The 138,820-nt window shown below is 49.1% G+C and overlaps 1 long non-coding RNA gene across 1 annotated transcript; it reads left to right on the forward strand.

The window, feature by feature from the left end:
• The first annotated feature begins 14,283 nt into the window (after window positions 1-14,283).
• Window positions 14,284-115,737, forward strand: LOC148439513 (uncharacterized). The gene is made up of 4 exons (XR_015876206.1): window positions 14,284-14,445; window positions 49,808-49,950; window positions 87,316-87,403; window positions 115,656-115,737. It is a non-coding gene; the product is annotated as an uncharacterized LOC148439513 (long non-coding RNA).
• Window positions 115,738-138,820: the final 23,083 nt, after the last annotated feature.

Raw genomic sequence — 138,820 nt, forward strand, 5'->3', positions numbered from 1 at the left:
TGTAGTTTGTAACATCTGCAAGCGGTGCAATTCTTTTGCTGGGAGTCCAAGGTAGAGGGCGTTGCAGTAGTCTAGGCGTGATGATATAAATGCATGTATGACTTTAGGCAGATCTTCTGAGGGAATTAAGTGCTTGATTCTGGCAATGTTCCTCAGATGAAAGAATGAGGATTTGATTGTGGCTGATACCTGATGTTTAAGTGTCAAGCCACTATCCAGGACAATACCAAGATTCCGCACATGTTCAGTGTTTTGTAATTCTAATCCCCCAAGTGTAAATCCTGTTGGTTGGCTATGCTGTAGCCCTAACTTGTGACCTATCATAAGGACCTGTTTTATCAGGGTTCAGTCGCAGCCAACTGGCACTCATCCACTCCTAAAGCTCAGCTAAGCAGCCATTTAGGGTTGTTATGGGTACTTCATACCTGGAGCAAAGGACAGGTGCAGTTGTGTATAATCTGCATAGCAGTGGTATACCAGGCCAAGACGTCTGGTTATTTCACCCAATGGTAGCATGTATACTGCAAAAAGCATGGGAGATAGTATAGAACCCTGTGGGACACCGCATGGAAGAAACTCTCTGTGACCTGCCGGTCAGAAATGATTTGAACCATCTAAGGACTGTGCCATCCAGTCCACAGAAATTTTTCAGGCGCTCAATTATAATCCTGTGTTCCACAGTATCAAATGCTGCTGAGAGATCCAGAAGGATTAAGATTGAACAATCACCTCTGTCTCTTGCCAACAGAAAGTCATTAAGCACACATACCAGGGCTGTTTCAGTGCTATGTCTTCTCCTGAATCCTGACTGGAATGGATCATAAATATCATGGGTAGACAGGCGGGTTTCCAGTTGCATTGCCACCACTTTCTCAATGACCTTTCCTAGAAAAGGAAGGTTTGATACTGGTCTATAGTTGGTCATGCAGTCGGGGTCTAAATTAGGTTTTTTAAGAAGTGCTCTAACAATTGTTTCCTTTAGTGGTTCTGGAAAAATGCCTGTTTGCAAAGAGCATTGAACTATTTTTGCAATTACAGGGCCAATCATGTCCATACACCCTATGAGAAACTTGGTTGAGGCAGGGTCCAGATCACAGGCGGGGGGTCGCAACATTCTGATAATTTTGGCAATGTCTTTTACATCCATTATGTCAAAGCTGTTCCAGGGAGACAGGTGGCTTACCTTGGCAGGCTTGGTAGTTTGGCAATCCTTTGATGGCACTGTGGGGATTCCAGACCGGATGGAGGATACATTATCTGCAAATAATTTTGCAAACTCATTGCATCTTGACTGGGAGAGGGTTTCATCATGCTGCAGGCATGCTGGTTTGCAAAGCATCTCCACTGTACGGAAAAGCTGAGCTGGCCTATTGTTTGCTGCCTTGATCTCATTTGAAAGGAACTCTGTTTTCTTATGGGTTATTGTTGATTGATATTCTCTAATATGTTTGTTTAGTGTTAACTTATCCTTTACCAGGTTAGTCTTCCTCCATCGTCTTTCAAGTCTACGCCCCCTTTTCTTGAGTTCACTAACACTATTGTCAAACCAAGGGGCTTGACGGTGTGGTATGCGGGGTCGTATACGCACAGGGGCGATAATATCCATTGCAGCTGTCACACCTCTGTCATAGTAATGGACTAGAGAACAAGGATCTTCACAGGCCCCCATAACTCTTCTATCGGATGAGGTGTGTCATGTGTGCAAACCGCTTATCCTACTAAAATAAAATAAAGACACTGAGACATGGATTTTGCAGATAACTTAATGACGATTTATTGGAGCAATAATAATTTATTATTTATTTAGAATGTATGGTGGCAAAGAAAGGTCGGCCAGAAATCAGCAAAAGCTGCTATGCCCATACACAAACAACAAAAAGCATAGCAGGCGTAGATCGCCCAGAGTGCATAAACATAACCATTTAAACTATATCATCAACAAAAGGTAACACTCACCCTCTACCTTGGTACAGCCAACTACCAGTCAACGAAGGGAGCGCCCTTAACTCATAATTGCACCCGGACTGGTGACCTGACGTTCTTTACTGCCACACAAAAACAAATCCACAACCACATACCAAAATTTAAAGGGAATGGAGGGTGGGGAATCACACAAACAACAAAAAGCATAGCAGGCGTAGAACGCCCAGAGTGCATAAACATAACCATGTAAACCGTATCATCAACAAAAGGTAACGCTCACCCTCTACCTTGACTACTCACCTGTTTAGGTGATGATACTGCCCCCCGTTAAGTTGGTACAGCCAACTACCAGTCAACGAATGGAGCGCCCTTAACTCATAATTGCAGCCGGACTGGTGACCTGCCGTTCTTCCCACCGCAGCAAGGTTCTGCTTATAGAACCACTGCACCGCCACCATACCAAGGACTGCCCCAATAAAGCCAACTCCCTAAAAAGATTCCCAATAAACAATGACAAACCCTCCTCTGTTAAATGGACCCTGTCAGCCCTATATAAATAACTAAAATGAAATTGAATGCTCTTATGGTGAATGACATGGCCATAATTGGCCATCACAAATTTGGCTACTGCAAAATTAAGTTTCTTCCGAGCTTCGTCTACAGCGGGAAAACTCCTAAACCCACGCCAGACTTGGCGAGGGACAATGCAAGACCAAATTAATTTACACAAGGGCCAGGCCGATAGCACAATCACCAAATCATTAATAATATCAACTCGCAATTCTACAGTGGACCTCTGCCCTAAGTCGTTGCCTCCTTAATGTGCCACCAAAATACGTGGCATACCAAAATGCCTTGCATACTCCAACAGTCTAGGACAAAATGAATGCCATCTCATACCCCTGAAACCTAACCAACGGACCCTAGCTGAATGTTCAACAATTGGAGCTTGATCTGAACCCATAAACCTAGCAGCCCGGAAAATATATGAGTGGCCTATAACCCAAATGTCCTGTACATCAAAGAGCAACCCTAAAAGTGGAGGAAAGCAGTAAAGAAAAAACATTAGAATTGTCATATAAAACAATAAAATTTATGGTGCATCAGTGAGGATCTGATAGAACATAAGTGAGTATCTGCCAGAAAATAAAAATTTTCTATTGGTCGCCAACTTTACTATTTAAAGACAAACAAAAAACACAAAGGGGAAGAATGGGTGGGGGGGGAATTGGGAAAAAAATAGGTGAACTCGGCAAGAGGTAAAATAAAAACCTGCTGAGGGATGGACTATGACCTAATTAGATGATTGAGAATAGCAGAATTAGTCCATCAGTTCAGGTAAAAATTGTACAATCCCTCAAGACTCCCATTGCCAACAATGGTGAGTAGCTAATCCCTAGTAGGATGGACAAGGGTAACAGACAAGACAAGACAGGACAGTACATGAGACAAGACAAAAAACAAAGCAAGCCATAAACCATAAACATAACAATGTCATACTGTGACATGGCTTTAAACAAGCACCCTTAACGACTAGGCCGAATGTAACTTTTATAACTATCCGATTTCCAACGTCCCATGGCCTTAATTTCCGACACCAAGAAACCCGCAGCTGCCGCCGAAGTTGCGGCGCCGATCCTAAACGAGTGTGTGCCAAAATCCTGAGGCGATAGGCCTAAACCTGATACACACCGCTTCAAAAACCAACCAAACTGGTATTTGGTAAGCGGAGTCCTGTCCATATGCATGAGCCAGGAACATCCAACCGCAATAACGCATAGCTAGTGCCACCGGGCAGATCCGTTCGTCCTTAGACGGACCCAACGAGATCCACCTACCCTTACCAGCCTGGTCGGTCTTCGACTGCCATATCCAACAGAGAACAGACCTCTCACTCACCAGGATATCAAAGCGGAGCATGGTGGCATCAACCCATTTTCAAGATGCCACCAGATCCGATACCTGCAAGGCGCCGTGAAATGCCACCGAAAACACCACTTGAATCAGGACCGCCTCGTACGCAGTAAGAGACACTCCGTGAACTGCCCCTAATACTGCCGGAAGCAGATGAGCATCCACAGGTCTCCTAAGGTCAGTTACTGGCTGGGACACCCGTGCCCAACCCTTTAAAGCCTTCACAATTAGAAAACTTTTTGTAAAGTCAGGTTGGCCCTTCAATTTACAATAAAATGCAATGCCCACCAAAGAGCGCGCAACAGAAGCCCTGGATTTGCCAGCCAAACGGAGACTCCAAATAAAAGAAAGCATTGAACGATGCTGACTCTTACCTGTCTGCTGCTACGGGAATAATCTTCCCATTCATTTCATGCCTGACGATATGCTCACAACGTGGAGGGGGCTAGAGACTGTTCTGCTAAGCCCTCCAGCCTGCTCGATCACCTGCCAAACAGAAGAGGGGCAAAGCACAGCGTCAGCACCAGGAGCCAAAGAACGGAATCTAGCCCACTGGAAACGTGATAATGCATCGGCTATCTCGTTCTCCACCCCCGGCATCTGCCTTGCCTTAAACATGATGCTACAACATCAGCTGCGCTAGCAAGTGCAAAACCAGCAGGGAAGCCACGCATTGTGGTTGATAGCGTGCATCACGCCCAGGTTGTCACACCTGATAACAATGCTGCGATTGCGTAACCGTTCCCCCAGATTTCCAAAGAAACCATTATGGGAAAGAGTTCGAGAAGGAGCAAGTCCTTAGTCAAACCCTTTCCCACCCATTCCTCCGGCCAATACACCAGGAGCCATCTGTCAGGACTGTGGCTATTTCAGTACGTAAAGATAAACTACATTTGCCAAAGTTCCATTGTGCTCGTTGGAGGAGCTATCCTGGTTGCTGGCGTTCCCCACATACAGGGGATAGAGAGTTAAAATGATCATCTGTCTCAAAGGTGTTGTCAGGTTGTGGGATTTCTGATTGCTTATTATTTTAAACCTGAATCCATTTGGGTCACATGTTCTGAACTTCCTATGGATCACAGACCCATAGTATAAAGCCTGTTACTAACTGTGTCTCAGTGTCTGTGCAACGTTACTTTCAGGTCTTTCTTTGACTCCTGCCAGATCCCTGCTCTGCTTGTGGTTTGCTGTGGACTTTGCTATATCTCTGCCCGTGTTCCGGTAAAACTTCTGATACTGGTTACCAGCTGCACTACAGAGCTCAGCATTGCCAAAGTATCGTTATCCTGCTCCATCGCTGTGCTTGCATCCCCTGCTGGATTATTTACTCTGCCTGTTGTCTTCTACTTCTGTGGACATTGAACTCACCTCTACTACAGTCGTCAACTGCACCGTTACAGTTTTGTCGCCGGACCCTTCGTGCATCGCGGGGCTCAACCCCGCTCCGGATCCCCGTCACGCCGCAGGGTTTAACCCTGCTCTGGACCCTTACTACATAGCGGGGCTCAACCCCAATCTGGATCCCCGTCTCGCTGCAGGGCTCAACCCTGCTCCGGACCTTCCCCGCATCGCAGGGCTCAACCCTGTCACGGAGTTTCACTGCATCACATGGCTCAACCCTGCTTCACATCACAGGGCTCCACCCTGCCTCGGATTCTCATCACGTCCCAGGGCTCAACCCTGTTCCGGATCTTCACTACTTTGCAGGGCTCAACCCTGTTCCGGATTTTCATCACACTACAGGGCTCAACCCTAGTAACGTCCTTTATACCATCCTGAGGTCTTAGCCTCATATTGGACTCGGGGTTCCCCGCCACATTAGTATCAGAGACTTTATTTACATATGGGGGTTTCCTCCTATATTGACTACTGCATATCTGAACTTCTGTATTGTTGTGATTTTATGTGAAACGTTGCTATATATTTTGCCTGTGAATAAATTCTATTTACTTTTATTCCGTGTTACTGAGATTTCATGAACAGGTCATTCCTAAAGCCACCTCAGTTTATAGTGCGCAATAGGCCTGGCTCCTTCCAGGAGTCTCAAGTGTCGGCAGCCGTGAAACCATCAAGGTAGCATCTGAACCCCATGGCGCCTGCTGTGTTGGCAAACAGCTGCAGTTGTAAATTGTCAGCGGCTGGAGATATCCACAACCGAACGTCATTAAAATCCTGAAGAAACGAGACCCAGATAGAGAGGTCCCGCGCTTAATCTCTGAGGATAAACATAGCAAATGTCTCGGCTTAGTGACTCCAGCCGTGGCCCTTTCCAACTTATGCGAAAAAGCTCTGTCCATAGGTATGACCTTACAGGCGAAGTTTAACAGGCCTAGGAGGGATTGCGCCTGCCGCATGGTAATTCGACTGGAAGCCGTGCACTCCACTATGGCATTGCGCAACTTGTCCACCTTACTGAGAGGAAGGCGACAAGAACTCGCCGAGGTGTTGATCTCGATACCATGGAATGACAAGCAAGAGGAAGGGCTCTTAGTTTTGTCAGCAGCAACGGGAACTGCAAAATGAAAAAATAGCGCTTGCAAAGAAGACAAAAGATAACTGCATCTGTCTAAACCGGAATGGCCAACACACAGAAAGTCATCAAGATAGTGGGCTATCCCAAGACCACCACAAGAAAATTCCACGCACCAGTGTAGAAAGGTGCTAAATCGCTCGAAAAATGCACATTGTTATGTAATATTCTTTGTCCAATCAAAAACCCATGAATCTGAATGACTCAGGGTGCAAAGGGAGTAGACGAAAGGCTGACTCAACATCTATCTTAGCCATCATCACGCCCGGACCATAACACCTAATCACGTCCAAAGCATCATCAAAAGACTGGTACACCACCGAGGAAACCTCAACTGGTATGGCATCATTTACTGACGAGCCTGGTGGATAAGACAGATGCTGAATGAGCCTGTATTTTCCTGGAATTTTCTTGGGAACTACGCCCACCGGGGAAACAAGAACCCTAATGGGGGGTTCAGCAAAAGGGCCTGCCATATGTCCGACGCCAATCTCAGCAGCCACCTTATCCCTAACAATGTGAGGCAATTCAAAAGCAGACTTCAAATTTCTAGGCGAACCCGTGTCGACAGCCCTGCAAATAGGTAAACGAAAACCAAAATTGAAACCCTTTAACAAAAATTCTGCATCCTGTAAATCCGGGTACAAACGCAACCATTTTGCCATCGCTTAAACACGGACAGGGGATGGGGCTTTAATTAGCACCTGCTCCTCTTGCTGGCTGTGCACTGCTGCTGGGCACCCAGCTTGAAATATTTGAAATTTTCGTCCCAGTGTACAGGTGGAATTATTAAAAGCAAAACATTTGGCAGACGCCTGCTGTTGGCCTTGACGATCCCTTCATAGGCGCTAAACCCTTCATAGGCAGGACGCGAAGGCTGCGTGACCTCCAGCCACACCTCCACATCCTTCCACCTTAGATCCATCACCTGCCTGCCATCTTGCTTGCGACAAAATTCTTCATCGTAAGCGCGCCAAGCCATGCCCCTGGAAGATAACTGCATGCTATGAATTAAATGCAGATACCTGATGACGTTCAGGTGCTCCTGCAGACGCGTCTCCAAACAAGCCGAGAAAACGCAAAAACCGGCCAACCAATCATTGTAAGATTTGAAAGCTTCCAAACCTATACCGCCTTTTGCCCTAGCTGCTTTAAATGCCTTCTTCGCTTTTTCCGTAAGAGCAAAAAATATCCACATAATCTCTCTTGCGAATCTTAGTGCGGCAAATTGCCCTTAAACCTCGCAACACAGCGGTGTTGTCGCATTGTACCCCTGCGGAACCCACCAAACCTTTTTCCACTGGCTTACGCTTAGAGGTGCGATGCCTCCACCTCGAGTGTGGCCTTGCATCCAATTTAGCATATTTTGCTGCTTTCTTACGCGCTCTGCCCGCGCTGTCCTCATTAGATACATTGGTAGCGAAAGAAGATGTCAAAGAACTAGATTCTGAGAGAGACCCACCTGAACCCTCCGATGTCACGGGAGCAGAGGAAAATCTGGACGGCCCCTCACCGACCCTTTCATCAACAAGTTCCCCTTCCTCTGCATCGCCATCTGAAACAGAAGAAAAAACACCTGCTGCCGCCTCGGCGGCAGGCAACCTAAAATCTGCACTGCCCTGACCAGCGCCCTGACTCAGAGGAAGGGAGGGTGCGGCAGCCACTAAACTCTGGTGGACCAGACTAGGGGCAATAGGTCTCAATGCTTGCACCAACGGATCTACATCCGACCCCCCCTTGAACCCTTACGGAATTATAGTTAGCGGGCACAACAATCTGGTTAGGCAATGAGCCTGCTGGCGGAGCTGCTTAGAATGAGCCAAAAACTGCAGCCAGAGTTGATAAGGCAGACACTATAGCTGAAGGGACTGGCTGCACAGCAATGGGGGGGGGGAACAGCAATACTCACTACTGCAGGGGCTGACTGGGCTTGCACCAGCCTATCAGAACTAGCGGCCACTGAATCCCTGTCCCCAGACATGGGATCAGGAGCTTGGGACAGACTGCTTGTAAAATGGCTGACCCCCCCGACTAAGCTCCGCCGCCTGCTCACCAACATGGCGGGTGCCCTGCTGTGAGCGAGGAAGGGGGAGGCCCCCAGGGAAACCGGACCCTACAGGTACTTCAGATGATGCCCTATATCGGCGCCGGGAGCTCCTCCTTTTACCGGAGGCTGTGTCCCTTATGTTGGACGGGAGAGCGCGCGCGCAGCTGACGAGCCGCGCTCCCGTCCGTGACCTACTGCTTCAGCCACGTGAGCCACAGCAGGGCCCGCACTCCTCTCCCCCACAGCTGTGGCGCTGGACGAACCACCTGCCGCACACTCGGCAGGGGCCACCCCGTTTGATATATTGTTTTTATATCAGTGATTTTGAACCTTTCTCAACTCGAGGTACAATGCGCAAGATTTTATAATTGCCAAGGAACACCATCTGGCGAAGTGGCGGGCGCAACCAATGAAAAAACATACACATTGGCTCCCAAATAAAAAAAACACACACACATTGGCCTCCACAGGAATAAAACACACACACATTGGCCTCCACAGGAATAAAACACACACACATTGGTCTCCACAGGAATAAAACACACACACATTGACCTCCACAGAAATAAAACACATATATATTGGCCTCCACATGAATAAAACACACATACATTGGCCTCCGCAGGAATAAAACACACATACATTGGCCCCCACAAACATAAAACACACATACATTGGCCTCCACAGGAATAAAACACACATACATTGGCCTCCACAGGAATAAAACACACATACATTGGCCTCCACAGGAATAAAACACACATACATTGGCCTCCACAGGAATAAACACACATACATTGGCCTCCGCAGGAATGAAACACACATATATTGGCCTCCGCAGGAATGAAACACACATAAATTGGCCTCTACAGGAAAAAAACACACATACATTTGGCACCCACAGGAATAACACACAAATACATTGGCCTACGCAGGAATAAAACACACATACATTGGCCCCCACAGGAATAAGACACACATACATTGGCCCCTACAGGAATAAGACACATATACATTGGCCTCCGCAGGAATGAAACACACATACATTAGCCCTTACAGGAATAAAACACACTTTCATTGGCCCCCACAGGAATAAAATGCACATACTGTATATTGGCCTCCGCAGGAATAAAACACACATACATTGCCCCCCACAGGAATAAGACACACATACATTGGCCCCCACAGGAATAAGACACACATACATTGGCCCCCGCAGGAATAAGACACATATATCTTGGCCCCCACAGGAATAAGACACACATACATTGGCCCCCGCAGGAATAAGACACACATACATTGGCCTCCGCAGGAATAAAACACACATACATTGGCCTTCACAGGAATACAGCACACATACATTGGCCCCCACAGGAATAAAACCATACTTGCCGACATTCAGCTCCCACCTTCCGGGAGGGAGCTGAATGCCTGCATTGTGTGGGGTGTGTGGCCGGGCTATGATGCGAGTCGCAGGCACCAGTGTGATGTCAGCAATTTATATGCTAGATTTAATGTGCCAATAATTTAAAAGGCAAAACCAGCTTTAAATCCTGCAGCAGTGACATCTTCCAACAGTGACTGGTGCAAATTATATGAGGGTCTCTGTATATTCCAAAAATATTGTGCTGTATATAGGATCTGGGGGTTCTCTCCCTAGGGGAGGTGGACAGACTAGGGATAGTGATCAGTATAGCTGTAGGTTAGGGCCGGTGCTACTATTAGGCAAACTTAGGCATTTGCCAAGGAGCCGTCCGCACTACACTACTCGGCGCAAACACACAGCCGGCGGCGGTGTGTTTGTTTTAGCAGCCGATGAGGTCAGACAGACTCTCATCTGCTGCTGCGCCCACTGCCGGAGCCTCCATCTCACGGCTCCCGCAGTGGCTGAAGCAGTGGCAGAGCGGGCCAGACGGAGGAGCAGATGCCGGAGCGGGCATTAAGGTAAGTGGAGGTTTTTTTCGTGTGTGTGTGTGTCTGGCGGGGGGGATGGACTACTACTATGGGCACTGCTGGAGGTACTACTAGGGGCACTGATGGGGGTACTACTAGGGGGATTACTAGGGGCACTGCACACTGGTGAGACCACTAATGGCGGACACTTCACAGAGGGGGATTAGTACTAGGGGGACTGCTTCTGGGAGCACTGCTGGGGCAGACTGCTACTGGGTGGACTACTACTGGGGGCACTACATAGGGGGGGATTACTGCTGGGGGGGACTACTACTGGAGGCACTGCACTGGTGGGACCACTACTGGGGGCACTGCATAGGGAGGGATTACTGCTGGGGGGGACTACTACTAGCGGCATTGCTGGGGAGGGCTGCTACTGGGGGGATTACTACTGGGGAGCACTGCTGGGGGGGAGACTACTACTGGGACCACTACTGGCGGCACTGCATAGGGAGGGTTACTACTTGGGTCACTATATAAGGGGCACTGCATAGGTGGGGACACTACTACTGGGGGCACTGCATAGGGGTCCACTACTGCCGGCACTGTATAAGGGCTTGTGTAGCTATCGAGGATGTGTGTGGGGGGGCGTAAGGCTGAAGAAATGCCAAGGGTGCCAAGAAACCTTGCACCGGCCCTGAGGTTATGTATTACAGGCACAGTGATATGTACAGTATATAGGATCTGGTTATGGCTGTATTGGATGCTCTCTGGAGATGGCTCTATGCGGGGATAGCTGTATAGTCTGCCCAGTCAGGGCCTTCCCATGAGATGATCCCCACCAGAGGAGAGGGCTGTAGGAGGCTCTCTCCCCTGAGGTTATGGCTGTATTGGATGCTCTCTGGAGATGGCTCTGTGCAGGGATAGCTGTATGGTCTGTGCAGTCAGGGTCTCCCCGGGAGATGATCCCCACCAGAAGAGAGGGCTGTAGGAGGGTCTCTCCCGAGGTTATGGCTGTATTGGAAGCTCTCTGGAGATGGCTCTGTGCAGGGATAGTTGTATTATCTGCCCAGTCAGGGTCTCCCCGGGAGATGATCCCCACCAGAGGAGAGGGCTGTAGGAGGGTCCCTCCCCTGAGGTTATGGCTGTATTGGATGCTCTCTGGAGGAGATGGCTCTGTGCAGGGATAGCTGTATGGTCTCTGCAATCAGGGTCTCCCCGGGAGATGATCCCCACCAGAAGAGGGCTGTAGGAGGGTCTCTCCCGAGGTTATGGCTGTATTGGAAGCTCTCTGGAGATGGCTCTGTGCAGGGATAGCTGTATTATCTGCCCAGTCAGGGTCTCCCCGGGAGATGGTCCCCACAGGAGAGGGCTTTATGTGGCTCTCACCACATGGTGAGGGCTGCATGGGGGTGTCTGTGTGTATATCTCTGTGTGAAGGGGGTCTTTGTGTATATGGATGTCTCTCTGTGTATGACTTTTGGGGTCTCTCTGTGTATAACTATGGTGTCTCTGTGAATGACTATGGGGATCTCTGTGAATGACTGTGGGGGTCTCTCTCAGTGTTTGACAATGGGAGTCTCTGTATATAGGCGTGTCTCTGTGTGTATGTATATACTGTAGTGATGACTATCGGGGTCTCTCTGTGTATGACTAATTTGGAGGGTCTCTCAATGTATGGGGGTCTGTGTGTACGTGTCTCTCTCTGAGTATCTATGGGGGTCTCTCTCTCTCTGTATGACTGTGGGTGTCTCATGTGAATAATTATGGGGGTCTCTACGTGTATATGGGGCTCCCTATGTATATAGGTGTTCTCTGTGTAATATACCCTCTACACTGACTTAAAAAATCACAGGTTTCTGCAGGGGAACACGCATCAACCCAGGATTTTTGTCAGTGGAAATGGCGCAATCCGGGTCGTGCCGCATGCCACCTGATTGGCCGGCTTCAGTGGAGCTTGGAGATTACATCATCTCCAAGTGTCCACTGCAACGCCGGAAAACCCGGGTCACTGCAGATTTAGGTCCGGTGTGAACGGCGCCGCAGTATGAAAAGGGTTATGCCCCGGGTCTGATCCTGGATGGAAGCGTGGACCTGATTCAGACCAACTTGCTAGGCTGCGTTCGCACGTAGCCTGCCGATGTTTGCAATGTGCGCATGCATATAAGTCGCAGTGCGCATGCGCGAACTAGTCCATGCGATCGGGAAGTGTTCGCTCGCTGCGCATAGCCACCTTGCTAGAATGAGTGACAGGATGTGCAGTCTATGGATGGTGACGGGATGGTCGATGAAAATGGGGGCGTGTCTGAGCGTCAACGCAGTTTCAGAGGCGTGCATAATTAAGACACAGTGTCAGCATACACGTCACATGCCTGAATTACACACTGCATCACTCGCAGTGCTTGCGGTAGGGCATGGTCGGCTGGTGTGTGCCTAAATACACACCGCGATCGCATGCCAAGACATAGTGGGCGTGCTAATGCCTTGCGATCACAGAACTTGCATACTTTGGCTGCGTGACTGCAAACGCATCTAGCAAGCGGGTCTGAATCAGGCCCCGTGTTCCAAATCCCGGGTCAGACCCAGGACTTTGCTGTAAAAGGGGTATCGCTGGGAATCTCTCAGTCTATGGGGTCTCTTTTACTGCTTTTCCACCCAAGTCCAGGGTCTGTCCTGAGATTTGTAACAGTTGCAAAACGGGTCAGACCTCTTTTCCACCCCAGCACCGATCTGGGTTATTCCCGGATCTGCGCCGTTCACACTACACACGGGTACAGTGGAATGCTTCTCCCGGCGCTTGGAGATGACATCATCACCCGGAAGTCCCCATGCTGTAAACGGGACCCGGGACGGATGACCCGGGTTACCTGTTTACACTGGAGGGTTGCACGGGTCGTTCCCATGTTAAACCCTGCACGCTGCCTGGGTTGGATTGCCGGGTCACTCGACCCAGGAATCCAACCCAGACCCCTTTTACAACTAGCAGCGACCTGGGTTAACCCTGCAATAGTCCGGGTTTTAGCTGTGGTGTAAAAGGGGTATTTGTGTATATAATGGGGGGGGGGGGTGTTCTCTCTATGTTTGACCTAAGTGTATGGGGGTCTCCCTCTGCGTATGAATATTGGGGTCTGTGTGGGGGTTTCTCTATGAATGACTATGGGGGTCTCTGTCAGTGCATGGGGGTTCTGTGTATGGTTATGGGGGTCTCTATGTGAATGACTATGGGGGTCTGTGTAATATGGGGTCTCTTTCTGTGCATGTAAATGACTGAGGGTCTCTCTGTGTATGGGGGTCTGTGTAATATGGGGTCCCTTTCTGTATATGTCAATGACTATGGGGGGTCTCTGTGTAATATGGGGTCTCTTTCTGTGTATGGTTATGGGGGTCTCTCTATGTGAAGGACTATGGGGTCTCTCAGTGTATGGGGGTCTCTGTGTAATATGGGGTCTCTATATGAATGACTATGGGGATCTGTGTAATATGGGGTCTCTTTCTGTGTATGTAAATGACTATGGGTGTCTGTCTCAGTGTATGGGGGGGGGGTCTCTGTAATATGGGGTCTCTTTCTGGGGTCTCTCTATGTGCATGACTATGGGGATCTGTGTAATATGGGGTCTCTTTCTATGTATGTAAATGACTATGGGGGTCTCTCAGTGTATGGGGGGTCTCTGTAATATGGGGTCTCTTTCTGGGGTCTCTATGTGACTGACTTTGGGGAACCGTGTAATATGATGTCTCTGTGTATGTAAATGACTATGGGGGTCTCTGTAATATGGGGTCTCTTTCTGGGGTCTCTATGTGACTGACTTTGGGGAACCGTGTAATATGATGTCTCTGTGTATGTAAATGACTATGGGGGTCTCTTTCAGAGTATGGGGGGCCTCTGTGTAATATGATGTCTCTATGTATGTAAATGACTATGGGGGGTCTCTCTCTCAGTATCTCTGTGTATGGCAATGGCCTCAGTCAGCGGGTCTCCCCCCGGCCGGAGGTGATGTCACGGTGACAGCCGCCGCTCAGCACCCTCCCTCCGCCGTCTCTCCTCCCCCTCCATCTCTCACAGACACGGCGAGAGCACAGCGCTGACACAGCCCGGAGCACAGCAGCGGCTTAGCCAGGAGGACGGAGACCCGGACCGGTGAGTGTGACTCGGAGGAGCCCCTAGGCCACGGTGCGGGGGGGAGGGGGGGCTGCACGGGGCAGATGCGGGAGAACATGGGGGAGGGGTGGGTATTTGGTGGGAAGGAGGGGGTCTCTATGCAGGGACATAGGGGGTGGGGGCGCTGCAGGCGGGTGACGTGATATAGGGGCATCTGCGCTGCAAACATCGGCCCAGAGGGGGGGGGGGGTTCTATTTAGAGACTATTTATTACACATGGGGGGGTGCTGTATGGATCAGTAACTGAGGGGAGGGGGGAGGCCATGTGAGCATGCTCATATAGGGGGGGGGGGGGTGGTGGGATTGATGCCAGTTGTGTCTGAGTGGGGGAGAGAATTAGGTGCATTAGGAACACTGGGCCTGATTCGTTACGGATCGCTATTGCTGAAGCGTACGCAGACGGGCGATTGTTGTGTAATGCGCATGCATTGCAGTGCACGTGTGCGAAGGCTCCGCTGCGATCACGGAGGCCACGCAGAGTGAGTGACAGGCAGTGAGCGTATGGGGGGGTGGTCGGAGAACCCAGGCGTGCCTGATCGTTTGAACGCCGTTGCATGGGCGTGCATAAATTAGCTGTTGCGATTGCATGCGCAGCTTGAGTACTCACTGCGTGCAACGAGGTCAGAAATCTCTAAGTAAGGTCAGGGCTGCTGTAATTCTGCGTGAGGGGCCGATGGTACTCGATGTTACCGATGTTTATGGAGGTTTGCAAGCTCTATGCTGGCAGTGCGATGGCATTGCGATAGCAATCATTAGCATATTTTCGCAGCAGACCGTGCGATTACGGAGCTGCGATCGCAATAGCAATCCTTAATGAATCAGGCCCACTGTGTGGATGATGATGTGAACAAGGACGTACATGTGTGGGGAGGACACTGCTTGGACAGGAATGGACATAGGTGGGGAGGACACTGCTTGGACAGGAATGGACATAGCTGGGGGGACACTGCTTGGACAGGAATGGACATAGGTGGGGAGGACACTGCTTGGACAGGAATGGACACAGGTGGGGAGGACACTGCTTGGACAGGAATGGACACAGGTGGGGAGGACACTGCTTGGACAGGAATGGACACAGGTGGGGAGGACACTGCTTGGACAGGAATGGACACAGGTGGGGAGGACACTGCTTGGACAGGAATGGACATAGGTGGGGAGGACACTGCTTGGACAGGAATGGACATAGGTGGGGAGGACACTGCTTGGACAGGAATGGACATAGGTGAAGGGACACTTCGAGAACTTGCGTACATAGGTGAGTGGACACTGCGTGGACAGACAAATGCGTAAGTGGAGGTACGTATGAGGACAGAAGTACCTAGGTTTGGGGACACTATGATGACAGAAGTACGTTGGCATGTGGAAACTACGAGGACAGAAGCACGTTGGTGTGGGGACACTACGAGGACAGAAGTACGTAGGTGTGGGGACACTATAAGGACAGTATTACGTAGGTGTGGGGACACTATAAGGACAGTAGTACGTAGGTGTGGGGACACTATGAGAACAGATGTACGTAGGTGTGGGGACACTATGAGGACAGTAGTAGGCAGGTGTGGGGACACTATGAAGACAGAAGTACGTAGGTGTGGGGACACTACGAGGATAGAAGTACGTAGGTGTGGGGACACTGTGTGGACAGATATAGGTGGGCGGGACACTGTGTGGACAGAGATAGGTGGGTGGGACATTGCGTGGACAGACATAGGTGGGGGAACACTGTGTGGACAGACCCATCCACAGTGTGGACAAGCATGGCCATAGGTGGTGGAAACAGCAAGGAGACGAGTGTAGGGAAGCTGCATTGACATCGTTTGGGGACACTGGGTGGACAGTCATGGGTGCCGGACACTGTATTAACAGGCACGTACATAGGTGGGGACATTGTGTGGAGAGGGCACAGGTATGGGGTCACTGCGTGAAATGGCCTGGACAGACCCAGATGAGGAGAGAACACCATGACCAGGCCCAGATGAGGAGAGGACACTGTGGACAGACCAAGCACAGATCGAGGGTCAGTGTTCGGACAGGAACGTGGGGGCTGTCAGCACTGTTTGGGCAGGTTTCTGTGTATAAGGGGGAGAGAGCACTGCATAGTTAGGTCCATGTGTGGCTGGACATCAGCTTGATGTGTAATAGGGGATACCGACTAGGGACCTGATTCAGTATGGACCGCAGCCGTGTAATCGCACGCAGTGCAGCTGCGAAAATCTGCTAATGCCTGCCAGAGCTCAGCCAGCGTAGTGACGCCCACTGCTGCTTTCTCACATCCATAACACCTCGCAGTCCTGCGTACAAATCGGTAACATCAGAGCACATCAGCCAGTCACGCACAATTACAGCAGGTCTGACCAGTCGCAGAAACTGCAAGTCTCGTAGCACGCAGTGAGTACACAAGCTGCGTAGGCCGTTGCAGTGGCTAATCTATGCACACCCATGAAACAGCGTCCAACCACCCCCAAACGCTCATGAGCGGTCACTCACTCTGCGATGGATTCCTCTGTGCCTGCGTAATCGCAGTGCGGTCGCAGTGGACGCGCAGTGCGGTGCTTACTCATGCGCAGTACTGAACAATCGGACGCTGTGTGTACATAGTTGCAATTGCGTAAGCTGATGAATCAGGCCCTAGGTCATGTGATACTATTTGGGCAAAGAGTCTGGTTCTGTTTTTGGCCTGCTATATCTGTGGCATTCACCTCTATGTATGTACAGTTCTTGACCATGATTTGAGGACAATATTACTAATGTTGAGCTTGAAGCGACTCCTGTGCTCATCATTCTATGCTATGACATGCCCCCATTTATGATCCCTTCCCAGTAGATTGTTCTTAGTACATAACGCTTTTCATGCATTGTGACTTTGCCAGCCATGAATTACAAAGGAGGTTATGGCTGTGTATGTGAAAGAGATATATGCTGCATTTGGTAACATTACCAGGGGCCTAAAAACGGTGCGTTTACTTCAGTATATGATATCGGGCCCAGTGGTCGGAGACAGTATTCATCAGGACATTCCGTTGCAGGATTTTCCGGTTAACCTGTATTACTAACGCTGCAATGAATGATGTCGCTGAAGGTGACACTGATGCAAGCGTCTGATACCGGTGTAGTTTGGTTACAAGGCCAGATATTTGTAAGGCGATGTCTGTGCTTCATTCTCTATATTGCTTGTTTAAGATATTATTGCACCAACCGGAGCATATATCTTTGTGCTTGTGAATGAGTAAATGCTGGACCAGAGACTACATACATACATACATACATACATACATACATACATACATACAGTACGTATATGACTTCTATAAATCAGTGTATGGTGTAATGTTGTAAATGTGTTTTTTCTTTTATTGCTGCACCTAGATATTACACATATATATATATATATATATATATATATATATATATATATATATATATAAAAAAAATTCTATATATATATATTGCTGACTTGCAATCAGGAAGTGCTTGCGTTGGAGGAGTAAGATATCGATGGTTTGCACATGCATTATTAATAAGGAATGCATAGCCTCCTCCTGAGCAGATGGAGAACTGTCCCAGACTCTGCGTTGGCCACACGCTGGGAGATCTCTTCCATGGGGGTATGTCGCACAGCACTGAGAATACAAGGTGCATATAGCTCGGGGGCTTATCGGCGGCCGCGTTAACCCTTTCTGCCTGGCATTGTGGTGTGATGGTAGCGTCTGAGGATTACTGGGGGATTGTGTGTCTTGCTTTCAGCCCCAGTCTTTTGTTCTGGGTTTATCGCTGCTGTGTTTTGCTTCTCTCAGTCCTGGGGGTGCAGTTTAACCACAGATTGTGTATTTTTTATATTTTTGTCTGTGATTCCCATACAGTTACATTGCATTTTGCTATACGTTCCTTTGTGTTTGAAGGGCATCCAACGCCTCGTAGCAGCTTTGCCCTTGGTGGAGGTTTCTTGTGAATTTTTTTTTTTTCCTGCTGACCTCCAAGCAGACGTTTCTGCAGTTCAGCTGCTGTTATCCAGGTACCTGTAATGTTCTGGATGATTAAGCCCGTCCTAATGCACGGTGTGTGTGTATTAACATGAAAACACATTCGGTATGCTTTAGCTGCGGCAAGTTGCTGATAAGGGCAAGCCGCGCGTTTGCCTGCGAAATACGGCACATGATTGAGGGTTTTTTCAGTGTTTCCTTATTCCATCCGGCAAATGAATTTTGTAGTGGTGTTAAAGGTAAGGTGACACAAACCGCCTTTTACATCCTTTTTTTTTTTTTTTTTTTGTCTTTAAACCATTTATCAGTTGGATTGCTAAGAATCCCTTCGTCCAAACCTTTGTAGACCGAAGCGGTATTATATAGTGGGCGGAATTCAATTTATTCCAATCCCCATCGCGCCCGACGGAGCTATTCCATTCTTGCTCCTGTCGGGCACGATCAGCTGCCACCTCTACATTTCAGCTCGCAGCCCCTGGGGGATGAGAGCTGAAATGTGCGAAAAGTGACATGTTTGGGCGCCCAAATATCACTTTTCCCGATCGCGCCCAACACTTTGGTCGGGTTTAGCTGCTACGCGGCTAAATCCGACCACTTTGGGCGCGATCAATACGAAAATCTGGAACAATTGCATAGCGACCCGCCATCTCCTGTCACTTTAGACGGGAGATGCGGGCCGCGAAAACAATTGAATTCCGCCCAATAAATCATAATGGTAAAAAAGAATTAGGTGCAACAACCATGTTGTCCCCAGGATCTATTTCACGGACACGCATCCACTCCACTTAAATAGCTGTCCCAGAGTGATCCCTCGGCAAGGGCCTAACCAGAATTGCAGTCATGTGACTGATACAGAGCTTACCAGTAACCTCTTATTGCTAGCCTAGCAATGGGGTGCTATTGGCTGAGCTCTGTGTCAGTCACATAACTGCAGTGCTGGTTACTCTCTGCCGAGTGAGCATTCGCAAAGATCCCTCCCATCAGAGATCCTTCCCCCATCTGTAAGAGGCAAGGCTCGGTTCGGGCGGCGGGAGCATTGCAGTGAGGGTAGACGGAGAGTGGAGGCATACCCTGTGTAGTGTTCACTCTAGCTCCGGCGGCAGGCAGGGCACCGCAGCTAGAGAGGGCAACCTTATGCGCACACCTGAAAAGGGGGCGTGTCTATAAGACGCGTCCCCTTTTTGTCATACTTGGGGGCGTGCCCGGCACTTACGGACACGCCGGGCTGCCTCCAAGCGCTGCAGAAAGGGAGAATAGATGCCAGGCGCATGCACCCGGCGTCTATTCTCCGGCGGTGACCGGGTCACCGCGCATTTCTCCACCCGCGGGACACTGCGTCCCGCGGGTGAAGACGGCACCCGCAGGCTGTGAGGGCAGGGCGCTTTTTGCCCTCCTCCTGAAAGGCAGGGTGCTTTTTGCCCTCCAGAAGTAGGGCAGGGCGCCGCGGCCTGCTAAAACAGCCTAACGGGAACGCTACCTGTGTCTTAGCATGCGTTACTGGCCACCATTATGTCTATATCCAGCCAGCAAGTGGGTAATAACCTTCAGAGCCCTTAAATATGATTTCTCCTTCATTCATTAGGGGACAGTGGAGTTTCAGTACAGTGGGGTATAGATGTGGGTTAACTGGGAGCTGGCACTTTAATACATTTGAATAGTAGCTAGCTCCTCCCCCTCTAAACCCCCCTACAGGTCAGTCTAAATTTGGTGCCAAGGGAGCTGGTTGCACTACTACAGAGCTCTCTGTTTAAATTAAAGATCCTCAATCAGCATATGAGGACACAGACAGGCAGCTCCCTGCCTGTCTGCATCGTTGGAGCTGCCGAAAGACCCCACCGCAGCTGCTTGCGGTGTGCACTGGGGTCTTCAGCTACAGTAACCACTGTCTCTGAGGGGTACCTAGACGCGCTGTGTGCGGCGCATGTCGTGGTCCCCCATTAGCATACCTGCTGCTGGCAGCACTCGGCAACGACAAGGTTAGTGACTCCTGGCACCCTGAGTAGCAGAGTGGCCAGGAATACTGTAAGGTGGGCATCATTAAAGCAGCCCGCTCAGCGCTGTAAATCCTACTATCCCTTTCCTGCAGAGAGCAGGAAATTATGCGAGACTCCTCCTTCAGTGGATCCCTCAGTGTCACGTCTATCTAAAAAGACGGTGCTCCCTGTACCAGGAGCAGTTTCTTTAAAGGAATCTTCTGACAGGAAGTTAGAAACTACCTTACAGTCTATGTACACTGTAGCTGGGGTGTCCCTTCGACCCGCACTAGTCAGTTGTTGGGTCAACATGGCTGTGGAAGCTTAAAACTGGTGTTCCGGTGGAGGATCTGGTTCCTTTAGCAGATTGCAGAATCTGCTTCCTTTCTCGGGAAGGCTTCAAAAGATATTTGTAATCTTTCCTCTAGATCCTCGGCTTCGGCTATCTCAGCCCACAGAGACCTGTGGCTGCGACAATGGCAGGCGGATGCAGAATCTGAAAGAGCCGTGGGAGCTCTTCCATTCACAAGGGAAGCTCTGTTTGGATCGGAACTGGACAAGTGGATCTCTCAAGCCACAAGTGGCAAGTCCACTTATTTCCCATCTGCTGCTCCTCCTCCTCGGAAACCCTTTGCTTGACCGTCCTTTCGTATCCCAGGGAGATTCGGGGGTCGTGCCAGAGGAGCTCCCGCTACCTCCCGTGGTTCCAGAGGCAGGGGTAGAGCCACTGCATCCTCCTCCCAGCACAGTTAAGCCTCCGGCATGACACGCTCCCTTCTCTCCTGGGGGGGAGCTCAGGGTGGGAGCTCGCTTTCGCAATTTCAAGCGTTAGCGGACAAACGGGTTGTTATACAGGAAGCAATAGAGAAGCTACTGTCTTCTCGAGTAATAGTACATGTCACTATCCATCAGCAGGGTCAAGGCTTCTATTCCAACTTGTTTGTAGTTCCCAAACCGGACGGTTCGGTGAGACACACAATCCTTATTTGCGGAACTTCAAGTTCAAGATGGAGTCCCTGCAGTCTGTCATTGCAGATCTTGAGAGGGACGTGTTTCTCGTGTCCTTGGACATAAAGGATGGCCTCCTCACCTTTCGGTATTTCATCAGCACCAAAAGTGTTCACGAAGGTCATGGCTGTAATGATGACCCTTCTTAGGATTCATGGTGTCACTATCGTCCCGTACTTGGACGATCTACTTCTCAAGGCTCCGTCAGTCACTCAATTACTACAGGACATTCTGATAACACAGAGTTTTCTGTTACAAAACGGATGGATTCTGAATTTCAAAAAATCTCATCCAGCCTACTCAGCGTCTGCCCTTCCTAGGGATGATTTTGGACACTGTGGAGCAGGGGGTGTTTCTTCTGCAGGTCACCTCCATCCAACACATGGTGCGATTGATACCGCGCCATCGCTCCTCTCTCAGTGGTCAGGGTCCCACCTCTTTTTTCTCCAGCGAGGTCAACTGTCACCCAAGGCTCGAGCATCTCTCCTTTGGTGGCTGAATTCCTCACACCTACTGGCAGGCAAGAGGTTTGCAATGTGGGAATGGATTCTCCTCACCACAGACGCCAGTCTGAGAGGATGGGGGCAGTGACTCGGGGGAGACACTTTCAGGGCCGCTGGACTCGACCGGAGGCGGTACTGCCCATAAACATTCTGGAGTTAAGGGCCGTTTCTATGCTCTTCAGATGGCATAGCCCCTGTTGAAGGGCCATGCAATCAGAGTGCACTCCGCCAATGCCACGGCTGTGGCGTACATAAACAGACAAGGCGGCACCAAGTGTCTGTCCGCCATGAGGGAGGTAACCCGCATTCTTCTCTGGGTAGAGGAATTTGCGGTAGCAATATCAGCGATTTTCATCCCAGGGGCAGAAAATTGGGAGGCCGACTACCTCAATCGACAAGACATTCATCCGGGAGAATGGACGCCTAATCCACAGGTGTTTCAACAACTGATTCAGTGTTGGGGTCTCCCTCAGGTAGATCTCATGGCGTCAAGGTTGAACCTTCAACTGCCACTTTACTGCTCACGGACAAGAGATCCACAGGCGGTGGCAGTGGATGCTCTTATAACTCCTTGGCGGTTTCAGTTTGTTTAACTGTTCCCTCCACTCCCGTTTTCTTCCTCGTCTGCTTCAAAGAATCAAACGAGAAAGGGTAAAGGTACTGTTAGTGTCTCCAGACTGGCTCAGACGGGCGTGGTATTCCAACCTACATCTGCTGCTGATAGACAACCCGTGGCCTCTTCCTCTGCAGGAAGACCTTCTGCAACTGGGTCCATTTATCTATCAGAACTTAAAGCGGATTTGTTTGACGGCGTGGCTGTTGAAAGGGCTATCCTAAGAAGAGAAGGTATCCCTACTATGCTGAGGGCTAGAAAGGAAGTTACGCCTAAGCACTATCATCGTATATGGAAGGCGTGAAAACAGGAGTTCGTCACCATCAGAATTCAAGATAGCAATGACATTTCTACAGGGGGTTATCGGGTTACAACCTCTGTACCTCCAACGGCCCCATGGGATTTGGTCCTCTTTTTTTTTTTCTCCAGTCTGGACTTAAAATTTTTAACTTGGAAAGTGGTTCTCCTTTTGGCGCTCGCCTCTGCTAGGCGTGTGTCGGAGCTAGGGGCGCTTTCTTGTCGTCCGCCTTACCTCATTTTTCATGAGGATAGGGCTGAGCTCCGTATGCAGTTATCTTTTTTTTTTTACCTAAGGTAGTGTCTGCGTTCCACATCAACCAACCGAGTGTGGTTCCAGTGTTTAAAGATGATTCTTCGGCATCCAGATCCCTAGACGTGGTTCGGGCTCTTCGGATTTACGTTGAGAAGACTGCATCCCTCTGGAAGTCGGATATGCTGCTTGTTCGATATGATATGGCACATCCTGGCTGGCCGGCCGGCTTCAAAATAAACTATTTCAAGATGGATTCGTCTGACTATCAGACAGGCCTATTTGGCTGCATCGAAACAACCTCCTACTTCAATCAGAGCTCATTCTACTCGCTCGGTGGGTCCTTCGTGGGCGGCAGCCTGCGTTGTTTCCCTAACTCCGCTTTGTCGGGCGGCCATTTGGTCAGGCCGGCATACTTTTGTAAAATTTTACCGTTTTGACACTGTTGCGGCATCTGCTTCACAGTGTGGCCGTGCTGTTTTGCAGGGTTCTCAGCGCTCTCCTGCCCGGGTTGTGAGCTCTGGGATGTCCCCACTGTACTGAGACTCCAGTGTCCCCTAGTGGATGAAGGAAAAAAATGGATTTTGGTACTTACCGATAAATCCCTTTCTCCGATTCCACAGGGGACACTGGACGACCACCAGGCGCTGTTCCACCTGCATTCGTTATTGTTCTTCTAGGTTTGGACAGTTGTTTTCTTCAAGGTCTACTTGATTTGTTTGCAAATATGCTTGTTTGTTCATGTGTGTTCTAGCTTCTCTTCTCCTCTATAATTCTATTTTCCAGCTCTCCTCAGGCACAGTTTATTTAGACTGACCTGTAGGGGGGTATAGAGGGGGAGGAGCTAGCTACTATTCAAAGTTATTAAAGTGCCAGCTCCCGGTTAACCCACATCTATACCCCACTGTACCGAGACTCCAGTGTCCCCTGTGGAATCGGAGAAAGGGATTTATCGGTAAGTACTAAAATCCTGTTTTAAGTGTTCATCTAGTAAGTGGGCAATATCTGCAAGAGGCTTGAAATATGATATCAACATTTTTCATTATTGCGAGATATTGCACTGCTCCTACCCAGCTTCTTCTTAATGCCACCCAGCTGGCCACATTTTCTGGGGAGAACACTGAACTGTGCTCATCCGTACTGCTCCGCATCATTTATTGCTTTGGCGTTAGAGTGATATTCAGATATCCGGGACTGTTTTGGACATGTTCCTAAAGCCATGATGGAAATCGGGCTTCCAAATGTTCCTCTTTTTTGGCCGTTGAGGGAATTCCAAGGACAATTTGTTTTACATTATCCAGGTCCACAACTGTGACTGATGACCTACCTCCGCTGGGCAATCACAGACTAGAATAGACGGTGGTTATTTGTCCCTGAGTAACCTGACCACCACTGCTAGGGATTCCCTCTCACCATCAGTAACTCCCAGGCTCCTACAGCAGCACCTGAAGCCGCCTACTTCTGGGTATGTGTGTGGAGACGCTGCTGTAACACCTCCTGGGTAGTGTTGGCTAATTTCCACTGGTCCATCACTATGGACTAGTCTGCACTGGGTAGCTGGCAAAGGGTTTCGGCTTGGAGACACTGGGCTCAATCCAGAACAGCCGGAGAACGGAGTAGCGTTTGGTGCTACTCTGGTAATAGTAGCATACAAGCAGATGCAGGCGTCTTAAGGCAAGATGTTTATTGCTCATGTATCTTTAAATCGACAGTTCCCTTGATAAAAGGTGCTTGGGACAATCACAGCACACAGCTCTCATAGAAGTACAATCCTTCCCGATGTTCAGAGGATACACAAATTCAGGGCTCGCAGTTCCTATTTTTAAAACGTTCCAATGCACAATACCACAGGGCCCACCCTGGGTACCTTAACCAATCAATTTAAGTGCATGTACTGTGCATTTACACATTTAACGTTGTCCCTAATGGAATGGTCACTCCTTTGTGCCTGGGACTAACCTGTACAGGTGACCACAAGTCTTGAGTGGGGGATGGTTACCTCCAAAACTTACTTCTAGGATCCTGCAGGGGGACCTTTTCACCTTCTATGGCTGAATTTGGGCTTCATGGACTGGGAGACCAGAACCCCAGGCAGCAATCTCCTGGCCACCGAGTGGGAGCTCTTTTGGAGCTCCAGTGAATCAAGTAGCTGGCTCTGCTAGCCAGCTCTTCCTGCACTCCCTGATCTCACTTTGAATTACGAGGCTGCAGGGTAAGACATTTCAGTTCCTTGGGAGGGGGGACTGCGGGATCCAAGATGCCACGGAGGGCTCCAAATCTCCCCTACACCACCGTGGAAGAAGGTAAGTGCACTTTACTACTATTTATATACATTAAACATTTATATACATTCTATGCAGACCTTTAAAATATTTCTACGGCTTCATATACCAATGCTGCAGAGCTAGGCTCCCTGCCCTCAGCTTTCAGTACTCAGCCCTGCGCTGGGGGTTGATTGCATACCACCGCAGTTACAGGAGCTAGTCTGGGGCTACAGTGCAACATAACCACGCAATACATTTGTAAAGTCAAGGTGCCAGGACTTTAACCATTACCTTGCTGCGGCCGCTGTAGGTGATCCAGGGCTGTGGCACCTTGTATACAGTAACAAGGCACCAAGCGCCGGTAGTCCATTTAAAAGTGTCGCGGCATCACAGGGGCTAACCCCTTCCGTGCTGCGGTCACCATCTCGGCACTGCGGGAGGGGCCTGCAATGGAACAGGGACCAGGCCACAACTACTATCGCAATACGTCAAATTAAATCTGACATTATAGCCGCCCAGCACCGGTTGTCCGTCATCGTGGACTCGCTGCTTTGCAGTTCTCCTATTCTGCTTTTCCAAGTACTATTAAATTGTTTTGTGTGGTAAAATTTCACGTACAGAAGTTACGTTGTGCAATCGGTAATGTAAATGTGGCCTCACTTGGCCGCTCTTTCGGGCAATTTGGCTCAAAATCACAGTGACTGAAATATAGAAGCATGACGGCAGACATTGCAGTTGGCTGTTCACCGTAGAAGCATGACGGCAAACATTGCAGTTGGCTGTTCACCGTAGAAGCATGACGGCAGACATTGCAGTTGGCTGTTCACCGCTGTTGTCGTGAGTGTCCGGTCATCGGACGACTGCCATAATGGACGGGATTCTCACTGATGTCCTTAGTTCCATTATTATTAACTTTTGTTTATTGGGCCCAAAAAGATGTCAGCAGCGCCATGCAATGAAAGCTGAATGACATAAATATAAAGGATAACCATCATACAGATAAACCGATGATGATGGGGCTAGAGATAAGGATAGAGAGACTCGCTTATGCTGGGTACACACTGGCAGATATAGTGGCTGATCAGTTGATTGGCCAATATATCGGGTTCGCGTCGGCCAGTGTGTACCTGCGATATGTCTGTGAACGATGACGTTCACAGACATATGGCGCCAGCTGGGCTGCACAGCCGATGGACAGATATATCTGCCGACCGCCCGTACCCTTGCAGCAAAGGCCAGTGGGAGGGGGCGCAACACCCCCCCCAGGCCAGCGTGACCCGCGGCCAGATGACATAATGGTGGCTCGATGTGTATGAACAATTATCATCTGCAGATATATCTGTCAGGTGTGTACCCAGTTTAAGACCGGAGAAGGTAGCAAAGACGGGTCATGCAGGTCCTATACTGTGTACAGCAGTATATGAGCCTGTACCCACTAAGCGGGCAGGCAGACAGGATCACTTTCATTGGTTGGGAAATGGAGACTGGTGCCCGGGATAGAGCTAGGAGGAGCGAGGGGCCCTGTCTGTGATGGCTTACAATCTATGAGAGAGGGGTGTAACCATGTGGGTGACTTGGGAGGAGAAGGTATGAGGACGGTCAGAGGTTCTGAGTGATAGCTAATAGGCACGGGGCTCGCTTGGAGATGTGGAGGTTTCCAGCCAGTAGTCAGGGAACAGGGGTAAATTACCCCACATGGGGTAAAAATGAAATTCCTGGGGGTAATGGGCGGAAAGCCGGGCATGCATATAATATAGAATGATTCATATGCATGCCCGGCTGTGCCACAGGGAGGCTCTAAGCCGGACGCCCGCTGAGATGTTATTACCAGCGGGCGCCCGGCTCCTTCCCTGCAGCGCCGCGTTAGCCTGAGGCTGGAGTTCTCTTCTGAACTCCAGCTTCCGGCTCTCTCCATGCACACTATGGGAGAGACGTCATGACGTCTCTCCCATAGCTCCGAGGAGCAGCCGGGTGGACAGGACGGCGGCGGATGCAGGAGCCGGGGATTAAGGTAAGTGGGGTTTTTTTTTTTTCTACTTCAGGGTCCATAGGGGGTCCACAGGGTTGACCTTGGGGTATAGGTTAGGAACCAAATCCGGGCACCACGCAGTTAAAGCTTTTAGCTCCCAGGATGCACTTGGGTCCACTCTCCCTATAACCCCACCCCCAGCCAGAGGCACCTCAGTTTAAGTTGTGCCCGGCCGGAGTCGGGTCACCGTTTAGTGCAGTGGGGAGCTGATTAGCAGCCCCTAAGCTTTATTTTTTCTAAGTACAGAGTTTTTTTGATTTTTACTTTGGACTTTCAGAGCGGCAGCGTCGGACTGTCCATAGGACGTCTAAGCTGCCGCTCCGTCACCCCGCCGGCGCTGAGACGCCAGTACAGATCTGGGGATCTCAGCGGGACCCCAGAGTCTGTACTAGCCGGACTCTGCGGGCGCCCAGGACTGCTGCCGGATCCACGGGGAGCAGCATTTAATATGCAGTCCTGTGCCTCCGGTCTCCGGGGACAGACCGGAGGCGCCGGCAGTGGCGGCGGGCCCCCCATACCCCGTGTGTCCACTAGACCACCAGGGACTTACTGATCGGCGCTGGGAGCCGGCGTCCCGGGAGGTTAATAGCCGGCCAGGGGAGGAAGCTTTCCCTGTTACAGCGGCTACTCCCCTCAGCTCAGCGCGCCTTTCAGTATGTATAGTCTGGCGTCGCTGAGCTGCTTCCTCCGCGGGCCACGCTTCTTCTGAGGTCTCCAGCGGCCATTTTCTTGTGGTGCAGCAGCAGAGCTCCGGAGATGGCAGTGAGTCCAGTCCCCCTGCGTACCTCACCATCAGGTCAGTGTACACAGCGCTGTAGCCTTCCCAGACACTGAATCTGGGTAAGTTGAATGCAGTGTAATAGTGCAGTATATTATATGACATGTTTATGTATATATGTATATATCTGCATGGTATGTGACTTATGCTAGTGCTGACTGTCTGTATTTAATTCTCTCACCTGTCAGTGTATATCTATCCCTTTTCCTTATCTGCCCTAATACAGCTGTACTTAGGGTGGTTCTGAGACCTCACATTTATATACTCGTTGATATTTGTGAGGTTTGTCACATACTGTTGCGTGCTGCACGTTGCCACATTTTCGTTGGAACTGTGTGTTGCATACGCTGAAAATGGGTCCCTGCGGCTTATTTTAGCATCAGTCAGGACCAGTATAGCACTGCTTGATATTTCCGCCAAGATTGGTCAGCTATGTTTGACCAGGAGATAGAGCGTTATACTGCACCCATTTTTGCTATCCTGCAAGTCATGTGCTGCAGGTGTTAGTGCGGAGGATTTGTTTCATAAAGGGTTCTGTGTGTGGCGTCATCTGGTGCCGGCCCCTTTCACGACCCCCTTGGGAGGTTTGTTTTCTCGGGATCCTCTCAATTGCGGATCGCCGGGTGGGCCCCATTGTTGTACCTCACCTGGGGGTTACTTCACCATAATGCCCTTTTCATCTCAGGGTATCTCGCAGTTTCTTGCACTCTTCCCCTGTGACACAGACTACTGCTCCCTGCAGGGGGTTTTCGCAGTATATGAGATCCCCCTGGTGCCATCATAGTCTGTCATTCCCCTTGCAGGGATTCCCACGGCCACCCTGGGTGGATGTCGTTTTCTATGACGCCCTGTGGTTACTTCCCATTTGGCTCTGCGTGAACTGGATACTGTTTTGGGCTCTTTCCCTCTTACACGGGGGGAAGCCTATTTCAAGTATTATTATCCCTGCTTTGGGCTGGTGGCAGGTCCATTCTGGTTAGAGTGAATGTTGACCTGCACCTGTATCATACACCCTCAGTATTGCGTGCCTTCTGGTTCCCTGTTGCTGACTAGCGGGGGGATCGCATGGCGGGACTCTGGCTGTTGTCAGTTATGAGGTATTACAACAGTGTTTGGCCTCCTGTCCCAAATTCCCTGAGGGTCATCACGAGCCCCTCATGGGGTGGATGGGCGTGTTACTCGTCAGATTACAGACGTTACTATGCATCCCATTCCTGCGTGGTCGGATTCTTCTGATCCGTAGGTGGTAACTCTGCCTGAAATCAGTATACTCGCTTTCAGGGGTTGTTACCCATCCTACCATGGCTATAGCATGGTTGGTTAATACTATTGCATACTGAGCTGATGCATTTGTAATGTTTTTTCCCCACCAACACGTCTGGGGTTCAAATGTATTTGGTCGCTCATGTAATATATGCAGTTGTCATAGGTGGACATGCCTATATTGGATACCAGTCTCCTAACTTTCAAAGTTCCGGCTGCGACGGTATCCTCCGTAATACCCTATGGCTGCGCTCTGGGAATGCAGAGGTGCAGATACCATCTATAGGGTAGATCTTGTTGGGTCCTGACCTTGACAGTGGCAGTACAAATTTCCCGCCTTCAGCTATGCCCACTACAGGGCCTCAGACTAAGTCTATTAAGTCTTTTTGTCCTCTGGGTCAGCCTAAAGGTCTGTTTCTTCAACCGAGCAGGCCTGGACTGCCAGCCGATCCTGCTTCTGAACCTACGGATATATCGTCAGCATGACGAGACAGGCCTACCACTGGGAGATGGCGATTTTCTCAGTTCGCCCGGTACTAGTGTCTAGTTGCCGCGGCTACGTGGGTAGGAGGGTACGCCCTCTCTTTGCTCAGGCGGCCTATTTCCATGTGATGGTACGCAGGCCCTTATTCGGACCCGAACAGGGCCTTACGAATCCAGAAAGCTATACAGTTGTTGGGCTAAGCGGAGCTAATTGGGCCATCCCCACTTTCTCAGCGAGGGACTGGTTGTTCTGCTTTCTTTCTGGTGCGGTGGCTGAATGGTCCTCTTTGGCCTATTCTCTGTCTCAATTCCCTGAACCAGTTCCTAAAGCTACCTGGGCTCAGGAGGCAATCCCTATGCTCCATCATACTATGTTTGGAACCTGGGGACTTTATGGTATCACTGGATATACAGGACGCGTGCCTACGGGCACTTACAGAGACCTTGCCTCAGCATGGACTGAGGTTTGCTGTATCACAGCACTTACGGTTTTCGGGCTCTGCCTGTTGGGACTGTTCTCAGCCCCACAGGGGTTTACCAGCGTTTTGGATTTTCTGACAGTTCTTCTGTTCAGTATATCCCAATGCTCCTGTACCTGGATGGCCTCCTGCTCTTAGCAGGATCACCGGGGTACTTTACAGCCGGGTCAGGTTGACTGTGGCTTCTTCAGGGTGCAGAAGTTTAATCAATGGGGAAAAAGTCCTCCCTGCATCCCTCTCTGGGTATTCTTCACCTAGGAGCCCTGCTGGATTCTCAGAATCTGAGAATTCTTCTGGCGTAAGACGGCATCTCCACTCTTCCATTAGGAGTACATGGATGTCTGCGCAGTCGACATATGTCTTTGCACTCTGGGATGCATGGTCCACTATTCAGTGTCTGCCTTTGGAAGGGTGGAATGGGCTTAGTTCCATTCCAGGCCTTTCCATAATTGGCTTATCTCCAGATGGAACAAGTTTTTTTTTTTTTCTGTCTGATCACTGTTCAAATGATGCTGCTCTCCCCGGAGGCAAGTCTGTCCCTTTTCGGGTGACTATGACCATCTCGTCCAGGGTATTCTTTGCTAAGGACAGTGTCTGGTTCGCATCCATTTCAGTGCAATTGGATGTCTGTCGATTCCACCCTGTCAATTAACTTGTTGAAACTTTAGCCTGTCTTGGGGCCTTCACTCTGGCATAGCCCTTGTTTCCCGGTGAACCTGAAAAAGTTCAGTCCGACAGGGTCAGAACAGTAGCTTCCTTTTTAGCAATACTGTTCGTTGGGTGGCAATGTCAGGTATGTCATACATTCGGACATTGTCTGAGGGTCTCCTCCCGACCATCTCGACAGTGTTCATTTCAGGTGCTCTCCATTGGGAAGCGGGAGTCCTCAGCCGTTACGACGTGCATCCCGGGGACTAGTCTCTTCCCCAAGAGAGGTTTCATCTCCTGGTGAGCAGGGGGGGGGGGGGGCCCTCCTGAGGTGACACTCACGGCCTTCTGTCTCTATCACACTATGGTGTTACAGTCCAACTCTGGGGATTCTGAAGCAACCTTCAGTGACTCTTTGTCGGTGAAGGGGTTCTTCCAATTTGCGTACCTGTGTTCTCCAGTCTCCATTCTTCCTCGAGGGAAGTGTTTCAATCGAGACAGAGATGCTTTCCTGCTGGTGGCTCCTGATTGCCCCAGATGTCAGGGGTACTTGGTTTTTCGGAGTCTCTCCATCGATACTCCATTCCTGATGCTTCACTACCCAGACCTGTTGTCTCAGGGTCCTGGGGTTTGCCTTGGACCTGGGTTGTTTGTCTTTGACTACGTCCCTACAGTAGTCTTACGGCTTCCATGGCTTTGTCATCGTTGGAATGATTGGAGCACATGGATCAGCTTTTGCTGGGACCTACCACAAACTGTGGCAGCCATCATTCTTATGGTATTATACCTATCGATGCGATCCTCTGGTGTCCAGGATTTCCAGATAATCTGGCATTCCTTCCGGCTGGCTTGGGTTTCACCCTCGGCCTGGCCTTCCTGACAGTGCAGATCTCTACACTGTCAGTATGATTAGGTTATGGAATTGCTCCGCTCTGATATCCAGTTCATCCTTTGGAGTGTTTTCTGGATTATGCCTCCATTTGTCCTCCCTAGGGACTCCTTGGTTCTTCGTTAACTCCGGGGAAAGTTAATGGAACCGCTGGTTGTGATAGCCATTACATGGTCTATTGCTTTGGCTTTCTCTCTTTCTATCAGGGAGTTTATATCAACCAGGTGAGTGTCGGAATTGGGAGCGTTCTCATGTGGCTCCCTCTTCTGGAGGGCATCTTGTCAGGGTGTGAGTTGCTCTCACCCTGTGTTTCTTCTTAGTGATTTTCAGGTTCCATATTATTCTGGAACTTATGGTGCGGCCATTCAGTCCCCAGTCCTCTCGGCTGGTGTGGCCTCATTGACTGTGGTCCGGCCTCTGTGGATTTATGTGATCCATTCAAGTTCCTGACGGAAATCGGACTCCTTATTGGTGGTCTGAGATTTCTGGTTTTAACAGGAAAGGATGGCCGGCCTATGGCCATATGTTGGCTGGACGGCCTCGTATGTCTTCTTCAGAGGCCTACCCATGGGTAGGCCTTTCTGTTGTTGCTGCTTGTTTTTTCTCGGGCCATGTAACCCTCGTGGGTGGCTCGCTGTGGCGTCTTGGCTGTTTTGCCTTGCTAGGTGGCCACGTGGTCTTCTGTCCACACCTTTTTAAGGTTCTAGGCATTGTTTTCCTTTGCCTCTCAGGATGCTTCCTTTTTGGCGGCGGATTCTCCTCTCAGCACAGGAGCGTCCCCTCCCTTGGTTGAACTGCTTTGGGACATCCCCAAGGTCAACCCTGTGGACCCCCTATGGACCCTGAAGTAGAAATCAAGAGATATGGTAAGAACTTACCTTTGTTATCTCTGTTTCTACGAAGTCCATAGGGTCCACAGGGCGCCCGCCCTGACGCACCTGGCTTCAAATGGGCTGTGTGACTGGTCACCGGTTTTCCGTCTCCCATTTCTGTGAGTATGGTTATCGAGTGTTCCAGTTTTCTCTCTTTTTTTTCTCCTCCTCCGGCCTTTGGCTACTTACAAACTGAGGTGCCTCTGGCTGGGGGTGGGGTTATAGGGAGAGTGGACCCAAGTGCATCCTGGGAGCTAAAAGCTTTAACTGCGTGGTGCCCGGATTTGGTTCCCAACCTATACCCCAAGGTCAACCCTGTGGACCCTATGGACTTCGTAGAAACAGAGATAACAAAGGTAAGTTCTTACCATATCTCTTGTTTTTTGTACAAGCGGCACTACAGGGGCATTATATGGGGGCACTACTACAGGGGCATTATATGGGGGCACTGCTACAGGGGCATTATATGGGGGCACTACTACAGGGGCATTATATGGGGGCACTGCTACAGGGGCATTATATGGGGGCACTACTACAGGGGCATTATATGGGGGCACTGCTACAGGGGCATTATATGGGGGCACTGCTACAGGGGCATTATATGGGGACACTACTACAGGGGCATTATATGGGGGCACTGCTACAGGGGCATTATATGGGGACACTACTACAGGGGCATTATATGGGGGCACTGCTACAGGGGCATTATATGGGGGCACTACTACAGGGGCATTATATGGGGGCACTGCTACAGGGGCATTATATGGGGGCACTTGATTTCCTTCCTTTCAAATCAAGGGGGTAACATCGGCATATCTAAATATATTTTGGATAAAAGGTAAAAAAGTTCCCTGACCCCTGTTCCAGCAGTTTGTATGTTGCTTTATTTTTATATTTGTTGTTGCGTGGGAAATTGTAAAACAAAGAGTTTGGAGTCGGCAGTACTAATTGCATGTAGTGAAGTATCGTATGATTTAATATTGGCGCCAAATGCCAGTGTCACGGGCTGCAATGTATTTGGGTAGTTCCAAGCAGGTGCGGCCCACCTATGCTGCCTGTGATCCAGTACAGAGGGATGGGATCCAGATCAGGAGTAAGGTGAATGCTTTCGGGGTATGTATGCAGGTGACACCGCTGTGATTGCCAAGTGCAGGGGGGGGGGGGGGTTGGGGGGGTTGGCGTCGTCCTTGGAGATAAGAGACTTGGGGTGAGATGTACCGAGCAATGAAAAGTGTGTAGAATTTGCCCATAGCAACCGGTCAGCTTGTACCTATCATTTTATAGAATGTACTTAAAGCTGATTGGTTGCTATGGGCAACATCTCCACTAGCCCAGTCTTTTCGCTGCTTGATACATCTTGTCCTGGGTTTCCGTTGCATACCATATATATTAGTCCCTCTGTATTACATGTAGGGACTGTGCAAATGAAAGTTGCAGGGAGATTTGTGGAGAGCAGTCCTTGCTTATTCAGGGCCTTTCATAGATTTACGTAAATTCCGTATTTATGAAAATCTCTGATGTTTGGTGATCTGCGCAGGCGCCCCAGTGCGCATTGCAGATCTGTTTCTGTGATTTCGGTCGCAGTTCCCCAAAGCTACAGCATGATTGAATGCTAAAGAAAACAGGGACTTGTTGGCCCCGTTTTCTGGGCCTGACGAATCCAGTGGCTGCGTCCTTGCCCGCAGCTTCACTGGCCACGGCAGCGTGATTTTGCCGGACATGCAGGTTATCTGATACCGCGTCTTTGATCGCGGCAGCAGATAAGAGAAGCCGGCATTGGTCGTTCTTTTACTTAAGACTCCCCCTGAGGTTTAGTTGCGCTGCGGCTGTGCTATAGCTTCCGGCTCTGATTCGGGCTCTGCGCTCGCAGGCAGGAGATGTGCAGTAATGGGTGGTGGGCTTGGAGGCTGGTGAGAACCATTTGCAGAAGATATGGCAACTGGCAATGTGCCATTAGCTTGCTCAGTGGGGTAATGTATAACAATGCTTAGCATATATATACCCCCCGTGCTCTAATTATGGTAAGGTCATACCATAAAGGTGGCATGTGTGGCCCGGGTTTGGTATGAAATACCGGCAGTCGGGATGCCAGCATCAAAAGACAGCGGCATCCCAATGCTCAGTATCCCGACTGGGGCTCCGTGAGTATGCCAACCCTCCCCCTTCTCCCCTCACCCCATCCTATTCCTGACCCTCACTGTTACTGTCTAAACCTAACCCTCACCCTAAACCCTCTGGGCCTGATTCAGACCCGCTCGCGAGCGGGTCGATGTTGCCCAAGTGCACATGCGCACGATGGAGCCGGCTCCGTCGTGCGCATGCGCGAGACCCAAATAACGACGGCCAAGCCGTCGTTATGGGTCTCGCACCAAAGGGGACGTGCTGTCGATGGTGATTGACAGCACGCCCCCTTTGGTGGGCGTGCGGGAGGCGTGGCTGCCCAGACGGAGGCGTTCCCATTAGTGATGTCAGTGGGAGTGCTTTTGGCTCTGATAGAGCCGAAAGCAGTCCAGGGCTTGCGGCAGACGAGACCCTACCTTAGGGTCTCGTCGCAAGCCCGATGGTCATGATGGTCTTGACCATCGCGACCATCATTTTGGCCGCTCGCTATAGCTGTGGGTGGTCACCCACAGCTATGCGAGCGGCCAGGAGGCCGCTCCAAAATGAAGGAGGGACGGCCCTGATTCAGAGCGAGCGCTCTGTCAGAGCGTCCGGCTCTGAATCAGGGCCTCTGCTCCTGCATCCTAACCCTCCCACCCCACCCCACCCCATCCTAATCCTCACAGTTACTGTCTAAACCTAACTCTCCCCCTAACCCTCTGTTCCTGCATCCTAACCCTCCCCTCACCCCTTCCTAATCCTCACCCTCACTGTTACTGTCAAAACCTAACCCTCCCCCCTTTGGTGCCTGAACCTAACCCTCCCCCCTTTGGTGCCTGAACCTAACCCTCCCCCCTTTGGTGCCTGAACCTAACCCTCCCCCCTTTGGTGCCTGAACCTAACCCTCCCCCCTTTGGTGCCTGAACCTAACCCTCCCCCCTTTGGTGCCTGAACCTAACCCTCCCCCCTTTGGTGCCTGAACCTAACCCTCCCCCCTTTGGTGCCTGAACCTAACCCTCCCCCCTTTGGTGCCTGAACCTAACCCTCCCCCCTTTGGTGCCTGAACCTAACCCTCCCCCCTTTGGTGCCTGAACCTAACCCTCCCCCCTTTGGTGCCTGAACCTAACCCTCCCCCCTTTGGTGCCTGAACCTAACCCTCCCCCCTTTGGTGCCTGAACCTAACCCTCCCCCCTTTGGTGCCTGAACCTAACCCTCCCCCCTTTGGTGCCTGAACCTAACCCTCCCCCCTTTGGTGCCTGAACCTAACCCTCCCCCCTTTGGTGCCTGAACCTAACCCTCCCCCCTTTGGTGCCTGAACCTAACCCTCCCCCCTTTGGTGCCTGAACCTAACCCTCCCCCCTTTGGTGCCTGAACCTAACCCTCCCCCCTTTGGTGCCTGAACCTAACCCTCCCCCCTTTGGTGCCTGAACCTAACCCTCCCCCCTTTGGTGCCTGAACCTAACCCTCCCCCCTTTGGTGCCTGAACCTAACCCTCCCCCCTTTGGTGCCTGAACCTAACCCTCCCCCCTTTGGTGCCTGAACCTAACCCTCCCCCCTTTGGTGCCTGAACCTAACCCTCCCCCCTTTGGTGCCTGAACCTAACCCTCCCCCCTTTGGTGCCTGAACCTAACCCTCCCCCCTTTGGTGCCTGAACCTAACCCTCCCCCCTTTGGTGCCTGAACCTAACCCTCCCCCCTTTGGTGCCTGAACCTAACCCTCCCCCCTTTGGTGCCTGAACCTAACCCTCCCCCCTTAGCTGCCTGAACCTAACCCTCCCCCCTTAGCTGCTATACTTTCGTTTGGGATTCCGACGTCGGCATCTGTACTGGCACCGGTGTTCTATCACAGGCCGGGATTCCGTTGCCAGGGTTTCAACTTCTCGTGTGGCCCATGCTGTGATTAGTGCTCATTGTAGGTACATAGCTCTTTGCTTGTACAGCCCTGTGCTGCGGATATTCGTTTTTGGGAATTTGCGCATGACTTGGAATTAATGATGGCGTCACAAGCCACATATTCCAAATTTGTTCTAGAAACCATTAAAGTTACTAGTCAAAACCTGACTTATTTTTACATAACCGTTTGTAAAATCGTTTTGTATCTACAGTATATAAAAGGGTCATGTACAGTCTGCCATCCGGCTGACCAGTGAGACCATTCTACATCTGCGAGTCGCAGGGCGTGAAAAACTGCGCTCATGACGATTAGAATCCAATGTGTGACCGTGTGTGCGATTGTCTTCCTAGCGTGTTATTCGCTTTCTCTCCGTGGGGAGAATACAATTTTCCTTGCAGGGATGTAGCTCCCGGATCAGTTGCCCATGCGGTAAACCCGCGATTACCGGTCTTCTGCGAGCAGTAATCCGCGCTAGCTAGTGCCTTGGGGCTAGTTGTGGTGTTACCGCGTGCAGTAACCACATCAATGCCTGGCAATTAAGCCGAGGGATTCAGTTAACCGCATCTAAGCCCCGGCATTAGTATATTATATAGTATACATCTCTCTCTATATCTATATAGGAGTGCCGAACGCAACTGATCTGTATGTATATAATCCAGTGTAAGGCAGGAAAATGAGGGGGATGGGCGCAGGAATCTATCTGTGTGTTTATATGTGTGTGTGTGTGTGTGTGTGTGTGTGTGTGTGTGTGTGTGTGTGTATGTATATATATATATATATATATATATATGTATATATATATACACACCCCCATTTACACTGAGCAGGGGATGCAATGAGAGATAATTTAGTGTAAGGCAGGAAAATTAGGGGGATGGTCACAGGAATCTCTCTCTCTCTCTCTATAATATATATATATATGAGCCGGCGGCACAGGTGATTGGAGCAGTCTCCGGAGCTATGTTAGGGGGTAGGCACAGCCGGAATGCCGGGAGATGTCCCTTTGTCCCATTGTGTGGCACAGCTGCCGTTTGACCTTCTCCCTGCATTGTGATGTGTGACGCTCCGTGTATTGTAATCATCCCGCAGCTTCTGTGCTCTTGTTCTGCAATCACCATTTACACTCTCTTGTCTCTACTCCAGCCTTTAATTACCATTATTTTGTGTCAAGGGGGTTGTGTTATAGACTTTGCTGAAAGCATTTTCCTTTATTTAATGGTTTATTCATTCACTCTTGTTGTTTGGTTCTAAATTGTGGAGTTGAGTTAAAAAGTCTGCGATAGATGTGTGATTGAGGGAACACATTTGGGGACAGAGCGAAATCAGCTGTATATATGTATGTATGTCTGTATATATATATATATATATATATATATCTACATGTGACATAGGCAGCCATCTTGTGGCCTGAGCTGGAAGTCTATCGATAAACCAATGACATCAGTGAGGTGTTTTTCTGTAGCGCACTGCGCCCCGGATGTGATGCGGGCATTTTGTTGGTGTCTTATGGCCGCGAGAGATCCTGATTGACCTGTCCTCTCCCGTATCCCCCCCCCCTCCTCAGATTGCTCTTTCTCTTTGTGTCATACTCGTGGTTTGTAACATATTAATATTTTTGAATCATCTAATAAAAATGATTTGTCTCATTAAATTCAGAGAGTGTAATAAACCAAACCCTGCCCCGCTAGTACTTCAGTGGGATCACTAAATGTACAGTCTGTCGCTGGTGTTTGGGGGGGGGGGTTTATGGGTAGGGCTGGGGGAGCCGGTAAATCATTATAAAAAAATAAAATAAAGGCTTTTGTGGAACATGGCGAAGAGGAAGGACACAGGACTGCGTGACTGAATCGTGTCGTGGTGACCGGGTTGTTTTATTCCTACAAGAGTTAGGTGATGCCAGACCTCATACAGGCAGCACGGGATGTATAGGGAAATTGGTCATACACTGCAAAATGTAAGGGTATAAGTTAGTGTTCATTCTAGCACCCTGCACCTGTCACATCCCCTGCAGTTCCCCTTTCCTGCCTGGGGTGTCACTCTCTGCTCTGGTGCTTCTAGCACACTCTGGTCTGTGCCACACCAGTTTGTTGCATTAGCTGAGTGTGCTAGAAGCACCAGAGCATAGAGCGACACCCCAGACAGGAAGGCGGAACTGCACGGGGTGTGATTGGTGCAGGGTGCTAGAATGAACGCTAGAAGTTATGTCTAAGGGCCTGATTCACTACAGAACGCAAAATTGCGTACGCACCCGGTTCAACTGCGACAGTTGAAGCCGTGGCTCACCAGCATGCTGGGAATTATAGTTCCACAACAGCTGGCGGGTCACGGGTTGCCTGTGGCAGTAGTAACTCCTGCCTGGGAAGTGCGTTTCCCATGATGCGTTACCCTACCCTGCAGTTGGATAATGGAGCACTCCCCCGTCACTAGCTTCGTACATTGTCTGTGCAGAGCCTGTCAGCATGCCAGCTTGGGTTTGCTTTCATATATTTGCTTGTGTCATCAGGGAAATGTTTGCAGGTGCAAAGCCAGCACAATAGCTGCTGCATGTAGGATACACAGGGCCGAGCTTTATTTTATGGAGCTGGTTACCGCCTAGCTGCACACACCATTGCCGCACGTATGATCTCTCAGATCTATGGGCCTGATTCAGAGCCGGACGCTCTAACCAGAGCGCTCGCTCTGAATCAGGGCCCTCCTACCTAAACTTGGAGCGGCCTCTTGGACGCTGGCATAGCTGTGGGTTACCACCCACAGCTTATGCGAGCATCCATGATGATGGTCGCGATGGTCAAGACCATCGCGACCATCGGGCTTGCGACGAGACCCTGTGGTAGGGTCTCGGTGACCGCAAGCCCTGGAGTGATTTTGGCTCTATCAGAGCCAAAATCACTCCGGGCCGGACCCAGACGGTAGGCGTTCCCATGGGAACGCCTCCGTCTGGCAGCCACGCCCCCGGCACGCCCACCAAAGGGGGCGAGCTGTCAATCAACATCGACAGCACGCCCCCTTTGGTGCGAGACCTGGAGCGACGGCTTCTCCGTCGCTCCCCGGGTCTCGCGCATGCGCACGACGGAGCTCCCTCCGTCGTGCGCATGCGCACTAGGGCACCATCGACCCGCTTGCGAGCGCTCAGCACACGCGAGCGGGTCTGAATCAGGCCCTATATTACAGCACTTTGCTCAGCATGGATCTACTGACACAGAGATATACAGTCTGTTTTCTGATCACCCCCATGTTTTTTGTCTCCCCCCACCCCGATATCTTTATTTTGGCCCTGTATTCGTGACCATGCGCAGTACATGTGTACAGGACACCACCCTTATAATTGGTTGAAGGCTCTTTTAAATCTGATTTAAAGGGTAAGGAACATAAATGGGCCGTGATGGAAAGGAGGGTCCTCTGCTGGAGCCCCCTATGTCTCCGCAGGAACGATGGAACGTAAAGTATCGACTGGGGCCCTGGATTCTCTGCAATACTGACTGGAACCCTGGGTGCTCTGCAATATCGACTTCGACCCTGGGTGCTCTGCAATATCGACTGGGACCTTGGGTGCTCTGCAATATCGACTGGGACTCTGGGTGCTTTGCAATATCCACTGGAACCCTGGGTTCTCTGTAATCCCCTGGGTTCTCTGCAATATCGACTGGGACCCTGGGTGCTCTGCAATATCGACTGGGACACTGGGTGCTCTGCAATATCGACTGGGACACTGGGTTCTCTGCAATCTCCTGGGTTCTGTGCAATATCGACTGGGACCCTGGGTGCTCTGCAATATCGACTGGGACACCGGGTTCTCTGCAATCCCCTGGGTTCTCTGCAATATCGACTGGCACCCTGGGTGCTCTGCAATATCGACTGGGACACTGGGTTCTCTGTAATCCCCTGGGTGCTCTGCAATATCGACTGGGACCCTGGGTGCTCTGCAATATCGACTGGGACACTGGGTTCTCTGCAATCCCCTGTGTTCTGTGCAATATCGACTGGGACTCTGGGTGCTCTGCAATATCCACTGGAACCCTGGGTTCTCTGCAATCCCCTGGGTTCTCTGCAGTATCGACTGGGACCCTGGGTGCTCTGCAATATCGACTGGGACACTGGGTTCTCTGCAATCCCCTGGGTTCTGTGCAATATCGACTGGGACTCTGGGTGCTCTGCAATATCCACTGGAACCCTGGGTGCTCTGCAGTAACGACTGGGGACCCTGGGTGCTCTGCAATCTTATACTATTACATGTAGTGCGACATTCAGCGCGTCACAAAGACAATGGATTGCTAGTACACGGTTTATTGCCCAACTGTAAATAATAAGGAACAGAACCCAGCTATCGTTTCCATCTGCTTAATGCAAAGTGATCAGTTTCTAGGCATGGGATAGGCAACCTCTGGCTCTCCAGCTGCTGTGGAACTACACATCTCAGGATGCCCTGCCACATTTTTTCTGTTAAAACTATGACAGGGCACACTGGGACATGTAGTTCCACAGCAGCTGGTGTGCTGGAGGTTGCCTGCCCCTGTTCTGGACACTTAGTATAGATATGGTGGATTCCATTGGAGAGAGACTCGCTGCCCGCAGTCCCAATAGGGACAGTGGGCCTGATTCATAGCCGGACGCTATTTGCGCTCGCTCGTTCAGAAAAAGGGTCCGGATATTTAAATAGAGCGCTCGCTCTTTGCGGTCTGTTGACGCCTCTATATCTGAACGAGCGAACGAAACATGCGCTCGCTATTTTTAAAAAAACGCCCCCTGGCCGCTCGCATCCTACGTGATCTCCGCTATTTATTAGATTAATCGAGTACATCGAAAGGCGTATGAACTGCTCGCTATTCTTGTGGTAGCATTTTCCTACCGCAATCATGCGAACAGTTCAGGCTAAGAAACAACCCAGTGACGTGGTTAATGACGCTGCTTTGTTAATTATGCACACCCTTAAAACGCCCGTTTTGACCTTTAGGCACGCCTGCGTTCTGATCTCCACTCCCCGTTTTCAAGCACCTTCCCCCGTTACCACCCACATACGCCTCATCCTGTCACTCAAATTAGCAGGCATTCGCTATTTTGCGAGCACACAATTTCTGACCGCAATGACTGGTTCGCGCATGCGTATTACAACCCATACGCATGCGCAGTTGCGCGAACATCGCTAGGAGCGAACGAGCGGCCGCTTACGAGCGGCTCTGAATCAGGCCCAGAGTTGTCCGAAAATGTTCATTTCCGATTAGTAGTGTCATTATCGGTCGGCTTAATAAATGCGCAGGGGGAGGCGGCTGCTTGTGTGCGGCCGTTTATGTGTGTTCCTTATTTTTACCTTTTTATTTTTGTGTCGCTCTTCTCCAGCTCAGCAGAAAACCCCTCATTCCGTGCAGCCTTTGGTTATCGTTCATGCATGAAAACGCCCGGACACAGCCTGAAGGATATATAAAGGTCACAGGCCTTGTATGAATTCAGATTGCAGAACGGCGAGGCCTTTGCAGGCTGCCAAATGAGAGCTGTCTGCATGGGAGACTAATACATCTCTCCAGCCCTTAGCGACGACGACGTCTTCACGCCGATCTCTGATTAACAACCTGTAAAATGTCACCTGAGGAGGAGAAATCTCCCATGTGAGCCGGTTTTATACATTCATTCCTGTGCGTTCGGGGATGTCACGGTTATTGTACGATGTCACCGGTGCTGTCTGGGTTTGGAGCAGCCCGTCTGCACTTCTGAGAGTGGTTACAATATACCACTGACTCTGCATTATGCTGTTGGGCATAGAAAAGGTGGCAAGGATGGCAGTATAGCCCTCTGACGTCTGCCAGTGTCCTAATCATGGATACTATAAATATATTACTATATGTATTTCTCTTTTCCTTTAAGGGAATTTACGAGTGGTCCCATAACACTTATTGTGGCTCTTTCTGCTAATGAGTATGTTGCTAAGATTTTTATTTTTACTTCCCTTCTAACATTTCAGGATAAGTTTGATATAAAGGGGTTAGACCTGTATTTTGGGTCATTGTGGGTCAGATATGGCACTTAGGGCCTGATTCAGAGCCGCTCGTAAGCGGCCGCTCGTTCGCTCCAAACGATGTTCGCACAACTGCGCAAGCGTATGGGTCGTAATGCGCATGCGCCAACCAGTCATTGCGGTCAGAAATCGAGCGCTCGCAAAACAGCGAGTGCCTGCTAATTTGAGTGACAGGATGAGGCGTTTGTGGGTGGTAACAGGGGAAGGTGCTTGAAAACGGGGAGTGGTGATCCGAACGCAGGCGTGCCAAACGGTCAAAACGGGCATTTTAAGGGTGTGCATAATTAACAAAGCAGCGTCATCGACCACGTCACTTGGTTGTTTCTTAGCCTGAACTGTTCGCATGATTGCGGTAGGAAAATCCTACCACAAGCACTGCGAGCAGTTCAGACTCCTTTCGTTGTACTTGATTAATCTAATTAATAGCGGAGATGACGTATGATGCAAGCGGCCAGGGGGCGTCTTTACAAAATAGCGAGCGCATGTTTCGTTCGCTCGCTCGCTCAGACATAGAGGCGTCAACAGACCGCAAAGAGCGAGCGCTCAATTTAAATAGCCGGCCCCTTTTTCTGAACGAGCGAGCGCAAATAGTGTCCGGCTCTGAGTCAGGCCCTTAGAGCACTGAACGCGTGAGGGTACTTTCCTGCGCACAGTTAAGGTTAAAAATGTTGGGGTTCGAGTCTCAACAAAGAGATGTCCATTCCAGGACAGCCATACTGTAATATGAACTGCCCCCCTATATAGGCTTCAACCCCCCCTCCCTTCCCCCAACACCTCCTTCTTAACTGGTGCCCCATCTCGCACCACGCCTGAAGCTGCCGGCATTCCCAGTCCCTACATAACCGTCTTCACTAGAGCTCTATTGAGGGGAATGAGACGTCTTGTTGGTTTTCGGCTCTATGCTATTCACCAGCTACTCCTTTGCTGTATGGGGGTGATGGGCAGGTCATACTAGGGGAGCGGATGACCCCTTTTTAACCTCGCATAATAATGTATACATGGGTGTGGTATCATGTGTCGGCAGTCATCATTGCAGATGTTGATGTTTTAACAACGGCGTCATCAGTGACGCCACTGCGGCAGGTGATATCGCATTGGCGGAAGAAAGTAAGATGTGCCGTGACCCCAGTGCACGGCCACTGCCCGCGTTCAGTCTCTGCGTACGGGCAGATGCTGCTGCGCCGCCTGCTACAATTGTGTGCACATTTACCATGGATGTATAGTTTATAGAAAAAAAAAGTATTTTGTTCCTATTTTGTTGCTTGTAAACCATTTTACTATGAGATCTGCCGTCTCCTCCCCAGGCTGCGATTTGCACCGTATCGAGAAGACCGAGATCTTTGTTGCAGCTGATTCGTCCAGTCCGGTAATGATATCACTCGGCCTCCAATTGATAGAATTTCCTGCTGGGTCCTTGGCTTCCCTATACCAAGATGGCAGGGGTGGAAAATAAATAGCCATAAATAAGAGCATCTTCAAGTGCATATGTTTTGTCCCTTTAAATACGGGAAGATTGCCGGAGATTGCTTCCTTGGCCGGGGTCTCTGATGTGTAGGGAGCAGATCTTCCCCCGCTGGCTGCCTCCGTGATGTGCTTTACGGAGGCGGCTAAATATTCAGCTGAGCTCCAGGGAAGAGCGAGCCTCCTGTAAAGAGGTACAGGCCCGAAGTCCATTAACAGGCGGATAAAGCCGTGCAGTCTTCTGTATGGGGGGGCGACTCCTGTTTCCCCGCCGGCAATGCTCCGTCATCGTCCCTCTGATGTGGTTACAACCGAGCTGAACATCTTTAAACAATCCTTCCAAACAAGGTTCAGGATTTCTCTGGTTCAGGCTGCAGATGGCATCTGAAATATGCAAGAAGCAATTGCTGGCTCCCTGGGCTGACAGCTAGTCCCACGAGCCCGTGTGCTTCCCCGAGGTCTGGGCTTAAAGGTGCAGCATCCGGTTATCGGTCGCCTTAATTTACAGAGGGGGGGTCTCCGTTTTTAGGATCCCTTATTAGTTCCCTCGTTTACTAAGCACATTGTTGTTTTTTTTTTGCTTTTCTGAGTCACTTCCGTCTGCGTCTCTTTATATAATCGTTTTAGAGATTTATGGCCAAGTTTAGGGTATTACATTTGATTTATAGGGAATCTCATGGCTGGAGCATATTCAGCAGGAAAGCAATGGTCGTGTACAATCCTAGTTGAATTTTCATTGCATTTTTTTTTTTTTATTATTATTAAAAGGAAAATGTGATGGAGTAATTCCTACCCCTTCATCAGAAACCGGAAATAAAAAAACATATCCGCTTCAAATTATGGTCACGCAACAGCAGCCGCAAACGGTAAACCTGCCCTGTGTACATACTTGTCGATATATCGACGGCCCGAACGATATATTTTGCAAGTGCATCGCTTGGTGTGTACACCCAATAAGTCTGTGAACGAACATAGGGGCTGATTAAGACCCGCTCGCAAGTGGGTCGATGTTTGCCCCCCTGCGCATGCGACGCCTCCGGTGTGCGCATGCGCGAGACCCAGCTAGCGATGGGCGCTCCGTCGCTTCGGGTCTCGCACCAAAACGGGACAGCTGTCGATTGTGATTGACAGTTCGCCCCGTTTTGGAGGCGGGCAGGGGAGGTGGCTACACAAACAGAGGCATTCCCAAAGGAACACCTGTCTTTTGTGGGAGGCACCACTGACATCACCAGTGAGGCTTGCGGGAACGAGACCCTACCACAAGGGTCTCGTCGCAAGCCCTGATCATCGCGACCGTCACCTGGCAGCTTAGCGAGCGCTCTGAATCAGGGCCATAGTTCACAGATAGATCAGGGCGGTCCTGCAGCACATCCGCGTGTGTGATTGGCCGCAGGAGCCGCCGACACTTGGCGGGCCCAGTTGTGGCGACAGGCCAGACCTATCGAGCAGCCAGTTGATAAGTGTGTATAGCTTACATATCGGTCGCTCGGTCTGCTGACCGTTCCGTCGTTTACGTGTGGAGCTAGCAATAGGCTGGCTGTGCAGTTGTGCGTGCCCTCACCAGTGACTGTGTTACCTAGGTGACTGCAAGCCGTACAGTCAGATAAGTGTAGCTCAAGCTTCTCAGCAAATCCACCAAACCTCTCCCGCCCTCCCATTCTAGAATGATGCAAGACGGAGAAGCCCCCCCCCCCCCCAAATAGTCTCTTACCATGTACCCATTGCCTATTCACAGCAGAGACCACAGTTTTGAGGCTTCATCGTCACTGATGAAAGTGCAGCCAATGAAGTCAGCAGGAACCAGTGACGTCACTGAGATCTGAGGCACCGAGCGATGTCATTAGTTCCTTGTGCATATGAGGGAGAGTCAAATGCTCGGCCTCCAACTGGGCAAGCTCCTAAAGTGTTTCTATATGCAATAGCACATTGTGCGTCTGGTAAAATGGCGGCCTCCATTGTGCGTACCCCCCCCCCATCTATTGTCTGTTTGTCTTTACTTCTTCCCTTGGAATGTGCAGATAAAAGCCCCCCCCCCCTTCTTTATTCCACTTGTTCTACTTTGAAATGGGACATGGGGTGGGGGTGTATTGTACGCTGCTTATATCGGGAACTGTAGATTCCAAGAGCTGCCTGTCCCGTCATACCTTGCTCCGGTGCCTTGCGTTCCTGTGCTGCGCTAACTGCTCCTGCCCTTCTGACGGCGATGAGACGATTACTAAGCTGAAATGCTTCCAAGTGTAAACCATAGAGGACGGTGTGAAGGTGGGGAGAGCCCCATACAGCTGTCCCCCTGCGTCTCTAGATTACTGATTATAGGGATTGCTATTGGAAGTGATCTCGTGACGCGGGGGCAGAGCGTTGATCAGACTCACGCCATACACATTTGTAGTATTAGGGGCCTATTAAACTTGAGTACGTGAGTGCAGCGTTCAGTGCTGTGGCAAACTCTGCCTGCAACAGCTAAAATGAGATTATTGATCCCCCTGCAAAACATAGACATTAAATGCCAAACCCAGAACAAGCGCAGACAGTTGTCCGTAATCTGTTTGGCAGAATAGACGGCGATGGTTGGTGAGGGCCTGGTGAGGTCCTAGCCGCTGCTTGTAAGCCGGGACGGTGGTTTATATTACACGTTGCAAGGCGTTTGTGTACAGTAGTGTGTTTGCAGCAGCACGTGGTCATTTTCATAGGAGCAGGAACGTTCTTGTGTCTCATGACTGTTAAAATAAAACTTTCGGTGAGTTTGTGAATAAATTTCTATTTAAAGAGGGTTTTGCTTTAAAACAGGTAAAAGTCTGCGCTGGTCTATAAGAAAATGGGGCTTGGGCAGATTTGGCCTAATTCGAACAAAACAAAAAACCTGCAGAATAGTGTATTATTGCCAATGTGTATAGATCCGCTTCACCGTATGTACCCAGTTTATTCCAATCATACAGCACATACATTTCTGCCCATGATTTTGGCCATTTTTCTTGTCAGAAATCGGGAAGCCCTTTAAAAGGTTTGCCATCGATGCTTTCCATTGTTGCCAAGAAACCATCGATTGCATCCCTGCTGTGCAATGAGTGGCCGTGGTGGGGAGCGGTAGCAGTGACCCACAAGCTGTGCTCCTGGGGGGAGTGGGAGGGGGAGGGAGACCCATTGCCGCCCCTCTACCATTTAAGATTGAGAACTATTGGGCTTCCACCATCGATGGCAAAACCATTGATGGTTGCTAGGCTTTGATGGCCATTCCTTATCAAACAGCTCTCTATTACAGCAGAATCAACTTTTCGTCTTGTGTATAATAAAACAAAATGTTGCTGAAACACCCAGACATACCTATAACATATGACTAAACAACAAAGAAAGCATCGTTGGTGCATTTGCAATCGTTTGGCTGCAGCTGGCGGCCGCCCTCATCCGGTATTTGCTCCTACCTCTCGCCACCAAATAATGATATGGCTCTCGCAGATGTATATGATTGTAGTGTTCATTCTAGCACCCTGTACCTGTCGCAGCCAGTGCAGTTCCTCTTTCCTGCCTGGGGCGCCGCGCTCTGCTCTGGTGCTTCTATCACACTCTGCTGATGCAAAAAAAAAAAACTGCTGAGATACAGACCTGTGTGTGCTAGAAGCACCAGAGCAGTGATCGACACACCAGGCAGGAAAGAGGAACTGCACGGGTTGTGATAGGTGCAGGGTGCTAGAATGAATATTATAGGTGTGTGTTCCGGTCTGCGTATGTTCTCAATACGCCCTGACGGTAATCGGCCTATGATCCTAAGTCAGAGATGTACGTACATTCAGTATTTATATACATCCCTGATGTTTGCAGATCTGTGCAGGCACAGGAGCTGCACGGCCCATGTACATACCCGTTTCTGTGATGACGCTTACAGTGCCCCAAAACCTGCAGTATGATTCATATGCTACTGGTGTTTGCCCCCGGGATTTTGGGTGGGCAAAGCCAGTGGAAGCCGCTTCACTGTGAGGATTACATATACCGCTTTTATACCTAAATTCCGGGTCTGACCCGGAGATGGGAACAGGGTTCCAAATCTGATCAGACTCTGAATTTAGCCGGCGCCGACCAAGGATCTTCCCGAGTGGGCGCTGTTCATACCGTAGCCGGGTCTGCAGTGACTCGGCTTTTCCGATATTGAAGTGGACGCTGGGAGATGACATCATCTCCAAGCGCCACTGAAGCCGGCCAATCGGCAGGCATCGTGACCCGGGATCGCCCTGTTTACACTGCAGAGTTTCACGGGTCATTAACGTGTTTAAACCCAGCAAGTTACCTAGGTTGGGTTGTCGGGTCACTCCACCCGGGAATCCAATCCAGTCCCTTTATACACCAAGGAGCTACCCGGATTAACCCTGCAATAACCCGGGTTTTAGCTCTGGTGTAAAAGGGGTCTCAGATATCCAATGTTCAAGCAGTTGCAGCAAAACACAGAAGCCCGCAGGGGGCGTCTGTTTGCTAAAGACGCCTCCTGCGGTCTTTGGATAATTTCACGTAGCTGCTTCATCCAAAGAAGCAGCGTCTGTTTTTAGCGTCCCCCACTGAATCTGCCCCTTCCTTCCACATCCGACTTTTCTAGGCGCAAGTGGGCATCAATGCCAGTATTAATACAAAACATGTCTGTCGTTCAGATATTGGCGCATTGCAGAATACTAACCCTGTCTGCGATCCTGACATTCCTGGGAGGAGATAAATATACTGCCATTTACTCTACCTTTAAATAACCTTATGCCTTCTGCGTTTCTCGCTCCTAAGGGGGGGATCCTTCCGCGTACAGTACAGATATTTATAGCCATTTATTGTGCAGAATTAATTAGATTATGGGTCAAAAACAAGTTAAAGAAAAGTGCTGGAAAGAATTTGACTTTCTTCATCGGGAGAGTTCTCTCATTGGTTTGGTAGAAGAGCTCACAGATGGGTAAACCGCGCCCTCTGAGTATTGTGGGGCAGCACCTGCCGGCGTTAGGGCTGGAGGGTAAGATTAAGGGCACATATGCAATTTTTACTAATCGATTATCAAGCTTTATTATGAAATCCTTCCAATGGGGAAATCAATTGTTGTCTCTCGCCCGCAGCTCCCGTCTAAAGTGACGGCCTTTATTGTTGATGTCGCTGGGCGAGAGTGCCGTGGGTGCCCTGCGCATGTAATGCCCAAGTGTACCGTTATTAGCCACGTAAAAGCTGCTAAAGTCGTAGAAACTACTGGGCAAACGCCAGACGTTGGGCTGGGTTCTGTTTGGCACCCTGGGAGAGTGCCAGCATAAATAACAGGTGCCTGCAGCACTCGCGCCCAGCGCCACCAACAATTGAATATCGCCCGACAACCATTAAATTCCCCATCACGTCTGCAAAGTATGTTTCTAAGGAATAGGATTTTTTTTTAATGTGCAATAATAAATCCTAGATGGTTGCAGATGAGCGCACCCTAAATATTTTTGTTACCGCATAAATCTTAGGTGTTTTTTACGTTATATAATTAGTATTCTGCACCGTTTATTTCATGCATTGTTCTTCCCTGTCTTATGGTCCCATTCTCTGTTCTTTGCAGAAACAGCATTTTTGAACCTTGCACTGATGCAATGACATCAATCTGAATTTTTTGTATAAACCCCTCACTCCGCTCCGATCCTGTCTGAGTCTACAGCATCCGAACCTGAGCGATACCCAGGGACAGTCCACGTGCTAGAAGAGGTACGTTGTACGTCTGTGAGTTTGGGGGGGACATATTATTGGGCTGGGGGTTCAGTTCTCAGGTTATTAAAGCGTGTCTAGCTCTTTAGTAGGCGTAATGACCAATGATCTGGGGAGGGGTCCGCGGTCAGCAGCGAGCATTATTCTATTACGTAGTTACAGCTGGTATTCACACGGCTAGCTCTGTATATTGGCTAAATATCAGCCTGGAACTTTGAATAGAACTTGGGGCAGGAGATTGAATGTATGGACACGACAGCAATCAAGAGCCGGAGGGGTCACTGCAGATATAGCGTGGGCTATAAAAGGGACGGCTAGGTGGGAGGAAGGGTGGTGGGGGCGGTAAGATTTAGGTAGATTTGATATGGCTCGTGCGTTTAACCATCTATGACTTGGTTCTCAACCCGACATTACTGCCCCCAGGATGGCTCGCTGTGATGGTCAGGGGTCCGCGTGCTGGAATGGCGGGGCATACAGGTAGTAATTAGGCAGATTGGGGTAACCGTGTCCTGGGGTCCTCTGGCCTCATACAGCGCTGGAGGGCCCTGATAACAACATGAGACAGTCTCTCCCTATTCTTGTCACTTATTTTAAAAAAACAAAAACTTTGTTTATAGCACATGAATTGCTTTTATATATAGCTGTGCCTAAATATTTGTATCTAATAGTAAATGTGCTCAGTACAAATGTATTGCTGTGCAAATGTTGGGGATACACACAACGCAGACCTGCTGCCAGGGGGCTACTCTTTTGGGAAATGATTGAGAATTATTGATATAGAGGAATCTAGCAGAGACTTGGATGCTGAGTGTGCGCGCATGTGTGACTGGAGCACGGAACGTGTCTGATTATGTGACTGGAGCACGGAACGTGTGTGATTATGTGACTGGAGCACGGAACGTGTGTGATTATGTGACTGGAGCACGGAACGTGTCTGATTATGTGACTGGAGCACGGAACGTGTGTGATTATGTGACTGGAGCACGGAACGTGTGTGATTATGTGACTGGAGCACGGAACGTGTGTGATTATGTGACTGGAGCACGGAACGTGTGTGATTATGTGACTGGAGCACGGAACGTGTGTGATTATGTGACTGGAGCACGGGACGTGTGTGTCATGTGACTGGAGCACGGGACGTGTGTGTCATTATGTGACTGGAGCACGGGACGTGTGTGTCATTATGTGACTGGAGCACGGGACGTGTGTGTCATTATGTGACTGGAGCACGGGACGTGTGTGATTATGTGACTGGAGCACGGAACGTGTGTGATTATGTGACTGGAGCACGGAACGTGTGTGATTATGTGACTGGAGCACGGAACGTGTGTGATTATGTGACTGGAGCACGGAACGTGTGTGATTATGTGACTGGAGCACGGGACGTGTGTGTCATTATGTGACTGGAGCACGGGACGTGTGTGTCATTATGTGACTGGAGCACGGGACGTGTGTGTCATTATGTGACTGGAGCACGGGACGTGTGTGTCATTATGTGACTGGAGCACGGGACGTGTGTGTCATTATGTGACTGGAGCACGGGACGTGTGTGTGATTATGTGACTGGAGCACGGAACGTGTGTGATTATATGACTGGAGCACGGAACGTGTGTGATTATGTGACTGGAGCACGGAACGTGTGTGATTATATGACTGGAGCACGGAACGTGTGTGATTATGTGACTGGAGCACGGAACGTGTGTGATTATGTGACTGGAGCACGGAACGTGTGTGATTATGTGACTGGAGCACGGAACGTGTGTGTCATTATGTGACTGGAGCACGGAACGTGTGTGATTATGTGACTGGAGCACCGGATATGTGTGTCATTATGTGACTGGAGCACGGGACGTGTGTGTCATTATGTGACTGGAGCACGGGACGTGTGTGTCATTATGTGACTGGAGCACGGGACGTGTGTGATTATGTGACTGGAGCACGGGATGTGTGTGTCGTCATGTGAGTGGAGCACGGGATGTGTGTGTCGTCATATGACTGGAGCAGGGGATGTGTGTGTCGTCATGTGACTGGAGCACGGGATGTGTGTGTGTGTGCTTATGTGACTGGAGCACGGGATGTGTGTGTCATTATATGACTGGAGCATGGAACATGTGTGTCATTATGTGCCTCGAGCACGGGACGTGTGTGTCATTATTTGACTGGAGCATTGAACATGTGAGTCATTATGTGCCTCGAGCACGGGATGTGTGTGTCATTATGTGACTGGAGCACGGCAAGCCAATTGAATGGTATCACTCCCATCTTCCGATGTAAGCATCCTGGTACAGAACTCCTGCCACTGTTACTCCTTTGCGGCTTAGATGTTCTCCATGCTCAGACCCCCAGCCTCAGCTTAGATGTTCTCCATGCTCAGACCCCCAGCCTCAGCTTAGATGTTCTCCATGCTCAGACCCCCAGCCTCAGCTTAGATGTTCTCCATGCTCAGACCCCCAGCCTCAGCTTAGATGTTCTCCATGCTCAGACCTCCAGCCTCAGCTTAGATGTTCTCCATGCTCAGACCTCCAGCCTCAGCTTAGATGTTTCCATGCTCAGACCCCCAGCCCCAGCTTAGATGTTCTCCATGCTCAGACCCCCAGCCTCAGCTTAGATGTTCTCCATGCTCAGACCCCCAGCCTCAGCTTAATAAGAATGGTCTTGTTCTAAAGCTGTGTGAAATAATCCAGGTCTAAACTGGGTTTTCTCTATTCCGAACGTTTTCTTTCCTAAACAAACATTAATCAACTCTTCCTTCGCTCTTCTCCGTTTTTGATTCTATATCGAGCACCTCAAAGCACAGCAGCGCATTTATCACACCCAGATTACCCATGGGCAGGGAAATTCCTGCTGTCATCTACCAGACCGATCTCCTTATACCCACATAACAGGAGTGCAAAGGGGTCACTGTGCCATCCTCGCCAGGTCTAGAGCTTGTAACCCATTAGATGCATCACTCAGCCTGTCTTGTCTTATAGCGTCTCTCTTCTGCAGTGTCTTTTATGTAAGTATCCAGCAATCGTATTAATAATGGATAATAACTCCCTGGATCCAGCGCCTCGCTCTAGTTACTGCCCTATCTAGTGCTTGTGCTTTGCAGCTGAAATACTTTTTATCTGGATGCCTGAAACCCAGATACCTCTTCACTCCCCCCCCCCCCCCCCCAGTGAATTGGGCCCCCTCCAGAATAGAAGGTCCAGAACTGGATCCCCTCCGTATGCACCAAAACGGGTCTCCCTCCCAACAGTTGGGGGGAAAACGTCCCGAGCAGTGAAATGTTGTCCAAACGGCAATGACTGTTCTCAAGTTTTATCTGCAATAAAGCAATTAATTAACGCAATATCCACATGACTAGATCCCGTCCTGGGATAAAACAACATGCAGTCGCAGCTCCTGTCCTTCCCGCTCCTGCCTTATATGTCATTGCAGGATTTATTACTGACTAATGTCTTCTCTGGATCAAGGGTTTTGTGATTGGGCGCTAATAAGACATCTGAGGGAGAAGGTCCGGTACTGGGCGCCCCCGATACAGCTTCTAGGGAAATAATGCCAGAGATAGAGATGGGGGGTGGGTAGGAGAGAGTTGAGAGGGGAGATAAGGGGAGAGAGATGGAAGGTTAGGGGAGGGGGGGGGGGGGGCGCCCAGGTCTGGTTCGGAATGACTCTCCTAATTACAGTGCGCGTTCCATAGACCAGAGAGAGGAACATCTGTGCTATGAACAGTAAGATTATATTACTATGTTATCTTACTATAAATACTCTGCGCTATCTTCCCTGCGAGGCTTTAAATCAGTGGGAGATGGAGTGCTGCTGTTTTGGTGTAACTGATGAACAGAAATGTGGAGACCCCCGTAGTAGCCTGGCCATAGGCTTGGCATAGGGTATGTATATAGGTTATGACTGGCATATAGCCGTTACAGTCCTATGCAGGCCAGTTTAGCTTACACCTGGTACAGAAATGTGGAGACCCCCGTAGTAGCCTGGCCATAGGCTTGGCATAGGGTATGTATATAGGTTATGACTGGCATATAGCCGTTACAGTCCTATGCAGGCCAGTTTAGCTTACACCTGGTACACAGTACACAGTACGACGCAGCGCCTTGCTTGAGGTAACAGGCATCTTGCAGTGGGATTTAAATTCAGGCCAATCTATCTTCTTAATGACATGCACGATACCGCACATATGGTGGCCCCTAAGTCGCATATTTTAACACGTACCCCTATGGGGATGATAGCCAAAATGCTCATTTTGCTTTAGGGGCGTTGCTGTGCTCCAACGATGTCGTAACAATACACTGCGGACATCGCCTGCTAATTCACCCCTCGTTGAAATAACCAATATATGTTTAAAATGCTACAGGGTTTGTTCTCCCTGACTAGCCTAGCCCTCCCTTCACCCCAAATCTTTCTAATAGAGCGGTTATAGTCACGTTGGTGTGGAGGCATCAATGTAGAGACCCCTTGAATTGTTACTTTTGCATGGCAAAGTTAGGTGGGCATTTCAAGTTGTGTAGCAGAATAAATTGCTGCTACTTGTAGTCCGCTTGCCTTCTAGCAGTGGAGGCTCTCGGCCAGTAGCCTCCTGCAGCCCAGACATCTGTGTGACAAATCCTACGCTCGGAATTTCCGTTGCCGCACTGCGCCCGTCTCCGTCGGAATAAATTCCGTTTCCTGCAAGAGCCCCTCTCTTCGTCACGCACCTTCTGTCTTCACCACAAAGGATATTATTTTTAATTAAAAACAAAAAAAAAAAGGTTTCTGATGGTGTTACCCTTAAATACACTCCCCTGCTTCTGGCGGCTCTAGATCTTCACCTGCTGGATAATGAGGACATTTCTGATATAAGATTTAAGAACTTCCCGACAGAAAGCAATTGCTGTCAGATCTCTGGGTGTGTGATGTCTGCGCTGTAACCGTTTCACTGCCGAAATGGGTCACAAGCGCCCGTCGCTGCCACGTGAGGGAGGTAATCGGGAGCAAGTAACAATTTATTTGTTCTCTATCCACCTCGCATGCATTCACCCAGCCAACCATATATTGGTATTCGTGCGTCGTTCAGACTCAATCAGAGATCGTATTTCCCTCGACCGTAGGAGATCGTTCACGTACGAGCTTGCGTTGCTTTATATTCCCACAAATCTATATGTAACACGATACCAAAGTGGGTCAGCCGCTAAATATTAATGAGAACGACCAGTGCCCGCTACATCTGATGCTGGTTACAAGTAGATCAGAGACCACCAGCGTAATAATTGGTCCAGTGGATGCATAACTAAATAAATTTAATACCCAAAAGATGTGGAAGTCAAGCAGTGAATAATTGTTGGAAATTTCTACTTCATGGTCCATAGGGTAACCACAGGATACCTTGGGGTATAGGCGATGGCGGCAGACATCCAGGCACCACAGAGTTAAATTTTCAGCCTCCCAGGATGCACTGGGGTCCCTCTCCTATACCCCGCCCCCGAGCCTCAGGCCACTCAGTTTTCGTAGGTGCCTGGCCGGACCAGTCGCACCGTACAGAGGGGGGTCTTTTTAAGGCCCCTGAATATTTCTTCGCAGCTGTGGCTGCACAACTAGAGTGCTCCAGCATAGGACAGTCAGTATTGACGTCCATGCTGTCACTCCTACACCCCGCCGGTACCAGAACGCCGGTACCGATCCGGGGATGCTGGTAGGTAGCTGGGGTCACAGCTAGCGGTGATCCCCGGCTACCTGGACTGTGGCCGGATGCACGGGGAACAAGGTAAGCGGCGGGGTCCCGCGGTGGGCACCCGCCGGTAACACAGTCCTGTTTGGTCCCCAGGCAGGGGGCTCCCTGGGGACCGGCTGCGCGTGGGGCCAGGTACTGATCCTGCGCCTTCCACTAGACCACCAGGGACAGCGGGCCGTAGCATGTGCGGTACAGCGCGGCGTCCCAGGGGTTGATAGCACGCCAGGGGAGAACGCCTTCCCTGTCTCACAGCCGGCGTCTCCCCCGCTGCACAGTGCCATTCCACAGCGGTCTGAGCGGGCTGTGTCAGCGCTCCTCCCCCGGGCCCGCCTTCTCTCTGCTCCTCGGTGGCCATTTTCTCACTACATGTGCTGGGGATGGCAAACGCTGCTGGAAGCTGATACAGATGCCATTGCGGTCCGGGTTCCCCGCATACCTCTCCTTCAATTAAGGTCAGTGTATGCAGCACTGTTTCCTACCAGGCTCTGGTCTGTGTAGTTGATCGCAGTGCCTGTAATGCAGGATGTTATCTGTGCATTGTATGTGACTTAAATGCTAGCGCTGTTTGTCTGTACTTTCATTTCTGACTGTCAGCCTTTCCCTATCCCTGTTCTTCTGCTAGAGCCCTTGCGGTGCGGTGTCGCAGGGTGTTTATTACCTCACAGTAAACGTGTTTTTTCTGTGTGGGAGGTCACATACGCTCCGTTCACACTCCTCATGTCGGAAAGTGAACGAGGATATCCTCTTCCAGCTATAATGTACTGATATCATGTGCAGTTAGCGGAGGGATATGTAGACGCTGAGGGTTTATGGAGGGCATGTTGTATTATATATCACGGCCCATTTCTGTCACTGTGCCTGCACAAAAAGGGACCGCCCTCGGCTGGCTAAGATGCTTACAGTCTTTGTGGGCAACGCCCCCTGCGTTTCCCCAAGGGGTTATCGCAGCCTGTGGTGGTCTCATCACATGCAGGGGTCCCTGGACAGTTGATGGTACCCCAGTGTATCCTGTTTTTCGCCCCCCCAGGTCTCGCAGGAGCCTGTGTGGGTGAATTTATTGTCCAAATGGTATAGCACCTGATGGACGTTTTACAGGGGGAGTCACCATTTCGGCCTTCTAAACGGCCTTTCGGGTCTCAGACGGGTAAAGACATGACGTCTGATGACGGTGACATTATTGACTTTTTCAGACACGAGCCCCTTAGTGCAAAGGAGGCGTAGTCTGGGTCTAAAGTCTATATACCTGGCCTTCTACGGGCAGTCCTTGCGGCTTTGGTTATTACATATCCCCCGTGGCTAAATCCAAATATGCCTTCTTTAAGGATAAGGGTGTTGCCACTGTAATTCCTCTATCTGGTCAGGTGGATCATTTTAGAGGAGGCGTGGAAAATCCGGGTAAGCGGTTCCAGCCTCAAAAACGGTTGACCTTTTGCATACCCCTTTTGCGGATAATTACATTTCCGAATGGGAGTTACCTTTACGGGTAGATTCTCATGTTACACGCCTAGTGAGGAGTGCTACGTTGTCCATGCCCTCCAGGTCCTCTTTGAAGGAGGTTCCAGATTGCAAGGTGCAAATATATCTAAAATCCAATATTCCCTTGCTGGAGGGGCTTCCAGGCCGGCTATGGCCGTGTGCTGGGGGGCCAGAGCCATGGAACACTGAGTAGGTAACTGGATCTCTGCACACTGACTCTCCAGCAGAGCAGGTGGATAGTGGCAAATTCTCAGAGACTTTCCACGTTCATAATGAGACGGTCTTACATATAGCCTACTCCTTTCCAGAATCTCCTCGGCAGCAGTAGCGGCTTGCCGCTCCCTGTGGTTGCGCTCTTGGAAAGCGGACGCAGATTCCATTTGGAATGCTTTGCCTTTTACGGGACAAGTCCTGTTTGGCCCTCGTCTGGACGCAATTGTGGCCCTGCAGGCAGCAGCTACGTCTGCGTGTCTGCCATCGGCTACAGTCCCATCAGGGTCTTTGACTTTGTCTTTTCGGCCCTGTGAGGCCAGGGTAAGTCTAAAATACAGCTTTCCAAGACAGTCAGTAGCCAGGAAATCTGCTCAGCCATAAGAACAGGCTTGGAGTACAAGACGTCCTACTCCCAAGTTGGACTATAAGCCTTCAGCCTCACGGGACGGGCCTCCGATCGGGAGCCCCCAGAGTTGGAGGCCGGCTTCTCCAGTTCGCCCAGTGCTGGTGTCTGACCACCACGGACACTGGGGTAAGAGAAGTATTTTCTTGAAGGTATGTCTTTTCCTCACGGTAAAAGCCTCCCAGAAGGTTTTTCGTTACAGGTCTTCTGTCAATTCAGGACTAGGCCCTGTAATTTTTGAGGGTGTTACACTCTATGCTCCAGGCAGGAGTTATAGTACCTATTCCGTTGCCCCAAAGGGGAACGAGGTATTACTCCATCCTCTTTCTGGTACAGACACCCAATGGGTCTTACCAGGACATTCTCAACCTCGAATCCTTCAACAAATTCTTAAGGGTTCCTCGGTTCGGGAGGGGGACCCTGCATTCCATCATTCAATGGAGCCTGGGAATTTTGTGGTGTCGTTGGATATATTCAGCGTGACTACCTGAATATCCCTCTTTTCTTAGCACACCAGTGTTTTCCTCAGGTTTGCAGTGGTCGATAAGCATTTCCAATTTCTGGCATTGCCCCTTGGTCTGGCCTCCGCGCCTCACGGTTTACCAGGGTCATGGTAGTTATGGCAGCCCACCTGCGGAGGCAGGGGGTCCGCTTGTTACCCTATCCGAGTGACCTCCTGTTGTTACACGGTCTCCAGAGATACTTCAGTGCCATATGCAACGGACAATATCTGTGTTGCTACGTTAGGGCTGCCTGATAAACTGGAAATGGTCCTCTCTGATTCTTCACAGAGGATGCTCCATATCCCAACATCTGAGGATCTTTGTGATTGAGGAAAAGATCTGTGCATTACAGGCAAAGGTACGCAGTTGCCTGCAGAGTCGCCGAGTGTCTATTCACTTGGCAATGTGGTTCCTGGGTTCCAGGATGTCGCTGTTCGACATGGTGGAGAGTACCCAGCTTCACTCTAAAGAACTTGATCCTCTCCGGATGGGATGGGTTGCCCCATAGGATAAAGTCAATAGGCTTTCCCCGGAGGTTTGTCTCTCTCTGGCCTGGTGGCTGCAGAAAGCTCACCTAAACAAGGGGCACCCCCTTTGGGATTGCGGACAGGGTCCTTCTGACGACGGACGCCAGTATCCGTGGCTGGGAAGCATGACGGGTCCACACTTGTTCCAGGGCAGGTGGACACCAGTAGTTTTTGCGCTTCCCATAAACATCTGAGAACTCTGAGCAGTATTCAGGGTTCTCCAGCATGCAGGACAGGTCCTCCACGGAAATACCGTGCAGGTACAGTCTGACAACGCCATCATGATGGCTTATGTAACCCACCTAGGAGGTTCCCGAAGTCAGGCGACACTAACAGTGGTGTCCCGAATTCTGGCTTGGGTGGAAGGCTATATCCCTGCCATCATCGGCAGTGTTCATTCAGGAATCCTCAGATGGAAAGCAGGCTTTCTCAGCCGTCAAGACTTGCATTCAGGGAAATGTCCTCTTTATCAGGAGGTGTTCAATCTTCTGGTGAACAAGTGGAGCCTTTCAGAGATGAGACTCTTCTGATAGACGTAGGCAGGTCCAGTGGAACTTCCAAGTTGTGTACCTCGTCCCTCCGTTATCCCTTCTTCCTCCAGTAATAGCAAGAAGGAGGCACGCTCCTGCTGATAGCTCCAGCGTAGGCCAGATGGCACTATTACTCAGATCTTCGGAGCCTCTCAGTTAACACTCCGAAGCTGTTGCCTCTACGCCCGGACCTGTTGTCTCAGGATCCTGGCTGATCCCCAGACCTGGGTTGTCTGTGGTGGAGACTGCCCTCTTAAGGTCTAGGAGTTTTTCCAGCTCTATAGTTAACAGGGGCTCTGTCCATGCTAAGAGCTCGGAAGTTTTTATCTGCAAGAATTTACCATTAGGTATGGTATACTTCCTTTCAGGTGTCGCCCTAGAGGCTAGGCTCCTTGGGTATTCCAGATATCCAGAGGTTGGCTTTCCTACAGGTGGGCTTAGATAACAGTCTTCGTCTTGCTTACCTCAAGGTGCAGGTTTCTGCCCTGTTAGTATGGTTTCAGTGTAGGATTGCTACTCTTCCTGATGTCCACACCTTTGTGCAGGGTGTACGTTATATTCAGCATCCCTTTGTTCCACCTGTGGCTCCTTGGGATTTGGCTGTGGTCCTTAGGGCTCTCTGAGGACCGCCATTTGATCCACTGGACTCAGTGGATTTCAAATGGCTTACGGCTAGGGCTGTATTCCTTCTGGCTCTTAATTTGGCCAGTAGGATCTCAGAATGGGAGGCTCTGTCATGTAGACCTCCCTTTTTCTCATCTTTCCTAGGAACAGGGCAGTGCTTGCCTTTACTTCCCCAGTCCTGTCTGCTGGTGAGGCCTATTTGGCTGTGGTACGGGCGCTAAGAATTTAAGTTGACCGTACCAGTCCATTTAGGAAATCAGACTCTCGGTTTTGTCCTTTCTGGTTTCCATAAAAAGGGTTGGCCTGCCACTACGCTAACTTTGGCAGGATGGATTCACAGGTCTTCCTGTTCCATCCTCTATTAAAGCTCTTCCACTAGGTCTGTGGGTCCTTCGTGGGCAGCTCGACGTGGCGCTTCAGCGGTGATTGGCAGCTACGTGGTCATCTGTCCATATTTTTGGTAAGGTATTATGCTTTTGATACCTTCGCCTCTCAGGATGCTTCCTTTCGGCGGCGGATTCTCCTTACAGCACAGGAGCGTCCCCACCCTTAAAGGATACTGCTTTGGGACATCCCCAAGGTATCCTGTTGATACCCTATGGACCCTGAAGTAGAAAATATGAGATATGGTAAGAACTTACCCTTGTTATCTCTATTTCTACGAAGTCCATAGGGTTCCACAGGACTCCCGCCCTGTCGCACCTGTACTGCAGATGGGCTTTGATCTGGTCACCGGTTTCTCCGTCTCCTTCTGGTGAGAATGTGATTCTTGTGTGTTCCAGATTGTCTTCTCTCTCTTTTTTGCTCCTGCTCCGGCCTATGGCTTGTTACGAAACTGAGTGGCCTGAGGCTCGGGGGCGGGGTATAGGAGAGGGACCCCAGTGCATCCTGGGAGGCTGAAAATTTAACTCTGTGGTGCCTGGATGTCTGCCGCCATCGCCTATACCCCAAGGTATCCTGTGGAACCCTATAGACTTCGTAGAAATAGAGATAACAAGGGTAAGTTCTTACCATATCTCATATTATCTAATGCTGGGTTACACACTTAAACAACGGATCGGCCCGCATAATGATCCGCCGTCCTAGTGACTGAGTGGTTAGCTATACACACTTACCAATCGGCCACTCGATGTGTTTGGGCTGACATCACAACTGGGTGGGCATTTAAATTTAAATTTGCCCACCCAGTTGAGCAGTGTCGGCGGTTCTTGTGGGCAGTGTATGGGTGGTAGGCAGGTAGACGTGCATACATCATCGGCTGCGATGGCAAGTCCGTTATCTACGCCTGTGACCGGACGCCTTTCGCCTAGGCCGGCCCTGGTCACGGGTTAGCGCTTTCGGACTCCCACTCACCTTCAGTGACCGCCTGTCACCTACTCCGCCCACTGCGCCGTGGGCATGTAACTATGCTGCCACCACCAAACTCTACCATTGGTGTTTGGAACCGCTTATTAGGTACACTCAGGCTCCTGCCTCGGCACCTGGAACCGCTTCTGCTGCGTATGCGTTGACTAACTGCGGACACACCTCCTGTTTGGTGTTGGCTGTTCCCAACTGATCCCTCGCAATGGACCAGGTCTGCACGGTAGCTTGGCAGAGGGCTTGAACTTGGAGACACGCAGCTCTTACCCAGAACATCCGGAGAACGGAATAGCATTGGCGCAATTCTTCTGGTCGCAGGATTGAGATACAATTGAAGTCAGGCAAGATGTTTATTGCTCAAAGTCTTAAAGAAGACCCTCCCTTCCGTCTGAAGGGGAATATCACACAGAAAATCAAGCAGCAGCTCTTCTCCTCAAAGAAGTTACAGGGTTGTACACATACAGGGCTCACAGTCCCTCTTTTTATATCACTCTTACACGCAACATCACTGGGGTCAAATCCACCCTGTGTTCCTTCTAGCCAATCATTGTAACTCACAGAATATAAATAACAACATATTACATTTCAAAGGAGTCACTCAATATCCTCCTTCCTAATCCACCACCCAAACTTTAAACACAAACTGATTTATCATACATTCTACTGTCTCCTAAAATGTTGATATAACATTTCACAGGAAATGGTAAATAACATTCATCCTTATCAATCAGTTTGGCATTTCCAACCTTAACACATTCAGTGACATCCAAAAGGTTCTTAAAAACTTTTCAAAGGAAGTTCTGTACATGAAGGGTTTGGCTATATGACACTAGTCACACCTTTACACAGAGAACTTCCAGTCACCCTATTCATCAGACCTCCTGCTAAGGGAATGACAATTAGTATCTTGTTTCTGCAACCACAGAGGATGGTCATGTCATATACAAAAAGTGCATTGAAAACCAGTTTACATTTAAAATCATACATTTTAAATACATTTCCTGGCCCAGTGCTGCACATACCATCTTGAATACGTTTTTATGTTTAAACACTCGGCGCCTAGCGCCGGTAATACATTTAAACATGGCGCCAAGCGCCTTTTGTCTCTTTAAATATGATGCTGCAGCACAGGGGGTTAACCCTTTCAGTGCCGTGGCAAACATTTTAAATACGTGTGGTCAGCCTCCGGCCACAACGCCGTTCAGACATATGGGGTGTACACAACCGCTGATGCTCTAAAGCTATATTTCTCATTGCTGGAGCGAGAGATGTATATCGCCAAGTGTCTACCCAGCATAGAAGGCGTAACTGCAATGCGCATAAAAATGTATACATGTAATAATGAAGAGCACAACACGTACAGAAAATAGCTTTAATTCATATTTTAAAGTAGAAAGAAATTGAGGGATATTAAACGATGAGATCTATTAAAATTGATAATACTAATAACAACTTGGTGAGATTAAATAAGGATTTTTAGTACAAATATGTAATGGAATAGATTATTTTTCCTTTAAATGTCTCATTATTATAAAGAAGCGTGTGCATTTCCTATAAGTCATAACCAGCGCTCGTGCTCTCAGCTGTTTACCGCAAAATCAGGGGAAAAGTCGGCATAGGGTGTTCCCAGATTTTAGGGTAACCAGCATTAGGCTTTGCCAGCCAGAGCTGGTATAACCAAAGACGGGAAACCTACAGTGTGGAGGTCCCCCCCATCATGATTCCATAGGAAGATCGGGTCTGTATAAACATGCAGAGACCCTTCCTCTCTGTGTACCCACCCATAGTGCCAATAGCACTAGGACTCTTTCACCACCCGTGATGCGATAGTTGCTGAGTAATAGTGGTGAAAAATTACATTGTTTTTTGGCGGCACTACAGGCACCAGCATGACCAAAATGGCTGTCAGGGCATGCTGGCACTAGTACCAGCATTAGATTGAAAGCAGTAGTTCTGGTTACATAGGTAGGGGAGCTTTTTACATTTATTTATTAAAGCCCGGCTGTAATATACAAAGGCGGACACTTACACATTCCGTCTACTAAGGTGATTTGTGAGAGATCACGAGTATTTTATGCCTTTTTGTTTTTAAATTGATCATAACATTTTCAGCCTCCTTTTATTATCGTCTCTTGAAGGCCACGCAGAATTAGTTGTAATGAAAGATTACAACTGAGTGGTGACAATCCTGGGGCAACCATGGCGTGCCCCTCTGGTCATTCCCACCCTGTCTCTTCTTGGATTGCTCATTAAAGGTGCCTACACAGTAGACAATGTGCTCACGATGCGATATAGTGAGCTTATTTCCCTTGAACTCTCCCCCGGTTAGCTCCCAGGCTCTCCAGGACACGATATGGTGCTAAAAAGTGTCCAGTCTGACTTAAGAGCTATCGTGCACAAAATCCATCTATTGCACAAAATCGTGTGCGAGACTGGCAGATCTTACCTGCGGTAGGCAAGATCTGAAGATGCGATGTAAGACTCGCATCAGCATCGTGATCGTGACTGGACACTCATGCTTTGGACATATTTTACACGATTTGTCGTTCTGATGCGTCGAAATCGGGCGAATCGTGTAAAATATCGTCTAGTGTGTACGCACGTTAAGAAAGAAGTAGTAAGGTGAGCACTGGGCCTGCCCTTTATTAATCTTCTGAGGTTAATAAAGGGCAGGCCCGGTGCTCTTGTATCCAAGACCCTTAATAGGTGGAATCGGGAGACGGCATTGAAAGCTTTGTTGGCGTCAGCTGAGATGATAGATGAGGAAGAGGACTTGGGCTGAAGATGTGGTGTCTTCTCCCACAGATGTGCCGATACCATATAATGAGTGATTGCCGCCCAGAAAGCCAAGATGATGGACATTTAGCCAACTAGGGGTGATGGACTAAAGTGTAGGGGCCATAATTTTGCAACAATTTTAAAATCTAAAAGCAAGTGTTATTGGGTGATAGGAGACAACTAATCCATCGGCTTTACCTACTAACCTGAATCAGGCCCATAAGCCGCATTTGCGCAGACACTGAGCTTTGTCCAGCCCATTTCCGTCTCTACAGGCAACAAAAAGTTTTGCCTAAACAAATCTCAAACGTTGCGTTGCCCTTTGGAAATATGGACAAATGAAAACCATGGTGGACTCATTATTATTTTTTGTTTGTTACTAGGTTTTTTATTTCTCCTCTTCCATGCAGAAAAGGTTGCGTTGGGTGGGCTGGTCCGTATTAGGACTGACGACCCTGACATGTCGGCGTACGATTCTTCATGCTGGCCCATATAGCGTGCTTGCATTGTGATCTATTTTAGTACAGTGGCCTAGTTTTAGAGCCCAAGTCCATTTACCGTGTAAACTGATTATGTAATCTTCTGAATGTTTATTATCATTTTCTCCTCTCCATAACGCCGTCGGGTCTGTGCCGTGCTCCTTTTATTTTTCTTTTGATGCAAATTAGAGCTGTTAGCTGTAAACATTAATTAAAGTGTAATTATCTTACCTTGTCAGGCTGTGAGGAAATGATGAAATGAATGTCAGTAACGTGTACTCCCGACGCAGATCAGTAACCGTTATCTAGGACCGTAGGCGGGAATAAATTACTGACACTAGAGGGAAGTGATGGCTTCCTCATTGCGTCTCTGTAACTGTAATTATACGCACTATTACCGAGTATCATTTACCTAACCTCTAACTACCGGACCTTGTGTTTATTTGAGCCGCTACATCTGATTATATGGAAAACTAGTTAAAGGAACAATTAAACCTATAACTGATTGTGTTTTATTGAAATACTGCAAACCATTAGACTTGTTTAGTGACCCCCATCACTTATTTCTGTGTCCGCCGACAGCGCTATTTCTGCTCGCTGTGATGTCACTGGAAGGTGCGAGCTTCAGAACCAATATATTCTAATCTCAGCTGTCAGCAAAGGGGTGGAACTAGCTGATGTCACAGGTTCCTTGTGAATTGATGAGGGTGCATTATCCTGAATTTTAAGCTGGGAAACTAACAGAATTTAGTCATCACACTCGCCATCCCATGGAAAATTCATCCTTTATGGGTTTTTTTTTTTAATCTTTTTGTTTTTTAACAATTTTTGTACCAATCTTGTCTGTCTGGTCGGTCTGTCAGTCTGCAGTGGTCGGGGAACAGGGGTAAATTACCCCACATGGGGTAAAAATGAAATTCCTGGGGGTAATGGACGGACAGCCAGGGTCATATGAATCATTCTATAATATAGAATGATTCATATGCATGCCCGGCTGTGCCGCAGGGAGGCTCTAAGCCGGACGCCCGCTGAGATGTTATTACCAGCGGGCGCCCGGCTCCTTCCCTGCAGCGCCGCGTTAGCCGGAGGCTGGAGTTCTCTTCTGAACTCCAGCTTCCGGTTCTCTCCATGCGCACTATGGGAGAGACGTCATGACGTCTCTCCCATAGTTCCGAGGAGTAGCCGGGCGGACAGGACGGCGGCGGATGCAGGCGCGGGGATTAAGGTAAGTGTTTTTTTTTTCAGTACAAGCGGCACTACAGGGGCACTACTATGGGGGCACTACTACAGGGGCATAACTATGGGGCATTACGTGGGGGCACTACTACAGGGGCATAACTATGGGGGCACTAACGTCAGAGTATCTAAATATATTTTGGGGTAAAAGGTAAAAAAGTTCCCTGATCTATCGTCTCCCCTTCTGGTCAGTCCGTACACTAATACACAAAAACATGAGAATTGCTCCCACCGGGTATCACAGATATTAAACACAAATTCTGCTATTACCGTGGGTCTGCTAGCTCATAGGGGGTAATTCATTGTTTTATCGAGGCCGCAGTGCCCGTGGAAAGTGACGGGAGCTATGCAGTTATTGGGTGCCCAAAATACAGGGGATTAGCCGCGTTAAGCGGCCTATCGTGTCTAAAGACTGTTTTGGCGCCCAAAAGCCCCACTTTGGATGGGTTTCTGCTCACACCTCAGGAGTTACATTCTCCCCAAAGCCTACAGATGAGCTGGTAGTGATAACCTATTATCCCACTCAACGCTTTTTCCTAAACGATTTATCAAGGCTGATGTGTTAACCCAACATTTGTTCTTATAGATCATGAACCGTTAAAGTTTTTAATCGGAGAAGGGAATTCAACTCTACAGATGCCGGTCTGGGAAACTACCGTAAATGCCCAATACGATTCTGATTCGTAGGGATCTCTGCGGCAAATTTAATACAGTGCAGATGTGAATTTACGCGTTTTTGCGTAACTCTGTCCTGTTCTAAGTCGGATGGAACTGGGAAGCATCGGTCTTTACTTGAAATTGGGCGACAATGCGAGTGTGCGCGGGGGCAGCCCTGCCTTGTGGGAGTGTCGTTGGCGTGCATCTAAAGTTCGGAGCGGTTCTGAGTCGTGCGTACGGGGGAGGGAAGCCCGTTTCTGACTGATCTCTTGCAGCTAGCCTGTCATTCCTCTGCAGAGCGTCTCTCTCAGGACCGGGGCTGGTTAGTAAGAGTGGCAGCGTTCCTGTAGTGTATGACTCCCTGCCTCTGGTGCCTTGGAAGTGATGCAGTGTCAGTGACTGGGATATTCCTCCCCCCTCACTCTAATACTGAGCTATGTCATCACCAGTCATTGCCCTGTACCCCAGGGCGGTGCAGCATACGGGGATGGGTGGGAATGGGTATGAAATACCGCCGGCCGCATGGCCGGCGATTCGATTCCCGTCAGCGGCAGCCCGACAGGAGCAGAGTGCAACGCAGCGGAAGCCCGACAGCGCTGGAAATCCCGATCGTGGATAGGTAAGTATCCACTAACCTAACCTAACCCCCCTAACCCTAACCCTCCATAGGGGTGCCTAACCCTAACTTCCCTCCCAAGTGCCTAACCCTAATCCCCCCTCTAAGTGCCTAACCCTAACCACCCCCTTCCCCGCTACCTAAACCTAAGTCCCCCCCGGGGGTGCCTAACCCTAACCCTCCCTCCCCCTAGCCTAACCCTAACCCTCCCGAGGGGGTGCCTAACCCTAAGTCCCCCCAGGGAGCCCTAAACCTAACCCTCTGCCCCCGCGGCTGTCCGCTCGCGGCGCCCGGCATCACTACGATCGTGATGCCGGGCGCCGGTCTCCCGGCGTCTGGGAAATGCGGGCGTCTACATCTAGATGCCCGGCATTTCACCCTTGCCGGGATAAGACAGTCGGGAAGCCAGCTGCCGGTATTTAGGCAGTCGGCCTCCTCGATGGGTGAAGTGTCCGTGCTGCCAGCAGCTGCCCCCAGCCCTGAGCCAGTACTGCTGGTGACAGATCCTCGCTCACCTCCAGCTCTACAGTCTGATAAAAGCACACAAAGCATACATCTTACATGTCAGGACTCATTTATATCCTTCACAGTGTCGCGTGGACAATTCATTCCCAAAACGCACATCACTCAGTCTCATAGGTTAATTTCTCGTCTTTCTCCGGCCTTGGAAAGAGATGTTTTAGGGGAAAAATGGAGCAATTTCATTATTTTTGGAGACAGACCACTTTTCTGGGACCTCTGCAATAATAAAGGTGCTGCAGTCGGTGTCGTGGGCCGGCCTGCAGCAGCCTTTTATATAGGCCGTAAACAAGGCCGTAGGTTGACCTGAAGTGAGAATACACACACTCCCCCCCAGCGATTGTGTCTTGCGGGAGGATTGAGGCTCTTGCTGCGGCCTGGAAGTCATCCGCATTCATGCGCTCTGCATTCCTCCTTTTTATTTAGCAGCCTTGAAAGCCCTTTGAATTTACGACAGCTATTTTTATTCTTTAAGATTTGCCATATCCTGGTATCGGAGTCACTGAGGAACGCCTGCATTCAGTACATGCTTTACATCAACATCATAATGAAATGTTCTGTATTCAAAAAAACAAAACAAAAAAAACCTAGATCTATTTCTGAATAAAACGACACCTCAGTGATGCTTACTTTCCAATGTCTCCTCTCACTAAATACAAGCAAATGTTCTAATACCAGACACCTACACATAATTCCTTATCAGTCTATGGATTTACTCATCGGAAGTAGTGACATCAATGACTTATGTGCCCCCCCCCTTATTTCCAGAATGAGCCGGCCCATCTCCCCACAATACGATGTCAGGCGGTCCACTTTTTAGTTCAGCAGGATAGCTGCCAGTCCCCCTCCCCACAGTTTAGCAGATGGGGGGCCCCTCTCTTCCCCCAGTATAGCAGATGGGGGCCCCTCTCTTACCCCAGTATAGCAGATGGGGGGCCCCTCTCTTCCCCCAGTATAGCAGCCGGTGACCCCCTCTCTTTCCCCAGTATAGCATCCGGAGTCCTTCCCCTCTCCATTGGTATACAGCCAGTGGCCCCTCACCCCACAGTATAGCAGTCGGTGCCCCTGTCCCCACAGTATTGCAGATGGTACCCCCTTAGTCCCTGCAGTATAGCACAGTGACCACCCACCCCACAGTATAGTAGCAAGTGCTGCCTCCCCCCACCCCGTCCCTTCAGTATCGCAGCTGATGCCCCCTTTGTTCCCACAGTGTAGCACAGTGGCTCCAATCCCCTGAATATGCAGCCAGTGCCCCCCTTTCTCCAAAGTATAGCAGCCAGTGCCCCCACTCTCCCCGCAGTATAGCACCTCACCTTGTCATGGTATAGCAGCCAGTCCTTCATCCTCCTTACAGTATAGTAACCAGCACCCCTCCTCACGCAACAGTATGGCAGTCAGTGCCCCCACCCACACACATTATCGCATGCTGGTACCCCCCCCTTATCCCTGCAGTATAGCACAGTGGCCAACCACCCCACACTATATAAGAGCGAGTCTCCCCCTCACCTTACAGTATAGTAACCAGTGCCCTTCCTCACCCCACAATATTGCAGCCAGCGCCCCCCCTTTCCTCACAGTATAGCAGCCAGTATCCCTCCTCCCCACAGTATAGCAGCCAGTGTCCCTCCTCCCCACAGTATAGCAGCCAGTGTGCCTCCTCCCCACAGTATAGCAGCCAGTGTCCCTCCTCCCCACAGTATAGCAGCCAGTGTCCCTCCTCCCCGCAGTATAGCAGCCAGTGTCCCTCCTCCCTGCAGTGTTGCAGCCAGTGCCCCCCTCCTCCCCACAGTATAGCAGCCAGTGCCCCCCTCCTCCCCACAGTATAGCAGCCAGTGTCCCTCCTCCCCGCAGTGTAGCAGCCAGTGTCCCTCCTCCCCGCAGTATAGCAGCCAGTGTCCCTCCTCCCCGCAGTATAGCAGCCAGTGTCCATCCTCCTTACACTATAGTAACCAGCACCCCTCCTCACGCAACAATATGGCAGTCAGTGCCCCCACCCACACACATTATCGCATGCTGGTACCCCCACTTATCCCTGCAGTATAGCACAGTGGCCAACCACCCCACACTATATAAGAGTGAGTCTCCCCCTCACCTTACAGTATAGTAACCAGTGCCCTTCCTCACTCCACAATATTGCAGCCAGCGCCCCCCCTTCCCTCAGATTATAGCAGCCAGTATCCCCCCCTTTCCTCACAGTATAGCAGCCAGTGTCCCTCCTCCCCACAGTATAGCAGCCAGTGTCCCTCCTCCCCAGTGTAACAGCCAGTGCGCCTCCTCACCCCAAAATATTTCAGCCAGTGCCCCCCCTTTCCTCACAGTATAGCAGCCTGTGCTCCCCCTCCTTACAGTGCCCCCCCTCTCCGCAGTGTAGCAGCCAGTGTCCCTCCTCCCCGCAGTGTAGCAGCCAGTGTCCCTCCTCCCCGCAGTGTAGCAGCCAGTGTCCCTCCTCCCCGCAGTGTAGCAGCCAGTGTCCCTCCTCCCCGCAGTGTAGCAGCCAGTGTCCCTCCTCCCCGCAGTGTAGCAGCCAGTGTCCCCACTCTCCCCGCAGTATAGCAGCCAGTGTCCCCACTCTCCCCGCAGTATAGCACCTCACCTTGTCATGGTATAGCAGCCAGTCCTCCATCCTCCTTACACTATAGTAACCAGCACCCCTCCTCATGCAACAATATGGCAGTCAGTGCCCCCACCCACACACATTATCCCATGCTGGTACCCCCACTTATCCCTGCAGTATAGCACAGTGGCCAACCACCCCACACTATATAAGAGCGAGTCTCCCCCTCACCTTACAGTATAGTAAACAGTGCCCTTCCTCACCCCACAATATTGCAGCCAGCGCCCCCCTTTCCTCACAGTATAGCAGCCAGTATCCCCCCTTTCCTCACAGTATAGCAGCCAGTGTCCCTCCTCCCCACAGTATAGCAGCCAGTGTCCCTCCTCCCCAGTGTAACAGCCAGTGCGCCTCCTCACCCCAAAATATTTCAGCCAGTGCCCCCCCTTTCCTCACAGTATAGCAGCCTGTGCTCCCCCTCCTTACATTGTAGCAACCAGTGCCCCCCCTCCCCAAAGTATAGCAGCCAGTGTCCCTCCTCCCCACAGTATAGCAGCCAGTGTCCCTCCTCCCCGCAGTATAGCAGCCAGTGTCCCTCCTCCCCGCAGTATAGCAGCCAGTGTCCCTCCTCCCCGCAGTATAGCAGCCAGTGTCCCTCCTCCCCGCAGTATAGCAGCCAGTGTCCCTCCTCCCCGCAGTATAGCAGCCAGTGTCCCTCCTCCCCGCAGTATAGCAGCCAGTGTCCCTCCTCCCCGCAGTATAGCAGCCAGTGTCCCTCCTCCCCGCAGTATAGCAGCCAGTGTCCCTCCTCCCCGCAGTATAGCAGCCAGTGTCCCTCCTCCCCGCAGTATAGCAGCCAGTGTCCCTCCTCCCCGCAGTATAGCAGCCAGTGTCCCTCCTCCCCGCAGTATAGCAGCCAGTGTCCCTCCTCCCCGCAGTATAGCAGCCAGTGTCCCTCCTCCCCGCAGTAAAGCAGCCAGTGTCCCTCCTCCCCGCAGTAAAGCAGCCAGTGTCCCTCCTCTCCGCAGTGCAGCAGCCAGTGTCCCTCCTCTCCGCAGTGCAGCAGCCAGTGTCCCTCCTCCCCGCAGTGCAGCAGCCAGTGTCCCTCCTCCCCGCAGTGCAGCAGCCAGTGTCCCTCCTCCCCGCAGTGCAGCAGCCAGTGTCCCTCCTCCCCGCAGTGCAGCAGCCAGTGTCCCTCCTCCCCGCAGTGCAGCAGCCAGTGTCCCTCCTCCCCGCAGTGCAGCAGCCAGTGTCCCTCCTCCCCGCAGTGCAGCAGCCAGTGTCCCTCCTCCCCGCAGTGCAGCAGCCAGTGTCCCTCCTCCCCGCAGTGCAGCAGCCAGTGTCCCTCCTCCCCGCAGTGCAGCAGCCAGTGTCCCTCCTCCCCGCAGTGCAGCAGCCAGTGTCCCTCCTCCCCGCAGTGCAGCAGCCAGTGTCCCTCCTCCCCGCAGTGCAGCAGCCAGTGTCCCTCCTCCCCGCAGTGCAGCAGCCAGTGTCCCTCCTCCCCGCAGTGCAGCAGCCAGTGTCCCTCCTCCCCGCAGTGCAGCAGCCAGTGTCCCTCCTCCCCGCAGTGCAGCAGCCAGTGTCCCTCCTCCCCGCAGTGCAGCAGCCAGTGTCCCTCCTCCCCGCAGTGCAGCAGCCAGTGTCCCTCCTCCCCGCAGTGCAGCAGCCAGTGTCCCTCCTCCCCGCAGTGCAGCAGCCAGTGTCCCTCCTCCCCGCAGTGCAGCAGCCAGTGTCCCTCCTCCCCGCAGTGCAGCAGCCAGTGTCCCTCCTCCCCGCAGTGCAGCAGCCAGTGTCCCTCCTCCCCGCAGTGCAGCAGCCAGTGTCCCTCCTCCCCGCAGTGCAGCAGCCAGTGTCCCTCCTCCCCGCAGTGCAGCAGCCAGTGTCCCTCCTCCCCGCAGTGCAGCAGCCAGTGTCCCTCCTCCCCGCAGTGCAGCAGCCAGTGTCCCTCCTCCCCGCAGTGCAGCAGCCAGTGTCCCTCCTCCCCGCAGTGCAGCAGCCAGTGTCCCTCCTCCCCGCAGTGCAGCAGCCAGTGTCCCTCCTCTCCGCAGTGCAGCAGCCAGTGTCCCTCCTCTCCGCAGTGCAGCAGCCAGTGTCCCTCCTCTCCGCAGTGCAGCAGCCAGTGTCCCTCCTCTCCGCAGTGCAGCAGCCAGTGTCCCTCCTCTCCGCAGTGCAGCAGCCAGTGTCCCTCCTCTCCGCAGTGCAGCAGCCAGTGTCCCTCCTCTCCGCAGTGCAGCAGCCAGTGTCCCTCCTCTCCGCAGTGCAGCAGCCAGTGTCCCTCCTCTCCGCAGTGCAGCAGCCAGTGTCCCTCCTCTCCGCAGTGCAGCAGCCAGTGTCCCTCCTCTCCGCAGTGCAGCAGCCAGTGTCCCTCCTCTCCGCAGTGCAGCAGCCAGTGTCCCTCCTCTCCGCAGTGCAGCAGCCAGTGTCCCTCCTCTCCGCAGTGCAGCAGCCAGTGTCCCTCCTCTCCGCAGTGCAGCAGCCAGTGTCCCTCCTCCCCGCAGTGCAGCAGCCGGCAGCCCCTTTGTCCCCACAGCATAGCAAAGTGGCCCCTCACCGCACAGGATAGCAGCCACTCTCTTCTTACAGTATAGCAGTGAGTGCCTCTCACCCCACAGTGTTGCAGACTGTACCCCCTTTGTCCCCGCAGTATAGCACAGTAACCACTGACCCCGCAGTATAACAGCCAGTATCCCTCTTCTTACAGTGTAGCAGCCAGTGCCCCTCCTCCCCACAGTATAGCAGCTTGTATCTGTATCCTCACTTCGCAGTATAGCAGCCAGTGGCCTGTATCCTCACCTTGCACCATAGCAGCCAGTGGCCTGTATCCTCACCTCATAGTATTGCAGCCAGTGCCCTGTATCCTCACCTCGCAGCATAGCAGCCAGTGGCCTGTATCCTCACCTCGCAGCATAGCAGCCAGTGGCCTGTATCCTCACCTCGCAGCATAGCAGCCAGTGGCCTGTATCCTCACTATAAAAACACTAGCGGTTTTCACATTACAGGCTGTGTATCAGCAGCTTAGATGGGGGTTACTGACGTTTTCTAGGTTCCAGGGGCCTATCCGACGCTGGGGCAAGGCCACAGCATAGATTACACAGTGCTGACGAGAAGAATGGCTGCCCGATGTAACGCCGTCTGCAGACACGCTCTTCTCAGCGGGTGACCTGCATTAGCTCAGATCTGGGCTGACTTACGCCTAGAACATATCCCATTATTTATAGCTATACGGCCGGTGAATGTTCCTCTCACAATGGCCTCTCTTCCTGGCGTGCACAAAATGGACAAAAAAACTGTAGCGTGGGAGGACAAACGCCTCTTAGATCCCTAAATCAAAATGAAAAAGTTTATAAATCCATTATTTTTCTGTGGTTGTTCCTATGCTCCATCAGCTGCTCTCTTTATTACTAAAAAAAAACAAAACAAAAATAAGAATATGTATATTGATATTGTTTTCTATATAGCAGTTTGTGGCCATACAAGCTTTGTTACCCATGTGCTCTATGTGTCACCTCAGTGGAGCTTCTGCTATGGGATACATTGAGCTCATGTGTCTTTGCCCTGAAATTCCTGTAGCTGCTTGTGATGGGAGAGGGACGGGGCGATCGCATGTAACAACTCTGCTATTTGGGTCAGATGTATGATGTGTGCCAGTAACCCGTCATACAGACGTGTCCTCATACATCTAGCCTCAATGCACCATGCGATTCAAGATGCATTATTTGGTAGACAGAGACACGATCGTGCATTAGGACACATCTGACACTCTTCACGTTTCCCAGTTTCCAGTGTCCGACCCGATTAAACGGCACCAAGTGTCATCTACATCCATTCTGTGCTCCTGTCCCAACCCGTCTGTGGCAGTGCAGCCCCCTCTGATTGCCTGCTAACCCTTCTGTATAGCTACGTATCTGTTCCCAAATGCAGTACATGGGTATTTGAGTCCTCCACTCCCTCCCCCTACCTTGTTCCATGTTACAAAACACAGCATGTCTGACTATTCCCAGGCTGCACGGAGAGGCCAGCTGTGCCCTGCATAGAGGCCGCTCTGCCGAATGCCGATTTTTGTCTCTCTGTCGCATTATTTAATCAATCTTCAAATTTTCCGGCAGCGAGGAGAGGTCTCCCTGGGCCAGAAGGGCTTATTTTTATCTGATTTGTTTCATCTCCTCCCCCCCCCCCCCCGTGCAGGGCATAAGGTACTAAGGTGTGCTATGGATCTTGGGGGTAAATGGGGTGTAGGGGAATATTATGTGCCCTGTGTGTCTCTGTATCCTGTGTGCTCTTTCCTCTCTACAATCTGCAGCAGTTGTTTGCTTGTGATAATTAGTATAAGTCCCCTTCCAGCCATAAGGAAGAGAAAGTGACGAGGTCAGTACAGGCAGACAGCACAGGTTTTTTTGGGACAGCAATAGTTACCCGTACAGCTGTAATAGGGAGCCTGGCACAGTTTTGGGGACTGGTACTGTACCCTGCACTGCCCCTTGCTTGTATAAGGAGTCAGCAAAGGTGATTCTTTGTTCCTGAACTGTACAATTTTCTATGCTGTGTTTTTCTGCTCGGGTCTAGAATCCTGCGCCCCTGATCCTCATTAGGCTCCTCTTTATAGGCCCGAAGTTCCCCCCTGCTGCTACCTGGGGACTACTCGCTCTGACAGCTCATATTTAAAGGTGAAGCCTGATGCGCCCTTTGTCCTTTGTGTGATGCTTCTTGAACGCCAACGAGACAGAACTGGAAGTTCCTGGTATTTAAGACTTGGAGAATCCTTAACTGCAACCTTTAGCCACGAATTGTAGACACCAGGTAGAGAGCGCACCTAAAGGGAATGACTGCTGGCTCCGTTCTCGCAGGACGTCTCTGAGCACTGAGGAGACGTGGATCCGGGAGTAGTTTCCACAGCGGTTTGATGAATCGCTCATCCGTTTAATTTGGAGTTTAAATTGTCCTGGATTCCTTCTTCCTCCCCCCTCCGATCCTCTCCTTTACACCTGTGTTCCTTTTTGTTTTTGGGCCTGTGTGGCCTTCTGATCCCCAACCAGATTGCCAGGACACTATGGGGGAGGGGTCTATGTACTAAGCCTTGGATGGAGATAAATGACCAACCAATCAGCTCCTGTCATTTTTTTTTTTGAAACGCAGCCTGTAAAGTTACAGGAGCTGATTGGTTGGTACTTTATCTACATCCACTTTATCTCTCTCCAAGGCTTAGTACATAGACCCCTCTGTCGGTTACCGCCATGAGGATTACTTGGGCAACATATGTAAATTCTTCAAATGAGTTGAAGATTTGAGGTGTTGGTTAAGTCTCAACTAGGTTTTAATCCTAAATCCAACAAATGTGATGTGATTTTCAGATCTAATGTATAATCTTAGTTATATAGTCTAATTATGATTGCTAATTATTTATTACAATATTTTAACTTGATTATCGGCGGAAGAAATGGTTAACGGATCTCTGCAAGTGTTGTAACCACCCCTTTGGCGCTAGGAACACGTAAACGCCCATGGTATAGTTTGCCGGCCTTGGAAATGGAGCGTCATGGCTTTAATTCAATAAAACTAATTTTATAATGTTCTTTTGTGAAGAAATGATAATGACTGGTCGTTCCTATCTTTTGTATCCTGGATGTGGGAGACTGGCTCCAGGACGAGCCGTCATGTTGTCAGTCTGTGTTGGGGATACTGCACTGGGCTGATTTTAGTATATAGGAGGAAAGTTTTGTGTATGAACATATTAGACGTGCTGCGCTGGTCATCGGGGGAGATCGAGTCCTGCTTTTTACCTCCATAATCCGGTTCTGAAATGTTGGATCTTGTTGTCCTTTAATTTAAGGTCCCCCATGCTTGGACAACAGCTGAACCCGAGGTTTTAGGCTGTTATTTCTGTTGTCTGATTCATCCTGTCTGTTATCCTGCCAGCATTTTATACTCTGAATAACATGAGTAAGAATAAGGGTCCTGTATCTATGTATAAATCCACAACTATTAATAAAAAGTGATTTTCAGCAGTGGCTTCATCAGCTCCGTACACGCAGATAATATCCATGCTCGTCTGTGAGCGAGATCTGGGCATACAGTCCGGGAATGGGGTTGGCCGGGAGCCTGCGGAGCCACGTAATAGCCCTCTGGTCAGTTATGATGAGGTGCAGATGTGCTGTCCGTGTGCTGATAGCTTTATAGATGCTGTCACATCAGTGCCAGCGATCCCGTCCAATTAATTTTATCGGCTACATTTATTAATATGGTCCCTCATCATGTCAACGGGCTATGCCCGTGGGTAACCCTTTGTTGTGTTGTGGCGGCTTGTCAATCTCTCCAGCAAAGGGTCCCGCGGTCATATAATACTAATAGCGACGTTGAATGGTCTCGCAATCGCCGATGTGTAACGGACAGCTGTACTTGTGGGTTATCACGTTACTGTTTTGCCGTTGTTAGCGAGCCTGTGAGGACTTCATTTAGTGCATCGTCTTCTAGTATGAAGATGAGTCTAGACCTGGAAACCATTGTTTCCATTACTCTCAGATCTTCGTAACCAGTAACCGTTTTAAACAGTCGCTTATAAAGCAGACACATATTCCGCAGCACTTTACAGAGTATATTTCAGTCATTCACGTGAGTCCCCTGCCCCTTGTCAGGAGCCAGTATGTTTTTTGGAAGTAAACCCACGCAAACATGGGGATTTGAACCCAAGTTCCCGGCGCTGCGAGTCAGCAATTCTGACCTCTGTGCCACCATGCAGCTGTTAAGTTCTTAATGGCGGTTCTCTGTATTCGCAGTAAGTTGAGTGCATTGGGGGATCCTAGGCGGCTCCCACTGACGCAAGTGTAAACTAGGAAAGCGACCACCTGTTTGATGTCGGTGGGTTTGACATGCAGCTTCACCGATATTCGTACTTGTGTTATTTAATGGAAAAGGGTAGAAGGACTAAAGTGTTTTTGGCTTCGCTAATGAAGTGGCCCCTCTAGCTGAAGATGTCTTTAAAAAGTTTGGCAGGGTCACGCTCATGACTTATCTTCCTGATATCGTTATCATAGAGAGACTTATTGTTGGGTACACACAGGACTGAAAATATGGGTTTAATAGTTAGATACTGCCTAGTTAGAGTGTATCTAATGGTGCCTGGATCTGATCACTGGCTCCTAAGAACAGACAGCATAGCAGGTGTCTGAGGGCCTTAGCCAGGCAAGCAGGGATAACGAGGGGTCTTCAGACCATGGACCTCATTCAGAGTCGGTCGTAAGCGGCCGCTCGGTCGTACGCATCCGATGTTTCCAAACCACGCATGCGTACGGTTAGTTGTGCACATGTGCGTACGAGACCTTGCGATCCAAAATGCTGTCGATCGTACGGCTTACTAGCAGGAAGTGGCTTCCGGGAGTTGATTGACATGAAAGGCCGTTTGTGGGTGGTGACGGGGGTGGTGGTCTAAAAACGCAGGTTTTCAGGGCGTTTCAGGGGCGTACATAAATTTCCTGCTACGACCGACATAGAAGGCCGGAAGTAGTAAGATGTCACTCTGCGAGCAGGTTCGAGGCCTGGCTGATCGTACAGCTTGAGGTTGGGTATGTGCTCTCTCAAGCCCCAGAGTACAATCGATACTATCGAATGTGACTGATGTTATGTTTGATGTTTCTATTTTGTGCCACACAATGCAAGCAGCTAATAATCGGTTGTTGTTACTAATAACACTGGTAATTGGCTTGTAATTGATTCAGTTGCGTTTGCATTAGCGAATAATAAGAATAAATAAATTTCATGGGGATGGCTTATTCTATGCGTTTTTTTGTTAATTTTTGGTATAATTTGGACACAACACAAGCGGCCGCAACCAGCAGAAGAAAATTAACATACAGCGACTGACAACGATCGGCTCGAACGCTAACTGCTATCACTTGCTAGCTAGAGGAGGTGCTTTGTTCATGTATGGGCGTCACTTTGGTTGCGATCACCCGGCCGTGCGATTGTTTTTCTTTCTGATTCTCGATCGTTGGGCATACGACCGAGCGGCCGCTTACGACCGACTCTGAATGAGGTCCCATGTCCTCAGAAACCACTGATCCCATCCACTGACAGATTCTTCTAGTTGTGACTATACGAAGGTTGCTAGTCCATCATCTCCTCTTATACCCAGCAGCCAACCCTTCCCCCTTAGTAACTCCGTATTCCAGGTTCCCACAGCTTGGGGGGTGGGGGGGGGGTGTGGAAATTCCCACAAAATTCTCACAAAATTCCCACTCAGCCGCCTTTTCAGATAATTTAGAAACACTTTTCCCTAAAAAATATTTGTCGAATGTAAAAATGTAAATACCCGAATCATTTTCACGCCCACCATTGTATAAATCCGCCCACTTCCCATTACATACCGCAAGTCAGCGAAAACATTGGCTAACATCGGACCCATACGCACAGTTGTGGTTGAGCTGACCCTGACAGACAGACTGCAAAGCTTCCTATCGCCATGTAGTGCTCCGTGGCTGTGTATGCCGTCGCTGGGGATGAATTATGCACGCCCCTGTAACGGCGTTAAAACGCACAGGCACGCCTACGTTCCTTTGACCACCCCCCCCTCCTCACCTCCAAATGGTGCTTCCTAGCAATCATTTGTTTGCGCAGCTGCGTGTCTGCTGCGTTCGCATACCCGATTGCAGAGGCTGGCTTGCGCACGCGCACTGCGTTGCATGTGCAGAACGCGAACATCGACCGTTTTCCGTGCGTCCGCAGCCTTGCGATCCAACCTGAATCAGGCCCTTTATATGAATGCCTCCAGTATAAGGCTTAGTTTACCGATATATAATTCATAGACCTCCGGTAGTAATCGCTAAGTCCCTCATGACCAGTGCAAGTCGGGATATGTCCCATCTCAGGAGCTCATCGTCCTCTTATAATAAGTCTCCAGGATGCAGGATGGGTACAAGCGGCGCAGTATGCAATTAGCTAAAGGGAGTCCTATTATTTCCATAAAAGATACTGGGGAGCTGTGGGGAGGGGGAAGGGGTGAGGGTTTGAGCGGCTTGTGTAACGGTGGATTATAACTACCTCAGGTTGCATTCGGGGTGTCCTTGTATATTCGAGTCACATACCAACCTTATCCATAGGGATACCACTGTTGTTTGTTTATAATACTTTCACTGTAGATTGTAAGCTCAGGTGGTCAGAGGAGATGTTGTACGCAGTCTCTCATTCATAATTTGATGTCACACCTGGACGTGGCTATAAATCATGGACTTTATTTGAAAAATTTAGTGCAATATTTCCTGTAAATACTCCAATCACCTGTAATTATCTATCTTCATTAATAGCATAGCCTCTCTTTTTATTTGGTTACAGCTCATACCCCTTGCCTCTTCCAATTCCTCCCGTTTCCCGATATACTCTGACCACCAACCGCGCCTAAACCCCTTACCATAGAGCAACCTATGACCCCGGGGTTCCAGGTGTAGTCACAGACTCTGTTCTCGGGGCCTGCGGATTGCTCGATAGATTGGAACCAGCTCTTGTTGGGGTCACAGGATAGTGGACGTGGGGCTCCATCTGAAGGTGATGACCGGACTCCTCACTGCCTTACAGTTAGATCTTGATTTTTGCCATTAGTCTCCCACGTTTGGTCCATCTCCTGGTCATTTCACTTCTGTATGGTTTTACTACAATAGGCTGGGTTCCACTAAACTACTAATCCATTATCTTATTAATATACTACATTGCTACAGTATCTTATAATATACTGTAACGATCCATTATCTTATTAATATACTACATTGCTACAGTATCTCCTAATATACTGCATTGGTCCATCATCTCCTAACATACTGCATTGGTCCATTATATCCTAATATACTGCATTGGTCCATCATCTCCTAATATACTGCATTGGTCCATTATCTCCTAATGTACTGCATTGGTCCATTATCTCCTAATATACTGCATTGGTCCATTATCTCCTAATATACTGCATTGGTCCATTATATCCTAATATACTGCATTGGTCCATCATCTCCTAATATACTGCATTGGTCCATTATATCCTAATATACTGCATTGGTCCATCATCTCCTAATATACTGCATTGGTCCATCATCTCCTAATATACTGCATTGGTCCATTATCTCCTAATATACTGCATTGGTCCATTATCTCCTAATATACTGCATTGGTCCATTATCTCCTAATATACTGTATTGGTCCATTATCTCCCAATATAATGCAGTGGCCCATTATCTCCCAATATACTGCATTGGCCCAATATCTCCCAATGTACTGCATTGATCCATTATTTCCCAACGTACTGCATTGGCCCATTATCTCATAGTATACTGTAAATATCTGTTATCCCAAAATATGCTTTATTGATCCGTTATCTCATATCCTGCATTGATCCCTGTAAGCCCCCCCCCCCCCCCTCTGTGTGCAGCTCAGCTCCTACACCCGCTCCTTACACGACTCCATGCCGGTATCCCCTGCAGTCCCTCAATCCTGATCCTTCCCTACAAAGCCGTCATCACTCTGCTCCTAGTTATGGCTGGTGCCATCTCTGTACTAGAGCCTACAAATCCTGCTCGTCATAGAGCCTCTCCCTCCACCTCCTGTACTCCTCCCGCGCTGCGCCCGATTTTCTGGAACTCTCTCCCTCGCTGTGTCAGACTGCACCTGTAAGCTTCAGTTCTGGGATGTGACGCTCGGGGAACAACACACTTTCCTTCATTTGTAAACCGTGATGGAAAAAGGTCTAACGTTAAAATCTTTATTGAAGCTCAGTGATTACTCGCTAATCTGAACAGAAAATAGCATTTTGATTTTTTTTTTGTTCTGACAAATTTTTATAGTCGGGGGTTGGTTTAAGAGAATGATGGAGAAGCCGCAAAATAATTCTCTACCGTTCCGGCGTTAATAATGACGGAGCGCTTATGTGATGAAGGCAGAGCCTGCCAATGGAAAGTGTCTTTAGTTACCCCCTAATGTCCGAGTCTGCTTCTTACCCCAATCTGCACTCCCAGCCCTTCTAGCAATGTGCGGCTGTGTGCGGGGAACGCTGTCCTACCTCCGTCTGTCAGTAGTAGGACGCACTAATTGCCTGCACACTTCTAAGAACGTGTGGAGCTTCCTAGTGTGACGTTACTGAGAGAAGATCTCATGAAGGTGAGAGAAGCGATTTCTCCCATCACCACCGTAGTCAGCGGCGTTGTCTATGGCGTTATGTCTTATTGGGTTTTTTTTCTTCTCGATGATTATTTTTTCTTTTTTTCTCTCTCGTTTCAAGCACCTGTCTCTGGAATCAGATTTACCATAAGAGATGTAATTATAGGAGGCAGACCATTGATTGTGTTCCCCTCTTGTAATACTGGCTTAGTGAGATCTGATGAGACGCAGTCATTTCTGTGTGCAGAGGAAAATTATTCTCTTAATGTAGAACAATACAATACGCAGGATCTCTGCTCCCTGGTGTACTGAGTTACTGCAGAGCCAGAGACTATACACGCTGGGTGTGAGCCATGCACAGAGAGAGGCACCGCGAGGCATGCTGTATATGAGACATACAGAGAGGCACAGGGACTATACACGCTGGGTGTGAGCCATGCACAGAGAGAGGCATGCTGTATAAGAGACATACAGAGAGGCACAGGGACTATACATGCTGGGTGTGAGCCATGCACAGAGAGAGGCACCGTGAGGCATGCTGTATATGAGACATACAGAGAGGCACAGGGACTATACACGCTGGGCGTGAGCCATGCACAGAGAGAGGCACCGCGAGGCATGCTGTATATGAGACACAGGCACAGAGACTATACATGCTGGGTGTGAGCCATGCACAGAGAGAGGCACCGTGAGGCATGCTGTATATGAGACACGGGCACAGGGACTATACATGATGGGCGTGAGCCATGCACAGAGAGAGGCACCGTGAGGCATGCTGTATATGAGACATACAGAGAGGCACAGGGACTATACATGCTGGGCGTGAGCCATGCACAGAGAGGCACCGCGAGGCATGCTGAATATGAGACACAGGCACTGAGACTATACATGCTGGGCGTGAGCCATGCACAGAGGCACCACGAGGCATGCTGTATATGAGACATAGAGAGAGGCACAGGGACTATACATGCTGGGCGTGAGCCATGCACAGAGAGAGGCACCGCGAGGCATGCTGAATATGAGACACAGGCACTGAGACTATACATGCTGGGCGTGAGCCATGCACAGAGGCACCACGAGGCATGCTGTATATGAGACATAGAGAGAGGCACAGGGACTATACATGCTGGGTGTGAGCCATGCACAGAGAGAGGCACTGTGAAGCATGCTGTATATGAGCCAGGCACAGAGAGACACAAAGAGGCACAGAGAGACACACAGACTATACATGTTGGTTTTTTTTTTCAGCCATTTCTCTTATTTAGGTGTATTACCACCAGTGTTCTCCCCAGAATTTTTTTCCAGCCGGGTGGCATCAAAAAGTAGCCGGGTGGGGGCCCTCGCAATTATGCACGCGCCGGGAAAATGGGTATTTCCCTTACCAATCCAGCCCGACATGTCTCAGGCTGCTCCCCCACTGGCTCTCAGTCAAAAGTGCCCATTATCCAGTGCCCCCTGTAGTTTTCCCCTTTGTGCATTGCCCCCCGTAGTTTAGCTTGCCCAAGCTGACGTAGTGCCCATATGTAGTGCTCCCAGACTGGCCCCTTATGCAGTGCCCCCAGACTGGCCCCTAATGCAGTACCCCCAGGCTTAAATAGTGCCCCTTATGCAGTGCCCCCAGGTTTAAATAGTGTCCCTTATACAGTGCCCCCAGACTGGCCCCTTATGCAGTGCCCCCAGACTTAAATAGTGCCCCCAGACTGGTCCTGGCCCTGGTCCCCATCCCAGCCCAGAACTTACCTTTACTTGCTAGCCGCTTGTGCTCGAACTCCCGTAGCTCGAGCGGGGCAGGCTCCTCACGTCGCGGGTGGCATCATGATGTAACCCGCGCAGTGCATCACTGGGAATGCTGGCCTGTGAAGCGATCGAAGGCTTCTTTAGTTTCCGGTCACTTCAGAGGCCAGCGTTCCACAGCAGGGGTCGGAGGGGGAAAGTACCAGGCGGTAGACTGTCTGTGCCGGGCGATGCACCTGCAGAAAACAGCCTGGGGAGAACACTGACCACCATACCATCCTGATGGCAGAGGTTAGACTGGCACTACCACCTGCAGCTTATTGGCTCTGCCCCCTTCTGGGAGTGCTTGGGGCTGCGTTCTCAAAGCCGGAGCTGCGGGGCGCTGCTGTGAGTGGACCAATACCATGGAGCAGTCAGTGAAGTTGTAGTTTTGATTATTCGTTATTTGTGGTGACAAGCGGCTGACACTTCCCAAACCAAAGTCTCCATCAATGTCTGGATGTTTCCTTATCCACTAAACCATCTCTTTGTACATAAGAAGCACCATCAACATGGTTGTTACCAGCCCCTAATTTCCCGGGTCTCGCCGATTTTGCTCCCGCTGATTCTTTTTCAAGGAAATGTCCAACGTGAAAAAACTGGGGTTCCAGTCAATAGATCTACAGTAAAAAGATAGACAATGTCTAGATAGACACCAAATGGTAGACAGGGACAAAATGTTGACACACAAAAGGTCGACACGGGTAAATATAGATACAACAGGTTGACATTGAAATGGTCAACACATGATTATTTATTTTTATTTTGGTTAGGGTTAGCAATTACCGCAGGGTTAGGCTCAGGTTCTAGGAAAGAGGGTTAGGCACTTAGCGGAGAGTTGAAGTTAGGCACTTAGCGGAGAGTTGAGGTTAGGCGCTTAGCGGAGAGTTGAGGTTAGGCACTAGGAGGGACGGTTAGGCGCTTATCGGAGAGTTGAGGTTAGGCACTAGGAGGGACGGTTAGGCACTTAGTGGAGAGTTGAGGTTAGGCACTTAGCGGAGAGTTGAGGTTAGGCACTAGGAGGGACGGTTAGGCACTTAGCGGAGAGTTGAGGTTAGGCACTTAGCGGAGAGTTGAGGTTAGGCACTAGGAGGGACGGTTAGGCACTTAGCGGAGACTTGAGGTTAGGCACTAGGAGGGGCGGTTAGGCACTTAGCGGAGACTTGAGGTTAGGCACTAGGAGGGACGGTTAGGCACTTAGCGGAGAGTTGAGGTTAGGCACTTAGCGGAGAGTTGAGGTTAGGCACTTAGCGGAGAGTTGAGGTTAGGCACTTAGCGGAGAGTTGAGGTTAGGCACTTAGCGGAGAGTTGAGGTTAGACACTTAGCAGAGAGTTGAGGTTAGGCACTAGGAGGGACGGTTAGGCACTTAGCGGAGAGTTGAGGTTAGGCACTTAGCGGAGAGTTGAGGTTAGGCACTTAGCGGAGACTTGAGGTTAGGCACTTAGCGGAGACTTGAGGTTAGGCACTAGGAGGGACGGTTAGGCACTTAGCGGAGAGTTGAGGTTAGGCACTAGGAGGGGCGGTTAGGCACTTAGCGGAGAGTTGAGGTTAGGCACTAGGAGGGGCGGTTAGGCACTTAGCGGAGAGTTGAGGTTAGGCACTAGGAGGGGCGGTTAGGGTGAAGACTGGGGTTAGAAAACAAACAAACAAAACAAAAAACAAACATGTATCGACCAAATCAATGTTGACCCTGTAGACCTTTTGTAGCGGTCTATCTATGTCGATATTTTGTGTCAACCTTTTGTCCTTGTATACCTATTGACTGTCTACCATATGTGTCTATCTAGACTTGGTCTGTCTTTGTACTGCACAGTGCAGTTCCTCTTATTCCGGCAGGCTGAATGCGTTTCTTACCATCTCTTTATACCCTCAGCACTTTGCACGTCTTTATAATTACTGATCATTACAAATGAATATCCTGTATCCTTTATTTATAGCACTGCAATCTATTCTGCATCGCCATAGAGTAAGAGGGCAGCGCAGACCGAGACTAGGGCTAAGAAAAGCCCGGTACCAGCTCCTGAGCAGACCCTCAGCCCAGTTATATATGTCGGGCTATTTGTATATGAAGATTCAGTCATCTTTGCTGATATGTCATACCTAGGACCGTATTCATTGGTAAGAGAGCGTGAGTCGGCGCGGGGATCCCTGTGTAATCGCGCAGGGAGGAGATATTTCAGGAGATAAGTGTGAGAACAGGCGGCTGGCTCCTGCAGGAAGATGAAGAGCCAGCGCCTCATCTCCCCCCTCATACTACAGGCCGCGGCGGCATTAAGACTTGTTTTAGATGTGGCTGCAGATAATTGTGTTATCGACAGACCTCAGGCCACAGCTTCAGCCATCGCGTCAGTGCTTCAACTTTCGTTATTTAAGATAACCCATAAATCTCATATGGGGACGAGTGTTTAAGGAGTGTCGGGAGAAATGTTAGGAATTTTATTTTATCACGGTCGGCTCTGGAGCCTGTGTGTTCCAACATGGCTGTATTAAATGCAGTTCATTTCGTTGATTGGAAAGGGGGCATAGACGGCGAAATACAGAGACAGCAAAGGGGGCACTTTACTGTCTGCTCTATGCTGCTAAATCTGCTAACCTCGCATACAGCAGACCGGTGCATCACTGAACGGGGTTTTATGTTCTGACCCTTTCTCCTGACTAACCAGAAACACATGTACGGCAGGCCGTGAGTGCGGATGTGGGATTTAAAAAAGAAAAAGAAAAAAAAAAGTGCCTGATGTAATGAGACAGGTTACCCCAGGCCTCACATACTGCGGCAATCTGTAGCAGGAGAGAGGAGGGGGCGCTGGCTGAGATCTTCAAATGAAATAGGGGCGTTGTTTTTTTTTTTTGTTAATACTCGTCTCCCTCTCTCCTGTCCTCTTAATGTGTAAATGACCTGAGTCTTGGTAATAATCGGGACCTGCCATGGTTTCTACAAAGCCCAGTCTCCTCTTGTGGTCAGGCCCCCCCATCCCACTCCTGCCAAAGCACCAGATGAGTGACCTCTGTGGTGGTGAGGGGGTTAATCGCACCAGGGGTCTAAAATTGTAGATTTTTATTTTTTTTTAAAGCAAAATATTTACCGCTGCATCGGACCAAGGGCCTGATTCAGACTCTGTCGCAGGCGCTGAGCGCTCGCAACCGGGTCGATGGTGGCCCAGAGCACATGCGCACGACAGAGCCTGCTCCGTCGTGCGCATGCGCGAGACCCGGATAGCGACGGGCAATCCGCAGCTCCGGGTCTCGCACCAAAGGGGGCGTGCTGTCGATGTTGAGTGACAGCATGCCCCCTTTGGTGGGCGGGCCGAGGGGGTGGCAGCCCAGACGGAGGCGTTCCCATGAGAACGCCTACTGTTGGGGGGCGGCCCCACTGACATCACAAATGATGTCAGTGGGAGAGCTTTCGGCTCTGTTTGAGCCGAAATCTCTCTGGGGCTTGCGGCCACGAGACCCTACACAAGGGTCTCGTCGCAAGCCCGATGGTCGTGATGGTCTTGACCATCGCAACCATCCTCCTGGCCGCTCGCATTAGCTGTGGGTGGCAACCCACAGCAATGCGAGCGGCCTCTAAAGAAAAAAAAAAAGACGCCCTGATTCAGAGCGAGCGCTCTATCAGAGCGTCCGGCTCTGAATCAGGCCCAAGTCCAGCAGTTGTGGCTCTGCAGGGTACAGGCTGGAAAGAGAGAGAAGACACGTGCACACTGAGTGCATCTATGTGGATCAGGGGCAGGAGCTGTAGTGAATAATCTGTGATCCCCAGGCGGTGGCATTGACTTTACATCTTACGACGCGGTAGGAGGAGCCGGCAGCAGATGGTTAGTAACGGTAAAAAGGGAATCTCCATTCTTCACGGTCACAAGGGTGAACCGGGTGACAGGGTAATCCGGTCGCGCCTCTCTTCACTTCTACATGGTATATGTTGCAGATCTCTATTCAATGTAAAGTCATGATCTCAGTATACATTCTACAGTAGCAGGGAATGGGGGATATTTATATACTACAGGCTGTAGATCTTGTGCCACGTTGGTGGTCTCCAATCGCTTGTTCACCAGTACGCAAATAGTTGGCGCCGATCATCATTAATGTTATTTTAAGTGTCCTAAACATAAGCTGCAGAGCGGGTGCACATAGCCGTGGCTGTCTGAGCCGGCAGACGGGCAGCAGTGTGCTCAGGGCAGTAATATACACAAGTCTCTGACATCTGGATCTGTGAGACCTATCTGCCTGTGTTTTTATCATTTATCTTCGCTGTCCTTTATCTTCTTTTTTATGTTTTCTTGCAGAAATCTCCGTCTTCCACAATGAATCCTGTTTACAGCCCTGTGCAGCCGGGGGCTCCCTACGGAAATCCGAAAAATATGGCTTACGCAGGTATGAAATGCGGTGAGAACGCCGTTACAGCGGGTACAAATAAATCCAGGTTAGGGGCCTGACTCCTAGGGGGGTAAATTTACTGAAGAGAGGGTTTTTAGAAGTGGAGATTTTGCCCATATCAACCAATTAGATTCTACTTAACATTTCTGGCACCTTCTAGAAGATAATACCTTGAATCTGATTGGTTGCTATGGGCAACTGTCACTTTGGTAAATGTACCGCCTGGGATGTAACCTCTACGGCAGGAGTCTTCAACCTTGCCCTCCAGCTGCTGTGGAACTACACATCCCAGCATGCACTGCCATGGTTTTAGCATGCTGTTATATCAAAAAGGTGGCAGTGCATGCTGGGATGTGTAGTTCCACAGCAGCTGGGGGGGCCATGGTTGAAGACCCCTGCTCTACGGCAATAAAAGATGACTGTACTACTGGCTAACTATGCAGCAATAAAATACTTATACCCTATAGTAACTGCACTGGGGGTCTCCCTTCTGTTACACAGCCCTGTTCCTTATCTCCTAGTTGCAAATGAAATGTTTGTTATGGCTGAGAAAGACAATATACAGCCCCCACACTGCCGCTACGTCCTCCGTCTCCAGTCCTGCAATCCAGTCTCTGTACACTGGGCGTGTATATACATCCCTCTGATACAGCAATATATAGCATGCCTTAGGGTGGATGGCTGTCCCGTATAGACCGGAAATGGGCTGTTCTCTAAAAGTAATTGTATCAGCCACCTGCGCCTACTGATACAAAGTCATGGGAGGCCTAGCAATAGGAAATATAACAAAATAACATTTGTATATATCCCCTCCACCCAAATAGTCTCCCCTCTGCTCAGATCCCGGTACCTTCCCTCTGTGGTCCAAGCTACACTAATGATCTTATTGATGGGGGGGAAACGCAAATGGGTACGAAGCCTTTAATTTCTGCTGTAAGCCGTAGGTTATGTGACCGACTCATTAGGAAACGCGGAAGCCTGATTGGACAATGACGGTATGATAAGCGCACATTCAGCGGTCGCAGTTCTCTCAAGAGATCTCTCCATTGCAGCCACTTCTATGTAACATAGACGAGCCAGAAAGAGAGACAGAGGGGTAAATTTACTAAGATGGGAGTTAAATTAAGTAATGATGTTGCCCATAGCAACCAATCCGATTCCAGGTATTATCTTCTAGAAGGTGCTAGATAAATGAGAAGTAGAATCTGATTGGTTGCTATGGGCAACATCACTTCTTAAATAAAACTCCCATCTTAGTAAATTTACTCCTGAATCTCAGTTTACAGACCAATAGCTGTGACTGTCTCTCCATTTTGATGACATTAATCCGCTATAACCAAACACAACTCTAATATATGATTTTAATAACCTGTTTTAAACCCAGTTGAATTTATTTATTTTTTTCAAAGGTGAATATATGGTTAGTGGTCATTCTAGCACCCAGCACCTGTCCCAACCTGTGCAGTTCCTCTTTCCTGCCTGGGGTGTCGCTCTCTACTCTGGTGCTTCTAGCACGCTCGGCTGAATGCAACAAACGGCTATGATACAGACCAGTGTGTGCTAGAAGCACCAGAGCAGAGTGTGACACCCCAGGCAAGAAAGAGGAGCTGCACAGGTTTGTGATAGATGCAGGCTACTAGAATGAAGACTATAATGGCTTATATAGTGATGGGGTGTGTAATGCACTAATACGAGTGTTCTCACTCGCTGGTTAAATGCTTTGAGTTACTTTCGGGAAAATTGCTGAAAACCCCAGTTAGTACCCCAGACCTCAGAAAAGCCACGTCATCTCCCTGTGTCCCCTGCACCAAAAATGAGCTCAATTTTACACTGAGCCCTAGCCAAGGTCACGTGACGGTAGTGCGAAGTTACAGCCACCCACCGGTAGCTGCACCAGTCCCTTTCCGATACAGCCACTGTCAGCTTGCAACGTGCATCTGATGCGGCCGCTGGAATCACACACTGGTAAATCGTCACTGTTTGTACCATGGCAAAGTCCTATTGCTCCTTACACGCATGACTGAGGTATGTCTGACCTGGAGGGAGAGGACTGCGTGTTCTCCCAGGCTGATAGCAATGTCCCTGTTCTGCTCACACATCATTAGAAAGCGGTTTATTGAGTCGGAGCCTTTACAGACTGTTGCTGATTAATTGCACAGTTCAGCTTTAGTGTAGACTGAATGAGCGTTCGGCCAATAAAGCTGAATCCACAAACTGCCCCTCGCCAAAATGCCCCCTGGCCCCACCGAACTGCTTACTATAACTGTGCAACGAACGCACATGCGCGATACGCCACGGCCTGCAGGATAATACCACCCCGTAGTGAACCTGCGCTCTGTATGGCTCAGGAGAAATAACAGCTATTTATTATATTAACATTTATATTCTATATATTGCTCCAGTGTATTCCGTTGTGGTTGTTGAATTGCGCAAGTTTCTCTGTATATATATATATACATCGTCTTTATTTATTCAGCGATCCGTCTGCAAATGATTCTGGAAATAAGAGGCTTGACTGAGTATGTCCTAGCGCGGCATATGTCGTCTGCATTTGCATTGTGCATGCCCTGTACGGTATGCCCACGTATGTGCGCTTGTGCAGATTGGCGTGATTCTGCCTGCCTAGTGCAGTAAGGTTGTGAGACGCTTTTGATTGGCTCTCTGTCGCCTGGGCATGAGTTATGCTTAGTGCGGATGTTTCAGCACTAAGGGTTGTTTCTGCTGCATTAGAGAGATTTTCAGGTTTTAATTCGTGCCCGATAGCGAATGGATTTGTTGCATGTGAAACAAAGGGTTAATCACATGGCCGGGAGTGGCTGGCATTAATCAGACGCCTAGGCTACTGTTGCCAGCCAGCATGCATCTAGAGCGCTGTATATGGGCGGTACTACCTATTTTTGCGTACATTTGTTTTTAAGAGTAGTTCACGTCCATTTTGCGACCAAGTCTGCCTCTTATCGGAGAGAGAGCGCTATGAGCATTTGGGGCTCGATTCAATTTTAGGTACACGGTGTAGTGCGCACATCAGCCGCACTTACGGTAATCCCTAAATCGGGTATTTTAGTACGTGCCAAGATAACATTTAGGGTGACCATGCCGGTACATCCCGGACATCGCCCCTAGTTGAATTGCCACCATAATATCCTACACTAATTATAGGTACAGATGCCATCTCTTGCCAGTAAGGCATGCAATCCATTTGGTTTAAAAATGTGTCATCACCAAGTCACAGAATGACCCATTGACCTATAGCAGGAGTAGCCAGCCCTGGTCCTCGAGAGCTAGCAACAGTGCATGTTTTCCAGGTCTCCTTACAGAATCACAAGTGAAATAATTAGCTCCACCTGTGGATCTTTTCAAATGTGTCAGTGAGTAATGACTACACCTGTGCACCAGCTAGGTGGTCTGGAAAATGTGACCTGTTAGTAGCTCTCGAGGACCGAGACCCCTCTCTCGGGTGTGTTGGCCTGGTGGTCAGCGTTAAAGGGAAAACGTCCCCAATGACCCCCGGTTATACGTGGGGCTCATATACTTAGCAACGTGGAGCCGATCAGTGCAGTGAGCCCTCATCTGCCTCTACAGTCAGTACGTTTGGGCGGAACGTGTCCTATAAACGTCATTGTCTCTCCATTCGGTGATCTATGTACACAGCCCTCGCTATGACACCCTGCCAGATTTGCAGCTACTGAGACAAACTGCATTGCAGAGAACATTGTGCTCTGTGTAAGGTCAGCAGCCGTACCATGTGCTGTGCTTCCGCTAAAACGCCATCGCTTCTCTGAGAGACGAGGGACAAAGCGTTGCAGAGTGTCCACATGACGGACGGGTCTCGGCATGTGATGTATGGAGGCAGAATAGATGGGAGATAAACGTCCGTACGAATGGATGATAAAATATTCTTTTGGTAGATTAGGGACAGGAAAAATGCAACAAAGTGTGTAATAATAAGTATAAAAGCTGAAGTCTGTGTGTATGAGAGATCATGACTGGTCTGTAACTAAAGGCCCCTATACATCAGAGATTGATTGCAGCAATCGTGCAATTTGCAATCGATTGTGTATAAAAATCTTTCCCTTTTTCAATCGATTGTGGCAATTCTGCCATCGATTGAAAAAGGGAAAGGTTTTTATACACAATCGATTGCAAATTGCACGATTGCTGCAATCAATCTCTGATGTAAAGGGGCCTTTAGGCTCAGGGTGGATCCTATGGCTTATGTGGGTATTAGGGAGGCATTTTATACAGTCACCTACAATACATGCATGTGGAAACTGATCATCCTCAGATTTGACTCGAAAAGTATATTTGACACGGTGGCATAGTGGTTAGCATTGCTGACTCACAGCTCAAAGGTCACGTGTTCGATTCCAACCAGGGCCCGGTATGTTCTCCCCGTGTTTGCGTGGTCTTCCGTCTGGCTGCTTCAGTTTCCTCCCGTGTATGCGTGTGTTAGGGAATATACGGCGTGATTCAGAGATGTACGCTAATGCCATCGCCAAGGAATGTATTAATCTGCGTACAAAGACGCCGCGTCGGTCGCAGGTGCTTTGATGGTCGTGCAGAATGGGCCGCGAGCATTGAGACCCCGGAGCCACTTTCACGGCGTACGGGATGATGGCAGATGCAGGCTGCGACACGACCCCGAAGACTGGCGCGACACGCCTGCATTCTTGGCTGCCACTCCCCGTTACCCCCCCACAATCGCACCCTAGCTGTTAATTAGGTGTTGAAAGGCAGGCTACAGAATGAAGGGTGATATTGGGGGGGGAGGGGGGATGTAATAGCCTGCAGCTTACATGACATTGCGAGATCCCGGCGAGTCTGCCAGTTGTTTTAAAGTGGCGATCATTTAAAAGGCACAGCCAAGTTGGTTTTACCTTTTAACTGATTGCCACTTTAAAACAACTGGCAGACTCGCCGGTGGCTTGATAATGCCGGCAAGTCGTAGGCTGTTACATTCCCTCCCGCCGTGCCATGCAGTGTAATGATGCAGAGGGGGAGGGGGCTTGGTTTATTAGTATGGGATGATATGAAGGCCAGCAGAAGGATGAGTCATTAGGATACGTGATTGTATAGGAAGAGGGGGGTCGTACTGTCACGTTATAGGTTACAGGTAAGAACGCACCGAAAGTACTGTGACATGGGAAACCTTTGTGTGGGGGGGGGGCAGGCAATTGTAATGGGGGCATTATTCATATAGCACAGAGATTATTCAATATTCCCATCAGGGCACGGGATCGAAAATGTCAGAGGACAGAAGGGTCCAGCACACCCCAATATATCACAGGCTCTGCAACAAAGTACGTTTACGAATAAGAGGGTGTCTGGAACAAGGAGACAAATGTTCCGTGGAATGAGACTGAATGGTAACATACGGAGGAATGTTTTTAGAAAAAGGGGGACAGACCCATGGGGGTGCAGTCATAAGGTGTCGACATTGTTGAAATGCCAACAGTGTCAGAATACCGACATTAGGTTAGGCACTAGGGGGGAGTTTAGGGTTAGGCTACGGGGGTGGGGGAGGTACTAGGGGGGTTTAGGGTTATGCTACAGAGGGGGGGTTAGGGTTATGCTACGGGAGGGGTTAGGGTTATGCTACGGGAGGGGTTTAGGCATTAGGGGGAGGGATTGGGGTTAAGGATAGGGGGACTGTACTCACCGGATCAGATGACTACATTGGAAATGCTCCTCACGTGACATCCAGAACCCAGAAGACACAGCTGCCGTCAGGACCAGGTAAGACTCTACGAGACCACCAAGGACTAAACCCTCCTGCATTATGGGGGGTGGGGAGCATTTTGGGAAGTCTCTGAAGTTTATACCCTGTGGTTATTGGGCAGTCTCCGGCCCAGCAGTGAGGGGGTGATTATGGGTTTCTCTAGCAGTCTCTGGCTGGCAGTCATCCTGGTTTCATCTAGGCGGAGGGCTAGTCTAGAATGTTAATGCCTCTGCAGCTAGAAGTGATTGATTAATCCCACAGTCCTGGCTCATAGCACAGGAAGAAAACATTGCATCAGTGACTTTCTCTGGCTGCTCATATAAATGAGTCTTCTCTGTGGTGCTGGCTGGTGTCTCGCTAGTCTCCCCCTTCCTGTCTCTCCCCTGTCCTTTTCCTCTCTCTCATTTTTCCCATCTCTCCTCTTCTCATCTCCCTGTCTTTATTTTACCATCCCATATTTCTGTTGTTCCCACTTACATCCCCCACTCTCTTCCCCCACTCTATTCCTCTCCCCCCCCACTCTCTTCCTCTCCCCCCCCACTCTCTTCCTCTCCCCCCCACACTCTTCCTCTCCCCCCCCACACTCTTCCTCTCCCCCCCCACACTCTTCCTCTCCCCCCCACACTCTTCCTCTCCCCCCACACTCTTCCTCTCCCCCCACTCTCTTCCTCTCTGTCCCCCCACTCTCTTCCTCTCTGTCCCCCCACTCTCTTCCTCTCTGTCCCCCCACTCTCTTCCTCTCTGTCCCCCCACTCGCTTGCTCTCTGTCCCCCCACCGCTTGCTCTCTGTCCCCCCACCGCTTGCTCTCTGTCCCCCCACCGCTTGCTCTCTGTCCCCCCACCGCTTGCTCTCTGTCCCCCCACCGCTTGCTCTCTGACCCCCCACCGCTTGCTTTCTGTCCCCCCACCGCTTGCTCCCTGTCCCCCCACTGCTTGCTCTCTCTCTCCCTCTGTCCCCCTGCTTCTCTCGCTCCCTCTGTCCCCCTGCTTCTCTCGCTCGCTCTCTGTCCCCCCGCTTCTCTCGCTCGCTCTCTGTCCCCCCGCTTCTCTCGCTCGCTCTCTGTCCCCCCGCTTCTCTCGCTCGCTCTCTGTCCCCCCGCTTCTCTCGCTCGCTCTCTGTCCCCCCGCTTCTCTCGCTCGCTCTCTGTCCCCCCGCTTCTCTCGCTCGCTCTCTGTCCCCCCGCTTCTCTCGCTCGCTCTCTGTCCCCCCGCTTCTCTCGCTCGCTCTCTGTCCCCCCGCTTCTCTCGCTCGCTCTCTGTCCCCCCGCTTCTCTCGCTCGCTCTCTGTCCCCCCGCTTCTCTCGCTCGCTCTCTGTCCCCCCGCTTCTCTCGCTCGCTCTCTGTCCCCCCGCTTCTCTCGCTCGCTCTCTGTCCCCCCGCTTCTCTCGCTCGCTCTCCCCGCTTCTCTCGCTCGCTCTCTCTGTCCCCCCGCTTCTCGCTAAACTTTCCCTCGTCCTTCTCTGTCTTTTTACCCCTTTTGCTATATATATATATATTTTTTTTTAAACTCCCCTCTTTACTAATTAATCTTCAACGGTCTCCTGGCCTTACCCCTAGCTTCTCCCCTGGTGCTCCCCGACCTGATTTTATTTATGCTCTTAATCTCAGTAAAACACTTACTGCAGTGACATTAATACAATTATCAATGCATGTTATCGCGTGCGTTACCAGCCGATTGCCCATTATTAGGAGGTAGGTGAGGCGGAGTTGCTGGCTAATACTCCAGGGTGGGCACGTAAACCTGCTCCTGACCGAGCGGACAGTAATTAGATATAATTACTGGCAATCTGCCTAATGTGTGGCACACGGACCACCCATTAGTTTCGCAAATGAGTATTATGTATCCGATAATGCAACATTCCGGTACAGTAGAATAAAGCGAGCTTTACTTATGAGGTCTAGCTTGATGACATGCCAGAGCTCACAGACTTATATATCTATATATTGTGTGTGCTATTTTATATATTGATGATAATGTGCCGGGTGTAGAATTTAGTGCAGGAAATCTAATTTAGCTGTCAGTGATGTGTTCAGATTCAGTCTAATAATTAAACCTTTGTTTCCATGACAACGGGATAAACTCTGCTCGTCACCGTCCACACATCCAGCTGTCAGTAGTCTGATCGTTACCGTGGAGACGCACATTCCACACAGCCCAGGATTTTGCTATATTACACCCCTACACATAGTGCTGGTTGTTTAATAATAGTCCCTCTCGAACTGCCTGGCTGGGCATGCTGAGAGTTATAGTTCAACAGCCGGAGAGTCACATGTCACCTTCGGCCTGAACTATAGTAACATGCTCCATTTTATTCACTGAACCCTAGAAGCGGTTTTCAATGGAGCTGATCCCTACTACAACTTTATAAAAATAGGCTATTGGGGCAGCAGCGGGCAGTAAGAGAAATATCACAGTGGCTACACCCAGTCAGTAAGTCACAAGTTGCATATTCATATTACAACCTGTGGATTTTTTAATTTGGGTTCAGTTCCAACATTATTGGCGAATGCTCATTAGGATGCAGGCGCTGCTGACAGCCAGCGCCGCGATTGCCGGTGAAGATCTACAGGTTACCTACACTTAGATAAAAGGCATAATCATGCAGAGAAACTGGTAATACATTTCCAAAGAGGTGTTTAGCTGGTCAGTGTATCCGGGGGAAGGGTTAGGGTTTAGCCAGGGGGTGTAGGGGTTAGGCGTCGGAATGTGAAATTTTGGGTTGGGCTACAGGAAGGGAGGGTTAGGTTACAGGAGGGGGAGGGTTAGGTTACAGGAGGGGGAGGGTTAGGTTACAGGAGGGGGAGGGTTAGGTTACAGGAGGGGGAGGGTTAGGTTACAGGAGGGGGAGGGTTAGGTTACAGGAGGGGGAGGGTTAGGTTACAGGAGGGGGAGGGTTAGGTTACAGGAGGGGGAGGGTTAGGTTACAGGAGGGGGACGGTTAGGTTACAGGAGGGGGAGGGTTAGGTTACAGGAGGGGGAGGGTTAGGTTACAGGAGGGGGAGGGTTAGGTTACAGGAGGGGGAGGGCTAGATTACAGGAGGGGGAGGGTTAGGTTACAGGAGGGGGAGGGTTAGGCTGCAGGAAGGGAGGGTTAGGGTTAGGCGACGGGAGGGGTAAATAAGGGTTAGGCTACAGGAGGGTTAGGGTTAAGCTACAGAAGGGGAGGGTTAGGCTACTGGAAGGGAGGGTTAGGTTACAGGAAGGGAGGGTTAGGTTACAGGAGGGGAGGGTTAGGTGAGGGGAGGGTTAGGGTTAGGCTACAGGAGGGGAGGGTTAGTCTATGGGGAGGGGAGGGTTAGGGTTAGGCTACTAACTGCTGGAAGCCCTTGTCAGCTGACTGCTGAACCCTGTAGAAACTGATCGAGGCGCCGGACCAGCTATGTCACCACTGGACCACCAGGAATGCTTTGCCGACGATTCAATTGTTTTCTCGTTCCCGCCACTGGATATCGCCTGCCGGCAGCAATTACATTGTTCTGCCGTTTCGGCACCCAAGGTCAGAGCTGCACACATTTCTGCTCGCAGCCACCTGAGGTAGGGAGCAGAAATGTGCTATGATAAGTCCGTGGTTTGGGTACTGTAACCCGGATTTTAGCCCAGGGGTGGGCCATAAGTGTCCCTCCAGCTGTTGTGGATCTACACATCCCAGCAAGCCCTGCCACAGTTTTATTATCGGGTCATGCTAAATCTGTGGCACGGCATGCCGGGATGTGTAGTTCCACAACAGCTGTAAGGGCTGCTTATTGCCCACCCCTGGTTTAACCGCTTTCCGTGGCTAAACCTGCTGTTTTTTGGTCGCTTCAAGAGTAATGGATGCCCAATCGGTGCAACAATCGAATTGCTCTGACACGGGGCGCCGAAAAAAAACCCAATAGCATTCCCTTCTATCAATGTCAACATAATGAATCTCGACAAAATATACCACAACCGACTGAGACAGGTTCAAAATGTTTTCGTGTTATCGGATCCTTAACGGAATCTAAAACATTACGGAAGACTTATTCTTGCAGCAGATAGCACATCGGCACCTCCTGGGTATTACAGTTGGCTGACGCGTACAGTGCCGCCAGGTTTTCCTTCATACACGATCGTGTAACGCGGCCGTCTGTCGTATAACGCTGCGTCCTCATTTACACCTTGGAGAGGAAAATAAATAACCATTCAGTTTCTTACTGCTTTCGACTTAAAATTCTGGGTAGCGGTGTTACCTGGAAATGTCCCCAGTCGGCGGGCGCACTGGAACACCCCGAGACTTTGATCTACAACCTCAGTAGAAGTACGTTCACGTTCCCGTTCTGCTGAGACAGGGAGAAAAGCCGCAGTATCAATTTCTGCTAATTGTGAGTGACATAACTTCATTAAACAATCTGCCAGAAGCTGCAAAACCTAATGAGCTTTTATGGCCGCTAAATTTAATTTGAGACTACTGTTGTAATTTACAGTTGATAAAGGGGATTTCTGGAGTTTAGTATCGCAGCCTTTCGCCTCCGCTGCTGTAATTGGAAACTATTTTTTCTTTATTTTTTCCCCCTCCTGGTAATTTCAGGGCCGAGCAGCAATTTTAATGAATGCGTCGTTGCTTTTCGTTTGGCGATTATTATTTAATTTACTGCTGTATCAATATCTGATCTCCTGAGACGCCGGCTCGGAGATCGTCCCCTCCCCCCGCAGTGTCTGCGTATCGATTTTCTATAGAGTGATCTGATCATCAAAGCCGCTGAAATGTCACAACTTGATAGCCAGCGTGCCGAGAAAAAAATGTTATAATAATAATAATAAAAAATATATATATACATACATACACACGGGGCCCAAATTGCGGACACACTTTGAAATTTGAATGTTTATCAACTTCGAATGCTTATAAAAACTGTTACACTTCACGCAGTGCAATGATTCATATATCAAATGAAAGGAAACTTAATGCTGAATTTAACACAATAAACAGAGGTCAAATATTTGCATTACAAGGGAAGTTATGCCGTGAAAACAACACTTAGGGTGAAAATCCCTGTGTACTTATGATGTTACTGTCCTATCAGTATTTCGTTGGGTATCCTTTATTTTTCAAGACCGCAGCACAGCCATCGCCAGGCCGCCCGCTAAAATTGTGGGTGGTCAGCGAGCGGCCTGGAGGCCAGTGGGAAAAAAAATCCGGCCTGCCCTGATTCAGAGCGAGCGCTCGCAAATAGCGAGCGCCTCTGAATCAGGGCCAGAGACCGGTAGAGGTCCCCTCCCCACCTGATTTTCCAACATGCCAGTGCCGTCGCCTGGCTCAATATAAAGTATATAAAACATTATCAAGCGCAGTGGTTCTCTAACTCAGGGCCTGATTCAGACCCGGTCGCAAGCGCTGAGCGAGCGCAACTGGGTCGATGGTGGCCCACAGCACATGCGCATGACGGAGCCGGCTCCGTCGTGCGCATGCGCGAGACCCGGCTAGCGACGGGCAATCCGTCGCTCCGGGTCTCGCTCCAAAGGGGGCAAGCTGTCGATGTTGAGTGACAGCTCGCCCCCTTTGGTGGGCGGGCCAGGGGGGTGGCTGCCCAAACGGAGGCGTTCCCATGAGAACGCCTGCTGTTTGGGGGCGGCCCCACTGACATCACAAGTGATGTCAGTGGAGAGCTTCCGTCTCTGTTAGAGCCGAAAGCTCACTGGGGCTTGCGATGAACGAGACCCTACCACAAGGGTCTCGTCGCAAGCCCCATCGCGACCATCATCATGGCCGCTCGCTATAGCTGTGGGTGGTCACCCACAGCTATGCGAGCGGCCAAGAGGCCGCTCCAAAAAAAAAAAAAAAAGCCCGGCCCTGTTTCAGAGCGAGCGCTCTGAATCAGGCCCTCAGTCCTCAGGACCCCACACAGTTCACATTTTCCTGGTCACCCAGCAGGGGCACAGGTGTATTCATTATTCACTAACACATTTTAAAAGATCTACAAGTGGAGCTAATTATTTCACTTGTGATTCTGTGAGGAGACCTGGAAAACATGCACTGTTTGGGGTCCTGACGACCGAGTTTGAGAACCTGTGATCTAGTGTTTAATCACCAGCATACCCATTATCTGGAAATGCCTCATTGCCTAAAACAGGGGTCTTCAACCTTTAAGACAGTGTGGGCCACATTAAAAAATTCAACGAAACCCTGAGAGCCACTAAGCTATGCTGCAGTATTTAGACTCTGCCCCCTCCTCACATAATTATGTCCCATAACTTCCCCCTCCTCCAATTTTAATTAGGTCCCAGAATGGCCCCCTTCCTCCCACAATTATAATTATGCCCCATAAATGTCCCTCCTCCATTAATTGTCAGATAGTAGCCCCCATCCTCAAACAATTATGTCCCATAGCTGCCCCCCTCTGCAGTTCCCCCAGTAGTGGTGCCCCCTATACAGTGCCCCCAGTAGTGGTCCCCATTATGCAGTGCCCCCAGTAGTGGTCCCCCTATGCGGAGGTACCCCTATGCAGTGCCCCGAGTAGTGGTCCCCATTATATAGTGCCCCTTAGATATACACAGACAACAAAAAAAACCTCAATACTTACCTGAATCCCCGCTCCTGCGCCCGCCGCCATCCGCTCCTCCGTCCTCCCGGCCCGTTCGGCACTGGGACGTCTCTCTCTTCACCCACTGTGGGAGCCGGAGCTCATGAGTGACATCCAGCCCGACTCTGGCCGTGGGTGCAGCAGCCAATGAGAGTCTTTCTGACTCTCATTGGCTGCTAAAACAAACACACCGCCGTCGGGTAGTACACTCGCTGGCGGCGGTGTGTTTGTTACTGTGTTGTGCAGACTGCACTACACTAACTGAAACGGACCTGGACCGCGTCACTGGTGGGGGGGGGTGACATTAGGGTGTGTCTGTGCACACCATTGGCGGGCCACGGGGAACAACTCCACGGGCCACCCGTGGCCCGCCGTCCATGGGTTTAAGACCCCCTGGCCTAAGAGATGACATGATAATGGCAGATGAGGCCTGTTGGCCTAGCTTGTCCATGTCGCTCTATCACGGTATCACGTGGAAGGAATAACACATTTGGTGTGTAATACCTATTGGTTCAGACTACAACATGTCTCCTTCCGCTGCCTGCAGACAGCATGCGCACTTATCGCTGCTCTCTGGCTGGCATAGTCTTGCGTAATCCCCCCTCCCCTCCGCCAGTTTTTATTCCACCTTTTTGTATATTTCTAAATGTATCAGCTTGTTTAATTACGCAGCTTTGTTAATTTTAGGCTTTTTTTTCCCCCCCTCAGTAATTACACCACGTGGACATGTCGCTCTGTATACGGTGGCGTGAGCTATATTTAGCTCTGTACCCTGAGAGTAGGCAGCGAATGCAGATCAGCAGCGTAATTGTGTGGGCATGCCGGGTGGTATGATACCTGCTTAGCAAGCCAAACACATAACGTTCTTCCCCTCAGCGTTGCCATGATAATTCCATGTTACCAGCTGCACACCGGGCAATGTGTGATATATCCTAATGTGGGTTTGCGAGGCGGTCGGGGCACGTAGCCTTTATCTAGGATGTTTGGGTATTTAATTACAGCGGTTTTATATAAAGGGTAGATATACGTTGCCTTCCCCCTCGCTATACTCCTACATAACCTTTATATAGAATTATTTTATGTATATATAGGTTTAGTGACCGTTATGGTGCTCACACATGTTTGTAGGCATTTATTTGGGAAATTGGTGTAGTCTGTACACCCGATAAGTGATCTCAGCCTCTGTAGGTATAGGAACGACTTTAATATACCATGCCCTAATTTTTATAGGACAGTCCAGATTTCTCTGGACGAGGAAGATGTGGTTCTGGGCAGTAGCATTGGTAAATGTGCCCATGACTTGTTGGATCTTAGGGCCAATCCAATTTTGTCCCGATTTTCTGCTGTTGGGATGTTGGGAGATATACTGTAACTTTAGGAAGCTATATGTAATCTACAGCTGTGCCCAATTTTAAATCGCTACCCGTGGTGGAGTATCCATATTGCGCCAGTCGTCTCGTGCCGTAAGGTGTACAAGGATTTGTGTTTGACGACACATCTGTAGTTAACGGTTGCTTCACATTGTCGGTGATTATAGGCTGCTCGTATACCAGGCTTGGAAATCCTAATGTGTACTGGGGAAACTGGGGGCGTATGAGATGTGGGGTGCGGAGCCTCCTTGCCAGGAAAGCCGCAGGTCAGGGTGCGTTTATTTACCGGTAACATCCAGTTTGCGCTCTTCATGGAGAATGTGGATACATGTAGGCAGGATCGGTCATGTCAGGCAGGACGTAGCATTGTCTGTCTCTCACCCCAGTCACTGTGTCTGTGAGCTCTCTCATGTCTGTCTGTCTGTCGGCCAGGGCGTAGCATTGTCTGTCTCTCACCCCAGTCACTGTGTCTGTGAGCTCTCTCATGTCTGTCTGTCTGTCGGCCAGGGCGTAGCATTGTCTGTCTCTCACCCCAGTCACTGTGTCTGTGAACTCTCTCATGTCTGTCTCTCACCCCAGTCACTGTGTCTGTGAGCTCTCTCATGTCTGTCTGTCTGTCAGCCAGGTGGTAGCATTGTCTGTCTCTCACCCCAGTCACTGTCTGTGAGCTCTCTCGTGTCTGTCTGTCAGGCAGGACGTAGCATTGTCTCTCTCTAACCCCAGTCACTGTGTCTGTGAGCTCTCTCATGTCTGTCTGTCAGCCAGGTGGTAGCATTGTCTGTCTCTGACCCCAGTCACTGTGTCTGTGAGCTCTCTCATGTCTGTCTGTCAGCCAGGTGGTAGCATTGTCTGTGAGCGCTCTCATGTCTATCTGTCTCTGACCCCAGTCACTGTGTCTGTGAGCTCTCTCATGTCTATCTGTCTCTGACCCCAGTCACTGTGTCTGTGAGCGCTCTCATGTCTATCTGTCTCTGACCCCAGTCACTGTGTCTGTGAGCTCTCTCATGTATGTCTGTCTCTGACCCCAGTCACTGTGTCTGTGAGTACTCGTCTGTCTCTCACCCCAGTCACTGTGGCTGTGAGCTCTCTCATGTCTATCTGTCTGTTGTCTGTCTGTCTCTGACCCCAGTCACTGTCTGTGAGCGCTCTCATGTTTGTCAGCCAGGACGTAGCAGTGTCTGTCTCTGACCTCAGTCACTGTGTCTTTGAGCTCTCACCTCTGTCTGTCTCTGACCCAAGTCACTGTGTCTGTGAGCTCTCTCATGTATGTCTGTCTCTGACCCCAGTCACTGTGTCTGTGAGTACTCGTCTGTCTCTCACCCCAGTCACTGTGGCTGTGAGCTCTCTCATGTCTATCTGTCGGTTGTCTGTCTGTCTCTGACCCCAGTCACTGTCTGTGAGCGCTCTCATGTTTGTCAGCCAGGACGTAGCAGTGTCTGTCTCTGACCTCAGTCACTGTGTCTTTGAGCTCTCACCTCTGTCTGTCTCTGACCCAAGTCACTGTGTCTGTGAGCTCTCTCATTTCTGTCTGTCTGTCGGCCAGGACGTAGCATTGTCTGTCTCTGACCCCAGTCACTGTCTGTGAGCTCTCTCATGTCTGTCTGTCGGCCAGGACGCAGTTTTGTCTCTCTGACCCCAGTCACTGTGTCTGTGAGCTCTCTCCTGTCTGTCTGTCGGCCAGGTCTGTCTCTGACCCCAGTCACTGTCTGTGAGCTCTCTCCTGTCTGTCTGTCGGCCAGGACGTAGCATTGTCTGTCCCTGACCCCAGTCACTGTGTCTGTGAGCGCTCTCGTGTCTGTTGGGGGAATAATTCCACTTCAGTGCTTTTAGCCCTATTAGAGTACACTGCGTGGAAGTAGAGACTCCTTTACCCACTGAGCCGGCTGCAGTAATGACACCGCTGGGTAAATATACACAGCATCCAGCTATAACAGCGGCTAACTTAACATATTACTTGAACCGCCAAACCCTGACTCTACTGCACATCACGCCGCAGTAAGCGACTTTGCATCACTCCTATTTGAATTAATTTATGCAGAGGGTCTTCTGTAATATATATATATATATATATATATATATATATAATGTGTGTGTGTTTGTTATGTATATAGATATGTGTGTGTGTGTGTGAGTGTGTGTTATGTATATAGTTATGTGTGTGTATATATATATATATATATATATATATATATATAATGCAGGGGGTATCTGTGGGGTACAGTGGCATTCCTTAGTATCCTTATGTCAGAGCTGCACCATATATAACGGGCAGTAATCAATGGCAGTCAGGACCATTATTTGCTTTTCCATGGAAACGGCTCCCAGGCGTGTTGCTGAGGAATGCTGAGTACTAATGGCTTACATCAGCAGCTATGGCTGTGGACGGACACGGGAGAACATTAGCACATGTGAGTCATGCGTGCTATGGGGAGAATGGCATATGTTCTTTACACTTCCCCTGCCATGTCTGATCTCTTATAATTGGTCCTCCGGCCTTCTGTCATTGCGTGGTTAAAGGGATAATGGGTCTTCTCGCCTATAACCTTTACTCTGCTGTTTCTGTATTATACAGATGCGTCCTTATACACCAAGCCTCAATACAGATGCGTCCTTATACACCAAGCCTCAATACAGATGTGTCCTTATACACCAAGCCTCAATACGTCCTTATACACCAAGCCTCAATACGTCCTTATACACCAAGCCTCAATACGTCCTTATACACCAAGCCTCAATACGTCCTTATACACCAAGCCTCAATACGTCCTTATACACCAAGCCTCAATACGTCCTTATACACCAAGCCTCAATACGTCCTTATACACCAAGCCTCAATACAGATGCGTCCTTATACACCAAGCCTCAATACAGATGCGTCCTTATACACCAAACCTCAATACAGATACGTCCTTATACACCAAGCCTCAATACAGAAGCATCCTTATACACCAAGCCTTATACACCAAGCCTCAATACGTCCTTATACAACAAGCCTCAATACGTCCTTATACACCAAGCCTCAATACAGATGCGTCCTTATACACCAAGCCTCAATACAGATGCGTCCTTATACACCAAGCCTCAATACAGATGCGTCCTTATACACCAAGCCTCAATACAGATACGTCCTTATACACCAAGCCTCAATACAGATGCGTCCTTATACACCAAGCCTCAATACAGATACGTCCTTATACACCAAGCCTCAATACAGATACGTCCTTATACACCAAGCCTTATACACCAAGCCTCAATACGTCCTTATACACCAAGCCTCAATACGTCCTTATACACCAAGCCTTCTACACCAAGCCTCAATGCGTCCTTATACACCAAGCCTCAATACAGATGCGTCCTTATACACCAAGCCTCAATACAGATACGTCCTTATACACCAAGCCTCAATACAGATGCGTCCTTATACACCAAGCCTCAATACAGATACGTCCTTATACACCAAGCCTCAATACAGATACGTCCTTATACACCAAGTTTCATACACCAAGCCTCAATACGTCCTTATACACCAAGCCTCAATACGTCCTTATACACCAAGCCTCAATACGTCCTAATACACCAAGCCTTCTACACCAAGCCTCAATACGTCCTTATACACCAAGCCTTATACACCAAGCCTCAATACAGATACGTCCTTCTACACCAAGCCTCAATACAGATACGTCCTTCTACACCAAGCCTCAATACAGATGCGTCCTTATACACCAAGCCTCAATACAGATGCGTCCTTATACACCAAGCCTCAATACAGATACGTCCTTTTACACCAAGCCTCAATACGTCCTTATACACCAAGCCTTATACACCAAGCCTCAATACAGATACGTCCTTCTACACCAAGCCTCAATACGTCCTTCTACACCAAGCCTCAATACGTCCTTCTACACCAAGCCTCAATACGTCCTTCTACATCAAGCCTCAATACGTCCTTATACACCAAGCCTCAATACGTCCTTATACACCAAGCCTCAATACGTCCTTATACACCAAGCCTCAATACAGATGCGTCCTTATACACCAAGCCTCAATACAGATACGTCCTTATACACCAAGCCTCAATACAGATACGTCCTTATACACCAAGCCTCAATACGTCCTTATACACCAAGCCTCAATACAGATACGTCCTTATACACCAAGCCTCAATACAGATACGTCCTTATACACCAAGCCTCAATACGTCCTTATACACCAAGCCTCAATACAGATGCGTCCTTATACATCAAGCCTCAATACAGATGCGTCCTTATACACCAAGCCTCAATACAGATGCGTCCTTATACACCAAGCCTCAATACAGATGCGTCCTTATACACCAAGCCTCAATACAGATGCGTCCTTATACACCAAGCCTCAATACAGATGCGTCCTTATACACCAAGCCTCAATACAGATGCGTCCTTATACACCAAGCCTCAATACAGATGCGTCCTTATACACCAAGCCTCAATACAGATGCGTCCTTATACACCAAGCCTCAATACAGATGCGTCCTTATACACCAAGCCTCAATACAGATGCGTCCTTATACACCAAGCCTCAATATGTCCTTATACACCAAGCCTCAATACAGATGTGTCCTTATACACCAAGCCTCAATACGTCCTTATACACCAAGCCTCAATACATCCTTATACACCAAGACTCAATACGTCATTATACACCAAGCCTCAATACAGATGTGTCCTTATACACCAAGCCTCAATACAGATGCGTCCTTATACACCAAGCCTCAATACAGATGCGTCCTTATACACCAAGCCTCAATACAGATGCGTCCTTATACACCAAGCCTCAATACGTCCTTATACACCAAGCCTCAATACGTCCTTATACACCAAGCCTCAATACGTCATTATTCACCAAGCCTCAATACAGATGCGTCCTTATACACCAAGCCTCAATACGTCCTTATACACCAAGCCTCAATACGTCCTTATACACCAAGCCTCAATACGTCCTTATACACCAAGCCTCAATACGTCCTTATACACCAAGCCTCAATACGTCCTTATACACCAAGCCTCAATACAGATGCGTCCTTATACACCAAGCCTCAATACAGATGCGTCCTTATACACCAAGCCTCAATACAGATGCGTCCTTATACACCAAGCCTCAATACAGATGCGTCCTTATACACCAAGCCTCAATACAGATGCGTCCTTATACACCAAGCCTCAATACAGATGCGTCCTTATACATCAAGCCTCAATACAGATGCGTCCTTATACACCAAGCCTCAATACAGATGCGTCCTTATACACCAAGCCTCAATACAGATGCGTCCTTATACACCAAGCCTCAATACAGATGCGTCCTTATACACCAAGCCTCAATACAGATGCGTCCTTATACACCAAGCCTCAATACAGATGCGTCCTTATACACCAAGCCTCAATACAGATGCGTCCTTATACACCAAGCCTCAATACAGATGCGTCCTTATACACCAAGCCTCAATACAGATGCGTCCTTATACACCAAGCCTCAATACAGATGCGTCCTTATACACCAAGCCTCAATATGTCCTTATACACCAAGCCTCAATACAGATGTGTCCTTATACACCAAGCCTCAATACGTCCTTATACACCAAGCCTCAATACATCCTTATACACCAAGACTCAATACGTCATTATACACCAAGCCTCAATACAGATGTGTCCTTATACACCAAGCCTCAATACAGATGCGTCCTTATACACCAAGCCTCAATACAGATGCGTCCTTATACACCAAGCCTCAATACAGATGCGTCCTTATACACCAAGCCTCAATACGTCCTTATACACCAAGCCTCAATACGTCCTTATACACCAAGCCTCAATACGTCATTATTCACCAAGCCTCAATACAGATGCGTCCTTATACACCAAGCCTCAATACGTCCTTATACACCAAGCCTCAATACGTCCTTATACACCAAGCCTCAATACGTCCTTATACACCAAGCCTCAATACGTCCTTATACACCAAGCCTCAATACGTCCTTATACACCAAGCCTCAATACAGATGCGTCCTTATACACCAAGCCTCAATACAGATGCGTCCTTATACACCAAGCCTCAATACAGATGCGTCCTTATACACCAAGCCTCAATACAGATGCGTCCTTATACACCAAGCCTCAATACAGATGCGTCCTTATACACCAAGCCTCAATACAGATGCGTCCTTATACACCAAGCCTCAATACAGATGCGTCCTTATACACCAAGCCTCAATACAGATGCGTCCTTATACACCAAGCCTCAATACAGATGCGTCCTTATACACCAAGCCTCAATACAGATGCGTCCTTATACACCAAGCCTCAATACAGATGCGTCCTTATACACCAAGCCTCAATACAGATGCGTCCTTATACACCAAGCCTCAATACAGATGCGTCCTTATACACCAAGCCTCAATACACCTTATACACCAAGCCTCAATACAGATGCGTCCTTATACACCAAGCCTCAATACAGATGCGTCCTTATACAACAAGCCTCAATACGTCCTTATACACCAAGCCTCAATACAGATGCGTCCTTATACACCAAGCCTCAATACAGATGCGTCCTTATACACCAAGCCTCAATATAGATGCGTCCTTATACACCAAGCCTCAATACAGATGCGTCCTTATACACCAAGCCTCAATACAGATGTGTCCTTATACACCAAGCCTCAATACGTCCTTATACACCAAGCCTCAATACAGATGCGTCCTTATACTCCAAGCCTCAATACAGATGCGTCCTTATACACCAAGCCTCAATACAGATGCGTCCTTATACACCAAGCCTCAATACAGATGCGTCCTTATACACCAAGCCTCAATACGTCCTTATACACCACGCCTCAATACGTCCTTATACACCAAGCCTCAATACAGATGCATCCTTATACACCAAGCCTCAATACAGATGCGTCCTTATACACCAAGCCTCAATACAGATGCGTCCTTATACACCAAGCCTCAATACGTCCTTATACACCAAGCCTCAATACAGATGCGTCCTTATACTCCAAGCCTCAATACAGATGCGTCCTTATACACCAAGCCTCAATACAGATGCGTCCTTATACACCAAGCCTCAATACAGATGCGTCCTTATACACCAAGCCTCAATACGTCCTTATACACCACGCCTCAATACGTCCTTATACACCAAGCCTCAATACAGATGCGTCCTTATACACCAAGCCTCAATACAGATGCGTCCTTATACACCAAGCCTCAATACAGATGCGTCCTTATACACCAAGCCTCAATACAGATGCGTCCTTATACACCAAGCCTCAATACAGATGCGTCCTTATACACCAAGCCTCAATACAGATGCGTCCTTATACACCAAGCCTCAATACAGATGCGTCCTTATACACCAAGCCTCAATACAGATGCGTCCTTATACACCAAGCCTCAATACAGATGCGTCCTTATACACCAAGCCTCAATACAGATGCGTCCTTATACACCAAGCCTCAATACAGATGCGTCCTTATACACCAAGCCTCAATACAGATGCGTCCTTATACACCAAGCCTCAATACGTCCTTATACACCAAGCCTCAATACAGATGTGTTCTTATACACCATGCCTCAATACAGATGCGTCCTTATACACCAAGCCTCAATACAGATGCGTCCTTATACACCAAGCCTCAATACGTCCTTATACACCAAGCCTCAATACAGATGTGTCCTTATACACCAAGCCTCAATACGTCCTTATACACCAAGCCTCAATACAGATGCGTCCTTATACACCAAGCCTCAATACAGATGTGTCCTTATACACCAAGCCTCAATACAGATGCGTCCTTCTACACCAAGCCTCAATACAGATGCGTCCTTATACACCAAGCCTCAATACGTCCTTATACACCAAGCCTCAATACGTCCTTATACACCAAGCCTCAATACAGATGTGTCCTTATACACCAAGCCTCAATACGTCCTTATACACCAAGCCTCAATACAGATGTGTCCTTATACACCAAGCCTCAATACAGATGCGTCGTTATACACCAAGCCTCAATACAGATGTGTCCTTATACACCAAGCCTCAATACAGATGCGTCCTTATACACCAAGCCTCAATACAGATGTGTCCTTATACACCAAGCCTCAATACAGATGTGTCCTTATACACCAAGCCTCAATACAGATGCGTCCTTATACACCAAGCCTCAATACGTCCTTATACACCAAGCCTCAATACAGATGTGTCCTTATACACCAAGCCTTATACACCAAGCCTCAATACGTCCTTATACACCAAGCCTCAATATAGATGTGTCCTTATACACCAAGCCTCAATACAGATGCGTCCTTATACACCAAGCCTCAATACAGATGTGTCCTTATACACCAAGCCTCAATACAGATGCGTCCTTATACACCAAGCCTCAATACGTCCTTATACACCAAGCCTCAATACAGATGTGTCCTTATACACCAAGCCTCAATACAGATGCGTCCTTATACACCAAGCCTCAATACAGATGCGTCCTTATACACCAAGCCTCAATACGTCCTTATACACCAAGCCTCAATACAGATGTGTCCTTCTACACCAAGCCTCAATACAGATGCGTCCTTCTACACCAAGCCTCAATACAGATGCGTCCTTCTACACCAAGCCTCAATACAGATGCGTCCTTATACACCAAGCCTCAATACGTCCTTATACACCAAGCCTCAATACAGATGTGTCCTTATACACCAAGCCTCAATACAGATGCGTCCTTTTACACCAAGCCTCAATACAGATGCGTCCTTTTACACCAAGCCTCAATACAGATGCGTCCTTATACACCAAGCCTCAATACAGATGCGTCCTTATACACCAAGCCTCAATACAGATGCGTCCTTATACACCAAGCCTCAATACAGATGCGTCCTTATACACCAAGCCTCAATACAGATGCGTCCTTATACACCAAGAGGGCCTGATTCAGCAAAGATCGCAGCTGCTCACATGAAGCACAACAAAAAAACCGCGGCCGCTGCATAGTAGCACCTCGTATAGAGATTCAGACTCATTCCCGCCCAGGTGTACAAGTGTCACACGTTAAACTAATCATCACAGTCTCGTTGAGTGGTTTTGTCACACCATGTTGCAACTAAGACACGTGTTCGAGCAAAAAAAGACTTGAAGAAGATGCTCGGCACAAGCCACGTCGAGCAGGACCTGGCGCTCTGAGAAGGTCTGTTTGGGCGACTGCGGCAGTAGCGTGTGAGGAGACCTCTGTATGGATAGAAAGCAGAACGCTTCTTATTGTTGGCCTGCAGCCGATGGAGGCAACCCGTGACTTTCCAACAATTGTGGAACTACAAGTCCCAGGATTATCTTTGTGAAAGTGGGCAATACCGTGCGTTCTATGTGTGCGCCAGAACATTATTACTGTCATTACTTAGTCCATTTTCCTGCAAAAGCATTTAAATCGCATCATTTCTGTGATTACACTTCGGTGACCGTGTAAACAGGACATTCTCTAACTTGGGATAGGAGATGGATGTTTTTCAGAAATGTGGCAGCATTCAGTGAGCAACTCTTTAATAGGTTTCTGGCATCAGAGCAAATGTAGGACAGTTCTGCTCATCTTCCTCTGCAAGTGATTGAAGTGACAGATATATGGGGTCTATTATCAGAAAGCTCTTTATCTGGAGACTCTTGCAAACCAGGAAGGTGGAAGAAAATAATTGTGAAAATATAGTTCCTCATCTGCTATGTCCTGACGATATACCTCAGCGAGTTGGGGTTTATACGCTGATGCTGCGTCATTTCTCTGTATAATGAGGCGCACAGCGCCAGTTTCCAACAGCGAGATGAGGCAGACAAAAGTTTCTTCATAGTCCTTTTCAGTCCTACTGCCGGCTGAATAATTAACCGCGAGGTGTTAAATTAATGGTGGGCCGTGCTATCCTGTTACAGCAGCTAATACGTTATTGTTGGAAGCAAAACCTCGAATATTTTTATACGGTGGAATTAAATATTTATTTTAGCAAATAAAAAATGATTTTGTTTCGTAGTCGCACAGTAGCTGGCAAGTGGTGCCCAGGTTCCGCTATAGCTAGCCGCCCTTTTCTTCTACTGTCCAGGAGAAGACCGCTAAGGGTCGGAATTCTCGCGGTGCAGCTATGAGCCAGGTAGCCACTGGAATTGCCGCTGTTCCTCTATAAGAGCCCTGCACAGCAGTTATTCTGGGCATGCCCGCGGATCGGGTCAGTTGATTCGATTGGTTTTGACCAAACCGGCCAATCGTTAACCATCCCATTCCAAGAAATTAAAAAATCTGTTTTCGTTAGCTGGGTGGGAAACCTGCCTGGAAGATTACCCCCATCAGTGCGCATTTTGAGGTTGTTAGAAGTTCCTTTATTATACAGGTGTATTTATCCAACAATGACACAATAAATGTATCATTTGTGGAACTATGGACCTCATTCAGAGGCGCTCGCAAGCGGCCCGATGGTTTGCGAACGTGCTTCGTTGTGCGCGTGCGCGAACTACTCTGTGCAATCGCAGCCCGCTCGCTCGCCCAGCAAAGACAGCCCAGTGAAATGAGTGACAGGAGAGGCCGTTTGTGGGTGGTAACAGGGGCAGGGCACTAATAACGGGGGAGTGGAGGTGCGAACGAAGGCGTGCCTGAGTGTTTCAACGCCGTGCTTAAGGCGTGCATAATTAACAGGCAGCGTCATAGTACACGTCACATGCTTGTTTTTTACACTGAAGTCCTCGCAGTGCTTGCGGCAGGGTAAGGCAACCACAAGCACTGCGATCGCTACCGATGGTGCTCGATGTACCGATGTTTTAATACACTTCCTGGAGATGACGTGCGCTAGTGGGCGTCTCTACATAGGCTAATGGGTGTCGGAATACACAGAGCGATCGCTCGCACAGCCAAAGTGGGTGTACTTACGCCTTGGCGAGCGATCGCTTCCCATGGCATCACTTTGAAAAATTTGCATACGCTGGATGCGAGCGGCTCTGAATGAGGTCCTATATCCTATAGCGGCTGCTTCCAAAAAGTGAGCGGAACTGCTGACAAACATTGGACTAATAAGTGTAAAGTCTGGAAATAGAGACCAGTGTTTTCCTACGGCCCTACAGCAAACCTACTGTAGTACCTCCGACTGAGAACGTTGTACTAAGGGGACCCAGCCCACATGCCGCCACCCCCTCAGTTCCTCTTACAGCCCTGGACGAAAATCACGGGGAGCTGGGGGTGATTGCAGCTTGAGATCGGTCCACATGCTCACCTCACCCCTCTTCCACAATCGTTAAAGTGGAGACAGTAGAGTGGAGCGAAGTACGGTTGCATGAATTGTCAGCTTGTTGGTCAAAGACATTCCGGTACCTGCATAAACATAGAGCAGATGTCTCAATACTGCAGCAAATTGTGACCCCAAAATGGGGGAGCGATGCCAGTCACTATGGCAGTATCACAGTTTTACAATAAACCTAAAATAAGTTCCTGCAATAGAAAAAGTAATGTGCGCCAGTTCCTGCGCCATAAATAGTCGCCGTCATACTATCTGTTTCTTATTGATTCCTATCGCCAGGATTGCTGCTGCGTGCCGCACTGCTGACCTCCTAACGATACGGCGGTCTGTAAAGGGAGATGCTACACGGGTGCTTAAGTCGTTGGCGATGTTTAGTGTCTTTAGCAACTTAAAGCTGCGTTTTTGGTTTAGGCCATAACAGTCGTCAACCCCTTCTCTCCTGGGGGTGCCTTCCTATTGAAGCGAGCCAATTCCCATTGTCCGAGAATTCACGGTAGCGCAGTTTATTTCGGGAGAGGTGCTGATCTAGTCAGAGGCGGCACCCTGTCCGCTCTGGTGTTCCTGTCAGTGAGTACGGGTACAGTATCTGATATGAGGAGGGGGAACGGAGGGAAGCCACAGGGAAAATGTAACCCGCTTTGTGTCACCGCAATCCGTGCGCAGAGAATCTTTCATTCCTGACCGACGCCAATTGTTGGAGCATTGCGAAAGCGCGCCTCTATAGGAAACAACGGGCATAAATCCATCTTTATATGTATTTTAGTGAGCAGCAGAACATAAAGGACAAGTCTGCATTTGCTTAGCAGAACTGTCCTAGCAGTATGGGGTATTGTACACTGGGCGCTCTTTATTAAGTGAAGTGACTTGGAGCTCTTTATACTGTGCAAAGTAATATTGATCTCGCAGTTTCCCGTTAGATTCAGTGACCTGTAAGTCCTCAGAAACGCGGCTTGTGTATAATGAAAACCGTACCCGAGCCGCACATGGGCCCCAGGCTGCTATTTAGTCATTGCAGAGTAATAACCTTTCTCTCCCCTGTACCCTGTAACGCTGGCAGGAGCTGGTCATGCCATCTGTCTCCCATACACCTGGCGATAGGAGGGCTGATGTCGTTTCTCTGTTCACTTTTAATTTAATGTCACCAGCTAAACGTTTCATTATACGCATCGCTGTGTCATCGTGGCGCTGTTACTCTTCGCAGTTTTGGAATTGACGTTTTATTCATAATAGAGGTATCGGGGCTGTCCTTGTGTGAGAAGGTTACACTGATCATGGCGGGGAGCACAGATGATTCTATAAATGACACCACGGCCACTGTATATATTGGGACAGATGTATGAAGCTCTGGGAAGTGATAAAGTAGTTTGAGATAAATGACCAACCAATCAACTCCCAACTGTAATTTTTCGAGCACAGGGCCTGATTCAGACCCGCTCGCAAGCGGGTCGATGGCCGGGCAGTGCGCTCAGTCCCCGGGGCTTGCAACAAAACGTGGCAGCTGTCGATGTTGATCGACAGCTCGCCCAGTTTTGTAGCGCGCATGGGGGTGGCTGGCCAAACGATGAGGCAGTTTGAGGGCGGCCCTATTGACATCACCAGTGAGCTTCCTGCTTTATTAGAGCAGGAAGCTCACTGGGGCTTGCGGGAATGAGACCCTACCACGAGGGTCTCGTCACAAGCCCGATGGTCGCGACCATCGCCTGGCCACTCGCAAAAGCTGTGGGTGGTCACCCACAGCTTAGCGAGCGGCCAGGAGGCCGGCTCTAAATTAAAAAAAAAAAAAAAAAACGCCCTGATTCAGAGCCAGCGCTCTGAAAGAGCGTCCGCCTCTGAATCAGGGCCACAGCCTGTAACATGACAGTTGGGAGCTGATTGGTTGGTCGTTTATCACTCTGCACTTTATCATTTCCCAAAACTTCATACATCTGCCCCATTGTCTGCTATATTATATTCTTCAGTAGCCGAGTTTGCAGTTCTGGTGTTCTCTAAGTTTTACCCACGGCAAAGCCGGAAATTTACAGTAAAGTCCTATACATTTAAAATGAGCCAAACCTGATCATTAAAACATCCGGGTGTAACCTGTGCTTATCGTTTATTCCTAAAATATTCCTTATAACGCTGCCTAGTGACGTCACAATGCTATGAAGAATAATTATTCTAATTGACTAAATCTTGGGGAAGATTAATCAAATCTTGGAGAGAGAGAAAGTTCCACCAATCAGCTTCGGTCACGCTGCAGGCTGTGCTCGAAAAATGACAGAAGCTGATTGATACTTTATATCTCTCCAAGATTTGATAAATCTCCCCCCCCCCCTTGCCTTGGAAGGGTGTTGTACACCTATGCAACAATCTAAGGGGTCTAGTTACTAAGCAGCGTCAGGAGACAGAGTGAAAAGTGATAAGGTACCAGCCAATCAGCTCCCAACTGTCATCTCACAGGCTGTGTTTGAAAAATGACAGTTGGGAGCTGATTGGCTGGTACCTTATCACTTTTCACTCTGTCTCCTAACGCTGCTTAGTAAATAGACCCCTTAATATGGTGCACCTTAAATTTTAAGCATGCACAAATACGATATATCCAATTATAGTCCATCAGCAGCCCAAAGACACTTATGAAATAGTCTGTAATAGGTAACCTCATCGCACGCTATGAATCCTCAAGCTGCATAAGGCACCGCAGTAGCTAATTTCTGCACGCCCATGCAGCGTCGTTCAAACGCCCTGGCACGCCTGCTTTTCTCTGACCCCGCCGTCACCACCCACAGACGGCACTTCTTGTCGATCACCCTGCGACGGGTCTGCGTAGTCCCGATCGCAGTGGCCGGTTGGCGCACAAATCGGCCAAATGCGTGCGTAATCGCAAGTCGCAATCGGTAATGAATCGCGCCCTTAGACGTATTTTCCGCAAAAATTACGCCTGGCGCTAGCAGAGTCTCACGGGAGCTGATGCGCCGAAAGGGGCGGTTTAGCGCGACCGAAGCGGGAAGCTGTAAGGACACATCTGTCTGTATGTATGAGCCTGTAATAAATCCTGTCACAGCACAGGCAGCAGAGGTTGGGGGAGTAAGCGAATGTAATGAAAAGCACTTGAGATAACGATCGGGCTCTGGTTAGTGTGCACAGAGCATCAGATAGGGCTCGGGCAGACTCGGTGGCGTATAATATTATCCGTCATCACCGATTCCGGTTACACGTTGCCGGCAATTATATATTGCGCTAAAAGAGCATTTTTGCTGTGGATTGCTTTACCCCTTAACGGCTTTTTCCCTGCTTGTATTGATGATGCTGTATTCTCACCGTCTTTTGCCTTTCGCCCCTAGGTTACCCCGCGGGATACCCCACAGCTGCTCCTACTTATAATCCCAACATGTATGCGGCCAGCAGCACAGGCTATGCCCCAGGTAAGACAGAGGCGCTTCTGCAGCTGGCTCCAAGCGTTGCCGTGCTGATATTTCCCACAGGCTCCTTCATGTTTATTTCATGCCTATTGTGTGTGTGTGAGACAGTGGAAGCGACACGTGTCGTTAGGTATCTGCTCTTTACCTGCCGTGTCGGGAGGGAGGACAATCAGCCGATGAAGCAGGATAGGATGCCGGCAGCTTTGGGTTTAAGGATAAGTCCCCCCAGCCGTTCTGGGTGCCGCATCTTTATATCCCGAACTAAAATGAGAATTTGGATGTAATCTGTGATTTGCTCATCCGCATCAGGAAGCTGCAATTCATTCCCGTCTGCCAGAACTTTGCAGTTCTTACATTTAATATTTCATGAAAGCCATTTCCGCATGACGGCGTGGGGAGCGACTGGCCGCACAAACGCAACCCTTTCAGACGCCGTCTTGCATTAAGGCTAAGATTTTCTACTCTGCTGCAGAGGCCATTTATAAATCATTGTCCGCTGCTTAGCAAAGTGCGATACCCTCATCCCGTGACGTGTGTCATACTACATTCACTGATCACTTCATTTAAAGTGGGCCGGTTAGGTTAAATTAAAGTCCCGTAGTGCAAACGTAGACTTGGATGTAAATTCTTTAGCTGGTACAGTATGCGATGGGGATATACCTTCACCTTGCTGCTAGCACTAAGTCTCTGCAGTCTCCTGGGATTTCTGGCTGGGTTCACACAGTAGAGACTCCCTGTCCCTTCTCTGACGATGACATCACAGCGCCACCTACTGGCTTTATGAGAGGGCTAGGATTTCGAGCCAGGGGGGGGCACCTTGGGGTGACGTAACCGGGGGATGGGGCAAAACTTCAGTTGCTGCCTGAATTCACCCAGGGAGTCGCTGCGATTGTCCAAGGTCTCTGCGAATACCCAACAAGCTTGTCCATCGCTGCCTGCTGCCGTAACATCACCAATTTGTCACAGTGCTGTTTTATACACATGTGAGGGTGGAGAGGGATTCAGCTGGATTTCTGCCCAAATGTTATATACCTTTCCAGAAACATAACTGCAGCGCTGTCTATTATATCACCCATCACAGTCTAAAGCTGCATACACGTAAAGATTATCTGTCCAACCAGCCAACTAGTGGATTGGTTGGAATGAAAATTGCTGGTCAGTTACTCCCATACCTTACCAGATTTTCATTCCAACCAATCAACTAGTTCAGAGGTTCCCAAAGTCCGCCATTACAGTCCACGTTTTAGGGATATCCATGCTTGAGCACAGGTGACTTAATTAGCACCTCAATCCATTTGAATTAACCATCTGGACTCAAGCTTGGATATCTCTAAAACGTTGACTGTAACAGCGGACTTTGGGAACCTCTGAACTAGTTGGATGGTTGGACATAAAATCTTTAGGTGTGTATGCAGCATAAGAGGCTGGCAGGATACTTGGGCAATGTCTGCGATAGACAGTCCTCTGTGAGGGAAGACTGAGAGAGACAGGAATAAATCAGATGGAAACAATTGGACAAAGCATTTCTTAGTGCAGGGGGGGAGGTATTGGGATATTGGACAAATCATTTCTTAGTGCAGGGGGGGAGGTATTGGGATATTGGACAAATCATTTCTTAGTGCAGGAGGGGGAGGTATTGGGATATTGGACAAATCATTTCTTAGTGCAGGGGGGGAGGGATTGGGATACCTCCCCCCTGCACTAAGAAATGATTTGTCCAATATCCCAATCCCTCCCCCCCTGCACTAAGAAATGATTTGTGCAATATCCCAATCCCTCCCCCCCTGCACTAAGAAATGATTTGTCCAATATCCCAATACCTCCCCCCCCTGCACTAAGAAATGATTTGTCCAATGTCCCAATACCTCCCCCCCTGCACTAAGAAATGCTTTGTCCAGTATCCCAATACCTCCCCCCCCTGCACTAAGAAATGTTTTGTCCAATATCCCAATACCTCCCCCCTGCACTAAGAAATGCTTTGTCCAATATCCCAATACCTCCCCCCCTGCACTAAGAAATGCTTTGTCCAATATCCCAATACCTCCCCCCTGCACTAAGAAATGCTTTGTCCAATATCCCAATACCTCCCACTCCTGCACTAAGAAATGCTTTGTCCAATATCCCAATACCCCCCCCACACTAAGAAATGCTTTGTCCAATATCCCAATACCTCCCCCCCCTGCACTAAGAAATGTTTTGTCCAATATCCCAATACCTCCCCCCTGCACTAAGAAATGCTTTGTCCAATATCCCAATACCTCCCCCCCTGCACTAAGAAATGCTTTGTCCAATATCCCAATACCTCCCCCCTGCACTAAGAAATGCTTTGTCCAATATCCCAATACCTCCCACTCCTGCACTAAGAAATGCTTTGTCCAATATCCCAATACCTCCCACTCCTGCACTAAGAAATGCTTTGTCCAATATCCCAATACCTCCCCCCTGCACTAAGAAATGCTTTGTCCAAAATCCCAATACCTCCCCCTCCTGCACTAAGAAATGCTTTGTCCAAAATCCCAATACCTCCCCCCCTGCACTAAGAAATGCTTTGTCCAGTATCCCAATACCTCCCCCCCTGCACTAAGAAATGCTTTGTCCAATATCCCAATACCTCCCCCCCTGCACTAAGAAATGCTTTGTCCAATATCTCCCCCTCCTGCACTAAGAAATGCTTTGTCCAATATCCCAATACCTCCCCCCTCCTGCACTAAGAAATGCTTTGTCCAATACCTCCCCCCCTGCACTAAGAAATGCTTTGTCCAATACCTCCCCCCCTGCACTAAGAAATGCTTTGTCCAATATCTCCCCCTCCTGCACTAAGAAATGCTTTGTCCAATATCCCAATACCTCCCCCCTCCTGCACTAAGAAATGCTTTGTCCAATATCCCAATACCTCCCCCCCTGCACTAAGAAAAGCTTTGTCCAATATCCCAATCCCTCCCCCCCTGCACTAAGAAATGATTTGTCCAATATCCCAATACCTCCCCCCCCCTGCACTAAGAAATGCTTTGTCCAATATCATTTCTTAGTGCAGGGGGGGGAGGTATTGGGATATTGGACAAAGCTTTTATTAGTGCAGGGGGGGAGGTATTGGGATATTGGACAAATCATTTCTTAGTGCAGGGGGGGGGGAGGTATTGGGATATTGGACAAAGCATTTCTTAGTGCAGGAGGGGGAGATATTGGACAAAGCATTTCTTAGTGCAGGGGGGGAGGTATTGGGATATTGGACAAAGCATTTCTTAGTGCAGGGGGGGAGGTATTGGGATACTGGACAAAGCATTTCTTAGTGCAGGGGGGGAGGTATTGGGACATTGAACAAAGCATTTCTTAGTGCAGGGGGGGGAGGTATTGGGATATTGGACAAAGCATTTCTTAGTGCAGGGGGGGAGGTATTGGGATACTGGACAAAGCATTTCTTAGTGCAGGGGGGGAGGTATTGGGACATTGGACAAAGCATTTCTTAGTGCAGGGGGGGAGGTATTGGGATATTCGACAAAGCATTTCTTAGTGCAGGAGGGGGGAGGTATTGGGATATTGGACAAAGCATTTCTTAGTGCAGGAGGGGGAGATATTGGACAAAGCATTTCTTAGTGCAGGGGGGGAGGTATTGGGATATTGGACAAAGCATTTCTTAGTGCAGGGGGGGAGGTATTGGGATACTGGACAAAGCATTTCTTAGTGCAGGGGGGGAGGTATTGGGACATTGGACAAAGCATTTCTTAGTGCAGGGGGGGGAGGTATTGGGATATTGGACAAAGCATTTCTTAGTGCAGGGGGGGAGGTATTGGGATACTGGACAAAGCATTTCTTAGTGCAGGGGGGGAGGTATTGGGACATTGGACAAAGCATTTCCTAGTGCAGTGGGGGGGAGGTATTGGGATATTGGACAAAGCATTTCTTAGTGCAGGGGGGGGAGGTATTGGGATACTGGACAAAGCATTTCTTAGTGCAGGGGGGGAGGTATTGGGATATTGGACAAAGCATTTCTTAGTGCAGGGGGGAGGTATTGGGATATTGGACAAATCATTTCTTAGTGCAGGGGGGGAGGTATTGGGATATTGGACAAATCATTTCTTAGTGCAGGGGGGGGGAGGTATTGGGATATTGGACAAATCATTTCTTAGTGCAGGGGGGGAGGTATTGGGATATTGGACAAAGCATTTCTTAGTGCAGGGGGGGAGGTATTGGGATATTGGACAAAGCATTTCTTAGTGCAGGAGGGGGGAGGTATTGGGATATTGGACAAAGCATTTCTTAGTGCAGGAGGGGGAGATATTGGACAAAGCATTTCTTAGTGCAGGGGGGGAGGTATTGGGATATTGGACAAATCATTTCTTAGTGCAGGGGGGGAGGTATTGGGATATTGAACAAATCATTTCTTAGTGCAGGGGGGGGAGATATTGGGATATTGGACAAAGCATTTCTTAGTGCAGGGGGGGGTATTGGGATATTGGACAAATCATCTCTTAGTGCAGGGGGGGGAGGTATTGGGATATTGGACAAAGCATTTCTTAGTGCAGGGGGGGAGGTATTGGGATATTGGACAAAGCATTTCTTAGTGCAGGGGGGGGTATTGGGACATTGGACAAATCATTTCTTAGTGCAGGGGGGGAGGTATTGGGATATTGGACAAAGCATTTCTTAGTGCAGGGGGGGAGGTATTGGGATATTGGACAAAGCATTTCTTAGTGCAGGGGGGGAGGTATTGGGATATTGGACAAAGCATTTCTTAGTGCAGGAGGGGGGAGGTATTGGGATATTGGACAAAGCATTTCTTAGTGCAGGAGGGGGAAATATTGGACAAAGCATTTCTTAGTGCAGGGGGGGAGGTATTGGGATATTGGACAAAGCATTTCTTAGTGCAGGGGGGGAAGTATTGGGATACTGGACAAAGCATTTCTTAGTGCAGGGGGGGAGGTATTGGGACATTGGACAAAGCATTTCTTAGTGCAGGGGGGGGAGGTATTGGGATATTGGACAAAGCATTTCTTAGTGCAGGGGGGGAGGTATTGGGATACTGGACAAAGCATTTCTTAGTGCAGGGGGGGAGGTATTGGGACATTGGACAAAGCATTTCTTAGTGCAGGGGGGGAGGTATTGGGATATTGGACAAAGCATTTCTTAGTGCAGGGGGGAGGTATTGGGATATTGGACAAAACATTTCTTAGTGCAGGGGGGGAGGTATTGGGATATTGGACAAATCATTTCTTAGTGCAGGGGGGGGAGGTATTGGGATATTGGACAAATCATTTCTTAGTGCAGGGGGGGAGGTATTGGGATATTGGACAAATCATTTCTTAGTGCAGGGGGGGAGGTATTGGGATATTGGACAAAGCATTTCTTAGTGCAGGGGGGGAGGTATTGGGATATTGGACAAAGCATTTCTTAGTGCAGGAGGGGGGAGGTTTTGGGATATTGGACAAAGCATTTCTTAGTGCAGGAGGGGGAGATATTGGACAAAGCATTTCTTAGTGCAGGGGGGGAGGTATTGGGATATTGGACAAATCATTTCTTAGTGCAGGGGGGGAGGTATTGGGATATTGGACAAATCATTTCTTAGTGCAGGGGGGGAGATATTGGGATATTGGACAAAGCATTTCTTAGTGCAGGGGGGGGGGTATTGGGATATTGGACAAATCATTTCTTAGTGCAGGGGGGGAGGTATTGGGATATTGGACAAATCATTTCTTAGTGCAGGGGGGGGAGGTATTGGGATATTGGACAAAGCATTTCTTAGTGCAGGGGGGGAGGTATTGGGATATTGGACAAATCATTTCTTAGTGCAGGGGGGGGTATTGGGACATTAGACAAATCATTTCTTAGTGCAGGGGGGGAGGTATTGGGATATTGGACAAAGCATTTCTTAGTGCAGGGGGGAGTTATTGGGATATTGGACAAATCATTTCTTAGTGCAGGGGGGGAGGTATTGGGATATTGGACAAAGCATTTCTTAGTGCAGGGGGGGAGGTATTGGGATATTGGACAAATCATTTCTTAGTGCAGGGGGGGAGGTATTGGGACATTGGACAAAGCATTTCCTAGTGCAGGGGGGGAGGTATTGGGATATTGGACAAATCATTTCTTAGTGCAGGGGGGGAGGTATTGGGATATTGGACAAATCATTTCTTAGTGCAGGGGGGGAGGTATTGGGATATTGGACATATCATTTCTTAGTGCAGGGGGGGGGAGATACTGGGATATTGGACAAAGCATTTCTTAGTGCAGGGGGGAGGTATTGGGATGTGCAGGGGGGAGGCTATTGGGATATTGGGACAAAGCATTTCCTTAGTGCAGGAGGGGGGAGGTATTGGGATATTGGACAAAGCATTTCTTAGTGCAGGAGGGGGGAGGTATTGGATGATATTTGGACAAATCATTTCCTAGTGCAGGGGGGAGATACTGGGATATTGGACAAAGCATTTCTTAGTGCAGGGGGGAGGTATTGGGATATTGGACAAAGCATTTCTTAGTGCAGGGGGGGGAGGTATTGGGATACTGGACAAAGCATTTCTTAGTGCAGGGGTGGGGAGGTATTGGGACATTGGACAAAGCATTTCTTAGTGCAGGGGGGGAGGTATTGGGATATTGGACAAAGCATTTCTTAGTGCAGGGGGGGAGGTATTGGGATATTGGACAAAGCATTTCTTAGTGCAGGGGGGGAGGTATTGGGATATTGGACAAAGCATTTCTTAGTGCAGGGGGGGAGGTATTGGGATACTGGACAAAGCATTTCTTAGTGCAGGGGGGGAGGTATTGGGACATTGGACAAAGCATTTCTTAGTGCAGGGGGGGGAGGTATTGGGATATTGGACAAAGCATTTCTTAGTGCAGGGGGGGAGGTATTGGGATACTGGACAAAGCATTTCTTAGTGCAGGGGGGGAGGTATTGGGACATTGGACAAAGCATTTCCTAGTGCAGGGGGGGGGAGGTATTGGGATATTGGACAAAGCATTTCTTAGTGCAGGGGGGGGAAGGTATTGGGATACTGGACAAAGCATTTTCTTAGTGCAGGGGGGGGAGGTATTGGGACATTGGACAAAGCATTTCTTAGTGCAGGGGGGGAGGTATTGGGATATTGGACCAAAGCATTTCTTAGTGCAGGGGGGGAGGTATTGGGATATTGGACAAAGCATTTCTTAGTGCAGGGGGGAGGTATTGGGATATTGGACAAAGCATTTCTTAGTGCAGGGGGGGAGGTATTGGATATTGGACAAAGCATTTCTTAGTGCAGTGGGAGGGAGATATTGGACAAATCATTTCTTAGTGCAGGGGTTGGAGGTATTGGGATATTGGACAAATCATTTCTTAGTGCAGGGGGGGAGGTATTGGGATATTGGACAAATCATCTCTTAGTGCAGGGGGGGAGGTATTGGGATATTGGACAAAGCATTTCTTAGTGCAGGGGGGGGAGGTATTGGATATTGGACAAATCATTTCTTAGTGCAGGGGGGGGGTATTGGGACATTGGACAAATCATTTCTTAGTGCAGGGGGGGAGGTATTGGGATATTGGACAAAGCATTTCTTAGTGCAGGGGGGGGAGGTATTGGGTTATTGGACAAATCATTTCTTAGTGCAGGGGGGGGGTATTGGGACATTGGACAAATCATTTCTTAGTGCAGGGGGGGGAGGTATTGGGATATTGGACAAAGCATTTCTTAGTGCAGGGGGGGAGTTAATGGGATATTGGACAAATCATTTCTTAGTGCAGGGGGGGAGGTATTGGGATATTGGACAAAGCATTTCTTAGTGCAGGGGGGGAGGTATTGGGGTATTGGACAAAGCATTTCCTAGTGCAGGGGGGGGAGGTATTGGGATATTGGACAAATCATTTGTTAGTGCAGGGGGGGAGGTATTGGGATATTGGACAAATCATTTCTTAGTGCATGGGGGGGAGGTATTGGGATATTGGACAAAGCATTCTTAGTGCAGGGGGGAGGTATTGGGATATTGGACAAAGCAATTTCTTAGTGAAGGGGGGGGGTATTGGGATATTGGACAAATCATTTCTTAGTGCAGGAGGGGGAGGTATTGGATATTGGGCAAATCATTTCTTAGTGCAGGGGGTGAGGTATTGGGACATTGGACAAATCATTTCTTAGTGCAGGGGGGGGATGTATTGGGATATTGGACAAAGCATTTCTTAGTGCAGGGGGGAGGTATTGGGATATTGGACAAATCATTTCTTAGTGCAGGAGGGAGGTATTGGGATATTGGACAAATCATTTCTTAGTGCAGGGGGAGAGGTATTGGGACATTGGACAAAGCATTTCTTAGTGCAGGGGGGGATGTATTGGGACATTGGGACAAAGCATTTCTTAGTGCAGGGGGGGATGTATTGGGATATTGGACAAAGCATTTCTTAGTGCAGGGGGGAGGTATTGGGATATTGGACAAATCATTTCTTAGTGCAGGGGGGGAGGTATTGGGATATTGGACAAATCATTTCTTAGTGCAGGAGGGAGGTATTGGGATATTGGACAAATCATTTCTTAGTGCAGGGGGGGAGGTATTGGGGACATTGGACAAAGCATTTCTTAGTGCAGGGGGGGAGGTATTGGGATATTGGACAAAGCATTTCTTATGTGCAGGGGGGAGGTATTGGGATATTGGACAAATCATTTCTTAGTGCAGGGGGGGCAGGTATTGGGACATTGGACAAAGCATTTCTTAGTGCAGGAGGGGGAGGTATTGGGTTATTGGACAAAGCATTTCTTAGTGCAGGGGGGAGGTTATTGGGATATTGGGACAAAGGATTTCTTAGTGCAGGAGGGGGACTTTTTGGGACATTGGACAAAGCATTTCTTAGTGCAGGGGGGAGGTATTGGGATTTTGGACAAAGCATTTCTTAGGGCAGGAGGGGGAGGTATTGGGATTTTGGACAAAGCATTTCTTAGTGCAGGGGGGAGGTATTGGGATATTGGACAAAGCATTTCTTAGTGCAGGAGTGGGAGGTATTGGGATATTGGACAAAGCATTTCTTAGTGTGGGGGGGGGTATTGGGATATTGGACAAAGCATTTCTTAGTGCAGGAGTGGGAGGTATTGGGATATTGGACAAAGCATTTCTTAGTGCAGGGGGGAGGTATTGGGATATTGGACAAAGCATTTCTTAGTGCGGGGGGGAGGTATTGGGATATTGGACAAAGCATTTCTTAGTGCAGGGGGATAGGTATTGGGATATTGGACAAATCATTTCTTAGTGCAGGGAGGGGAGGTATTGGGACATTGGACAAAGCATTTCTTAGTGCAGGGGGGGAGGTATTGGGATATTGGACAAATCATTTCTTAGTGCAGGGGGGGGGAGGTATTGGGATATTGGACAAATCATTTCTTAGTGCAGGGAGGGGAGGTATTTGTATATTGGACAAATCATTTCTTAGTGCAGGGGGGGGGAGGTATTGGGATATTGGACAAATCATTTCTTAGTGCAGGGGGTGGAGATATTGGACAAATCATTTCTTAGTGCAGGGGGAGTTATTGGGATATTGGACAAATCATTTCTTAGTGCAGGGGGGGAGGGATTGGGATATTGGACAAAGCTTTTATTAGTGCAGGGGGGGTATTGGGATATTGGACAAATCATTTCTTAGTGCAGGGGGGGCGTATTGGGATATTGGACAAAGCATTTCTTAGTGCAGGGGGGGATGTATTGGGATATTGGACAAAGCATTTCTTAGTGCAGGGGGGAGGTATTGGGATATTGGACAAATCATTTCTTAGTGCAGGGGGGGCAGGTATTGGGACATTGGACAAAGCATTTCTTAGTGCAGGAGGGGGAGGTATTGGGTTATTGGACAAAGCATTTCTTAGTGCAGGGGGGAGGTATTGGGATATTGGACAAAGGATTTCTTAGTGCAGGAGGGGGACTTTTTGGGACATTGGACAAAGCATTTCTTAGTGCAGGGGGGAGGTATTGGGATTTTGGACAAAGCATTTCTTAGGGCAGGAGGGGGGAGGTATTGGGATTTTGGACAAAGCATTTCTTAGTGCAGGGGGGAGGTATTGGGATATTGGACAAAGCATTTCTTAGTGCAGGAGTGGGAGGTATTGGGATATTGGACAAAGCATTTCTTAGTGTGGGGGGGGTATTGGGATATTGGACAAAGCATTTCTTAGTGCAGGAGTGGGAGGTATTGGGATATTGGACAAAGCATTTCTTAGTGCAGGGGGGAGGTATTGGGATATTGGACAAAGCATTTCTTAGTGCGGGGGGGAGGTATTGGGATATTGGACAAAGCATTTCTTAGTGCAGGGGGATAGGTATTGGGATATTGGACAAATCATTTCTTAGTGCAGGGAGGGGAGGTATTGGGACATTGGACAAAGCATTTCTTAGTGCAGGGGGGGAGGTATTGGGATATTGGACAAATCATTTCTTAGTGCAGGGGGGGGGAGGTATTGGGATATTGGACAAATCATTTCTTAGTGCAGGGAGGGGAGGTATTTGGATATTGGACAAATCATTTCTTAGTGCAGGGGGGGGGGAGGTATTGGGATATTGGACAAATCATTTCTTAGTGCAGGGGGTGGAGATATTGGACAAATCATTTCTTAGTGCAGGGGGAGTTATTGGGATATTGGACAAATCATTTCTTAGTGCAGGGGGGGAGGGATTGGGATATTGGACAAAGCTTTTATTAGTGCAGGGGGGGTATTGGGATATTGGACAAATCATTTCTTAGTGCAGGGGGGGCGTATTGGGATATTGGACCATGCATTTCTTAGTGCAGGGGGATAGGTATTGGGATATTGGACAAATCATTTCTTAGTGCAGGGAGGGGAGGTATTGGGACATTGGACAAAGCATTTCTTAGTGCAGGGGGGGAGGTATTGGGATATTGGACAAATCATTTCTTAGTGCAGGGGGGGGGGAGGTATTGGGATATTGGACAAATCATTTCTTAGTGCAGGGAGGGGAGGTATTTGAATATTGGACAAATCATTTCTTAGTGCAGGGGGGGGGAGGTATTGGGATATTGGACAAATCATTTCTTAGTGCAGGGGGTGGAGATATTGGACAAATCATTTCTTAGTGCAGGGGGGAGGTATTGGGATATTGGACAAAGCATTTCTTAGTGCAGGGGGGAGGTATTGGGATATTGGACAAAGCATTTCTTAGTGCAGGGTGGAGGTATTGGGATATTGGACAAATCATTTCTTAGTGCAGGAGGGAGGTATTGGGATATTACACAAATCATTTCTTAGTGCAGGGGGGGAGGTATTGGGATATTGGACAAAGCTTTTATTAGTGCAGGGGGGAGGTATTGGGACATTGGACAAATCATTTCTTAGTGTGGGGGGGGAGGTATTGGGACATTGGACAAATCATTTCTTAGTGTGGGGGGGGTATTGGGATATTGGACAAAGCATTTCTTAGTGCAGGAGGGGGAGGTATTGGAATATTGGACAAAGCATTTCTTAGTGCAGGGGGGAGGTATTGGGATATTGGACAAAGCATTTCTTAGTGCAGGGGGGGTATTGGGATATTGGACAAATCATTTCTTAGTGCAGGGGGGAGGTATTGGGATATTGGACAAATCATTTCTTAGTGCAGGGGGGGCGTATTGGGATATTGGACCAAGCATTTCTTAGTGCAGGGGGATAGGTATTGGGATATTGGACAAATCATTTCTTAGTGCAGGGAGGGGAGGTATTGGGATATTGGACAAATCATTTCTTAGTGCAGGGGGGGGGAGGTATTGGGATATTGGACAAATCATTTCTTAGTGCAGGGAGGGGAGGTATTGGGATATTGGACAAATCATTTCTTAGTGCAGGGGGGGGGAGGTATTGGGATATTGGACAAAGCATTTCTTAGTGCAGGGGGGAGGTATTGGGATATTGGACAAAGCATTTCTTAGTGCAGGGTGGAGGTATTGGGATATTGGACAAATCATTTCTTAGTGCAGGGGGGGAGGGATTGGGATATTGGACAAAGCTTTTATTAGTGCAGGGGGGGTATTGGGATATTGGACAAATCATTTCTTAGTGCATGGGGGGAGGTATTGGGATATTGGACAAATCATTTCTTAGTGCAGGGGGGGGAGGTATTGGGATATTGGACAAATCATTTCTTAGTGCAGGAGGGAGGTATTGGGATATTGGACAAATCATTTCTTAGTGCAGGGGGTGGAGATATTGGACAAATCATTTCTTAGTGCAGGAGGGAGGTATTGGGATATTGGACAAAGCATTTCTTAGTGCAGGGGGGAGGTATTGGGATATTGGACAAAGCATTTCTTAGTGCAGGGGGGGGAGGTATTGGGATATTGGACAAATCATTTCTTAGTGCAGGAGGGAGGTATTGGGATATTACACAAATCATTTCTTAGTGCAGGGGGGGAGGTATTGGGATATTGGACAAATCATTTCTTAGTGCAGGGGGGAGGTATTGGGATATTGGACAAATCATTTCTTAGTGCAGGGGGGGTGGGATTGGGATATTGGACAAAGCTTTTATTAGTGCAGTGGGGAGGTATTGGGATATTGGACAAATCATTTCTTAGTGCAGGGTTGGAGGTATTGGGATATTGGACAAATCATTTCTTAGTGCAGGGGGGGGTTATTGGGATATTGGACAAATCATTTCTTATTGCAGGGGGGAGGTATTGGGATACTGGACAAAGCATTTCTTAGTGCAGGGGGGAGGTATTGGGATATTGGACAAAGCATTTCTTAGTGCAGGGGGGGGGTATTGGGATTTTGAACAAAGCATTTCTTAGTGCAGGGGGGGTATTGGGATATTGGACAAATCATTTCTTAGTGCAGGGGGGAGGTATTGGGATACTGGACAAAGCATTTCTTAGTGCAGGGGGGAGGTATTGGGATATTGGACAAATCATTTCTTAGTGCAGGGGGGGGTATTGGGATTTTGAACAAAGCATTTCTTAGTACAGGGGGGTATTGGGATATTGGACAAATCATTTCTTAGTGCAGGGGGGGGTATTGGGATTTTGAACAAAGCATTTCTTAGTGCAGGGGGGGTATTGGGATATTGGACAAATCATTTCTTAGTGCAGGGGGGGAGGTATTGGGATATTGGACAAAGCATTTCTTAGTGCAGGGGGGGAGTTAATGGGATATTGGACAAATCATTTCTTAGTGCAGGGGGGGAGGTATTGGGATATTGGACAAAGCATTTCTTAGTGCAGGGGGGGAGGTATTGGGGTATTGGACAAATCATTTCTTAGTGCAGGGGGGGAGGTATTGGGACATTGGACAAAGCATTTCCTAGTGCAGGGGGGGAGGTATTGGGATATTGGACAAATCATTTCTTAGTGCATGGGGGGGAGGTATTGGGATATTGGACAAAGCATTTCTTAGTGCAGGGGGGAGGTATTGGGATATTGGACAAAGCATTTCTTAGTGAAGGGGGGGGTATTGGGATATTGGACAAATCATTTCTTAGTGCAGGAGGGGGAGGTATTGGGATATTGGGCAAATCATTTCTTAGTGCAGGGGGTGAGGTATTGGGACATTGGACAAATCATTTCTTAGTGCAGGGGGGGATGTATTGGGATATTGGACAAATCATTTCTTAGTGCATGGGGGGGAGGTATTGGGATATTGGACAAAGCATTTCTTAGTGCAGGGGGGAGGTATTGGGATATTGGACAAATCATTTCTTAGTGCAGGAGGGAGGTATTGGGATATTGGACAAATCATTTCTTAGTGCAGGGGGGGAGGTATTGGGACATTGGACAAAGCATTTCTTAGTGCAGGGGGTGATGTATTGGGACATTGGACAAAGCATTTCTTAGTGCAGGGGGGGATGTATTGGGATATTGGACAAAGCATTTCTTAGTGCAGGGGGGAGGTATTGGGATATTGGACAAATCATTTCTTAGTGCAGGGGGGAGGTATTGGGATATTGGACAAATCATTTCTTAGTGCAGGAGGGAGGTATTGGGATATTGGACAAATCATTTCTTAGTGCAGGGGGGGAGGTATTGGGACATTGGACAAAGCATTTCTTAGTGCAGGGGGGGATGTATTGGGATATTGGACAAAGCATTTCTTAGTGCAGGGGGGAGGTATTGGGACATTGGACAATGCATTTCTTAGTGCAGGAGGGGGAGGTATTGGGTTATTGGACAAAGCATTTCTTAGTGCAGGGGGGAGGTATTGGGATATTGGACAAAGGATTTCTTAGTGCAAGAGGGGGACTTTTTGGGACATTGGACAAAGCATTTCTTAGTGCAGGGGGGAGGTATTGGGATTTTGGACAAAGCATTTCTTAGTGCAGGAGGGGGAGGTATTGGGATTTTGGACAAAGCATTTCTTAGTGCAGGGGGGAGGTATTGGGATATTGGACGAAGCATTTCTTAGTGCAGGAGTGGGAGGTATTGGGATATTGGACAAAGCATTTCTTAGTGTGGGGGGGGTATTGGGATATTGGACAAAGCATTTCTTAGTGCAGGAGTGGGAGGTATTGGGATATTGGACAAAGCATTTCTTAGTGCAGGGGGGAGGTATTGGGATATTGGACAAAGCATTTCTTAGTGCGGGTGGGAGGTATTGGGATATTGGACAAAGCATTTCTTAGTGCAGGGGGATAGGTATTGGGATATTGGACAAATCATTTCTTAGTGCAGGGAGGGGAGGTATTGGGACATTGGACAAAGCATTTCTTAGTGCAGGGGGGGAGGTATTGGGATATTGGACAAATCATTTCTTAGTGCAGGGGGGGGGAGGTATTGGGATATTGGACAAATCATTTCTTAGTGCAGGGAGGGGAGGTATTTTGATATTGGACAAATCATTTCTTAGTGCAGGGGGGGGGGAGGTATTGGGATATTGGACAAATCATTTCTTAGTGCAGGTGGTGGAGATATTGGACAAGTCATTTCTTAGTGCAGGGGGAGGTATTGGGATATTGGACAAATCATTTCTTAGTGCAGGGGGGGAGGGATTGGGATATTGGACAAAGCTTTTATTAGTGCAGGGGGGGTATTGGGATATTGGACAAATCATTTCTTAGTGCAGGGGGGGCGTATTGGGATATTGGACCATGCATTTCTTAGTGCAGGGGGATAGGTATTGGGATATTGGACAAATCATTTCTTAGTGCAGGGAGGGGAGGTATTGGGACATTGGACAAAGCATTTCTTAGTGCAGGGGGGGAGGTATTGGGATATTGGACAAATCATTTCTTAGTGCAGGGGGGTGGAGGTATTGGGATATTGGACAAATCATTTCTTAGTGCAGTGAGGGGAGGTATTTGAATATTGGACAAATCATTTCTTAGTGCAGGGGGGGGGAGGTATTGGGATATTGGACAAATCATTTCTTAGTGCAGGGGGTGGAGATATTGGACAAATCATTTCTTAGTGCAGGAGGGAGGTATTGGGATATTGGACAAAGCATTTCTTAGTGCAGGGGGGGAGGTATTTGGGATATTGGACAAAGCATTTCTTAGTGCAGGGTGGAGGTATTGGGATATTGGACAAATCATTTCTTAGTGCAGGAGGGAGGTATTGGGATATTACACAAATCATTTCTTAGTGCAGGGGGGGAGGTATTGGGACATTGGACAAATCATTTCTTAGTGTGGGGGGGAGGTATTGGGACATTGGACAAATCATTTCTTAGTGTGTGGGGGGGGTATTGGGATATTGGACAAAGCATTTCTTAGTGCAGGAGGGGGAGGTATTGGAATATTGGACAAAGCATTTCTTAGTGCAGGGGGGAGGTAATTTGGGATATTGGACAAAGCATTTCTTAGTGCAGGGGGGGTATTGGGATATTGGACAAATCATTTCTTAGTGCAGGGGGGAGGTATTGGGATATTGGACAAAATCATTTCTTAGTGCAGGGGGGGCGTATTGGGATATTGGACCAAGCATTTCTTAGTGCAGGGGGATAGGTATTGGGATATTGGACAAATCATTTCTTAGTGCAGGGAGGGGAGGTATTGGGGATATTGGACAAATCATTTCTTAGTGCAGGGGGGGGGGAGGTATTGGGATATTGGACAAATCATTTCTTAGTGCAGGGGGGGGGAGGTATTGGGATATTGGACAAATCATTTCTTAGTGCAGGGAGGGGAGGTATTGGGATATTGGACACAAATCATTTCTTAGTGCAGGGGGGGGGGGGAGGTATTGGGATATTGGACAAAGCATTTCTTAGTGCAGGGGGGAGGTATTGGGATATTGGACAAAGCATTTCTTAGTGCAGGGTGGAGGTATTGGGATATTGGACAAATCATTTCTTAGTGCAGGAGGGAGGTATTGGGATATTGGACAAATCATTTCTTAGTGCAGGGGGGGAGGGATTGGATATTGGACAAAGCTTTTATTAGTGCAGGGGGGGTATTGGGATATTGGACAAATCATTTCTTAGTGCATGGGGGGAGGTATTGGGATATTGGACAAATCATTTCTTAGTGCAGGGGGGGGGAGGTATTGGGATATTGGACAAATCATTTCTTAGTGCAGGAGGGAGGTATTGGGATATTGGACAAATCATTTCTTAGTGCAGGGGGTGGAGATATTGGACAAATCATTTCTTAGTGCAGGAGGGAGGTGTTGGGATATTGGACAAATCATTTCTTAGTGCAGGAGGGAGGTATTGGGATATTGGACAAAGCATTTCTTAGTGCAGGGGGGGAGGTATTGGGATATTGGACAAATCATTTCTTAGTGCAGGAGGGAGGTATTGGGATATTACACAAATCATTTCTTAGTGCAGGGGGGGGAGGTATTGGGATATTGGACAAATCATTTCTTAGTGCAGGGGGGGAGGTATTGGGATATTGGACAAATCATTTCTTAGTGCAGGGGGGGTGGGATTGGGATATTGGACAAAGCTTTTATTAGTGCAAGTGGGGAGGTATTGGGATATTAGGACAAATCATTTCTTAGTGCAGGGTTGGAGGGATTGGGATATTGGACAAAAGCTTTTATTAGTGCAGGGGGGGGGTATTGGGATATTGGACAAATCATTTCTTATTGCAGGGGGGGAGGTATTGGGATACTGGACAAAGCATTTCTTAGTGCAGGGGGGAGGTATTGGGATATTGGACAAAGCATTTCTTAGTGCAGGGGGGGGTATTGGGATTTTGAACAAAGCATTTCTTAGTGCAGGGGGGGGTATTGGGATATTGGACAAATCATTTCTTAGTGCAGGGGGGAGGTATTGGGATACTGGACAAAGCATTTCTTAGTGCAGGGGGGAGGTATTGGGATATTGGACAAATCATTTCTTAGTGCAGGGGGGGGTATTGGGATTTTGAACAAAGCATTTCTTAGTACAGGGGGGGTATTGGGATATTGGACAAATCATTTCTTAGTGCAGGGGGGGGTATTGGGATTTTGAACAAAGCATTTCTTAGTGCAGGGGGGGGTATTGGGATATTGGACAAATCATTTCTTAGTGCAGGTGGGAGGTATTGGGATATTGGGACAAATCATTTCTTAGTGCAGGGGGGGGCGTATTGGGATATTGGACCAAGCATTTCTTAGTGCAGGGGGGGAGGTATTGGTATATTGGACAAAGCATTTCTTAGTGCAGGGGGTCGAGGTATTTGGATATTGGACAAATCATTTCTTAGTGCAGGTGGTGGAGATATTGGACAAATCATTTCTTAGTGCAGGAGGGAGGTATTGGGATATTGGACAAATCATTTCTTAGTGCAGGGGGGGAGGTATTGGGATATTGGACAAAGCATTTCTTAGTGCAGGGGGGAGGTATTGGGATATTGGACAAAGCATTTCTTAGTGCAGGGGGGGGAGGTATTGGGATATTGGACAAATCATTTCTTAGTGCAGGGGGGGAGGTATTGGGATATTGGACAAATAATTTCTTAGTGCAGGGGGGAGGTATTGTTATATTGGACAAATCATTTCTTAGTGCAGGGGGGGGAGGGATTGGGATATTGGACAAAGCTTTTATTAGTGCAGGGGGAGGTATTGGGATATTGGACAAATCATTTCTTAGTGCAAGGGGTGAGGTATTGGGGATATTGGACAAATCATTTCTTAGTGCAGGGGGGGGAGGTATTGGGATATTGGACAAATCATTTCTTAGTGCAGGAGGGGGAGGTATTGGGATATTGGACAAATCGTTTCTTAGTGCAGGGGGGGAGATATTGGGATATTGGACAAATCATTTCTTAGTGCGGGGGGGGAGGGATTGGGATATTGGACAAAGCTTTTATTAGTGCAGGGGGGAGGTATTGGGATATTGGACAAAGCTTTTATTAGTGCAGGGGGGGTGGGATTGGGATATTGGACAAAGCTTTTATTAGTGCAGGGGGGAGGTATTGGGATATTGGAAAAATCATTTCTTAGTGCAGGGGGGGAGTGATTGGGATATTGGACAAAGCTTTTATTAGTGCAGGGTGGGGTATTGGGATATTGGACAAATCATTTCTTAGTGCAGGGGGGAAGTATTGGGATACTGGACAAAGCATTTCTTAGTGCAGGGGGGAGGTATTGGGATATTGGACAAAGCATTTCTTAGTGCAGGGGGGGTATTGGGATTTTGGACAAAGCATTTCTTAGTGCAGGGGGGGTATTGGGATATTGGACAAATCATTTCTTAGTGCAGGGGGGAGGTATTGGGATATTGGACAAATCATTTCTTAGTGCAGGGGGGGGAGGTATTGGGATATTGGACAAATCATTTCTTAGTGCAGGGGGGAGGTATTGGGATATTGAACAAATCATTTCTTAGTGCAGGGGGGGAGGTATTGGGATATTGGACAAATCATTTCTTAGTGCAGGGGGGAGGTATTGGGATATTGGACAAAGCATTTCTTAGTGCAGGGGGGGAGGTATTGGGATATTGGACAAATCATTTCTTAGTGCAGAGGGGGAGGTATTGGGATATTGGACAAATAATTTCTTAGTGCAGGGGGGAGGTATTGTTATATTGGACAAATCATTTCTTAGTGCAGGGGGGGAGGGATTGGGATATTGGACAAAGCTTTTATTAGTGCAGGGGGGAGGTATTGGGATATTGGACAAAGCTTTTATTAGTGCAGGGGGGGTGGGATTGGGATATTGGACAAAGCTTTTATTAGTGCAGGGGGAGCTATTGGGATATTGGACAAATCATTTCTTAGTGCAAGGGGGGAGGTATTGGGATATTGGACAAATCATTTCTTAGTGCAGGGGGGGAGGTATTGGGATATTGGACAAATCATTTCTTAGTGCAGGAGGGGGAGGTATTGGGATATTGGACAAATCATTTCTTAGTGCAGGGGGGGAGGTATTGGGATATTGGACAAATAATTTCTTAGTGCAGGGGGGGGAGATATTGGGATATTGGACAAATCATTTCTTAGTGCGGGGGGGGAGGGATTGGGATATTGGACAAAGCTTTTATTAGTGCAGGGGGGGAGTGATTGGGATATTGGACAAAGCTTTTATTAGTGCAGGGGGGGGTATTGGGATATTCGACAAATCATTTCTTAGTGCAGGGGGGAGGTATTGGGATATTGGAAAAAATCATTTCTTAGTGCAGGGGGGGAGTGATTGGGATATTGGACAAAGCTTTTATTAGTGCAGGGGGGGGTATTGGGATATTCGACAAATCATTTCTTAGTGCAGGGGGGAGGTATTGGGATACTGGACAAAGCATTTCTTAGTGCAGGGGGGGTATTGGGATTTTGGACAAAGCATTTCTTAGTGCAGGGGGGGTATTGGGATATTGGACAAATCATTTCTTAGTGCAGGGGGGAGGTATTGGGATATTGGACAAATCATTTCTTAGTGCAGGGGGGGAGGTATTGGCATATTGGACAAATCATTTCTTAGTGCAGGGGGGAGGTATTGGGATATTGAACAAATCATTTCTTAGTGCAGGGGGGGAGGTATTGGGATATTGGACAAATCATTTCTTAGTGCAGGGGGGGAGGTATTGGGATATTGGACAAATCATTTCTTAGTGCAGGGGGGGAGGTATTGGGATATTGGACAAATCATTTCTTAGTGCAGGAGGGAGGTATTGGGATATTGGACAAATCATTTCTTAGTGCAGGGGGGGAGGTATTGGGATATTGGACAAATCATTTCTTAGTGCAGGGGGGGGAGGTATTGGGATATTGGACAAAGATTTTATTAGTGCAGGGGGGGGAGGGTATTGAGATATTGGACAAAGCATTTCTTAGTGCAGGGGGGGGGAGGTATTGGGATATTGGACAAATCATTTCTTAGTGCAGGGGGGGAGGTATTGGGATATTGGACAAAGCATTTCTTAGTGCAGGGGGGGAGGTATTGGGATATTGGACAAAGCATTTCTTAGTGCAGGAGGGGGGAGGTATTGGGATATTGGACAAAGCATTTCTTAGTGCAGGAGGGGGAGATATTGGACAAAGCATTTCTTAGTGCAGGGGGGGAGGTATTGGGATATTGGACAAATCATTTCTTAGTGCAGGGGGGGAGGTATTGGGATATTGGACAAATCATTTCTTAGTGCAGGGGGGGGAGATATTGGGATATTGGACAAAGCATTTCTTAGTGCAGGGGGGGGTATTGGGATATTGGACAAATCATCTCTTAGTGCAGGGGGGGGAGGTATTGGGATATTGGACAAAGCATTTCTTAGTGCAGGGGGGGAGGTATTGGGATATTGGACAAAGCATTTCTTAGTGCAGGGGGGGGTATTGGGACATTGGACAAATCATTTCTTAGTGCAGGGGGGGGAGGTATTGGGATATTGGACAAAGCATTTCTTAGTGCAGGGGGGGGAGGTATTGGGATATTGGACAAAGCATTTCTTAGTGCAGGGGGGGAGGTATTGGGATATTGGACAAAGCATTTCTTAGTGCAGGAGGGGGGAGGGTATTGGGATATTGGACAAAGCATTTCTTAGTGCAGGAGGGGGAAATATTGGACAAAGCATTTCTTAGTGCAGGGGGGGAGGTATTGGGATATTGGACAAAGCATTTCTTAGTGCAGGGGGGGGAAGTATTGGGATACTGGACAAAGCATTTCTTAGTGCAGGGGGGGGAGGTATTGGGACATTGGACAAAGCATTTCTTAGTGCAGGGGGGGGAGGTATTGGGATATTGGACAAAGCATTTCTTAGTGCAGGGGGGGGAGGTATTGGGATACTGGACAAAGCATTTCTTAGTGCAGGTGGGGAGGTATTGGGACATTGGACAAAGCATTTCCTAGTGCAGGGGGGGGGGAGGTATTGGGATATTGGACAAAGCATTTCTTAGTGCAGGGGGGGGGAGGTATTGGGATACTGGACAAAGCATTTCTTAGTGCAGGGGGGGAGGTATTGGGACATTGGACAAAGCATTTCTTAGTGCAGGGGGGGGAGGTATTTGGGATATTGGACAAAGCATTTCTTAGTGCAGGGGGGAGGTATTGGGATATTGGACAAAACATTTCTTAGTGCAGGGGGGGAGGTATTGGGATATTGGACAAATCATTTCTTAGTGCAGGGGGGGGGAGGTATTGGGATATTGGACAAATCATTTCTTAGTGCAGGGGTGGAGGTATTGGGATATTGGACAAATCATTTCTTAGTGCAGGGGGGGAGGTATTGGGATATTGGACAAAGCATTTTCTTAGTGCAGGGGGGGAGGTATTGGGATATTGGACAAAGCATTTCTTAGTGCAGGAGGGGGGAGGTTTTGGGATATTGGACAAAGCATTTCTTAGTGCAGGAGGGGGAGATATTGGACAAAGCATTTCTTAGTGCAGGGGGGGAGGTATTGGGATATTGGACAAATCATTTCTTAGTGCAGGGGGGGAGGTATTGGGATATTGGACAAATCATTTCTTAGTGCAGGGGGGGGAGATATTGGGATATTGGACAAAGCATTTCTTAGTGCAGGGGGGGGGGGGTATTGGGATATTGGACAAATCATTTCTTAGTGCAGGGGGGGGAAGGTATTGGGATATTGGACAAATCATTTCTTAGTGCAGGGGGGGGAGGTATTGGGATATTGGACAAAGCATTTCTTAGTGCCAGGGGGGGAGGTATTGGGATATTGGACAAATCATTTCTTAGTGCAGGGGGGGGTATTGGGACATTAGACAAATCATTTCTTAGTGCAGGGGGGGGAGGTATTGGGATATTGGACAAAGCATTTCTTAGTGCAGGGGGGAGTTATTGGGATATTGGACAAATCATTTCTTAGTGCAGGGGGGGAGGTATTGGGATATTGGACAAAGCATTTCTTAGTGCAGGGGGGGAGGTATTGGGATATTGGACAAATCATTTCTTAGTGCAGGGGGGGAGGTATTGGGACATTGGACAAAGCATTTCCTAGTGCAGGGGGGGAGGTATTGGGATATTGGACAAATCATTTCTTAGTGCAGGGGGGGAGGTATTGGGATATTGGACAAATCATTTCTTAGTGCGGGGGGGGAGGTATTGGGATATTGGACATATCATTTCTTAGTGCAGGGGGGGGAGATACTGGGATATTGGACAAAGCATTTCTTAGTGCAGGGGGGAGGTATTGGGATATTGGACAAAGCATTTCTTAGTGCAGGGGGGAGGTATTGGGATATTGGACAAAGCATTTCTTAGTGCAGGAGGGGGAGGTATTGGGATATTGGACAAAGCATTTCTTAGTGCAGGAGGGGGAGGTATTGGGATACTGGACAAATCATTTCCTAGTGCAGGGGGGGAGATACTGGGATATTGGACAAAGCATTTCTTAGTGCAGGGGGGAGGTATTGGGATATTGGACAAAGCATTTCTTAGTGCAGGGGGGGGAGGTATTGGGATACTGGACAAAGCATTTCTTAGTGCAGGGGGGGAGGTATTGGGACATTGGACCAAAGCATTTCTTAGTGCAGGGGGGGAGGTATTGGGATATTGGACAAAGCATTTCTTAGTGCAGGGGGGGAGGTATTGGGATATTGGACAAAGCATTTCTTAGTGCAGGGGGGGAGGTATTGGGATATTGGACAAAGCATTTCCTTAGTGCAGGGGGGGGAGGTATTGGGATACTGGACAAAGCATTTCTTAGTGCAGGGGGGGGAGGTATTGGGACATTGGACAAAGCATTTCTTAGTGCAGGGGGGGGAGGTATTGGGATATTGGACAAAGCATTTCTTAGTGCAGGGGGGGAGGTATTGGGATACTGGACAAAGCATTTCTTAGTGCAGG

The sequence above is a fragment of the Taudactylus pleione genome, unplaced genomic scaffold (genome assembly GCF_031769625.1).
Source record: "Taudactylus pleione unplaced genomic scaffold, aTauple2 ptg001732l, whole genome shotgun sequence".
Taxonomy (NCBI): Eukaryota; Metazoa; Chordata; class Amphibia; order Anura; family Myobatrachidae; genus Taudactylus; species Taudactylus pleione.